Below are 144,179 nucleotides of genomic sequence, written 5' to 3' on the forward strand. Positions count from 1 at the left end.
GTTCCATATCACAAAGGGAAAGCTGGGTTTGAGTTTGGGGGTAATTGCCCTAAACGTTTAGGAATTTGGGGCCCAAAAGGGGCTAAAAAACACATTTTTCTAGTTTCCAGACAATAACTTGTGTTCAAGTGTATGGATCTCTCTGAAATTGTACTGCAAGGTACCATACCACAAAGGGAAGGCTGGGATTGAGTTTGGGGGTGATGAATCATAAGGGGGTTCAAAAAATTTGGGGGGGGGGATTTTTTTTTTTTTTCCTTTTTTTTCTTTTTTTCCTTTTTTTTTTCTTTTAAGTTGGTTATTTCTGATTTATATTTAAAAGCAAATAATAATGATATGGTAGGAGAAACACACCAAACAGAATGTGTAAATTATTATATAATAAGTATTGTGCAATAGCAAGAAATTTTCAATTGCACAGTATTGCACAATAGCAAGAAATCTTCAATTGCACAGTATTGCGCAATAGCAAGAAATCTTCAATTGCACAGTATTGCGCAATAGCAAGAAATATCCAATAGCACAATATTGCGCAATAGCAAGAAATTGTCAATTGTACAGTATTGCGCAATAGCAAGAAATATTTAATTGCACAGTATTGTGCAAAAGAAGATACTTCGTATAAATTGCTTATTTCTTGACCAATTTCAATGGGGTTTTATTCTTGAATTCTTGGGGTTTTTTAATATGCTGAATCATACCGTGTAGTAAGTTTTTGGATTTTGGGCCCCGTTTTTAAATTGGTCCACATTGAGGTCCAAAGGGTCCAAAATTAAACTTTGTTTGATTTCATCAAAAATTGAATTATTGGGGTTCTTTGATATGCCGAATCTAACCGTGTATTTAAATTCTTAATTTTTGGTTCGGTTTTCAAATTGGTCTACATTAAGGTCCAAAGGGTCCAAAATTAAACTTAGTTTGATTTTAACAAAAATTGAATTCTTAGGGTTCTTTGATATGCTGAATCTAAACATGCATTTAGATTTTTGATTATGGGCCCAGTTTTCAAGTTGGTCCAAATCGGGGTCCAAAATTAAACTTTGTTTGATTTCAACAAAAATTGAATATATGGGGTTCTTTGATATGCTGAATCTAACCATGTATTTAGATTTTCATTTTTGGGCCCCGTTATCAACTTTGTCCATATTGAGGTCAAAAGGGTCCAAAATTAAACTTTGTTTGATTTCATCAAAAATTGAATTCTTGGGGTTCTTTGATATGCTGAATCTATCCATGTATTTAGATTTTGGATATTGGACCATAATAGGTGAATGTCCAATTTAAAATTTTTAAGTTCTTAGACCACATTCATTCTGTGTCAGAAACCTATGCTGTGTCAAATATTTAATCACAATCCAAATGCAAAGCTGTATCAAGCTTGAATGTTGTGTCCATACTTGCCCCAACTGTTCAGAATTCGACCTCTGCGGTCGTATCAAGCTGCGCCCTGCGGAGCATTTTATTGGCTATTATTGAGACAAGACTTAAACTGTCAAAGTGACTAGCAAAATAAAATCTACAATGAATTAACACGCCCAAAATCTTCAGTTGGTTGGTATTAGGAGTTATTGCCCTTGAGTTAAAATGTTTACCCATTTTGTCATTTTGGATGTAATCTTGAATACTATAAGACACCTTGAGCAGCAAAAATGATCAGCTAGGCAAGATCTACATATAAATCAACATGGCTTATTATCCTTAAATGATGATTTTTGACCAATTTTAGTGTTTTAACCTTATATCTCAATAAGGAGAGGTGCAATGAGCACATGATACGCCCGTCGCCAAATGGAAAGTTTTCGACAATTTTTCAACTAATCAAGTTCCATAACTCCGCAATGTCATATCAGAAATTTATAAAAAAAAACAAAAGGGAGCTTATTTCAATAGATATAAACAAGTCACCAAAGATTCATGATAACTGCTAAAAGGTTTTTTGAGTTATTGTCCGAAATACTGGAATATCCCCCCTTTTTATGCCCCCTCCGTTGCGGAGGTGGCATTAAGTTTTACCCTTGTCCCTCCATCTGTCCGTCCCAAAATTGGTTTCCTTTCTCCTACTTTAGTTTGCCTCAACCAAATGTTATGAAACTTATACACAATGCTTATTACCACAAAACACAGATCAAGTTTGAATTTTGGTGCCGTCACTTTTACTGTTCTAGAGTTATGCCCCTTTACAAATAGAAAAATTGCTGAATATTTCGTTTCCGTTCTCTAACTTTAGTTTGCCTCAACAAAATGTTATGAATCTTATACACAATGCTTATTACTACAAAATACAGATCAAATTTGAAATTTGGTGGTGTCACTTTTACTGTTCTAGAGTTATGCCCCTTTACAAATGGGAAAAATTGCTGAATTTTTCGTTTCCGTTCTCTTTTTTAAGTTTGCCTCAACCAAATGGTATGAAACTTATACACAAAACAACAGTATACCATAATACGTCCCGTAAACGGGTGTATAAAAAAGGGTAAAAATCATTAAGGGCAATAACTACAATGACGAGTCAACTGATGATTTTGACCATGCAGGATTATTTGCTGATATTCTTGAGTTTTTATCTATCTATTATACATTTTTAGATAAAAGGCAAAAAAGCAAAATTGGTAAAAAATCATCATATAAAAAGAATAAATCCAATAAGGATGAATGGATGTTTAATGTCCAGTGGTAAATTAAATGCTAATGTGATATAAATATAAAAACCGGCTTTGTACTAAACTGACATGCTGAGTGTGATTTTTAACATGCTTGTTCAAAAAGTAAGTCAACGTGTCCAGGAACACATGTCACTGTACCCCGACATATTATTCCGACTCCAAGCTGACCAGTCTTTGCTCATACTCCTAAATGCCCTGTGCTTAGTGGAGAAGCATAAAATACCAATTTTCAAGCCTTTAGTTTGATCCCATGACCTTCCACACTCGAGGCAAACATCCTACCACAAGACCTTCAAGGCAGTACTTCAATTAGGCGTCAACTGACAATTTTGGCCATTTATGCCCATCAGATTTTCTCTATCTATAGCAGTTTTCAAGATAATAGACATAGCATGCATATTAGCACTATCGGCAATGTTAGTAAAAGTAGGTCTGGTCATCCAACACTTTTTTTAAAAAACTGTTAACACAGAGATATGTCTCGTCTGTCGGCATAAAATTCAGAAAACGACAATCTGATGGACAGCAACATTAAATACTTATTATTTCAAAGTCACTGGACCATGATCTTGTGGGCAGAGCCTAGAAATGATCGACAAACTGAGATGTACAGACAGTAATGTAACTTTATAGAAAATATCGTCTATTGTAAGTAGTTCCTATCAATCTCACTTCAGCAGAAAACTTATCATTGAAAATTGCTGATTAATTTAAAGTCACAGGACCATGACCTAGGGGCATGGCTGCAAAATAGTCGTCGTACTGATATGTTTTGATAGTAATGCAACTTTATAGAAAATATCATTGACCTATCAGAAGTAGTTCCTATCAAACTGACTTGAGCGGAAAATGTAACATAAAAAATTGCTTATTAATTGAAAGTTGCTGGACCATGACCTCGGGGACAGGGCCTCGAAATAGTTGTCAAACTAATATGTAATGATAGTGATGCAACTTCATACAAAATATCATTGATCTATCACAAGAGGATCCTATCAAACTAACTTAAGCAGAAACCTTAACATTGAAAATTTCTAATTAATTCAAAGTCGCTGAACCATGACCTAAGGGGCAGGGCCTTAAAATAGTTGTCCAAACTGATAGTAATGCAATTTATATTAAATATCATTGATCTATCACAAGAGGATCCTATCAAACTAACTTAAGCAGAAAACTTAACATTGAAAATTGCTAATTAATTCAGTCACTGAACCTTGACCTAGAAAGCAGAAAACTTGACATTGAAAATTGCTAATTAATTCAAAGTCGCTGAACCATGACCTAGGGGACAGGGCCTCAAAATAGTCGTCAAACTGATATGTAATGATAGTAATGCAACTTTGTGATAAATATCAATGATCCATCACAAGTAGTTCCTATCAAACTAACTTAGCAGAAAACTTAACAATTGTTAACGCCGTCATCATCGTAAGAAAAGCAATCCATATGTCTCACTGTCACAGGCGAGACAAAAATAGATACCCGAAATGTGATAGTGGCCAAGTTTGGTTAAATATCGCCCAGATTTTTCAGAAAAGATTTTTGTAATAGTTACAGGACGATGACAGACAGTGACTTTAAGTGATGGCAAAAGCTCACACTGGCCCTATGGGCCAGGTGAGCCAAAAATGATCAGCAATACAAGATAAACATAAAAAAAAGAGTTTTTGTTCATGAATGATATTCTAGTGTTCAATGTTGAAGAGTGGTCATTGTTAAAGATGTTCATAGATCAAAGTGAGCGACACAGGCTCTTTAGAGTCTTTAGTTTGGACAATTGTACCAAAATGACACCTACAGAACACAACTACTCTGAGAACGTTTTATGGAAGCTTTCATACTTGAAAGGATCGTTTGCCATCATATGTTATTGAACACATTATTTTTTGTTTATATTATATGCAAATTATTGCTGTTTTATATTAAACAATCAAAAGCCCAACTTTTATGAACATACCAATGGACTTTTAAACAGCCATCCATCCACCCATTCATACTAAAGGAACAATATTGCAATCATCAATCAATATTATGAGATTTTTCCGCCTTTTTATACTATCCTACCACATTATTTTTATATTTTTACTTGTTTTAAAAACATCTTTATTCAACAAGTATACTGTGTTCTGTGAACCATGAAATCTGGGTTAAATCCCAAATTTGGCATATGTAATAAACAATTAACTTTATAATGAACATATTTGTTTTTCATTAATCAGGCTGTTGGTTTTTTATTTGAAATGTTGTCATGTCTGGGACTTTTATGTTAGACTGATGATGATGTGACCAAAACCTCACTTTAACTAAAACTTAAAAAGTTGACCTTAGATGAATTTGGCTATTTGTTTTAGGTATTTTTGTCATTTAGCTCTTCAACTGTTTCGGTACTTATACATCCCTCGGATTTCAAATGTTTGGCTTTGAGCGTTCCTGATGAAGGTAAATCCAGAAAAGCGCTTCGGACACATGAAATTATTAAACTTGTTGTTTTCAATTTTTTAACCTGATACAAGAGGATCTCACACATGCAGGAAAACATACTATCTCTCTACTATCATAGGCATAGAATAAATACTTGTTTCAGAAAAATCATAAGTAGTAGTGCATGATCCTTTCATATTTCAATGATTGCAATATTGTTCCTTTAGTATGAATGGATGGATGGCTGTTTAAAAGTCCAGTGGCATGTTCAGAAAAGTTAGGCTTTTGGTTGTTTATAAAACAGCAATAAGTATATTTCAGTTTGTAGCCCCCATATTTATTCATGATCTTTTTCTGTCAATTGATAAAGTTTATTTAGTTCATAAATCTACTTTTTATTTATGATTACATTGTAGTGATATTTTTGCCTGTATTTTACCATTCAGTGAAAATAATACACAATGAAAATTTAACTTGACATCTTTGTCATTAATTTGTGCGGGGGAAAAAAACCCAATATACAGTAAGAGGCGTTACTTTTTTGGTAGTTTAATCCAAAGTTTTTAACTAACTGACATCTATCCCATCATACTTCCTTTTCAAATCATTCCAGAATCGTATGATTTGAGCACTCAATCAAAATGCATTGGAAATAAAATTTCACCCAAAATCCAAGATTTCTTTATTGATCAAATATTGTCTGTTCATAACTAAATACAAATACTGAGATTTCCATATGTTCTGTTGTAACAGCTTTATTAAAACAAATAGAAAATTCAAATGTCAGCATATATTGCACAGGGAATGGCAAATACAGTTTTAGATTTTACAATCATCATATTGCATCTTAAATCTCTACATGTTTTTCAATCAGGAACATTAAGTAGTCTTTACACAGCACTTCTAACAGCAAAAATAGTCCTGAAAAATATGGAATCAATATATACATACATATTTATTGATACTATATTATATTTACTATTCATTCTAATCTTTTGTTGCATTTCCCCCCTTATATCTTTACATTTTGTAAATATCTTTTGTTGATTATATGAACTTAGGAAAACAGCATTCCATTAGTTTGACATCTTTCAATGTTTATCAATTACTGAAAATTCAGAAACTATTGTGTGCATCTATTATTGCGATTTTTGAAGAATAGCTTAAATGAGAAATTAATTATTGTGATTTCAAGAAAATTTGCATACAGATAAGAAATCGTGATTTCCAAATGTGAGTTCTTATTATTACCATCCTCACTGGCCCTGTGGACTAATTTGCACAAGAAAAGTCTATGCAATGAATTTCCTTTTATAATTTACCTGTAACTGAGGAATGTTCTTCAGCAAGAAGTTGTATGATTTGTCCACTGATGTATGACCATTGCAAGACAAACAACTGAATTTGTGGTTTCTGTCTGTCAGTCTGTAATAGTAAACATTCATCAATAAGAAAAGTCAATAAAAAATCATAATAAGCCTGTATTGCTTGCTTGACATCTACATCATTAACTGTCTATCTTTTGTTCAAGCAAAAAATCCCTACATCCATTTTGACTAGTAGTCAACATTTAAAAAACATGAATACATGTCCCATACTAAAAAGAACGAAGTTAAAATGCTACCACTCTGACATATACATGTATAAATAAAATGTTTACACAGAGATATCTTTTCCTGTTTGTAATCTTGATAGTGTAATGAAAGTGTTTTAATCTAAATTGCATTACTGTATGAATATCTTTAAACTTGGCAAAATGAAGGGATGGACATCTTGAATACAATACAATTAAGGAAAACTTAGTACAATTTATTTTTCTTGGAATAAAAGGTTTTAGTACTTAAGGTTTTAGAAATGATATATATCAGGCATACAGAAAAATTGACCTTATCACAATTTTTTCAATATGTGATCTATACTAAAGTTTCAAAGTCAATGGACCATGACTGATGGGAGGGGGTAAAATAATTTCCATGGAAATAAGATGTGTCAATGCTTATACAAATAATTACTAAATATCATTGACTTATCATTAGTTTTTCAACTTAAAACTTTAACATATAAACTAAGCAATTGTTTTAAAGTCAATAAACCATGACTGAGGAGGTGGGGCCAAATAATCTCCATGGAATTAAGATGTGCCAATAATTATACAACTGCATCCTAAATATCATCAATTTACCATTAATTGTTCCCCTTAAATTGAAGTAATAAAAACATTTAACAAATTGTTGCCACTGCTTCCGCCTCCATCAACACTGACACCAGAAACAGCATGCCCAAGTCTCCCTTTTTGACTCAGTCAAGGCAAGACAAAAATCATAAGAGAAACAGATTTCACAACTGAATATCATGCAAAACTATATTTCTCCTCTCTCAATGTTACATTTTAAAGATTGAGTATGAGGGGTAAGCCTTGAGCTATAATTTGAAAATTAAACTGTCTCAAGTGGAAAAATATTGTATCACACTCTATGCAGTGGTATAAATATTTAAATGAAGACTTCCAATAAATTGTTTACGAAAAGGTTTGAAACAATTGGCTCACTGATTTCCTAGGAAAAGTTAAAATTCTTATGATATAAGTATTGTGCTGATAGTAGTTGTATGGGCTAGGGTCAGGTGAGCTGAAAATCTTCAAATCACCGGTTTTCAATTTGACTTTTGAACAATGTGAAAGGAGGGGAACAAAAGGCCTCTGAAGTTTTCTGTACTAAGTTCTTGAATAGTCATACACTTACAGACTTCCAATATGTCTGTAACACTGTGTGCACAAGTCTTGTTAACTGTTCAGGTATGTCCTCCTTGTTATTTAGTATCTTTTCTATTTTCTTTATATCTGTAAAAGATAACATTTTTTTAGAACAAAAAAAACTTCCAGGATATCGAATAACCAAAGTTTTCCCTTTTCCTTCAATCATTTTGAGCATGTGCTGATTTATATTAATGCACCTGTACCACATTGATCAGCTTTAAGAAAATCTCACATCACAGTTTGTTAGACCTAGAATTGACCCTATCCTATAATTTACAAACATCATAATATTTGACCCTTTATTCTATAAGTCTTCTGCTGTTTCTACCATGAAAACCACGTAAATAAATCCTGACAAAGCAACTTGTAGATTTCAGCTATTAGGTCAATATCTTTGTTCCAATGTACACATGTTAGCTTGATATTTAAAAACATTACTAAATTGTTCTTATTTAATTAATAACACACTTCTGAACAAAGGTGGCAGTCAAATTTAACCCATGGAGGATATATTTGATTACGGCAGGAGGGAAGTGAACTATGGTAGTGCACATCAGAAAACAGTTCATAAAGATCCCTGAATTGAAATTAGTAACTCATAAATGGCTAAAAAAGGTTTAAGCTTACTTTCCAAAAATATCTGCATAAATTGACCAACTGCTCATATTTGATGAATTCACTATTCAGAAAACCTGATAGCCAATCAATGAAAGCTAAATTACATATTCTAATTTGAGCAAGTACTTACAATAAAGAACATCTTTTAAGTCAATTTGTTGAACTACTGCAGAAATCCTCCCATTTATTTCATTGCTGTCCAGCTGTTTCCAGTCATTGTGTAATCTGCTTGTTACATCCTGATTCCTCAGTACAACAGACACTACAGTGTATATACAACTGATATGAAGTTGCTTCTGAATACTCTGTTGGAATTCTTGGTACACTGATAATAAAGATTGAGATAAGCCTAAGTCTCACTAATTACACCTCTCCATCCTCTCTTTTTTTCCAAATGGATGTAATCTCCAAATTTTGAGAAATGGATAAAAAAGCAAAATCCCCAAAACTGACTGACAGTACTCATAATGGAGCTGCAGATTGAATGTCACAGTTAAAAGACAAAGGAATATCCTATTGTCACTAGCACAGGTATAAAACACTGACCACAACATAGTATATGTGCTAAAAGCTAACTGCAGTAACTGACACTGAAAAAAGATGTCTGACATCTGATTACAAGTGATAAAGGATAAGGCCATGACCTTTTGGAAAATGTTGGCCACACTTTCTGATCAAAACAAATTTTGATCTAAAGATATATTGAAGCAAGTTATATACTCATTCAGTCAAATCATACAGTTATTAACCTTTATGATACTTCAACTAATTACGAATCAAAGTACATATATACTATCTATGACTTGTTATATTGAATGCTACCACATTTTGTGTGTACTAAATCAGGCTATCTTGACCATGTTGTTGTCCTTGATTTTGTATATATATTTTTCTGGAAGAGTCCTGAGTTGGTGGTTGGTGTGCTGTGTACTTTCTAGTGTTCTTGTTATGCCTTTTTATGTATTGCATATCAATATAATAAAACAAAAGATAAACACAAAACAAACTTCCAGTTTTTAACATGATTTTTGGTTGGGTTAGTGCTCTATATTATTTCTCAACAAGGTCGTTGTAAATATAGTCAAACAATATACCATTGAGTCCGTAAACAAATCTTACCTCTTAATTTCCGTATTCTTAGTAAATCAGGTAACAGAATCAAACTGTTTGTCAAACATTCTGGTAAACAGTGTAACAAACTCTTCACAGCCTCTGTCATCCTGAGATAATAAAATGTTTGGTATGGATTAGGAAACTAAGACAAAAGGGGGAAGATAAGCACAACACAATATTAAAGTCCACAGGAAGAAATCAATAAAAGTCAAAACTTTAAGCGTTGGTAGGGCCCAAAACAACTATGGGTTTTAAAGTGAGAGTATAAATGGTTTTTGTACATATACTGAATCTTGTATTTAGAAAAACAGTCTATCCTTCTGTTTTTGGAATACAATTATTTAAAAAATGTAGCACTGTTTTACTAGTAGTACATACCCCTTGTTGACAACATAGGGGACTGTTGGTACCAGCATATCATTTATAACAAAGTACACCAATAAATCACACTGTTCTATAACTGATACAAAGTCTGATTGGTTAAGAAGTGGGTACATCTTCACAGGAAGGCCTGTCCAAAACTCAGATATACATCTTGTTACCTACAAATAGAATCATACCTATTCTTAATATTCATGCCTACACTATAACATTTTTAAGAAAATTATAGGTTAATCACTTTTTAAGTCCAGATCATTTCCCTATATAGTCTTTGTAAAACATTTTTCAAAAATAACATTATTTTTACCTACCTAGCTGTCCTGGTTATTTTCTGTCAGTAGACAGGAAACAAGTATAATATATATATATATATATATATATACATTTTATGTAATTACATTCAAATCAATTCTTCATTGCATAAGGTAATGCTTTTCTGGTACTGTTTATGACATCTTTACACAAAATCCATTGGATGTGTACTAATTTATACTTTAGTCTTGGAGAACAAGATTTATTATATTGTTTTGAACTAGCTTTCGGTAACTGTGAGTAATCCTAAGATTGGTACTTTGTCTTTTGTCTTTGAGTTTGATTGCTCTCCGGTTACTATGCCTTGGAAAAGACTATTTCAGCAAATAAAGACAGCAAAACTAAATTTAATACCTTGTCAAATTCTGCATTAACAATTGAACTGATTAATGTGACTGCATGATCTTTGTACATCTGCAAAAATTCAAATGCCTGTAAAAGAATGTAAAAACATGTTAATCATATTGGCTAAGTAAATCATTCCTCTGAAACCATGCTTCTGTTTAAAATACTCATCTTATCAAAACTAAACTAGGATCATTTGTGGAGGACCTTCCAAACCAAGGATCCGGAAACGGTCATATATGCCAGTCATGTCCTAAGATGAAACTATTTGTCCTAAACGAGTAATTGGGATTTAGGACAAATTTTATTTTTTTAAAGAAGTAATTTTGGTCATTTCATTGACTCAATGATTGAAATCGGATTTCTTAATCGCCATTTTGCACTGTCTTGTGTAAGTTGTGATCACTTGTTTTTGTTTATAATCCCTTTCCTGTAATAAAACTGCCACTCCAGTAAATTGATAATCCTGAGGGCCCTCCTAATATCTATATCAATGCCTCCGGGAAACATTGGCTAATGGTCGCTAATCACTTTTTACCTGTGGTTTTAATTCACACCTGACAGTGATCACAAGCTCAGAATAATATCTTAACAAAAATTGAAATTCCCTGACAAGTGTATTCATTATTTAATTACTTTTCAGCAAAGACAATCATCAAATCTGATTTAAAATTAAACCTATAAATTTATGGAGAAAAAAGTATTTTTTCATGTGCTTTATTTACTATATAATACGCATGCGTGAAATTGTCTTCAGCAAATTTAATGTTTAATCGTAAAATGCAAATTGATTTCATGCTAAATTAAACGAGTGCAACTATTGTCTGTTACAATTCAAACACTTTTAAAGGTAATAAAATAAAAAAGCCATAAGGGAGCTACCATTTGATTTTTATGGGGGGACTAGGATGAAAAATTTTGTCCTGCCTATTTATTTTCCCCTCTATTGGGTCCTGCCTTTTTATTTTTCACTCTATTGGGTCCTGCCTTTTTTTTTTTAGTTTATCCTGACTTTTTTTTTAAATAAATTGTCATCCTGCCTTTTTTTTTTTTGCAAATAATCTCATCCTGCCTTTTTTTTTACTCAAAAATCCTGTCCTGCCTATTTTTTTCAAATTTCATCCTAGCCCCCCCCCCCCCCCCCCCCCCCCCATAAAAATCAAATGGTGGCTCCCTAAAAAGCCAGTGATTTCCTGTCAATTTGATAAACAAAACAAATCCCGGAAATGAATCCGGAATTATTCGTACTCTAACTTTATCGCAAACTTCTGGTTTTAACTTTTGGCAAATCGAAAGAAACGTAAGCAATGTCTGAGAGATTTACCATTTTGAGTCATTAAAATCATTTCAATTTTAAACTATTGCCTTCCCTAAACTGTTCTTCATGATAATGGTAAGACATTTACTTGGTAAATGCGATGAAACAGCAATACAAGTTCGTTGATGCTATGAATCTAGTCAAGTTGACATCGACAATTTGGAAAGGGGCACAAACTTTTCAAACATCTCAAAATGACCGAAATTGTGTGGAAAAATTTCCGGATCCTTGTTCCAAACATAATTCAAACAAACTTGGTAATAAAATGAAAATGTGATTTTGCAGTAGGTTTCAATGGGAACTAAATGTCATCAATGCAGCCATGTATGCCTCCCAATCAGTTTTAAATGAGTTTTTTTGTTGAGGAACTTACAATTATAAATCCCCTGAAGATTACATTAATATTTGTAGTTTCAAAGGAAATTTAGAAAACTAGCCAATCAGAATCAAAGGTGAGATTACAACCAAATGAAAAACATTTGTAAAGGACATTCTTTTCACCCTTCCAGCCAAGCTTGAATAAAACTGACCAAGTGGTTTCAGAGATTGTGATTTTCCATATGATTTCTCTGGGAACTATGTGCCTCCAATGCCACTAACTTTGCCTGGTCTTCCATCAATCAATCTCCTAAAGATTCAAAACATTAAACCTTGTAATGTCAGAGATTTTTAAAAATTGGTCACACAGAATTAAAGATTGATGTTTGCAGCCATGTTATAATGTGATCAGAACGATATGAGCCATTTTCATAAAGGACCTTCCATATATTGATCCTGCCAAGTCTGCATGGTTCAAAGTTATCTGGTTTCTGAGCAGATGATGAAATGAAACAACAATGGATGGATGAAGGATGCAAAGTGATGACATCAGCTCAGATTGTCCTGTTTTGCATCTATAGGTAAGCTAATATTTTATTTCTTCTTTCAAACTGGCCGTTTTTTTTAATTTTATTAAAGTTAGTAAATCTCTGGTTGAAGTTTGCTCACAAGTATGGCAGTGGTTTGTATCTCTATATTACAATACCCTCATCAGTGAGTACTATTCACAGTTAAAATCTCCAATTTCTGACATGTCAGAGATATCACCTCTAATATGCAGTTGAAGGAAGTACTTGCTTTTGGTTAATACTGCTTCAAACAAGCATGTATGTTTTATAACATATTGCCTCATGAAAGCAAATGTGTGTAACTTAACCAGAAACAGTCTTATGGTGTCAAAAACTTCCTACAATGAAATGTGATTTTCTATTCAAATTTGACATGTCTTGTTCTTTAAAGTGTGGTTATCCTGTGTTTCTGAATATTTGTCATTTCATTGAAATTCAAAATTCTCTATTTTTTATATATAAAATTACATACATGCAATATATCCATTTTCGTGTAATTATACAAAATTTGTATCTACATACCAGAATCTTATGTTTACATTTAACAGCCACGGTTTCTATAGTTGGAAAATCTGCCAAAAATAGCTCTACATCATGATATCCATTAGGTCTCACTCTGTCTGGACATTGTAGCACCTACAAATAAAATACGCTAAAGCTGGATCAAATAAATGGAGAATGTGTCGAAGGGCCACAAATGCCCCTGCTTGTAAATATGCAGGAGTCAACTTCCACATACAGATGCAGGATTCACGTAAATAAGACTGTTTTGTGATTATAAGCATAAGTTTCATAACATTTGGTTGAGGCAAACTAAAGTTAGAGAAGGGAAACGAAAAATTCAGCAATTTTTATATTTATAAAGGGGCATAACTCATGAACAGTAAAAGTGACACCACCCAATTTCGAACTTGATCTGTGTTTTGTGGTAATAAGCATTATGTATAAGTTTTATAAGATTTGGTTGAGGCAAACTTAAAGTTAGAGAATGGAAACATAATTTGGGGACGGGACAGACAAGGGTAACACTAAAAGCCCCCTCCACTACGGCCGGGAAATAAAAAACCTATATGGCTCATCTTAGAGTCTATAAATTGAGAATGGAAACGGGGAATGTGTCAAAGAGACAACAACCCGACCAAAGAGCAGAAAACAGCCCAAGGCCACCAATGGATCTTCAACACAGCGAGAAAATCCCACCCCCAAAAGCAGGCTTCAGCTGGCCCCTAAATAATAATTAAAATAATATGTACACTACTGACTGAATCTGAGTACTAATTATGAAAATTTATAAATCTCAGTGAAAAGCTGACAAGTTGGACACCTTTATAGAGGTTCATTATCCTACTTTGATCAAAATCGGCAAACTTGTTTAAGAGAATTTTTTTATACATTTTCTTCCATTTTTTTTAATAAAATTTCCTTGCAAGCTTCACTTTTTAGCTTATAGCTTAATATGAGCATCTGGTTGTTAGGAATATTTGCTTTGAAATGATACAATCTCAATACGTATGGGTAGAATCCTAAGTACATGTATCTGATAAAACCTTTTGGCCTGATTAAACACAATATACTTTCCGCCATTGCTTAAACATACCACTGCCGGGCTGTGATCTATGTCTTCATGTCTAAAGTACGATCTGAAATTAAATAACTGTATATCAAATTTCACACATATGCAAATATTTACTTTATCAAACATATTTCAGATATTTACCTGCAACATCAATTTGCCAAATGTGAATATTATGAGGCAACCATGACTTATTGATAAAGGATATAATTGAATTGCATCAGACAAGTTTTAGGTATGAAGATCTATTTGTTGTATACAATTTAATTTAAGCTTAAAGTAAGACCAAAATGTTTCTTTTGTTTTTCTGCATTTCTGTACAGGTTTGTTCTGGGCATTGAACAAGATCACTTCTTAATGTACTGCAGCTGTATGTAATCCGCTTTATAACTCTATTTTAAATCTATTATTAAAGTTTGGGTCAAGCTCAATTTTTTTGACTCAAAAAAACCCAGGATATTAGATTTTACCAAGTGCTGAGAAGCGTGATACAGACCAATAATTTACAATTACAAAATGAAGAAAACCTGATAATATCTAACAAAACTATAGAGTGGTTATATTTAGACCAATTCTATATATATATGTATTATGGGGGTCTAGGGCAATGGACAAGGTGCAGGCGGTGTTGCCATGATGTCACAGAAGCAAGGGTTTGAATCCAGCTGAGGGAAGAACAAATATTTGCTAACGCAAATTTGAAGATCTAACATTGTTGAGCTAAATTTGAGACGAGTTAATTATATATATATTATGGTGTTAGCCCTATATAACCATGTGTTATCTGATGGAGAATGTCTGTCATAAAATTGTCACATGTTTAGATATGTACATGTATAATAAAATTAATATTTGATGTGGCAGCATGGTAATTAACATTATTATACCTTACATATATTTCAAACAATTCTATTGGGCAAAACGTTATCACGTGACATGGAATAATTCAGTTAATTTTCATTCAATTGCAAGGAAGAACGAATAACCCTAAAAATTTACACCAGCGTTGAATAACCCTATTATTCACAGGCGAATAACCTTTTTAGTTTGTTGATTTGTACTCATGAAAATGACGTCACAGACGTAAATAAACAAAACGGCAACGTTCAAGTTACAGGAAGCCCATTGATCGAAAGAAGAGGAAATAAGGCTTTTGACGTGCATCTTGTGCCAATGATATCTCTAACGGTCCTTTTCAGGGCCATCAATATTTTACAAAAAGAATCTACCTTTGTTGTACATACGAGAATTGCAACTCAGCTTGTCTTTAGTGGTCCAAAACATTCTATTAAAATTTCAATCAAATTGTAAACAGTAAAGGATATAACTCTATAGGGTTATTAGAGAAAAATAACATACATTTGTTATTGAGGACTAAAAAATCAAAGAACTGTGATAACATATGTATGTTACATGTTTCAAAGGGACAATATACATCATTAGTTTTGTTAAAATGTATACAAGTTCTATTGATACTACTATTGTCTTTACATATTCTAAACTATAGAAAAATATAACAGTTCATAGTTTGTCAATCATGCATAGTAAACCTATGTTATTACAGAAAAAATATGCCTATAATAACTAAAGGGTGTTATTACAGCTTCTCTACATCACTCCAAAGCATTTGCTCAGACATACATCATGCTTAATTACAATGTATTTTAATTCATTGTAAGAAATCATGATCAGAGCATGTAATGAGGTTCTGCGCAAGTTTCCTTGTAATTCCCAAGTGTCTCATATAATAAGTTACATGCCTTTAATAACTAAGCCTTGTTATTACAGCTGAGTTCATCCCTTAAAAGCCTTGCCTCATTGATTTCCCATGGTAAATGAAAAATGTATTAATCTAATTAAAAAATTAGTTATCAAGGCTATGCATTTAGTTTCTGCGCAAAGTTTCAAGAGTTCCCTAGAGCCCACTAAAAATTAAAACATTTATGATTTATTTTACAAATAACAAACATGTGTTATTACAGATTTTAAAAATTTAAGGATTAAAGAGTAGACAACTCATCAAAGTATCTGTAATAACACATGCAAGATATTTTCTTTAATAACCCTATAGAGTTATATCTCTAACTGGTAAAAGGGGTTCTCCATTTATTATTCCGAAAACCAAAAGTTAAAAATTTTTCCAACAATCAAGTACAAATGTACCATAACTCTGGAATGGTAAAAGTGAAACGACATAAATCGAACTTAACCTGTCTTTAGTGGTTCATACATTAATTTTCAAAAAGCAGTTTTCTATTTTTTATCTGGAACCCAAAAGTGTGACAGAAGGACAGAGGGACATGTGGATTGCTATGTACCCCAACAGTTTTCCTTATAAAAAAAATGCATATCACCACAATCATGGCATTCATAGCGTTTGCTGACATGGATAGAAAAAAGCATTTTTTTCAGCACCATTGCAGAAGTATTCAATTATTTTTACATCATTGATTTGTTTTGAAATTTGATATATAATACCACAAAAAGCAACTGAAAAGACAGTTACAAAAATACAAGACACTGAATTTGTTTTACAAAAAGTACAGCAAATGTGGAGGAATTGTTTAACAGTGTTCTCTCCAGGCCGATATGATGCTGCGGTCCTGCAGCACCTTAATTGCCGCTGCCCCTTAATACTTGATCCCGCAGCATGTTAACTTTCATATTTAATTATGAACTGTTCGATAACTTTTGTAAAATTAAAGATCGCCCCTGAGATGAAAATCAATACTACACCAAATTAAGCAATTATTGACTCCAGTCTATCCTTTACCTGTATTTGTTATCTGATCGCGTAATTGCATATAGATTATCATCAAATAGATAAATGTTTTTCTTGGATACTTTTTTTCAGTGTTTCAGGGTTTGAATTGAGGGAAAAGATCGAAATACAAATACAAAACTTTTTGACGAGTGGCTTTCCTTATAATAATGCTGAATTAAATATCAAATTTTCTCATTGGTCAATAGTAAAAATCTATTCTAATACAACCAATGAACATGATGATAACACGTGCTAACTTTGTAATACACAACTACAAATATATTTATGAATGGAAGTCGTTTTACATGAAAAAAAAGTAACACAAACTAATATTTATGATCCTCTGGCCTTTGTTAGTCTTGTATGTTTTATTAATTTTAGTTCATTTATATGTTTTGGAGTTTAGTGTGACGTCCATTTTCACTAAACTAGCACACAATTTTATTTAGGGGCAGCTGAGGACCACCTCCAGGTGCAGAATTTTCTCGCTGCATTGAAGACCCATTGGTGGCCTTCGGCTGTTGTCTGCTCTTTGGTCGGGTTGTTGTCTCTTTGAAATATTCCCCATTTCCATTCTCAGTTTTATGAATCGATAGTTTGGTCCTTGCACCGGAAAACTATGACAATACACAACTTGATGTCAATAGTTGGGAACGGAAAAGCAGAAGCATATGTAAATAATTTTGTTGGACTTAACTTTGAAGAATTTGCCAGGTTTCTACCTGCCAAAGAAAAGAGTGTGACAAATACACATGGAAGCAATCTCGAATGTCAAACTTCAAAATTGATCAGCTGTTCATTTTATCTTTTCTTTTAAAAAGTTGTATTCCAAAAATTACAAACTGCTAATAATACAATATTTTTAGAAAGAGCAGATGCACCAGTTATGGAAAAATTTAAAGCTATTCAGCACTTAAAGGCTCAAAGGACCAGAAGAATATTCTCTTGAAATTACTCAATGTGTTTTATATGTGTGTAAATTGATTATATTTTATAAAAAGTGTACATAATTAAACACTTAAGACTGTCATAAAGCTTATAAATTCATTTTTTACTTCTGAAGGATTGTTTCTCGTCATGATAGTACATTCCAAAAAAAGGGTTACATGCTACAAATTTTGCGCCTTAAAAAATTTCTGGGGAGAACACTGTGTTACATAACAATTTAGTCCAGTTCTATTACAATGCACAAGGAAGCAAATGTTAATTCATTCTGACAAATCTTCAACATTATACCTTTAAAAAAAATGACAATAATGGTGTATAATAGGTTTCAACTCCTACGAAACTGGTAAATAATACAGGTTCAGGTAGCCAAAATGGCATCATTTTAATAAACTTTATTACTATATCTCCTTCTGCAATATTTTATATCTGTTCTTAAAATATTTTAAGTTGAATGTTTACACTTTAAACTAAACTTATTCCTGAAGTGCTTATTTTTCTTACCTGTGTGGTAAAGATGGAGTGAATTTTCCCCTGTTATTGACTGGTCCTATACCAAAATAATGGTACCTATGTTTTAAGAGATAAAAATAAAAATACCATCTTTAAATGTCCAATTAATGCTTACTGTTATAAACTAAAAGTTACAAAAATATTACAATTCTTTCTCATTATTATTTTAATTCTATTGTTACCATCATCAACAAACAATTCATAACCATTGATAGAAAGGGATGAAAAACAAAATATAGCTCAAAAGGCATTTAATATTAATCCTTAATGCGGTAAGAAAAAAAACAGTAACTGCATTTGAATTTGTGTGTCAGAAAAATCTCAAATCTTATTTGAAATTTCTACAATACTTAGCATTATGGGATTATCATATTTCAAATTTCAAAATGTTTCTTGAAACTATCCCAGGAAGGATGTGGTAAAAGATACACATTCATTTACCTGGAATGACCTCTGATCCCTATTCTTCTTGTCTTTATTCCAGGAAAGACAACTCTGACAACCTTTCCAAATGTAGCCTGATTACAAGGTGTTTCTCTGTGAAACTTACAACATTCACAGTAGTAGTTGTACATTTCTCTTCTGGCAACATTCTTATCTTCATGCTCTATAAAATTCTCAGACAACCTAAAAATAGATATATAGCAATCACTGAATTATTGTTTTTAGTCTCTTAACCAGCTTAATCATGTTGATAGTAAGTGATCACAAATTAATGACTGGTGACATCATATAAAGGTTTTGAGATGTCTAAATAACAGACATAAATTCAGTCTACATACGTGTGAATTTAACTTTGAACAAGATGTGTGTTAATAATAAGATTGTAATTTTTTTCAGAAATAATGTCCCAGGATAGTAAAAACATATGGATATAAAAGTTCTTGTGAAGGAAAAATAACTGAAACAATAGAGAGATGATTTTAACCTATAAACATGTAAACCAGAATTTTTTTTAGAATTAATGATAGGCAACATATGAATTACATAATGACATCATTTTTGTATATGTATTTATATTCAACTGCAGATTACCATCATTAAAGAATAACAAGTACTTTAACAATGTATTCATGATCATTTTACTTTCAAGTCAGGTCAATGAAAAAGTTGCAGGCAGTGTCTTACAAAGTATACATCACTTGTTATCTAGACAGTGACATAAAAATTCCATGCTCAGGGAGTATAACAAATTTTTTAAGTGTTGTCAAACAAGATTTTGCTCCCCCGCAAATGTAAAAAGCCCTTCCAGTGTACACCTCAACATTAAATTGCTCCAGACCTAAGGTAGCAATACACATTTACGAATGCAGTTTCACATTTTGGCTTGATGAATTTTTCAATTTATATGAAAGTTATTTAAGGAATGACTGTAATATTTTTTCTGTCTATGAAGAAATAACATCAAAAATGTGGTGCACACTGAATAACGCACATTGCGGGTTATTTAACAGTGTGCACCACATTTTTCTGTTATTTCGAATAGACAGAAAAAATATTACAATCATTCCTTATAATTTAATTCTAAATTCCATTTTTAAGGAGTAAATCATGAAAAAAACGTTGATAATGTCACGGTCACATGACAAAATTATGTCTATGAGCTGATAAACAAAATTCTCTCAGCCAATCAGAAGACGTGTTACATCCAAAATTAAATTATTGTGCAATAAAATTAATTTTCAGATAGCTGAAGAATAATTAAGCCTTCAAACTGGGTCTTTCTATGTTGTGACATTACACAATTGTTTCAGATAAGGGTGGAGGTTTGGTACCATTAAAACGTTTAAACCCGCTGCAATTGTTTGCACCTGTCCTAAGTCAGGAATCTGATGTTCAGTAGCTGTCGTTTGTTTATGTGGTTCATAAGTGTTTCTCGTTTTTTATATAGATTAGACCGTTGGTTTTCCCGTTTGAATGGTTTTACACTAGTATTTTTGGGGCCCTTTATAGCTTGCTGTTCGGTGTGAGCCAAGGCTCCGTGTTGAAGACCGTACTTTGACCTTTAATGGTTTACTTTTATAAATTTTGACTTGGATGGAGAGTTGTCTCATTGGCACTCATACCACATCTTCTTATATCATTTTACATGAACATACATGTACATATTCAAGATTGTTATTTGCATGTTTATAGAACATTTTCTGTTTGACAGTCCATATTATCATATCCATACGGGCCATAGATCCAGAAATTATTGTAATGTTTACTCACCATTTTTTTATACTTGAACTTTCGATGCAATTTTACAAATATATGAGGTGAAATGCATATGTTTTTTTTATTCTATTTCTTTACAGATAAATGTCAATGGTTTCAGTAAAAGTATCACTCAAATGGATTGAAATTCTAATTTGGACCAAGTTTTGGGGCCTCTTTTTGCAATATTTTGTATCAAATAAATGCAGATTGTTGCCATGGTTAAACCAAAATGAGATTATATTTCACCATTTCAACTATTGGAAACTTAATCTATGGAAGATGCTCTTTCAATACATATGCACAAATATGATAAAACACTAAGCTTAATTTGTTAGAAACCAAGGGAAAGAGGGTGATTAAAATTATGAGTGTCAGTTTCAACTTTTAACTGTGTATTGCTACCTTATTGGCTTATAACAAATCATTCCTTTAAACAGTTGCTGATTACTATATATGTAATAATAATAAGATAGACAGACATATAAAACCGACAGACAAATGATACACATGTAGATATTAAGGTCATTGCAGTATGCCTCCCAATCATTGTCTCATGTAATATGGTGCATAATGGTGAGCCATAGAGATGATAGTGACAGCAACTGTAGGTTATATACAGCAGCATCTTGTCTTTAATACATTTAGTATATCATACTGTTTGGTAGGCAGAACACTCTCCAAGCACAAGTTCTGAAAAAAGCAATGCAGGTGAGAATGAAACATTTTCAGTGCCTTTCCTTGATTCAAAATCAGTTTTAGTCCTTATTCAATACTTGCATTTGGGGGAATCACAATATAGAATTTTGTCTTGAACCCACACTCCCCCTTTCTATAATGCACATACAACAATAGTGTGATTTGTCCCAGACCTAATGTGAGTGTCTTATTTAGGAATCATTATATAAATCAGTTCATCATGACTTCTGTCAAGAGATTTGGGAAAGTCTAAATATTTGTGGTGAGAAATTTTGTAAATAAGTTGAAAACAAGATTCACTGTGAGCTATTGCCCATAATTTATTCCCCTACTCAATATTGTTGTCTAAATGTGATTAAAATTTCATGTTTGTGCATTATAAGTTAAAAGTTTAAGCAGGATGTAAAACCAGAAAAAACTAAAATGTGTACAAAGTATGGCATAACTAGATGAAAGTCAGTGCCATCAAGAACTTCAAGAAGCTACATATATGACTAGCAGTTCCTAAGAAAAATTCAATATATGTGCATGATATTTTGATGATAGTAATTTCCGGCAAACAGGAAACCGAACCTTAGAGGATCTGAAAAAGAGTTAAACTGTAGTTTTTAAGTTAAATGGGATAGAAATGCGTTATGGACAGACAGACAAATGTACAGAGATAAACCAGTATACTCCCTTCCTTTGGAGAGGGGGTATTACGATTAAGGAGATAGGCAATTAACATTTCAAGTTTATCTATTTTTTTAAATTACCAGTACATATTTAAGTAAATATCACTATAAAGGGAAAAAATATCATTTAAGTATCAATCCTTACAATTCTTTCTAATTTTATATTCTTATCCTACCATTGTTCTATTTTAGGGGACTGAATTTTACCAGAACCCGAAAAAGTACTATAATATATACTATCCGCCAGATTTTTAACAGCATCTTCAAATTTCCCACTCTGACTGGCTGTTTCAATGGGACAAAAGTCTGGTAGCTCCAACTGGTGGCACTGAACATCCATCAGTTCTTCTATTTCACAATCTAAAAAATATTTGTTTTCTGTTTCTAAGTTCATTTTTAAAAAAGTAAAAGTCAAACAATGGGTTCTTTTTGAAGCATTTCAAAGGGATTTTGGTATACATGTAAATTCCTAACAATTATAGGACAAAAATGACACAATTGACTATGCATGTTGCTTGGACTTTTATGCAGAACTCTGAAATTCAAAAAACAGGAAATCAATAAACAGTATATCAGAAAATCATTGTCATCATCTAAATCTGAGTAACCTTTTAAAAAAACAAAAAAATTTAAATGAAAAATTGAAACTAAGAGAAGTACATGGTATGGGTCTGTTGTCATTTTCTTAATCTGTGAAAACTTTTGTGCTTGATAGGAAATATATTTTTAATATACCAGCATGAATTTTAATGCGAGGATCTCTGGTTTTGATTATCTAGAGTAAATCAAATATTTTGATACAAATAAACTGTTATAACAGAGATATGTCTCGCCTTTTTGTAATTTTGATAATGCAAATGTTGAAATTAAAATAGCAATACTTTAACATGTAAGTTATGCAAATATTCAAAGTCCATGAACCATGACTGAAGGTACATGGCTAAACAATCTCCATGGAATGAGATGTGCCAATGCTAATACAACTGCATACCAAATACCATTGACTTATTATAAGTCATTCCCTTTAAACAAACCTAAACACAAACATTAACTTGTAAACTATGTAAGAGTTTCAAAGTCAATGAACCATGATCAGGGGTGGGGCTATATAATCTCCATGGAAACGATACTTGCAAATGCCAATAAATTTGCATACCAAATATCATTGACTTAACATTAGCAGTTCATCTTAAACTGATCTAATCACAAACTAATACATGTAAACTAAGCAAAAGTTTCAAAGTAAATAGACCATGACTGAGAGGGCGGGGCCAAATATTCTCCATGGAAATGAGATGTGCTAATGCTTATACAACTGAACACCAATTAACATTGGCCTACCACTAATGGTTCCCCTTGAACTGACCTAATCACAAACTAAAACATGTTAACTTAGCAAAATTTTCAGTCTATAGACCATGACTAAGGGGGCGGAGCCAAAATAATCTCCATGGAAATGAGATATGCCAATGCTTATACAACTGCATACTAAATATCACTGACCTACCACTAGTGGTTCGCCATAAATTGACCTAACCACAAACTAATACATGTAAACTATGAAAAGTTTCAAAGTCAATAGACCTTGACTGAGGGGGCGGGGCCAAATAATCTCCATGGAAATGAGATGTGCCAATGCTAATACAACTGCATACCAAATATCATTGACCTACATGTACCACTAGTGGTTCACCATGAACAAGACCTAATCACAAACTAATACATTGTTGACGCCGCCGCCGACACCGGAAACAGCATACCTATGTCTCACTTTTTTTTAAAAAGCTGTAACATCATAAAAAATACTTCAATGTACTCACCTTTACTTATCCTTGCAAATGAGAAATATTATTCAGAGTTCATAATAAAGTTGGAAATTGAAACTATATTTGACCATTGTAAAAAATGTGCAGGATGTAAATATGCAGTCTAGATAAGAAATTCATCATACAACAAACCTGATTGTGTTTCACATGCTACTGATGAGAAAACAGGGTCAGTAAAATTTTTCAGGCACATGGAACAATCCTCCAATGTCATACGTAAATACTGTGGTCTCTCCACACAATATTTTAAATCCTTCATCATGGCAGTGAATAGGTATGGTAAGAACTGTAAAGAATATAATTTACTGATTATATGTGTTAACAAACATGTAGAATGTGTCCCCGTGCTTGTAGTGTATGCCCTTATACTTTACAGTTATGGGTTTTTTGCTTGTGAGAGAGCTGTCTACTAATAGTTTTTATTATTATATTTTTTCTATTTCTTGTTTATAGTTTTTATTATTACATTTTTTCTATTTCTTTAAATTTAAATTTACGTTCATTTGAACTTTGGTGGATAGTTGTTTCATTGGCAATCATACCACATCTCCTTATTTTTATATGTAGACAAACTTAATCCTTTTTCCAATCATCTGAAAAAAAAATTTCTATGTGACATCAAAGAAGCAAATTTAGAGGAAAGCAAAAAATTTAACATCATAATTGAATTTTAACCAATGAAGAACTGAGATCAAACAAACCACATGTTGATTAAAAAAAATAATCAACAGGTTAGGAATAAGAAATTTATCGGCTGAAAATTATAGAAATTATTTTATTACATTGACTGCAATGAAAAACTTTGATTTCCCAGTCATGCCAGTGAAATAAAAACCGATAATTTCACTTTTGAGGCTTCTCTGAAGTCATAAAACAATGGGTGTTGTCAAGTCACTGTCTATGAAATTGCATCAAAACAAATAGGGAAGGCATAGAAATACCGGTAGATTTGGTTCCTTGTACTTTATACTTTATTTCCATTAAAAAGACCATGGTCAATGTAATAAAAGAATATAACTAAATGAAGATTTCAAATATTCAAAAATATTCAACTTATGAACAAACAACATTGATATTAACTCATGAATTAATGTGTTATTCAGTCACTTCACTTCTTGAATATTTTTCTATATCTGAATTCTTTAATCTTGGATTAGTTTTTCTATAAATATTAGCTACATGTAAAGCATTGTCTATTTTACACTGTCTCAAAACGTAAGCACTGGTCTTGGAACACTGAGAAAGGTAAGAAGTACAAGACAACTTGGCTACCTTTACTGGTAAGGGTCTGTGTATACATGTATGTAGATGATTAACCTTTACACTGAGAAGGTTTTGAATTATCTTTAAAGTCAAGGTTATCGCTGTTGTCAGTTTGGATCTTCTTTAGCGTATGCTGAAGGTCCTCTCAGTGTCAGCACTAAAAAGTGTGGAAAAGTGCTTCTTCTCCAGACTTCGTTTAAACAATAAATGTTTTTTCCAGCATCAAAACCTTTCGATCGATGTTTTGACTACAACACTCCTCTTTTCTATCAATGCTGGTATATATTTATATATATAATTACCTTTAGTCATCTTTGGCCTGTGACATAAATGGAAGCCAGCAATTAATATCCTATCATTTGTTGATAGTTCATTCAACATATCATCTGATCATCTCTTGTTAATATGCCTCAGGGTCAAAATCTCCAAGTTGCATAATGTCAGATACAATATACACCAGAAATCGATTATTTAATAACGTTCGATAAACTCTGAATTTATACCACTTACAATAGTAATAAAAGTAAAAAAAAACGTAATTTTCATTCATGTCATTTTTGAAGCACAGGATTTTGATCTCTTCAACGGGGGACATAGGAGACCCCTGAAAACGAGATTATTGTCCTCCCAATGGAAGGTTCACATGTATGTATAAAAGGCCTCGAACTAATAATAACAGATGTAAAACAATTCAAACGAGAAAAATAACGACCTGATTTATGTACATGTACAAAACAATAAACAACAAGAGTGTATACGCTGAAATGACTTTATAAAAATAAGGAGATGTGGTATGATTGCCAACGAGACAACTATCCACCAAAGTTCAAATAAAGTGGATGTAAGCAATTATAGGCATCCGTACAGCCTTCCACAATGAGAAATACCCATACCGTAAAGTCGGCTATAAAAGGCCCAGACATGAAAATATGAAACAATTCATCTGAGAAAACAAATGGCCTAATTTATAACTAAACAATTTACGAAAAAAACAAATATGACAGACATCAACCAACGACAACCACTGAACTACAAGCTCCTAACTTGGGACAGGAACATAAAGAATGTGGTGGGGTTAAACATGTTTTTAAGTGTTCAACCCCCCCATCCTAATCTGGGACAGTGGTGTAACAACACAACATAAGAACAAGCTGTAAAAATTAGTTGAAAAAGGCTTAACTCATCAGATCGATACAAAGAAAAACATCAAACTGCTTTACTTATGATTGAATTTATGTTGAAAGTCTGTAATATTAAGCTTCTACAACAAGTATAGGGAAGAGAAACTTAACTTTATCAATGTTGGTCAAGGTCATTTGAACCATACCAGACAGACATGAACACCTTACAATCATTCCATACATGTACACCAAATATAGTGGTCCTATCGTTTATAGTTTCTAGTAAACAGATCAAACCACAAAATCTTAATATTGAACAATAAACCACGAAAATTAGGTCAAGGTAATATGAACCCTGCAAGACTAACATGTACACCTTACAATCATTCCATACACCTAATATAATTGACCTATTGCTTATAGTATCTTAGAAATAGATCAAGCTACAAAAACTAAATATTGTCCACTGAACCATAAAAATGAGGTCAAGGTCAGATGAAACCTGCCAGTCAAACCTGTACACCTAAAAATCATTCCAAACACCATGCTTATAGTATCTTAGGTGGCACTCCACAGTTAGAAAATAAAATTAAAATTGAAACCACAAAATGTTTAATCGTCTTCTATTCCTGGCTTTCTTATACATTAAGCCACTGTTTGTGTCATACATGTGCATATGTTTGTAATCAGTATCTTCCATAGGATAATTATTTTTTTGTGTATCCATGACAACATTCTGCATTTATTCACCTTAAAATATTGAAAAAAAGGGGGATGTAAATGTCACATATTCCCCCAAAACTTGGTTCAAACTAGAATTTCAATCCCTTTGAGTGATACATTTTCTGAAACTATTGACATTAATCTACCAAATGATCAAATGAAAATTGGGTGTCTTTCGCCTCATTTTTTCGTAAAATTTAATCACAAAGTTCATGTGACAAAAAGTTGGAAAAAAACATTACAATAATAACCGGACCAATGTCTGGTATGGATATGAAAATACGGACTATCATACAGAAAACAGCCCATAAAACATATGTTACAGAATCTTGATGTTCCTATAAACCCACTATAAAGGCTATATTAATCTTCAGCTATCCAAAAATGAATTTTATTGCACACTATCTTTCATCTTTGAAAAATCCACAGCGGCCAAAATGCACACCTACATGTAACTGTGGAGTGCTACCTTAGAAAAAGACCAAACCACAACAAGAGTGCACACGCTGAAATGTCTCGCCTTCTTTACTAACCATTGATATTATGTTGATAGTCCTAAATATAAAGCTTTTCAACAACTATCACATCAATTTAACATGATCCAAGAAAATGAGGTCAAGGTCAGATAAACCAAACTGGAAATACATGTACACCTTACATTTTGCCTTACAATCATTCCATACACCAAATATGCTTTAAATATAGTTGACCTATTGCACATCTAAGAAACAAACTTAACCAGGAAAACTTAACATTGATCAATGAACCATGAAAATGAGGCCAAGGTCAGATAAACCCTGCCAGACAGACATGTACACCTTACAATCATTATATACTTTAAATATAGTTGACCTTTTGCATATACATTGTAGTATCTAAGAAACAAACTAAACCAGGAAAACTTAAGATTGACCAATGAACCATGAAAATGAGGTCATGGTCAAATAAAACATGCCAGACTGACATGTACATCGTTAAATATTCTCAAACACCAAATATAGTTGACCTATTGCATACAGTATTAGAACAACAGACCAAAACACAAAAACTTAACTATAACCACTGAACCATGAAAATGAGGTCAAGGTCAGATGACACCTGCCAGTTGGACATGTACACAATACAATCATTCCATACACCAAATATAGTAGACCTATTGCTAATAGTATCTGAGATATGGACTTAACCTTGTTCACTGATCCATGAAATGACGTCAAGGTCATGATCAAGTGAAAACTGTCTGACGGGCATTAGGACCTTCCAAGGTACGCACATACCAAATATAGTTATCTTATTACTAATAATAAGAGAGAAATTAAGAATACTAAAAATCTTAACTTTTTTTTCAAGTAGTCACTGAACCATGAAAATGAGGTCAAGGACAATGGACATATGACAGACAGAAACTTCATAACATAAGGCTTCTATATATAAAGTATGAAGGATCCAGGTCTTCTACCTTCTGAAATATAAAGCTTTTAAGAGTTTAGCTAAAGCTGCCGTCGGATCACTATCCCTATGTCAAGCTTTTTGCAACAGAAGTCGCAGGCTCGACAAAAACTAAATATTGTCCAATGAACCATGAAATTGAGGTTAAGGACAGACCCAGCCAAACTTAAATTGTTTTAACAGGTCAGGAGGTCAAGTAACAAATATTTATTACTGGACCTTTATTGCTGTGACAGGACCTACTTATTATCACCGGTGATCAGGGCGAAGCGCTGCGAACTTGCTAGGTGGGTCTGGGGGCATGCCCCCCCCCATAAAATTTTTGAAAAATTAGATGCAAAATCCTGCATTCTGAGTGCTTTGACTATGATAAATGAAGTAACCAAAACTACTATCTCGTACTAATTTTTTGCATGTTTAATCACATTGAATAAAACTTCATTTTTTAAGACTTTATCTTAATTTATTCCTCTTTGGCATAATCTAGTATTTTATTTGAGTTCATGGATTCATCCTGTACTTTCATCATCGGCCTTCCGTTTTTGACAAGGCACGTCCCCATCATAAAAACGGAGGAAACTCATGTTATTGTTTACATGCGTAATGAACCGGGGAAAAAAGAAATGCCGTAAACTGACGCAGCAGACATGACAATCGAGATACAAAATCTTCAAAATATTCAAATTGAAAGGGTTTTAGCAGTAGGGGACAAGCCAGTGAGCCTTAAAATCGTCTTATATTATAAAAAAAGAAGTCACATTAGAAATGCTGATTTTCAGGGAATGCATAAAAATAGTTGACCAGAAAATCTCGCAGCGTGTCAATGGAAGCGTGATTTCATTGGCTGCTTTTTATATTATTGCATTCTGATTGGGTTACTATTTGTGTTGCCCATATATCTCTATAAATATGACTAGGGTATTTCCCCGATCCTGAATGATACAAGGACAATTGTTTTTTATTGATGTCGGGAGGAAAACAATATTTTGTGTTTGAAATACATGTAGCAGCACATTTTTCCCAATTTTAATACTGCATGCTACAAAAAATGTACAGGACAGGAGGTCCTGTAGTTCACAGGATGGTGGCGCACCTTCAAGTTTTTTACAGGTCATGACCTGCGGTCCGACGATGTTTGGGTTGGTCTGTAAGGACAGATGAAACTTGCCACAATGATTTTGCCTCCAATTCTGAAAATATTTCCTCTTCTTCCAAAACTTACTGAAAACACTGCCAAACTTTTAATAAGGCTGCAAACATGATTTTGGACGAACGTAAATGGGAGCGAAAGTAATTTTTGGTGAACAGACCCAGATTCAAATATCTTGATAACATTAAGAGCAAGTAGATATATCACATATATACAACATGATATATGCTAATTTTAGACTTTAGCAGAGCGTTTCATGTAGTACCACACATGCACCACTTACGGAAACTAGAGCATTACGGAATAATAGGCAAAATACCTGAAAGGATCAAGGGTTGGTTCAAGCAACGTCAACAGCATGTAGAGCTGTGAGGTCGCCAATGCGATTATCGTAACGTAATGATTTCCTTGCGACGGCAAAAATATCGGATTTTACCCAAGTTCAATTGCTTTGAAAAAGGTGAAAAATATATTGTATGAGCAAACAATTGATATGTAATTAAAGTTCAGACATTTATCTTTCTAAATATATAAGTTTTATGGGTATTGCAGTGATTTGGTTCGATAAAAAAAATGTTTGAAGTGGAGTTGTTTTGAAAAAAATGGCCGCCGGAAAAACTATGTGTCAAAGGTACTACTGATTTTGAAATTCATTCCGCAAGCTATTACTCGTCAGATTTTCTTCATTGATGGCTTAAAATTTTGGAAATATATTCAAGTTTTATGATCCGGTTGTCAGTCATACTTAACGGTCGATTTTCAGTATAGATATGAAAAATCTTTGAAATAGATGTGAAAAAAAAATCGTTTACGACTTTGTAAACACCACTGACACTCGGATTCATAAATTCCAGAACTCTCTCCTTCCACACGTATCCATGGTTTCACATGGAAAACAATAGCGGCTTGCGGAATTGATTGGATATTTGTATGAGCAGGGCGTGGTTTTCACGCAAAAAATCTGCGAAAAGAGTTATCTGTTCTTGACTTCCGGAAGTGACGTATCCGCCATTGTGTCTAACATGAAACATGAAACTTGTAACAAAATGACTTTTACCGACTATTTTTTGGACGGACTGCTTACTGAGAGGACAGACAACGTTGGAAATAGGCCACGGAGGCCAATCACGTAAGGTAAGTACCTTTATTATATCTTATATTAGCAAATTTGCCATATTTCAGGGAGGGGAATTCCTTGTTTCATAAAAGTCAACAAAAATAACTTTAAATTATTTCCAGGATGTATTTTTTTGTTTAAATACATTAAACTTATAAATTGAAAGGGACTTTCTACCAGCAATTTTTTTTAAACGCTCCCCATGGCCTTTTTATCAAGCTATGAATATGTAATGAGGTAAATTCTCCTAACGTTGGAATGTGATCCATTCGGAATTTCTCGGGTTTTATTCATTGATAATACTCGGATTTTTCGGTGCTTTACATTGCAGTTGATTATAGTTGGTATAATTTGAACACATTACATTTGTTTTTTTCATTTTGAGACAGGAATATGTTGTTTAAACCATAGATTAGTATATTACCAACTATATATTTATTCTAAACTTATGGATTAGGCATAATGAACTAAAATTTTCTTTTTCAAAAATGCTTTCTGTCAAAAATGTATACATATGACAGTTTGGAAGAATAATTTGCACACTTTTATACATTACATTAAAAATTTATATTTATGATTTTTCAACAGTAGCATGAGTATGTTATTTTAACTAATTGGTCATAATAAACAATATTGTAGATGTTTTCTTAAATATGCACACTGTTTATAAAGAATTTTAGTTGATATTTGCATCTTTCATTTATATTTATATTCAAACTTTTGATTTTATTCCTTGACTTTTGAATTTAATAATTGTCACTTTTACTTTATTATGTAATTTAATATTGATGCCTATTAACTGACAGTTAAGTTATTAACAGAATTGCAGATGCTGTGGTTACTTATAACACATGTACCTTATGACTATCTACAAATATGATCAGGATTAAAAATCTGTTTTCCTCTGAACAATTTTTGTATTAAAATAATAAAAATTCAGATTATTTGAAATTTGATTGAATTTGTTAGTCTATTATACAATAAAGTTTTGTTGTGTTTATAGGAATGATACTGTCTGTCCATCCATCTGCCTGAAAGGATCTTCTCCCAGTTAGACAGTCTCATCAGAGTCATGTGGAGAGTCACTATACCAACGCCCTGGAGGGAAATACCAATATTGGACTCAAAACCCATACAGTGAATTGGTTAGAAAGAATGGATGAAGCACATCCTGAACATGTATGTGTATGTGTATGATTTGAATTTAATATTATATAATTCTACAGCTCAGCTAAATAAATTTCTTCTGCACAATGTTTTAAATTTTAAAAAAAATAATTTATACAATGCTTAAAGATAGTGCTATAATACCACCAGTCAAACCATTTAATAGAAGTAAAATAAAGGGTTCTCTATAGGGAATCACAGTTAAAAAGCATCTTAATATGTTCCTGATGAAGGTAAATCCAGAAAAGCACTTTGGACGCACAAAATTTATAACATGTTGTTTTCATTTTTTTCCAAACTACAAAAAATAAGAAATTTTTTGAAGAAGCATAGTGAACAGATTCAGAAATATAATATGATACGGGAAAAAAAGAATTAAATACAGTGTAAAAATGAGCAACGATATCTCCACAAACAAAGTTATTACTGGGACACACATGTATATGAGTTGACCTTAATAAATTTCTTCATTCTGTTTAAGATTTAGAACTTACTTTTAACAGTCTAGATTTATTTTGATTAACTTAAGGTTTTCCACTAGGACAGGGCACACTCTAGGGAACAACGACATGGAGAGGCGCCCCTGGATCCAGCTTTTATTGTGGTAAGACGAGTAGACCACAGATTTTGTCGAGAGGCTGATGTGAAGGAGTTTTAGTACACAGGGCATGATGCAGATACAGGGTTGTCATATATTGCATACGACTTTGAGAAGGGGGTGATGTCAATGACAGCAACAGCAATGTTTTCAAGAAGCCTACTATATATAGAGGAATACCAGAATGGAGATGTGTAGATTTTATTATAGACAAACTATTTTTCAGCAAGATTAATTATTGTTTTCTTGTCTTTCAGCACTAATTCTTTTAGTTTTCTTTTAGTTTCTTAACCTATTTTTCTTCTTTTGTAGAAATTTATCCAGGGTACTAATTATCATATTGTAATGATTTATTTGTAGAATGGTTGCAGCAAATTGATTTGACCTTTATTAGGGCCCCGCCGAATGGTGGACGCCATATAGTGATTAGTCCGTCCGTCTGTCCGTCCGTCCTTAACAAATTGTGTCCGCTCTATATCCAGAGAACTGTTATGATTTCAAAGTTTATACTTGACATGTATATTAACCAACACCAGAGGGTGTGTCATAATGTATGTACATCTCTCTAGGTCAAAGGTCAAGGTCAAAACTTTGGTTTTAGTTGACAACCCCATGTCCTATGGTAAAGATCGTGTCCGCTCTATATCTTGAGAACCATTATGATTTCAAAGTTTATACTTGATATGTGTATAAAAAACAACACCAGAGGGTGTGTCATAATTTATGTACAACTTCTTAGGTCAAAGGTCAAGGTCAAAAACTTTGGTTTCAGTTGACAACCCCATGTCCAATGATAAAGATACAAATTTTTTACCACACATTATTCACAGCGGGGCCCACAGAGATGGCTCCCATCTCAATGATATCTAGTTGAGTTTTATTTGTTTATTTTGACATGGAGCATCTCTGATGACGGTAAATCCAGAAAAACCACTTTGTCAGCAGCCAATCTCAAAAATAAAAAGTCTTTTTTTTTCAGATTGCATGTAAACCGGATTTTATATGAATTGTAAGAAACTGCAGGTACTCTCAAGTTAATTGAACAAATACAAAATATTTAATTTGTATAATGTACATATTGTCTATTGTAGATATGGTAAATTCTGGTGAAGAAACAGCTCGGACCTGAAAATATATACTTTAGAACATTCAATAAACTTAGTCAAATGATGAATAGTTAATGTATCATTATTATAATGAATACCAAAACAGTTCAGATAGTCACTATTGCAAATCCCAATGGATTATTAGACTTAAAGACTGCATTGATCTTGGTCTTTATATATAATAAGTTCTCGACATATCCATTTTTTATAGGAATAACAGGTTTTTCGCAAAATATTTACCAATTTTTTTGAATAATGAGAATATTTTAGTGTAAATAATACATTTTCCAAGAGAAAACATCATTATAGCAATGTCTGACTAAACAATGACTTAACTCTTAGAGTTTAAATGGATTATTTTTATTTTCTCGGTCAAAATTTGGGATTTTTCAAAATTACAGTTTTTTTTCATGCAGGTATAGGGCTAACCAAATTCCATCTAGAATAAATATCAATCAGTCAAATACAATGAAATTAGGTTCATCTGAAAGCTAAGATTGTAAGCTTTAGTATGATACCAAACATGTGTAAAAATCTTCAATTTTCCGTTAAATTTTTGCATAACTGCGCAAATATTTGAAAAAATCCGTGATTTTCAAAATTGTCAAAACATTTCTTATTTTTGACCATTTTTTAAATTTGTATTGCATTAAATTCTATTTATATATGACAAAAAGGTGCTTTTACATGTAAAGTCACAGTAACAGTCACTAACTTCTGTGAAAAATTACTGTCAAATTATGAAATTAAGTTTTTGTGTAAATTTTAGTGTGTTTTTGGCGAAAAATAGCTCAAAAATTTACGTCAAAATGCTGATTTTCTAATTCAATTTTTTTTTATTAGCTTACAGAGCTTATTTTATTTGTGAAACAACTTAATACCAATACAAAACAAGTAGTAGAAAAAATTAGGGATTTTTTTCCAGCATTGTCTGACCAAAAATGTATTTTTTTCCCAAAAAAAACTACCTAAAAAAAGGGGGGCCTGCCGGCATGATTTTGAGTCGGCTAAAAAAAAATTCAGATATGTTGGCAATACAACTGTTAAAATATTTCTGTTGACTGTTTAGGTCTTTACATAACTGCAAACAACCAGACCTCTGCCTGCTTTCCATTTCAAGATATCAATGTCTTAACATAGCAGTTTATTCAAAGATGCCCTTGACACATAGCAAAAAAAAACTAAGTCGAAAGTTTTTTTTTACAAAGTTTGAGATATTGTAGTTTTCTTAATATTGATGTTACAAAGGACTATAGTGGCTTAAATCAAAGCATAAAAGAGTCTTATTGCAATAATGCATATAGATTGCTTGCAGTTCCTAACCCATTTGATATATTTGGCCTGAAAAATAGCCCAAAATATGATATTTTTGCCTTCGCAAGGAAAACGGCCAAAATTTTGAAATCTAAATGGTCATAACTTTTGAACCGCTTGACCGATTCCCAAAATTTTGGCACCAATGAATTTCTTTTTTTATGCTCTTCCATAATAATGTAATTTTATGCACTTTCTCTATACTTCATATTTTGGCTGACCTCCTGAGTGAGTGAAAAGTGAGTGAGTGTAAGGTGCAACATCTAGAAAATATGCCTTTTAGAAATCAGGAGTACCTAAAGGAACATTTTAATGTTCATTCGAGAAAAAGCCAGAATTGGTATCTTCGGCGAATACATTTTTTTTTGTACATACAGATTGATATTCCTTTTGTACATCAACGATATTACTATTATTAGAAACCCCATCCATGATCCAGACTCTCTAGCTCCCTTTTTCTCTTCTTCTGCAAAAGTTCAGCTATAAATTAAATAATAAATACCTATTGTTTCAACTTTCATATAATTGGAAAATAGACAATGTATCTGTATTCATATTACCACACACAGCTATATTTGAGATTGTTTTCATTCCAAGGAGACAGACAGTATCATATCTCCCGCCATACGTCAATAAACAGGAACATTGAAAGGGGAGATAACTTGAAATTCGACACATGTGAGAGGAATGACTGCTGTTATTTTAGGTGGTGGTGTCAGTGGTTTAGCCTCGGCTTACTATCTTGTCAGAAACTCTAGTCCATTCCAAAGGGTTTGTACAACTACATCTAACAAGATGCTTTGAATTTTTATCGCTTTATCAGGTTCTTTAAACTTTTATTTGCAGTTGAGCCGAAAGATTTATATAATGAGGGTCCTGATGGGTTATTTTCGTTCTTCGTGATCGGCGCATTCTTCTTCTTCTTCTTCTTCCATATACTGCCCACATTCAACTTTCTGAATATACTGGCAAATTGGTTCTGCATGGTTAAAAACAGGATAAAAACAAATGTTCATCTTATTTTGTAAGGTTGGTCATTTGAGATTTGAATGTCTCAAATGACTGTGCTGTGGCGATCTCCGGGGGAAGCTTGTTCCAGTCTTTGGTGGTGTTCACAAAGAAGGACCATTTCCTGCAGTCTTTGGTTGCTGTTTGTACCATGTATCCATGCTGTTGTGTATGTCTGGATACTCTGGTTGGTCTCTGGAGGTACATGTCTTTGTTGATGGCTACTTTGTCGTTGACGATCTTGTACATCATTGCGAGCCTGGCCTCTCTGCGTCGTTCTTGGAGACTTTTCCAACCCAATTCATTAATCATGTCCGTGACACTTGATCTGTTTCTGTGGCGCTTGGTGACGTATCGCGCAGCCCTCCTTTGAACTTTTTCAATTTGGTCAATATGTTTCTGATGATATGGGTCCCATACTGTTGTGGCATATTCTAGTTGGGGCCTTACTAGGGTTTTGTAAGCTTGCTCTTTGATGCTTTTAGAGCCGATGTGTAGATTTCTGTGGAGGAAACCAAGGCTTCTGCTGGCTTTGCTGGTAATGTTGTTGATGTGTTCTCCCCAGTCTAGTTCGCTTGTGATGGTGCAGCCCAGGTACTTAATTGATGTTTCATGTTTTAGTACATGATCATGTAATACATAGTCCCATTTGATTGGTTTTTTCTTTCTGGAGACAGTCAGTACGCTACACTTTTCTGGGTGAAACTCCATCTTCCACTTTTCCTCCCATAGTGCCAGTTTATCAAGGTCTGACTGTAGGTGTCGGCAATCAGTATCTGAGGCGATGGTTAAGTAGACTACTGTGTCATCAGCAAAGAGACGAACTGTTGATTTTAGGTCATTCGCTAGGTCATTTATGTAAAACAAAAATAGACTAGGGTCTAGGACTGAACCTTGTGGAACTCCAGATTCTACCTTTGCTCTGTCTGACTGTTCACCCTCAACTACTACTACTTGGGTTCTATTTGTCAGGAACGCTTCTATCCAGCTGTTGGTCTTTCCCCTGATTCCATAGTGATTGAGTTTATGTAGGAGCAGGCTATGGGATACCTTATCGAATGCTTTTGAGAAGTCTAGTATCAGTAGGTCAGACTGTTTTCCCAATTCAAGGTACTTCGTTAAGTCATCAATGCATTCTAAGAGTTGCGTCTCGCAGGATCGCTTACTTCGAAATCCATGTTGTAGTGGATAAAGGATGTTGTTTGCCTCTGCGTGTTTCATAATATGGCTGGTAACAATATGTTCGATGATCTTGCAGCAAATACATGTAAGAGATATTGGTCTGTAATTTGCTGGGATGTACTTTTGACCCTTTTTATATGCTGGTGTGACTGTAGCTGTCCGCCAGTCATCTGGAACTTTGCCTGTCTCCATTGAAACATTAAATATGATGGTAAGTATGGGAGCGATTTCGCTGGCAAGTTCTTTGAGTATCATTGGTCTGATGTTATCCGGTCCAGCGGCTTTGTGTGGGTTAAGGTTTCTCAATTGTTTTTCTACTCCGTTGATTGTGATAAGGATGTCTCTACAGTCAGGGTAATTTTCTGGTGAGTCGGACATATGATTTTGATTGTAGAATTCACTGTTGCTGATGTTGTTTGCTGTGGAAAATACAGATTGAAATTGTTCATTTAATATGTTTGCTTTGTTGATTGGATCTGTTTCTAAGCTACCATTTTTTCTTAGAGGTGCCACTCCACTTTTATCACTTTTTCTGTGCTTGATGTATGTCCAAAATCTTTTAGAAGGGGCATGTGTTTCTTCAGGATTCTCTGGGGTGATGATACTTTCAATATACTTCCAATATGCTTGTCTTAGGCTTTTCTGTGCTGTCTTTTTTAGTTCTTTAAATCTTGCACAATCGTCAGGATGGTTTGATTTCTTTTTCTTTTTATATGCTCGGTCTTTTCGCCTTATGAGTGATTTTATTTCCCGTGTAATCCATGGGTTCTTATCTTTGGTCTTACAGGTTTTTGCTGGTATATGTTTGTTTGTACTTGTTTCAAGACCGTCTTTAAACATTTTCCATAGCATATTTATGTCTGGTCTATCCGTATTGCTTTCTTGTTGAATAGCGTTGTGTAGATGTTTCATATCTTCCTTCATGCTGTCCCATTTCGCCCTCTTGTAGAGAGGGATTTTTCGTTGTTTCTGTTTGTTTGTTACTGGGTTGATGTTCATTTCAGCATATACAATGTCATGGTCTGATATTCCTGGTATGATATCTATTCTCATTATTTTGCATGGACGGTTAGTGATCAAGAGGTCCAGAGTGTTCTTGTTTCTTGTAGGCTCTTGCACTAGCTGTGTTAGTCCGTTGTCGTCAAGGATTTCTGCAAAATGGTAATGTTGTTCTGTGTGCTGTGTTCCTTGGTATAGACATTTGTTTGCCCAGTTCCATCCTGGCAAATTGAAGTCCCCTCCGATCAATTGGCATGCATTTATTGCGTTGGTTCTTCTGACTGATGTTTCAAATGCTTGAAGACTTTCAACATCCGATGTTTTTGGGTTATAGTAGGCGCATATGTATAGATCTTTTGTGCCTTTCTGCTGTATCCGTGCCCAAATTATCTCGCAATCTGTGTCCAGTTCTGGTACCTCAGAGCTTAAATATTTGTTGTTTATGGCTATTAGGACGCCTCCTCCGGTTTTATTTCCTTTCCTGTCTTTGCGATATATATTATATTCTTGTGGAAATATTTGGCTGTTCGTAATTGATTGATCTAGCCATGTTTCTGTTGCTATTATAACATCAGGTTTGGTACTATCTATGATGTTTTCAACTTGGTGTTGTTTGTTTCTAATAGACTGACAGTTGACATTCAAAATTCGCAATGGTGTAAAGGGCTTATGTTTTTCCTTTACATTATTTCGTTTTGGTGTTGACGAATGTAGTGGCTTTCTGTTCTGTGTTTCAGTACTGTTGTTAAGAGTATTTTCCAGTGGGCTGAAGCTGTTTTCTGTTTGGATGGATGTTGAGCCGTAACACAATGAGTTGTAGTTTGGGCTGTCGCAAACAATGCAGTCCCATCTTAAAGCAGTGTTTTCGTCTGCTGTGAGGTAACTATATGTGCCACTATGAATGTCCTGACAATTGATGTGAAACCACTGGTCGCATGTGTCACATCTGACAGCTCTGTGGTCCCAGGTGACAGGTTGGTCACATGTGCCGCAGGGGTATATTGTGCTGTTGTTGTGTTGTGTTGGTCCTGGATTTGGGTTGACATCATTTGCATTTGCTAATAGTATTAATATTAAGTATGATGATATCGAGTTGCATCTGTATGGTCTTGATTTTGGTGATTTGCGCTGTTTTATCACAGTTAGCAAGCTGTTTGCTGTTATATACTGTTTGATCTGGGTTTCATCATCACTGAGTATTTGTAGTTGGTCTACTTCTGCTTTTTCTACAGCTATGTACTTTACAATTGTGATTATGATGATGATTAAGCTGGTGCTGAAACGCATTTTATTTATACAGTATAGTGATGTTAATTTGTTCTTGGTGTATTGTCTGTTAGTTACTTATTCTTGAGTTCTTGAATTGTATGAGGATGTGGATACTTCTGATCGTTGAGTGCATGTAGTAAAGACTGATAAGATAAACTCACCTAAACCCTTTACTACAGCTTCTGTCTTCAGTATTCTTTTCCTCAGTTTCTTTGCTACTAGAATAGTGACAACAGCTCTTCTTCTGAGACTTGGAGTTGTATTTCTTCAGCCTCTGTTGCAATATGATAGCACTCTCTGTATGTATCAAGGAGTAGTTGTTTTGTGATGACTAAGCTAAGTAGGGGTCCTGGATGTACACCGTCTGCTTTGTTGAGTGAGATGTTCACAGATTTTCTATAACCTCCTCTTTTTACTTTCCTTGCTCGAAAGAAGTATTTGCTGGTTTTGACTGTGTTCTTTCTTAGGCCTTGGTTAAGTTCAGATATTTTGGTGTTCAAATTTTGAATCTGTCTGGTGACAAGGAAATCTTCTACTTTGAAGATTGCTGGGTTGGTATGTCCTTTGTGTTAGTTGTAGTTAACAATTGAAAGAATGGGACAGTCTACAAATTTTATTTCAGCGTTAGGATATTTTTCCACGATTGTAATTGCTCTTTTATATTCAGTAAGTATACTGTTAACTGTTTTATGCTCTTGATTGTGTCTTAGCTTGATGAATTTTCCCTATCGTGATCAGTTTTTCGCTATCGTGATCCGTTTTTCTACAGATTTATTTTCTTTTTATATTTTCGTGATCCGTGATCATGGATATTTTTTTCTGTGAATCGTGATTGACAAAAAAATCAACTCGTGAATCGTGATGAGACCCCCCCATCAGGCCCCTCTATAATGACAAGAAAATTGAAGAATGTTGCAGTACTGAGTACTCAAAATAATATTATCGAAAAATCATACAATGGAACTTGCACCTTCAGACCATCATTGAAACCACTTCTGTTGACAGCTTCAGAGATCAGCTAACTACACAGCTGTCAGTTTCAAATAAACACACCAAAACATGTATACAAAAGTTATTTTTTAATTTTAATCACAATATTAAACTGCATATACAAACATTTAAATTGTTATTGAATTATTATGAATTTGTATAAATTTTTGCTCATCATGCATGTGCAACAACATATAGTCTTCAGTATTGAAGCCTTGTTGACCCAAAAAAGAAACAGATTATAATATTGATATCATTTAAATATTTAGTCCAAATAATTATGATGTCTTGAAAGGCTATTTTAATTTTTTTCTGTGACGCCTTCCTACGACATTATAACGCTGAAGCCATTTTTTCCGTCTGGACTTTGAGAGCAAATTTTGGGGGGAACTTTGAGACCCAATTTTGGCATGAAATTTTCATTGCCAGCTAGAAATATTTGCATAGTTACAAAGTCCTACCTTTTTTGTGCTTATTGATGCAAAATATTTCCAGAAATATCCAAAAGATATGATAAAATAAGATATGATTCCATTTGAGGTGAGCAAATATTTACTTTAATTTCAAAATGGTTTCCCAGAATTTCCAAAATACGTCACTTCCGGAGAGTATAAAATATCAGGCATGGTAAAATTGGCAGACCCGAATTTGCGGATAATATAAATAGAACGTTCTGGAAATTCTGGTCCATCAAATTTTACCGAGTTTACCAAAGTCCAGACGGAAAAAATGGCGTTATGACGTCGTAGGAAGGCGTCACAGAAAAAAAATAGCCTTTCAAGACGTCATAATTATTTGGACTATTAACATGATTAAATATTCTGCTCAGAAAAGATAATAAATATATTGAATTAACATGTAGGACGCCTCCCCTCAAAGGAAGCCACAAGAACTAGGTTGCCATGTTACAATTCGCCAACAATTATTGGTATTGGTTATTTATTTCTATCATTCAAAATGGTGCAATTTCTTAAAAATTAATGCTCTATATTCATGATATTATAATGTTATTTTTAGATTATATTATTAGAGGCCAGTGATAGACTTGGGGGTTGGATACAGACATCCAGACTTGATAATGGTGCTATATTTGAGCATGGTCCAAGAAGTCTGCGTCCAGCAGGAAAAGGAGGAAAAAACACTTTGTCATTGGTTTGCATATTACAGAAATTGTTTGCTGAAGCTTTCCTTGATAAACTTGAGTTTGAAACCATTTAATTTTGTACATTTCGCAAGAAATTATATGATATTGATGTATATGGATCATTTCATATTAAATGAACTATTTAGAAATAGCCAATAAATGAAAGAATCAACAGATTTATAACTATTATTTATATTAACAGCTGCTTGAAGTTCTTCATCTGCTTATATCTCACAGCAAGATTAAAATAGCTCCAAGTATTTTTTTCAGCAATACATGATCATGATGCTTCATGAAAATTTGTTTAAAACTGAATTGTTACTTGAAAAAACAAAAGTATAAATCGTAAAGTATGTCCATTCATTATTATGAATTTCTATAAAAAAGCACAAAATAAATTTCTTCTGAATACAAAATTTACATCACTTAGTGAAGCTCCAATGAAGCTTCAAATCTAAGAAATGTTCAGCCAAGAAAAAAAAACCCAAAAGTTCTGACCATGAATAGAATCAGGTTGATTTAATTCAGAATAGCACTTTTGTTATGAGAAAATAACCAATTGACCATTTTTGTTTACCAGGCAACAGAACTTGGATTATCAAATGACATCATTGCAGTAACTAGAAATCACCCATCAACGAGAAACAGATATATCTATATGAACAAAAAATTAAACAGGCTTGCAATGGGTGGTGGTAAGTGGCTGAAATAGATTTATATTTAAATGTACAAATGGAGTTGCTTCCTTCATGCACTTACTGTAGTACATGGGCTTACTAATGGCTTAAATCCCCTTCATTTGGACTCTCTGGCAATCATACATAAATAAATTTTATTATTTAGTATTCTATGGGATTGTTGTCGTATATCCATCTCATATTTTTATTTATCCAACAATAAATGTATATAGTAGATCATTATAAAAATAGGAAGATCATTGCCATCTATTTAATTAAACCTCAAATCAGGAAATGGAACCTTATAAATGATTTATTTAACTGCTATATTGGAAGATATAACCAGGGAGCATTTTTATAGTGAAAGACCAATTCATACTTAATCTAAAATATTAATACAGCCAACAAATAAATGTACAAGCTTCATCATGAAACTACTACTTGGAAAAAAAATATGTCTTTTTAACAAAAATAAGGATGTAGGGTATGATTGCCAGTGACGCAACTATCATCCAAAGACAAGAGACAATGATGTAAATGTATGTATTACCATATAAAGGTCTTCTACAATGAGCAAAACCCATACCATATAGTAAGTTATAAATGGCCTTGCCTTAACAAAATGAAACAATTCAAAATAGAAAACCAATGGCCTGATTTAAGCTAATTACATTAAATATAATATGGCAGATAGCAACGAAAGACAACCATGCAGTGAAATATAGCTTTGGACAGGCACAAATGTGATATAATTGTTAGTGTTCAACCCTCAATCTCAGTTCTATGTCTATACTATTAAACCTCTTTTTATTTTATATTAGCAAATAATTGCCTGAAAGATTGAAAAAAGCTGTTAGTGTTATCCTAGAAATGACTGAAAATTTATCTCACAGAGTTAAACACAGTATTCTGTTTGTAGCTGTTCTGTCACCCACTAGATGTAGACCATTCATTTTTATTTTTATCTACTTGCATCATCATTACTTTATTTAGGCTTCTCATCAGTAGAATTTATTTATTGTTATTACAGCTAGAATAAATCTTTTTCTCAACAGGTTTTAAAAATACATTCTTCAAGCAGCCCCCATTTTCAGAGTCTGTATTCAGTATGGTTATAAATGAGTTACGAGCACCAGTACCTGTAAATGATATAGAGGATGAATCTATTCACAGTTTCTTCTCCAGAAGAATAGGGCAGGAGGTAATTTTAATCTTAAAAATAATTCTTTCATGCCATGGCATGATAAAATTATTTTGGTTCTTATAGGAAATTTTAAAAACTGTTGTACAAAAGTACTTCTAAGCGTACCTTTAAAACACATGCGAAAGGGAGCCATTTTGATTTAAAGAAGCCCACACATTCTAAAAAAACAATTGTTTCAAGATAAAAAATTAATTGAAACATGTAGACTTACTTTGAGAATGATTTTATTTAATTTCCTAGCAAGCAACACCCACAAAAATGTCCATCTTGATCTCCAGCGTTGTTCAAAATACAACTGATGTTGCAATTTTCATTGTGACGTCACATGCCCCATGTTTTTGAATTTTTATTGGAATTAGAACATGGCTTTGTTCACAAAGCGAAAGAAGATCATCATATTAAAACATTGAACTCTATTTTTAGATAAGGTCATCACAAACTGATGACCAATTGGAAGTATAGATGTTCAGATGCTAAGAAATGGTTTAAGACACCGGGGAAGTGTTTGATTCTGAATGTCCAATGGGATAATCACATTTTCATCATTTGCACTGGAACAACTTTGACAAATTTTAACCAAACTTGGCAAGAATGTTGTATAAAAGATCATTAACAAACATTTCTCATTTGGTTCTGATCTGAAAACCTGGTTGCTAGCAATAACCTTTGTTTCTGATTGGCCAACTTTTAAAAATTTCTTCAATGAAACTACAAGGTGTTATGTTTTGACATTTATATGGACTTATGGTTTGGAGGCCCCTATAAACAACTTTTGTAAAATGCTGATCTGATGGAAATCATAACAGCTTTGGTGGCATACATTTCTCTTAAAAACTCTGAAAATTCAACTGTTTTGATCTTTTTCTCTGTAATTACTATGCCAAATTGAACCAAACTTATTATTAATGATGTACAGAAGGTTTTTATGAAGGATTTTCATGTGGGCCAATGAGAAGAAAAAGTGTCTGCCAGAGGCATTCTTGGTTACTGATTGAACAACTTTAATAAACATTTTACAGAAATTTTGATGTTATACTTTATTATTGGATGCATACGTTTTAGTAGGCTATGTCCATATCATGGTGGGTTAACCAGAGAAATCTGTAGGCTATGTCCATATCATGGTGGGTTAACCAGAGAAATCCGTAGGCTATGTCCATATCATGGTGGGTTAACCAGAGAAATCTGTAGGCTATGTCCATATCATGGTGGGTTAACCAGAGAAATCTGTAGGCTATGTCCATATCATGGTGGGTTAACCAGAGAAATCTGTAGGCTATGTCCATATCATGGTGGGTTAACCAGAGAAATCTGTAGGCTATGTCCATATCATGGTGGGTTAACCAGAGAAATCTGTAGACTGTCCATATCATGGTGGGTTAACCAGAGAAATCTGTTAAAACAGAGTTATATATAATTCCTTAGGTTGCAGACTATCTTCTTGACCCAGTGTTTCGTGGGATATTTGCTGGTGATATATCTAAACTAAGTGTCAAATCATGCCTGCCTATGGATGTTCTAAAGCTTGAAAAAGAATACAAATCATTAATAAAAGGAGCACTCAGAGGCAAAGACAAAGGTACTACATGTAGTTTATATTTAAGAAAAATTCTTTCATTCTTTTGCTCTACACTCATTTTATCATGTTTCAGCATTATATTTGCCAATATCCTTTTACCTAGCTTTATCATTGATAGTATATATAAAGGGTACTTGCTGTTATTTAAGGGACATACTCTCTTAATCAAACAAAAGTTCAAACTTTTTCTTATAAAATACTCATGGTTGTTTTTACCTTAAATTACACTTAGTAAATCTAAACTCAAAAATGATTGATGTACCTTTCAGGAAATAGACTTTAGAATTTCTCACAGATTATAAATAACAAGGCATGTAGGATATACATCAACGGGACAGCAATTTTAAATCAAAATAGATAGGTTTCTATGCAATATATCAAGCTCTTAATTGTGAATACATAAGACAGTGACTATTAAATGTCAGCTTTATCAACACCAAACTCACCTTATGACAAAAACATTAAGATATAACTGAAAACAACCACTGTAGAGGTTTCTGACATGGAAATGACAAACATAGATCTTGATGGATTTAATTACCTGTATTGTTTTGTGATCTCAGCAACCTTTTAAGGTTTATCAGTTGATAATAAAAGATACATAAAGGAACTTAAGAAAGAAAATTCAGTACATAAAAGCACTTAACTCTATTATACCCATATAAAGGACAACAAAAACACAAGTATAGACCAGAACAATAATAAACCACACTGAATTCAGTTGCTAAAACTAGCTCAATGTACACCTCCTGATTCGAAATCCTTCACAGTAATATTATCCTCATTACTTTGGTTAGATTTATAGACTTATCAATAAAGGTTTTTATGTTATATACTGTGGATTCATATATTTTCGTGGATACCAGTTTTCATGGATTAAGGAAAATTAGATTTCATTGGTATTTGAATTTGGTTTTATCCCAAATATTGCATACAGGCCTATAGAAAATTTAAAATTCGTTGAATATTTCAAATCATGGCTGACTTATACACATGAAATGAATTAAAATTGGTATTCCATGAATAATGATGAATTTAAAGTACATGCATTTTTTTTATTATACCCCCGCTTTAAAAAAGTGGGGGTATACTGTTTTACCTCTGTCTGTCCGTCAGTCCGTCCGTCCCATGAATATTTTACGTCGCATCTTTCTCAGGAACTACATCATAAGAATTTCTGAAATTTGGTTTCAGGGTTTATATAAGTCAGCTATATCCGGTGATGCGTTTTCAGATTCATCACTCAACAACTTCCTGTTTACCGAAATATTTGGGCGGGGTATCATCAGTTATCAGTAGCTCGCAGTTTCACTTGTTTACTCTTTTCTTGTATCAATATTGATTCACTTATTTTTAGTTTGAGACACAACTATAAAAATGTATGTTTCATTAATGATTTACTATTAACACAAAATTCTTTTTAATGGATAAAAACAGAGATTTAAATTATGAAAGCCATGATGAGATTTCTGACAGTTTCCATTAGGTTTGGAGAAATCCTAGTAGCCATATTGTATCTTGATTATCCTTATGTTAGATTAAGTTATGACATTGTACTCTCATTTTTTACAGTAAAGGTTGACATTCTTTTAATCTTATAAGGATAATTTTTGTAGATGATGAAGAAGTATATGCAATGAATGATATAATGAGAGCAACAAAGGAAAAATGGTCTACCTGGTCATTTCAGAAAGGAATGTCACAGCTATCAGAAAGATTAGAAGATGTAATAATAAGACGAGGAAATGTAGAAATTAGAAAATCTACACCTTGTAGAGGCCTAGAATTTGATGGTGATAAAGTGAAGGTAATCAATACCACTGAACAATTATTTGTAAAATATTTAGGGAATAAAATCAAAGCTGAAGTGTGTCAAATTTGCTAATCAGGAAATCTTCTATTGCCTTAAATGAAATTTAAAGTTTAAGAATTTTCCTTTGGTTTCATGTTTTTTTTAACATAATAAAAAAATTTACCAACTCAAATATAATTAAAATTTTCTACACAGTCTACAAATTATGCCAATGTGTATGCTGAATTAAAGCAAATTTTAGGTGACCGTGCAATTACATGAAATCGTTTGAAATTTTAATAAAACAACGTATAAATTCCAAAATATGTAAAATAGAAATGGCAAAATTGGTCAAGTAGGTGAACTACAAAATGTTTATGACATTACAGTGACATCACAAATGATATTTCTGCACTTTATTTACCTTTAATTTTTGTGTAGCTGGTTGTTGTCTCATTGACCTACTGTGGGTTCATTATTATTCGTGGGATACCAATTTTCGTTGATTTCGTGGGTAGAAGTGAACCACGAATTTAAATGTTCAACGAATAACGAATTCTCTATAGGTTTGTATGCAGACTTTGACAAACCATGAAATCAAATATCCACAAAAAACCAAGTTTTCCTCAATCCACGAAAATTGGTACCAACGAAAATAAATGAATCCACAGTATTCCTTACATCTCAATTTACTTACACTTACTATAACTTACAGCTCATAAATAGTAGAGTGGTTGATATGGGTTTATACCACAATATGTAGAATTGAAAACCTGTTAACAATATGGCACAGATAAATTTCCTTTCACATGACCTCGTTTGAGAATGCAAGAAAGGTTAGCATTCTTCTCAGGATTTTTCATAAAACATAAATGAACATTGGCTATTTCTGGCAATTTTCATTTGAGCTACATACGATTTTCCCTCAATTTTTTAAATGATTCCTGAAAAGCATGATGATAAGTACAACAAACATGCACCAATATCCTTGGTTAGCTCTTCAGATAGCACCTGTATTATTTTTCACTCCTGAAGGTAGCATCAATGCTTTGTAGGGTCTTTTGGGGTCTACTCACTATGATACAGAAAATCTTTCAACAACATGGAGGTGATAAAAGGTTTTTAGGTTTTCGTTCTTTTGGGGATTTTTGAATAAGGAGCATACTATTTCCCACAAATTTGTATCTGCTGAGCGCAAGATTTCCTGCAAGTTTTCATATCCAAATGCTAAAAAAGCATTTTGATAAGTAAATCAAACATGTACCAAAGAGCTCATCAGGTAGCACCTGCCTCATATTAAATAAATTCACAGTTATAGATCGACTGACGAATTTCTAACACCTGTAACTTAAGATGCCAAGTAATGGCTTTTATCATACCTCTCTGTTTGATGTTACCTTTCAATAACTTATGCCAAGTTCAACAAGATGAAATAATTAAAAAAAACAGTTGCAAGGAACCAACTTTTGACATTTACTCCTCCATTGATCATCTTCGCTAGCCAAGGGTTACGATCCACTTCCCTCCTCTCCACCCTTGGCAGATTGAGATAGAATTATGGAGACACAAGGTAATGATTTTCATTGGTTGCAGTCGAAACTCGCTGCATCCAATCAAAAAGCGCCTATAACATGATCACGTGTAAATGTAGAAAGTGTATGTAAACAATTGCCACGTGCTTATTGTGCAACAAGTCTTTACATCCCTAAACATACGACTATATTTAGTGACAATTTGAATGTTTTTAATCAACTAATAGAAGTTCCTGTGTATGTTTCTTGCACAAATGCATGAATAGCAACATATATTTTCGTTTCCTGCTTTACCAAGTGTGTAGAATCTAGACGCTACCGTGTTTTTATTTCCAAATTGAAGAGTTCAAGTGCTACCATTGGTCAAGAATAATGTATTCGGAATGGGCGTGACTTTAATCTACCGATAGTTGGCGCAACATTGTTATCACAAATGTTGGCTTAATCTGCCAAGGGTGGAGAGGAGGGAAGTGGATCGTAACCCTTGGCTAGCGATGATGTCCATTGATATGTCCATTTATAATATAAAAAACATAACAATTGGTCATTCCTGCTCCATTTAAATAATTTTATTAAAATTGAGTAAAATCAAACCTCTTGAGGTGTAATTTTCTCAATTTTATATAACCCTTTCCAAGGTTTCTTTGCTTTATGTTGTGGCAAAATTCACAAATTTTAGGTTTCATTATTTGAATAAATAGCACATGATGGAAATAACTTAACATATTGGTCAAGTTCAAATTTGATATATTTTAATGGTTTCTAATTTATGCTCTTAATACTTGGGAAAAGAGACAAGTTCAATGATTTTGCAGTTGATTAGAGTTGCTGTCTCTTCTACATATATTCCACATTCCCTTTTATTCATATCAATTAATGCATTTGATGTAGCAACACAATATGCAGGATTGTATGATACATGTAACCTGAAACTGTTCTGTTTCAAAACTGAAAAGAAACTGGTATAAATGTATTTTATGGCATATAATTATAAAAGAAACAGAATAGAAGCAACTGTACAATTTTTTGTTGTTTTATACAGGTGATTACAGACACAGAATCTATTACAGCTGATCATGTTGTATCCTCCATATTTTCTCAAGGTAAATAAAGAAAGGAGTATTTTGCAATTGTTCATTTAATATTGTAGGATTAGACAAAAAAAGACTTTAAAAAATACAAACTAAAAGCAAGTGGGCATGTTTCTATTAAAAACTGAACTGTCCTTGTTTAAATTATATACTGTGGATTCATTTAATTTTTACGTGGATACCAATTTTCGTCAGTTGAGGAAAAATTGTGTTTTCATGGACTTACTTTTGATTTCTAGGTTTTGACAAAGTCTGCATACAAGCCTATAAACAATATATTCTTTATTGAATATTTGAATTCATTGTTTATCTTTAACCATGAAATCCACACAAATGGGTATCCATCAAATAATAATGAATCCACAGTTCTTTACATATAAAGTTACTTAAAAATAATAATATATAGTTTCATAAAATACAATACCAATCTCAGATGGCATGTTTCTTCAATAACCTTTATCAGGTATGTTGGAGATTGGCCTTGCGGTCATAAAAATTTTGGATAAAAAAACTGGGTTTGATGTTTCGAGCACAAATTTTGTACTCCCAAGTACGCAGTAATGTTTAATGACTGAGGGCCCAGACGTTATGGAAGTTAATTAACAATTCAAAAATAGAGGGCCAATACAAAGCTGCCAGAACTATTGTAGGTCAGCTTTGTTTGAGTAATTTGCCAACTTAACTCTGGTGTAATTTTGTAATTATTCAGCTGAAAGTTAACAGTAAACATGCATCATTTAATTCATGCTACTTCAGAAACATTGGCTTCATGTCAGATGGAGACTGACAGACCCTTATCAGATAACTGACCTTGTTGTAGTTATGTATCATAACCATATCAGTGAGCACATTTCATATTCTGTAAGCACCTTTGTCATGGTCACCTTGGACAAAAAAATTATGATTATGAAAGCCAAATATGTAAGAAACCAAGTGGTACCTAAACAAGAAGGTCGTTAAAAGAGGAGCCATTTGTAAACTTTTGTGTTATTCCTACAATTGAAATGCTATGAACATTTTTGATTCTTTGTAGATCTTTCAAAATTGCTTGGCAGTCCACAAGAAGAACTAGCTAACTTGCTTAATCAGATAACAGCTGTTTCATGTATAGTTGTAAATGTAGAATATAAAGATTATGTATCCCAGATAGAGGTACTAATATTTCAATATGGCAATACCAGTCTCAAAGCTATTTAAGGGTGCCTGGAAAAATTTGGTTGATTATTTAGGGAATCACTGAAGCATGAATGGAGCAGCCCCCCTCTATGGCAGTCAGCCCCCCCCCCCCCCCCCCCTCATGAAAATTTCTGGATCTGCCACTGATTTCAACAGATATGGTAAAGAACTAATGGTCAGTTTGTCCGCAAAATAGGCTCAACTATAATTTTGAATGACAAAATGAATGATAAAAAACCTAGAGAAAGCCCTCAGTGGTTTATGGAACAATTTTGTTTTGATTATTCTCCATCACCTACTTTTTATCCATATTTTCAATATTTATTTTTATTCAACAGACAAAAACAACAGAATAAGTGTTTCTTAGTTCTGAAAAAAAGTTTGTTTTTTCTATTTTCAACAGTAAGTATTCTTGTGAGTGAAGCCTTTTGGAGTGGTACGTAATGTCCTGTGAGGTGTTGTCCAATTTGGAAAAGATACTGACAATTCATTATTAACTTTTACTTTCACTTTCATTTTAACGTCGCCAAACCTATTATTGTGATGTAACGTCTTGTTAACCTTTGTAACCCCATATGCACAGCATTTTATGTACTTCAGTTTTTGTTTCCTATCATTAAATTGTCCTGAAGACGCCACCGTAAGTGGCGAAACATGTAGACCAGAATAAAGAATTTCCTTGCAGTAATCTAGGATGTTGTTGTCTTTGTGTATCATTATTTTCCCAAGGTTTTAAGACAACCGCATCATACTTCCGGGTATCCATGCTGATTACTCTACCAGCTTGTACCGTCAGAAGGTGTTGGTTCACTCGATGCATCAGTAAGTATTCTTGTTTAAAAAAAATTTCAAATCATCACACTCTTTGTGGAGAATTTTATTTTCAGTAGCCACCCTTCTATTTACTTTAAAAGAAATCCATCCAAGAAACTTATTTAGCATGACCTCAGTTTATGTAACCACATAGATAAGTCATCTTTATTTTTATTTGTTTTTTTTATATCTACTAACAAATTGTGATGTTTACAGGGATTTGGACATTTACTACCATCTTCTGAGGATCCATGTGTGTTAGGTGTTATATACGATTCTTCTACTTTCAAACAACATGATGCTGCAAAATATGTATCTAGTAGATATACAGTAAGTCCTCAGTTACGGTAATAATGTACAAGGGCTGATTTTAATTGTTTTTCATTAATTAGTTCAATGATAAAAATTTTACATTCTAACATAATTAACACTGTCATGTTGCCAGTGCATAACATTTGCGCACATTACCATTACATTTGAGCGTAAAAATCATTATGTTTGCATGCAGCTTTTGATTACATTTGCTCACATTAATTTTACAGGTAAACACAGGTAAATCTTAATAGGTAAACACATGTAAATTGTAAGGAGGAAGTTGGATTTTGAGCAGGATAAGTCCATTTTATTTTGTACATTCACCAAGGCCTGGAAATGCAAATCTATTGAGTAAAAGTCTTAGAACAGATTTAACATGTTGGTATGTTCTGAATATTTGAAGCCCACTGCTTAAAGAAAATGAATTAGGCCAACTCCTCCATTATTATATTTTAGGAATTGCTCCATCAGATACTCTGTTTTCTCTTTCACACTTTTACATGCAATTGCTAGTGTAAATGTTAAAATACTGTCAAGAGATACTAAAATACATTGATGTGCTGAATAAAATTGCTCATTGTACTGAGCATGGAATGATTCAGGGCCATATGTAGAAATTCAATATGAAAAATATATAATTTAAAATTATGAATATGTTCAAAATTAATAACCATCAACATATTCATTATGAATCATCTTTATAATTACCTGTTTTACCTGTAAAATGAATGCACACAAATGTTATCAAAAGCTGCGCGCAAATGTAATGCACCCCATGTTGCCTAATAGATGTTAAACAGAATATTTTTTTCATAACATTCTAAATACATTTTTTTTATATGCAATATCTGAGTAAGCCTACTTTCATATTCATATTTGTAGGACTGAACGCAATGATCCTCCAAATAGCGATGGTCTCGCTAAAGTGCAATGGATGCATTGTGACACTATCTTGTTGATATTTAGCCAAAGTGCGATGGGCTACATAAACTATATTTTCAATGCTTTTCATGTCGATGTAGAAGTCCATTGGTTTGTTTGAAGCAGTTTTTGGTTTTTTAAGTTAATAAGGGGCTTATACACTTTTAATACTACGGGAAATGGGGTGTGAATGGTGGAGAGTGGAAAGTTTACCTTCTGTAGTGTATTTTTTTTTCTCGAAATCTACAAAAGGTTCTTTTTAGCTCACTGGGGCCCGAAGGGCCCCATGTGAGCTTATGCCATCACTTGGCGGCCGTCGTTGTCCGTTGTCTGTCGTCGTCGTCTGTCGTCGTAAACTATTTAAAAAATCTTCTCCTCTAAAACTATTGGGCCAAATACCTTCAAACGTTAACTAAATGTTCCTTAGGGTATCTAGTTTATAAAATGTATCCGAAGTTTTGATCCATCGACAAACATGGCCGCCATGGCTAAAAATAGAACATAGGGGTCAAATGCAATTTTTGGCTTATATCTCAAAAACTAAAGCTTTTAGAGCAAATCTGACACGGGGTAAAATTGTATATAAACTGTAAGCAGCAATAATGTTCAGCAAAGTAAGATCTACAAAAAAGTTAATATGACCATAATTGTCAATTGACCCCTTAAAGACAATTTTACACAATTTGTTCATCAAGTTTGCTAACATTTAAAAATCTTCTCCTCTGAAACTACTGGGCCAATTACCCTCAACTTTTAATTAAATGTTCCTTAGGTTATCTTGTTTAAAAATTGTATCCGAAGTTTGTATCCATCGACAAACATGGCCGCCATGGCTAAAAATAGAACATAAGGGTCAAATCCAGTTTTTGGCTTATATCTCAAAAACTAAATCTTTTAGAGCAAATGTGACATGGGGTAAAATTGTTCAGTTGGTCAAGATCTATCAGCTCTGAAATTTTCAGACGAATCAAACAACCCATTGTTGGGTTGCTGCCACCGAATTTGTAGTTTTAACAAAATTTTGCAGTTTTTTGTTATTATTTTGAATGTTATTATAGATATATATAAACTGTAAGCAGCAATAATGTTCAGCAAAGTAAGATCTACAAAAAAGTTTATATGACCAAAATTGTCAATTGACCCCTTAAGGAGTTATTGCCCTTTAAAGACAATTTTACACAATTTGTTCATCAAGTTTGCTAACATTTAAAAATCTTCTCCTCTGAAATGCAGGTGAGCGATTCAGGCTCTTGAGAGCCTCTTGTTTTACGTATGATGGAGCGTAGCATTTTCTAAATACATACAGGTCTGCAGACTCTTCTTATTATAATACAACAGTAAATGAGGATCTCATGAGAGGAACAAATTAAAGATAAAAGTAAACACAGGATTATATGTCCACATGCAGAAAATCAAAGAGGCAATCTCTCATTTTGTATGCAACTTCAACTAATGACATACATAGACGATAATGAATGCAAATTTATATACTAACTATGAATAAAAAATACTTCTCATATTACTTGCACATCTGTAAATTTTTAACTAGCCATCACACGTCATATAGACCAGCAAACGGACCATCACATTTCGGCAAAGACCATTGCATTTCGGCAAAGACCATCACACTTCAGCGTCCCTATTGCACCTCCGAGTCCTACATATTTACTTTATATTTTCAGATTGTCAAAATTCAGTCTCTTTAAAGGTTTGCTTTTGATACATGCTTTCTGGGGAAAAAATTGCATAACAACTCATAAAGGGCAATGTTAATATAAGAATACCTGAAATAGCAATAACTTTGAATGAAAAGTATTAATTTTATGCAGCTTATGCATGAACATTTAGACAGCCCTTGTTTTATGTGATAAAGATATGTGCTGTTAACAAATATCCTCCGAGTAAAATTAAGATTGTCCATAAAGCTTATCCATGGTAGAGATCTTGTCTCATTGGCACTCATACCACATCTTCTTATATCTACATACTACAAGTAGCTATTTTTGGAGTTAAATGCCATGAAAGCTCATGAATAGGTAGAAGAGTAAAAAATTGACTCAAATAATGTTCATATAAGAATGATATTTGGTAGTATTTACTTCTAAAACAGGAATAAGATTTAACATAGGTCAATAAAAGAATTGAAATTGTCATATCAACTTAAATTAACAAATGAATAACTAGTTGTTTTGCTTTAAGGTCTAGATTTTATCAACTAAAATTCATAGAGGAGTAAAAATTTGTCTCTATACCAAAATTGTAGTCACAGAAAACATTTTTAAGCTAGACTAAGGAAGGCTGTAGAAAAGTATATTAAAGGCAATATTTATGAAACAAACAGCTTCCTATAGCTAATTAGTCCCCTACCGACGAAGTCGAAGGGGACTTTAGGTTTGCACTCCTGTTTGCGTCTGTCCATCCGTCAGTCTGGCAAATCAGTTTTCCACACTTTTTTTCTTCATGTTGATTTGATTTTTGGTGTATTATTTTATCATGACAAGTAACAGATCAATTTCGAATTTTGTTTCGGTCTGATGATTTTGTGCAGAGTTATGGTCCTTGGACTTAGAAAATTCACTCAAATAATAAGTTTTCCGCACCTTTTTTCGTCATGCTTGAAGATTTTGATTTGAAAATTGGTATATAGTTTTATCATGACAGATCAAGTTCGAATTTTGTTCCAGTCTGATGATTTTTTACAGAGTTATGGTCCTTGGACTTAAAAATTCACTTAAATAATCAGTTTTCAACACTTTTTTTCGTCATGCTTGAAGATATTGAATTGATATTTGATATATAGTTTACACCATGACAAGTTATAGATGAAGTTAGAATTTTGTTCCAATGCAATGAATTTTTAACCGGTTGGGGACTTTGTAATGCCATGCAATACTCACAGAATGCTTGTTATGTTTAACATATGAGAGTTTCAAGGGTAAATAAATATATATATATATATATATATATATATTTTTCAATAATACATACAAAATTTTGAATGTGATATAAATATTATAGAGGTTTAAAAAGATGTCATAATTCTTTTAAGCTTTTATTGCAATTATATAATAATTTGTAATTCTAATATTGAACTTCAGTCTATGCCATACCCATGAGTAAACAAGAATTATATAAAGTATGCATTTAATGAGAATTGGAAAATTATTATAAGTTTATATTTGTAGATGATGTTAGGAGGTGCTTGGTATGATGAACTTGTGGACAGATTAGGTAACTTGCAGGAATCAACCATCCAGGATTACGCCTGCAAAGTTTTAAGCGAACAATTAGATATAAAGATTGAGCCATCTGCTGTGGTAGTGACCATACAAAAGGTACGATTTATCTCAGGAGATAGTATTCAAGTATTGATTTTGAGTAACAATACTTAAAAGTTTGAAGTAGTTATCCTATTCACAGTAAATGTTTATGATATAGTGCTTGTTTTTGAAATTACAAACAAATACTAGGTATGTCAAAATACAAAGAAACAACGAAGCTATGGCTGTGCCAAGTTAAAAAAAATAGATGTTAACTTTTTAATATGCAATTACTCCAGATTATCTTCAAAGGTCTTTTTGAAGTGAGAAAAAATAACTGATCATGTACAAAGTAGCTATTTCATACTTGACAAATAGATATTTAGAATTTTTCTTGTTTATCTATTTCTTGCTCTAGCAAGTACAGGATAGTACACATACATGAGACAAACTGATTCAAATACCATTAGTTTTAACACATGTATATACCCTTTCTCTACTGATGTCATTTTATTAAAGCAGAATACTTCGGTTACTTTTATAAACTATTACTATATACTTACATAAACAAGTATGAACAGAAATAGATGAAAACTATGCCACATCTAGTGAACAAAAATAGATGAGATACATTTACTTTAAACATATTCTATTGTCAATAAAATGTTTCGCTGAGCGCAGCCTGATACGTCCGCAGAGGTCAAACCCTGAACAGTTGGGGCAAATTTGGACACAATATTCAAGCTTGATACTGTCTGAATTTGGATTGTGATCAAATTTTTGACAAAATATAGGTTTCTGACACAAAATAAATGTGGTCAAAGATCTTACAAATCTATTGCACAATACTGTGCAGTTAAAGATTTCTTCTTGAAACTTTTCAAAAATTCGAAATTTGAAAAATTTTGAAAAAAAATATGAATCCCTTAAAAAAATTGTAAACAAAAAATCCCCCCCCCCCCCCCCTTCAACTTATTGAAACCCCCCTTGGAGCAATAACCCCAAAACTCAATCGCAGCCTTTCCTTTTTAGTATGGAACCTTGTAGTACAATTTCAGAGAGATCCATACACTTAAACACAATTTATTGTCTGGAAACTAGAAAAATGCTTCTTTTTGGTCCTTTTTTGGCCCCTAATTCCTACATGTTTGGGGCAATTAACCCCAAACTCAATCCCAGCCATCCCTTTGTTATATGGAACCTTGTGGTACAATGTCAGAGAGATCCATACACTTACACACAAGTTATTGTCTGGAAACTAGAAAAATACTTGTTTTTGGCCCCTTTTTGGCCCTTTATTCCTAAACTATTGGCCCCATAACCTCTTAAATGAATCCCAACCTTCTACTTGTGGTATTAAACATTGTGGTACAATTTCAGAGCAATCAAAATACTTATACACAAGTTATTATCCTGAAACTAGAAAAATCTTTGTTTTGGGCCCCTTATTCCTAAACGGTTGGGACCATCATCCCCAAAATCAATCCCTACCTTCCTTTTGTGGTATTGAACCTTCTTTAAAAATTTCATAGAGATCCATTCACTCTAACTAAAGTTATTGTCCGGAAACCAATGTGTCTTCGGACGATGACGCAGACGACACCAACATCATACGATCCCAAAAAATTGTTTGCGGTTGTAAAAAAATTGAAAAATGACAATCTATAGGACACAAAAGAAACAACCAATCAATCAAACTAATGAGGTCTTCTGGAATAAATTAGATGAACATTAAGACTGATAGGGTATTTTGTATTATTTATTTATGATCTATATATACTGTAAATTCAGAAATTATTGCGTGCATTTATTATTGCGATTTTGTCTTTTTAGACTAAAATGCGATTTTTAATTTTGGCGATATTGAGAAAAATCCTGTTAAATTCATATCAAAAATTTCAAAATGCGAGTTTAAGTTATTGCGATTATAACCCTGTCGCATTTTTCGCAATAATAAAAACATTGCAATAATTTCTGAATTTACAGTAGCTTGATATATTACATAGAAACCTGTCTATTGTTGAACTTTATGTTCACCTTCAGATTAGGTGTTATTTTTTGTGTCATTGGGTTGCTGTCTCATATATTGTATACCCAAGATCTCCTTTAATTCATATGTTTAAATTTATTTATTTATTTGTAGAACTGCATACCACAGTACTTCGTAGGACATAGTAAACTTGTGGAATCAATAGACAAATGTGTAGCAGACAGTGGTTTACCTTTAAGTCTTGTTGGAAGTTCTTATAAAGGAGTTAGTGTCAATGATTGTATTAATAATGCAAAACTGACATTGAAACAATTTGATCATGGAATTAAAAAAGTTGAACTTCCTGATTAAGAAAATATTGATAAAAATAGTAACAGAAAAAATTTTGTTGTTTTTCTTTATATTTTCTTTTTTTTAATTCTTTATTTTAGAATATTTTGATCAAAAAAATATGAATGCTTGTTCTGTCTTTTGGCTTGGTACAGCTTGGTACACATCTGAACAGTACGTTTCCTTTAAGATGAAATAGCCTCTACTTAATCTCATAGTTATATAAAAATAAAGAGATGTGATACGATTGCCAATGAGGCAACTATCCACCAGAGACCCAAACATGTGGATGTACACAGCTACAGGTCACAGTATGGTCTACGACAATGAGCAATACCATAAAGTAAAATAAGCTTTAAAAGGCCCTATCATGACAATATGTTAAACAATTCAAACTTGATAAGAAAAAGGCATGAATCATGATACATTGTAATTCAATAAAAGAAAAACATGTGCAGTGGGGTAGCAAGGTTATGTGTGAAGTGCACGCATAATCTGTTGTCTAAGGCCCGCCTGGAAGCTCAGAGGATTAAGCAAATGCAAAGAACAATTTTGATTTTGGAAATTTATCTGGTCTGTCTCATTTTCTTTAGAATTATATGTGATGACAGGGTTCAGTTATACCTAGATAAAAGGATAAGTGTGTTGGACTGATTCATTGACGACAATTTAATTATAAACCAGTATAATGGGACTCAGTAAATTGTCTATTGAGTATGCTAGAGAACTCAACAGAGACAATTGACATTCAAGTTGTGACGCAAACATTACGAAACCTTGTAATATGTAATTGTAACATAATGTTACAAATTAGATTATATCATTGACTTAGTCATAGGCCTGAGCATTGCTGGTTTTGGCCTGTATAATGAGACCAAAGCAGTATGTTGATGACGAAAAAAATCAATACAAAGAAGGAACACCAATAAAGCCAATAGTTGTACATATTCAAGATTGATTCGTACTATAAAAAAGGAGTCTGGACAACAAATCATACAGACTCATAACAATACAATTATTCCAGTTTGCTTAACATACCGAGTATTAAAGGAAATGGTTATACAAATGCGAGACAGCATTCTATCGTTGTAGATAAAAAAGGTCAAACGACACACCTAAATATCAACAAACATCCTACAACAATTGACACAGATCTGAGAGTACTTGCAGTTACTGACAGCAAGTTCAAATCCAATAACAACTAATAAAAAAATCAAGCATCTAAGACTAAAATATCAATCAGTACACATCCAATGGATTTAGTGTAAAGATTAATTACCTTCAAAGGCAATAACTCTAATAAGGAGTCAACTAACAATTTAAGCCTTGACCTATTTGTAGATCGTGTCCTGCTGATTAATTTTGCTAAATTTTATTATTGACTATTTATTTTCATTTGTTGCTATGCATGTTTATTTTTTTCGGCTCCTTAGCCGCACAAAATTTATTAGCATATTTGCACACAATTGTTTCCTGCATTTTGTCTTGCAGAATATTCATTTTGATCCAGCCAAAATTACCAGCCGGACAAGATACAAATGTAGTGACATCCAAAGTTTCCATACAACACAAATAGTTTATCATATTGTATCATTTTATGCAAAAAAGCCAGTTGAGCGACACATGATTCTTGTAGCCTCTACTTTTCTATTCCAATATTCAACTGATGTGTGACAAACACTGACAGATAGCAGCTAAATTGCAATCACACAACAAAGTGTGATTCCTGGAATTTCTTATAATATAATCGAAGAAGGCTTGACCCCAAAAACATATAGAACTATTGCATGAATGGTACTTTGAACTAAAATGCACTAATGTTAATTCCATTTCTCTGTTAACACATCTTTAACCAGGCCCCAATCAATCAATAACAATTCATTAAACTTTTTTTTTAATTTTTATTTTCGTTTTATAAATGCATACATAGTAAATAAGTATATAGAAAACATAGGAATCATGAACAAACAACCATACATCATACACAACAATATGACAAAAACCATACATTCTAATCACTGATTTTGCACAATAATAATCTTTCATTAGTATCCAAGATTTTTTTAAGATAACCAATAATGATAATACAACTTTAATAAGATGGAATTAATCTTTTCTACACTACTTACACAAAGATTTCTATTTTGCCTGTGTAGTATGATTGGTCATAAGTGCTTATTGTGTTAGTCTGAGGAGGAGCTGCATATCAGCTATCCATACATCAATAACAGACATAAAATAGTAAAGTTATCTTAACTTTTCATAACCAGAAAATGGTAAAACTTGCAAAGCATTCTAATAAGTGGCAGTTTTCAACATATTTTAAACCAAATTACAGATACTAATAATGTAAATATTTGAGGTACAGATTGTTTGATGAGGAGTTGCATCATTTATTGATCAATTAGTAAGTTCGTGCTGAATGTTGTCTAAATTCACCAATACATCATTTCTTGCCTTCAACCATTATTATATGGTATCCAAATTTAGTTTTGACAGGTGGGTCTGTGTAATTAGGATTTCCCAGAGAGCTTATAGGGAGAGCAAAAGCTGCATCTTGAAAGGGACCAACCATACTTCCTCTGATCATCCAACCTAAATCACCCTGCAAATAATCAGAAAAGAAACAATGAAAACATTGAAAATATCATGAACGGCTTTTTGTACAAAATATTGTGAATAATTGAATAATATAACTCCTACGCCATTTTTTCTCATTTTACCTGTCAATCAATGTAAGAGTAAAAGATCTGATTTAATCAGATTGGTCAAAGTCAGGCCAACATGATGTGTACTCAATGCTGGAGGAAGAATTCATACTGCAGGGGGTATGGCCTGGGGTAAATGGTGCAAAATCTGCATTCTGGCAATTTCCTTGGACTTAAAATGACCTCACAGAAATCTTATTTTCATAAGTAACACATCTACTTTTGAAAAAAAAATATTTGAGAAAAACAAACAGGTACTTCTGAAAAATCAAGGATCATTTCCTTTTCTTTCTTTTTTGGAAGATGTCCAAAACCGTGTCTGCTGAAATTTGTTTTTCACGGTATATGTTTAATAGACCAAGCCCAGATGAACCAAAATAAAAAAAAACATACAAGACTAACAAATGCCAGAAGTTCCTGACTTGGGACAGGCACAAAAATGCGGCGGATTAAACATGTTTTTATGAGATCTCAACCATCCCCTATACCTCTAGCCAATGTTGCCATCGAGACCGGCATACATGCAAATACGTTAAGTATATTAAAGATTCCCGGGTATAAATCCTTGTTTATCATTTAATGTTTCTTGTAAGTTGTTAGGAATGTCATCAAAATCTCTCGTCCACTTTGCTAACCATCTCCGAATTTTCCGATTGAAATTCTTCTTTTGTAACATGGGCATCATCTACATTGTACATTTTCATCAAAGATTATGTCTCCAACAGCTATAGTAAGTTGAGCAATGTTTACTTTTTAATTACTTTATTACTTTAGTTTTATTCTTACTAGATTTACCATATTTTTATTTTTGTCAAATGTACGATGTGTAGGCATATGCATTTTTGCGTACGAGTTGCTACGTGCCTGAAAGTTCAAGGTGCTTATAAAATTAAATAGACTAATTTTTTGGTGAAAGTTTGGTTTCCAATTAATATCTTTTGATATCTTTTATAATATATATCAGACATTAACCAATCTTGGAAGATAATATTCCTTGGAGTGAAAAAGACTATTGATTTTGAGGTGAATTTGTCAAAAGTTTAGATCACAGCAGCAATTAATAGACTGAAATATGGGCAAAATTTTGGTTTTTCATCATTTGACATTAATTGATAAAAGACTATACAGTCTTCATCCCAAATACCATTATAAAAAAGCAGTACAAGTACCAAACACAAATTGCTTCTTCTAGTACAAATCTATAAGATTGCTTATGCACCACGGTGCTCCTGTATTTTTGTGACTTGAAACAAGAAATTATTTTACTAATGACAAGATTGGCATAAAACTGGTGTAGAAAAATCAATGAGATATATTTGATATTGCCTTCAGTACAGTAGTAGTCTGTGGCGGATCCAGAAATTTTCATAATGAGGGGCCCACTGACTGCCCTAAGAGGGGGCCCACTCCAGTCATGCTTCAGTGATTCCTTCATATTTGCCAGTCATGACCTAAACTGAAAGCTATTTGTCCTAAATGGAAGATTGGGATTTAGGACAAATTTATTTTTTTGACAGAAGTAATTTCGGTCATCTCATTGAGATCGGGTTTCATAATCGCCATTTTGCACTTGCTTTTGTTCTGTGATCCCTTTCCTGTAATAAAACTGCCACTCCAGTATTGTTTGATAATCCTGAGGGCCCTCCTAATAACTATATTAATGCCTCAGGGAAATATTGGCTAATGATCGCTAATCACTTTTTACCTGTGTTTTTAATTCAAACCTGACATTGATCACAACCCCAGAACTAACATCATAAAGAAATTAAAATTCCATGATAAGTGTCTTCAATATTTAATTGCTTTTCAGCAAAGACAATCGTCAATTCTGATTTAAAAATTAAAACTTAATTTAATTATGTTTTCACGAGTTACATGTGTGCTTTATTTACTATGTAATATCATTATGCATGCGTGAAATTGTCTTCAGTAGATTAGACACTTAATCGTAAAATGCAAAATGATTTCATGCTAAATTAAACAAGTAACAATAACATTGCCAAATCAAAAATGAGAAAAAAACAAGTCCACATAAAACTACAAAGAAAACTAAAGATGAATAAGGATTGAAATTTGGGTGTCCAAAAAAACTATCCAACCAAGTAGACATTTTCATTTTTTTTTTTTAATTTTTGTCTAGTTTTACAATTTTTAACCACAGCTATAAAAGTATCTACTCTTGGTGCAATATGAAATAAGGCATCTGCTGGTTATTTGGAGTAAAAGCACTCACATGTCATATTATCTTCAATGAAAAAAGGAGTGACTTTCATAGTAAATCACCATGTGATACTGTGAGGAAACACCAGCACTCAACTTAATCCTGATGTGTGTAAAATATTGTTTAATTTACCCCAGATCTTGCTTTGTCTTCACTATATGTAGCTGCAACTTCATTGAACTTCATCCCTCCCTTTAACTTTTCCATAGCTTCTAAACATTTTGACTGTTTCTCACAAAGAATGTGTCTAACCTAAAACAAAACAAAAAATCTAATTTTTACCACAATAAAGCTGTGTTTTATTTTACGATGTATCATTAGCACTCCGATTACTCCAAACATATATCTAATATACATCCCCTGCTTTATTAAGTGTATGTTTTGTGATGTATTAGATGTTATGTTTTTACCATTTTCAGTTTACTCAAGAAATCACAAAAAATGCACAGACATACATTTAAATTTTCTGAGATTTCTTATTTAAATACATCCACTTTGAGTAATACAAACAGATAAGAAACAGGATTGCATCTGGGTGTTTTCACCCTTATTATCAATGATAATATCTTTTAGAATTATCTAAATTTTTGCAGATAATCTAAATTGTTAGAAGTGAAAATCTTCATAGTATAATATATTTGAGATCATATGGGACTATTATCATGATTATACAAGTTTTTTCTAATGAAAATTTAAAGATCTACATTTAACTGCAATTTGTATAGTTTTCCTTTGATCCTACTGCCTAACATTTGTTTAGAGCACAGATAGGACTTGATACTCTAAAATATTAGGCAATGAAATCACATATCAGTGCAGTAACGTTGCATGTTCATGTCCATTTGCATCAATTTATCAATAAAATGCAGTGGTCTAAGTAGTTGAACTACTGTATCACTAGCCAGTCAACACTGAGGTTGTGAGTTCGAATCCCATATGTGGCAGGTGCGCTCGACTCCAATCTTAATTTACTAGGATTGCCACTTTTCCTGCTGAAGGTCGGTGGTTCTCTCCGGGCACGACAGTTCTTCCACCAATAAAAACTGAAATAGCACAATAGTGTTGAAAGTGGTGTTAAAAACCAACCAATCAATCAATATTAAATCATGTGGTCATATACATTTTTTTTGTACATATGGAAATGAGATGTGCCAATGCTAATACAACTGCTACCAAATACCATTGACTTTTCATAAGTCGTTCCCTTTAAAAAAACCTAAACACAAACATTAACTTGTAAACTAAGCAAAAGTTTCAAAGTCAATAGACCATGACTGAAGGGGCGGGACCAAATAATCTACATGGAAATGAGATATGCCAATGTTTATACAACTGCATACCAAATATCATTGACCTACCACTAGTGGTTTACCATAAACTGATCTAATCACAAACTAATACATGTACATGAAAACTAAGCAAAATTTTCAAAGTCCATAGACCATGACTGAAGGGGCGGGGCCAAATAATCTCCATGGAAATGAGATATGCCAATGCTTATACAAGTGCATACCAAATATCATTGACCTACCACTAGTGGTTCCCCATAAACTGACCTAATCACAAACTAATGCATGAAAACAAAGCAAAGTTTCAAAGTCAAAAATTCGTAAGGGTTCCATGGAACCCAGTGTCTAGCCTACTTTTGCTGTTAATTGCAGGCTCAACAAAAATGAGGAAAAAAATCAATAAAAATATTCCTTTAGATACTATCTTTTGATTGTAAGAAGCTTCTGTCAAAGTTTGGTATAAATCCAGGATAGTTTATGAATCTAATAAATGTTTTAAAAACTTTAACTGCAGACTGTATTTAATGTTAACTGGAAGAAAAACTAAGTCCATTTATAAGTAAAATACGGATAAACAGGTACAAATTTTAACGAAATTTCCTTCTAGATACTAGCTTTTGATCATAAACAAGCTTCTGTTCAAAATTTGGTACAAATCCAGGATAGTTTAAGAAAGTTATTAAAATTTTAAAAACTTTAACCACAGAGTGAATGTATTGTTTCCTGGCAGAAAAACTAAGTCCATTTATAAGTAAAATATGGAAAAAAAGAAATTTTTTTTTTAACAAATTTACTTCTGGATACTATCTTATGATCATAAACAAGCTTCTGTCCAAGTTAGGTACAAATCCAGGATAGTTTAAGAAAGTTATTAAAATTTTAAAAACTTTAACCACAGAGTGAATGTCATGTTTCCTGGCAGAAAAACTAAGTCCATTTACAAGTAAAATATGGAAAAACAGGAATTTTTTTTTTTTAAATTTACTTCTGGATACTATCTTATGATCATAAACAAGCTTCTGTCCAAGTTTGGTAGAAATCCAGGATAGTTTAAGAAAGTTATTAAAATTTCAAAAACTTTAACCACAGAGTGATATTTGTGGACGCCGCCGACGACGACGGAATGTAGGATCGCTATGTCTCGCTTTTTCAACTAAAGTCGAAGGCTCGACAATAAACCATGACTGAGGGGGCGGGGCCAAATAATCTCCATGGTAATGAGATGTGCCAATGCTAATTCAACTGCATACCAAATATCATTGACTTACCACTAGCTAGTTAAATCACACACTAATACATCGTTGACGATGCGGCCACCACCGGAAACAGCATACCTATGTCTTGCTTTTTGACTCCGTCAAGGCGAGACAAAAATAACTGACGCCACTGCCAAATCAGTTCCACTAATGAAAAGGAGTTTAATTCAGCTGAATTTTGGCCTGCCAACTCATCCAACTATTTGAAAAGGAGTTTCATCCAGATGAATGAAAGTCTGCCAACTCACCCCACTTATAAAAAGGAGTTTAATCTCAATGTATAAAAAGCCAGCCAACTCGCCCCACTAATGCAAAGGAAAGTTGGTTCTGGTCTGAATTCAGCAGGATTAAACTCCTTTTATTATGCTTAAATAATGAGGGAGTTTGCTTGCTTTTATAACAGTGGGATACAACTTCTTTTAGTTAGTGGGCTAGTTGCAGCTTCATGTAGGTCTTACATGTAATTCAGCAGGATTTAAACCCTTTTTAATATACACCTTATCGCTATTTGGAAATCTGCGTCAGTTGACCCGAAAATCTGCACCGCTTGAACTTTTGACGTCATACAACAATCAATTTTCCATTGTGGCATCAGATATTTTCTATTGTGACGTCATAATTTTTCGGGTACCTTTGTGATGTTCAGTAATGGTGGACAAATAGCGATAAGGTGTATTACTGGGTCGAGTTGGTTCAGGACAATTTGGCAATGGGGCAAGTTGTCATGGATTCAGGTTCATGGATGTCGCATTAAAATAAATAACTTTTATATGAAACAACTGCATGTCAACTTAAAATTCTTTTGTATCTGGGACATTAATATATAATCTATTGGTCCCAGCATTGCAGCAAGGAAATTGTACTAAAACATTTAGATAACAGAGCTTGGAAGATTTCCTATCTATTTTACTATTATTTTATCAATGTTAAAATATTGTCATAGACTGGAATGTTTGAAAGAAGGATTATTGCACGGCCCCAACTTGTCTGGCAAAACAGCCGTTGGACGTCAGAGTAATCTCGGACTATACAATCCCTAGGTCCCAGGTTGTACATTGTATATACTTTGACAGCGTTTCCTCCTTTTGCTTGTTTTCCTTCATCTCCACCACCTTCTGCTCCTTTTCCTCCTTTTCCACCACCCTTCCCTCCTCCGCCACCTTTATTTTTAGGCATATTTGTTTGTTTACAGTTTCCAAAAACACGTGTGTTAAATCAAAACAGGAAGTCTATTTCACATGTAAGATGAAATATGATTGGATAAATGTTTTCAATTGACCAATCAATTATTGTGACTTAAAGAAAACTTGGTACGATTTACAAGATGGATGCAAAGTGAAACTAGACCAGAGATTATCCTATCACAATTTAAAAGAAATGTCAGGCGGTGAATATGGTCCAGCTTTACCACCAGGCAAGTACCTAAAATAAAACAATAAAGGTTAAACCAATGTTTGATGGTCTGGATTTACAGAAAAGGGAATAATAATACTATTACAACAGAAAAATGGGCCAAAATTTGGCAAAAAGATAAAGAATAGAGAAAAATGGGCACCAAAAAAATAAGAATAAAGAATACGGAGGTGCTTTAATATGAAGAATAGTGATTAATAGGCCAAAAATACAAATAAGAAAGAAAAATGAGTTGTCCAAAAAGATAATGTCTGTACTGTTGGGTAAATGCAATATGCCTAAAAGTTCTTCTCAGTACTTAAAGCATGTACAGTGATCAGACCAGTCTGCACCAAGATCTTTTACAACTACTAGTCCGAAATCCAATTTTCCAACATTTTTCTTATGCGTCTAAACAAAGTTTTGCAAAAGCTTACTATTCTGATGTGTCTAAACAAAGTTTTGCAAAAGCTTACTATTCTGATGCGTCTAAACAAAGTTTTGCAAAAGCTTACTATTCTGATGCGTCTAAACAAAGTTTTGCAAAAGCTTACTATTCTGATGCGTCTAAACAAAGTTTTGCAAAAGCTTACTATTCTGATGCGTCTAAACAAAGTTTTGCAAAAGCTTACTATTCTGATGCATCTAAACAAAGTTTTGCAAAAGCTTACTATTCTGATGTGTCTAAACAAAGTTTTGCAAAAGCTTCCTATTCTGATGCGTCTAAACAAAGTTTCGCAAAAGCTTACTATTCTGAATAATATTTTACTAGTCTGGGGCATCCGACTAGTGGCTAATGGTGCAAACTGACAGACAAAAGTAGCTTATATATAATGAATTGCAAACCCTAATGTTTTCTCTTCTCCATCTTGCACTTGACAAAGTTCAGCTCCTATGGTGTCATTAGAAGCATCTGTATCCAGTATGTATGTAACATGTGATCTAGGGTAGCTGTAATATGACTGCCTCAATCAAACTGTACTTCAATGTATCAAATACTCGTTGGTGTCGTTCTTGCCAAATAAAAGGTTCTTTAAGTCTTACAATGTCATTGAGAGGTACTGCTACACTGAAATATTTTGGTATGTGGTCCTGATGGTAATTCATCAACCTATAACATTTGTAAAAAGGACTGTATGTTTTTTTACTCTTTGGAATGGGCCAATTTCTAACAGCTTAGACATTTCCTTGATTGTCAGACTTTAAACCCTTCAACACTGACAATCTTTCCTAGGAATTTAACTTTTTGCTGAAATAAACTGCACTTTTTTGGTTTCAATTTCAAGTTGTACTTCCTGAATCTGTCCCATACATGCTTTTAAGTTTTCCAAATGATTGTCAAAACTGACGCCTAGTACACAAACATCATCGAGATAGGCATGGCACTCTTTCCCTGTCAGTTCTTGCAAGACTAGCTGTATCATGGTACAGACAAGACACCGTGATAATACGCTATGCATGCTCTATTGTTATCAGAACAAGCTGATAGACATCAACAAGAGTACTTACCTCAAAGGTTGTGACAGTAGAACTTGTGGTGGACACAACTTTTACCAACAGAGGTTCACCAGTGATGTCTACAGGAACTCATTCTTTCTAAGAACAATCATGGAATGGGATACATTACCTGCCAAGGTTGCTGAATCGGAATCCTTTGAAGATTTCAGCTCAGGGCTACAGACTACACATTAATACTGGAGTACACATTGTAAATAATTTAAACCGTAACACATCTGATTTGATTGCAAATTACTGTATATAGCCTTTGGGGACTAGATTTGTAATGTCACCATGCGTAGTCGCCGCAGAGTTTAAAAGTTCCTTTTAATGTATAATACACCTTATCACTATTTATTCCTGTCCCCATGCATAAGTTCTGAAATTTCACAGCTTTTTCATGACTTCAGAATCCAGTTGTTGATATCTGGGGCCCTGTTTAAACAATGTATTGTGCATAAACTTGTCAAAGAGACATGTTTAAACCACTGTAAACACTTCAAACAAAGCATTTTTATTACTTAAGTTTGTGTTTAAAAAAATTAGATCATAAACTATCAAAATTTTAAAATGTTCACTTTCTGAATGTTTTTTTCCCTCAGCTCATTACTGGTGACCTTTGTTTTTGCATTACTTGACCCAAACACACAGTTGTCTGAGTGACTGTTTTTTTCTGGATTGGACTAAATAGCTGTAAGGTGTATATACCTTAGTATACTCAATCTTCAATCTTGAGGCACAAATTGTCATGATGTGCAGGTTTACTCCTTCATGCTTTATGCTCAAATGATATACATGTACATAGAATAATGGCATTTTTGTTTTTGATACTGACTTTATCAGCAAGAATATCAAGCGAGCCTGTTTGTCCAAGCTGATATTCGAGCTGATGAAGTCAATATAAAAAAATAAAATGCCATTATTCTTTTTATTGGCAGTTTGTATTAACTGTATGTTTTTTTGGTTGAGAATATGAAGTGAAATGAAATAGTTAGTAAAACTACTTTTATGCGTACAAAACGTTGGGATACATGTAGTTGTTCTTTTGTATGAATGAAGTCGCATGCATTTCATTGATAAATTGACGTGGATGAACTTGATCAGGTGACGTTGCTGCACTGATACATGATGTCATTGCCTAATATTTTCGAGTATCAAGTCCTGTCCATGATCTTAAAAATATTAGGCAGTAAGATCAAAGGGAAAATGTACAAGTTTCTGATAAAATGTATTAACCTGAATATTCAAGCCATCCCTGTGATCGACCCTCCCACTAGCAAGGACCTGAACTCTTAACGATAAAAACATGTCACAAATCCAGGACTTTGATTGGTGCTCCCTGGATGAGAGAGCCAATCAGCTGGTAGCTTATTGTTATCGAGATAGGTAAATCCTAAGCTAATTCCTAATAATTAATTGCCTATTTTTTATTGACTAGGCCTTTAGCTATCTTCGATCAGCGAATTATAAAGACTGAATCATTCAAATCGGATATGTAAAGAGAAACTTATTGGGGTTGATATAACGAAAGTGATTGCAATAAAGATGAAAATAAATAGCACAATGGCATATTTTTGCGTTGCCAGGTGAGCACTTCAGACTCTTGCTTTTGGTGGTTTTCAGATATTAATTGATATTGTTGAATTTTTTTTCAGGATTACAAAAGACTGAAGACAGTGAGAGAGTAGCTGGACCTGAGCTGCCACCACATCTGAGAAGAACTTCCAAAAATGAAATTGAACCTAGCTTACCACCAACAGTGGCAGGTCCTATTGGACCTTCTTTACCGCCTCATTTGATGAAAGACCTTCATAATGTGGATGATATAATTGGACCAGCAATGCCCCCACAGATTGATAATCCTGAAAGTGACTCTTCGGATGAAGAATCAATAGGTCCAAAACTGCCTTTTCAACTAAAAAATAAAGGAAATACTTCAAATAAATCATCAGTAATTGGGCCTTGCTTGCCACCTCATTTAACAGCTAATAAATTACAAAGTACTGGTCCTCAACTCATTTTAAAGGGAAATAACTCTGATAATGAAGATGATACTGATGTGATAGGACCAATGCCATCTGAAATGTTAAGAGGAGATGCCAGTAGAAGTACAGCAGCAGAAATAGAATCAAGAGCAAGACAAATGAGGGACAGACTGGAAGGAAAGGTTAGAATTTTCTGTATTGACTTATTTTCATGGTGATTTTTACATAAATTGTAAGAAGTAATATTAAAACTTAAAGTTTGCGTAATTGGCATGAGTCAAGCCTCTTTTTAACTAATTTTGCATATAAAAATAAGAAGATGTGGTATGATTTCCAATGAGACTGCCAATTATCCAGATTATGTGGATGTGAGCGACTATCGGTCAAAACCCATACTGTATAGTCAGCTATAAAAGGCACTGACATGACAAAATTTGAAACACTTCAAACCAAACAAGAAAATGAATCTAGATGACAAAACAATTCAAGAAAAACATATAGTACAGACAGCAACCAATGGCAACCACCGAATTACAGGCTTCTGACAGTCTGTTCTAAATTTGTGTGGTTGGGAGGGTTGAACTCTCACAAGTATTCTTTAGTTTATGTGGCTTTCCCAAGCCAGGAGGAGCCTGTAGTCCAGTGGTTGTTTTTGTTTGTGGTCTGTCATAATTGTTTTTTGGAAGTTTGGAACTAGTATTCAAATTCTTTCCTAAGGCACCACCTTATACACATGGAAGTTTATCAAACTAGAACAGAAGCTTCTTTATGATCAAAAGATAAAAAAAAATTACACAGACCAAAAAAAAAATATTGCATTTGACTTTTAGATACAGTCTAAGTTAAAGTTTTTGGGACAATAACCTTGTCAGATGTCAAGGATTTTTAGGAAACTTGGACAAAAGCTTCTTCATGAGCCAAAGACAGTATCTACATTAAAATTTTGAAAAAAATATTTTTTCTTCATTTTCAGTATTTGACTGTTTTTCAGACACAATAGCTTTGTCAAATGTTCATAGAATTTTTATGAAACATGGACATAAGATTCTTCACGGTCCATAGACTATATTCAGATCAATATTTGGAAACATTTTTTTTCATTCTTAGGTATGTTAACTGATAAATGAACTTTTAATTTTTATTTGCAGGTAATATTTAGATTCAATCTTAGATTAAAGACTTTCAGACATTTTAAATAACTTAATTTTTTTTCAAACCTTAATTGAATTTGTTCAATATTTAACAGAAGCTTCATCCTGAACAAAAAATAGCATCTGATGACAAAAGATTGATTTTTTATACGCCTGTTTACGGGATGTATTATGATATACCGTTGTCCGTTGCCAACATGTCGGACATTAACTCAAAAACGAATTTAACCAATTTGCATAAAACTTTGGTGAATTGTTTATATCTATTGACGTGAGCTCCCTTTCGTTTTTTATAAATTTTAGATTTTACGTTTACGAGTTATGTGGTTTTTATTCATTAAAAAAAGGGGGATTTTCCAGTTTTCGGACAATAACTCAAGAATGCTTTCACCAACTTGCAAGAAATTTTGGTTAATTGTTTATATTTATTGACATGAGCTCCCTTTTGATTTTTATAAATTTTAGATTTTATGTTTCCAAGTTACAGGGTTTTATTCATAAAAAAAGGGGGATTTTCCAATTTTCGGACAATAACTCAAAAATGCTTTCAGCAGTTCTCATGAAACTTTGATGAATACTTGATATCGGTTGATGTAAGCTCCCTTTAGAATTTTATAAATTTTTTATTTTATATTTCCGAGTTATGGGGTTTTATTCATTAAAAAAGGGGGGATTTTCCAGTTTTCAGACAATAACTCAAAAATGCTTTCAGCAATTCTTATGAAACTTTGGTGAATTGTTTATATCTATTGATGTAAGCTCCCTTTAGAATTTTATAAATTTTATTTGCTTATAGTCTTACAACAGATTAACTAAGTATTGCACAACAGCATAGTGTATTGCACAACAGCAAGAAATCTTTAATTGAATATAAATTCAATTCATATAACCAATTTCAAGCATAGGATGATCCAGGGGGCCCTGAGGGCCCGCCCCCCCCCCCCCCCCCCCCCCCCTTTTGTGGGAAAAATGTGGTTGATTATATAGAGAATCACTGAAGCATGACTGGAGAGTGCCCCCCCTTAGGTCAGTCAGCGGGCCCCCCTTATGAAAAGTTCTGGATCATCCACTGTCAAATTCTTTGACTACATTTATTCAGAAACCTATAATATGTCAAAAATTTAATTACAATCCAAATTCAGACCTGTATCAAGCTTGAATATTGTGTCCATTTTTGCCCCAACTGTTCAGGGTTGGACCTCTGAGGGCGTATCCAGCTGCGCTCAGCGAAGCAGTTTATTCAATTTTTCGGTATTTTGCTGAAAAATGGACTTAGTTTTTGGCAGTCAATATTACACTTTGTGAGACACGTGGTGCCGTTGAACCCATTATAATTTTTTCACATCGATACTATCCAGCAAAAAATTGTAAAAATGCTAAAAAATACTTATTGGAAAAGGTTTTCTTTTTTTTATTGTTTTAAACTAAATACTGACATTTCATATGATATTGTTAATTTAGAATAATAAAGAAGAAAAAATAACTCGAGAATCCTGGATGATGGAGCTACCTTCTGCTGAGCTAAATCAGAGTTTAGGTTTACAGGCTCGCACCTTCCGAGCAAAAGCTGGCCCAGATATGTCAGATAGATCAGGATGGACTGATACTCCAGCAGACAGGGAAAAGAAAGCAAAAGTAAAAAAGATATCTGAAACATTATTTATTTGAAAGTAGTATACATATATATAATATATAAGTCTAAATTGAAAACAACGTTCAAACCTATGATATATATATGTCTCTGCCATATTTTACAACTAAAGAGTAAATTTTATGGTGGTGCTTTGTTCCAAATTAATATCATAAATGTCCTTTGATTGAAATTGTCGCTTATAGTTCATCATATTTGCCCATATTTCCAACACAGCTAAAGCATTTATTTTATTACTAAATATTAACTATTGAAATTTTACGAAATTGATTTTATAATATTCTTCTATCACAAGCTTTATTAATAGTGATGTACAAATGTATATAGTAAAATACTTTGCAGTGACATTACTTAAAGTAAGCATCATTTAACATTTATAACTCATTGATTTTTTTCTCACTTCCTACAAAGTCAGTGGAAACATTTTATGATAATTAATAACTACATGTACATTTCCAGGAAGAAGCAAGCAGAAAACGTCCACATGATGATGTTAGACAGTCAGAAAGTGATAAACAGAGGTCTAAAGAAATAAAAAAATATAATGTAAGCTGTATAAACAAACCCCCATCTCTCTTGATAACAGCAGGTTAGAAGAAAAAAAGTTCTGGTATATTTGACAATCCTTTCATTCATTGATGTGACTGATTCAGAGATGTTTAAAATTTTACTACAGGTACATTTATTTTATGAGGTCCTACATAAACCATGGATTTTGAAGTGATCATCTACACATGAATATACTTTTAAATATATGCATGAAAGAACAATTTTTTATATATCATAGAGACTTTAATTTCCATATATGAAAATTGCATTACCAGGCATAATAATATTAAATACTGAAAAAACAAACATTTTGGAAAATTGGTTTTCGGTTGGTAGCTTGACTTTCCCTTTCTTGATTGAATTAAAACTTATACAGATGGAAGATATATGTACATAAATATATCAGAGATGTGCGTATAATACTGATTCAGTATCGTGAAATTAAACAATGTATGATCAAAATTACAAGCTGTTGAACTGATATGAATTGTCCCAAATCTCTTTGCAGTTTGTAAATACAACTTTTCATACTGTAACTTGCAACCTAGAACTTTTTGTATTGCTTGTTATCTGTACACATACCAAAGGTAGGCGTATTAGAGAAAAACACACATTTTATTTTTAACTCAAGTAATTGGGGCCAATTATTTGATTCACTATGATATTCAAATATTATAATTGTTTATGATATTTTAAAAGTTCTTTTTAATTTTAGATTTATGATAATTATTTATTATGTGTAAATCATATTTCTGTAGTTATTAGCTGATTTATACATTTCTGAAGAGTTGATTAATTTTTTTCAAGTTCACTTGATCTCAGTGCTTAATTGTTCGAAACTAATAATGACATCAAAGTTTCTTAATTTTATCTGATTTCACTTTTGAATTCACTAAAAAAAGTTGACCATGATGAAAGAAATACAATTTTTTGGAAGACGTTTGCCGTCCCATTGTCTTAAAACCATTAGAGCTCAGGCAATACGATAATTTCTTTTGCTAGTCTATATTTATCATATGTCATTAATATTATTTATATATCTTAAATAGTTTTATTATATCAAAATTGTTGATTATTTTTAAAATAATTTGCATATAATGATTTTATTATTATGATCATACAATGATGATTATAATATTCTTTTTTTATTTAATAAAGAATATTTATTGCATATTAAAAATACTATATTACTATTCTCATATGACTCTCTTTAAACACTTAGAGTCTGCACTGGTGGTAAAATACGAATATATTGTATAATTGGGCTGTTCCAATCATACCCCCATGTCTTAGGCTTTAATGAATGAGTTACACCAGTTGATCTGAGTCAAAGCGGTGTTAATGTCATCATTAAACGTAGCTATTGCTTGACGTAAAAGATTTGGCATAAAGGGCCAACCAGTGGTAAAATCAGTATAAATTTAAGCTCCCAGGAATTATTTCTTAATACTGGTAATGTGTCAAATCCTGAATTATGACATGGATTGATGATACAACATAAGAATGTACAAATATTATTTTAATTTACAGAAGTCAAATAGGCCAGAGTCATTGTTAGAAATGCATCAAAAAGAACTAAAGAAGAACAAGGTATACTTGACTTTTAATGTAAGACCAGTTTTATAAAACCTGTCCTTTATTACCAATAGCTGATTACTGTTTACAGCTCTTTTCTTAATGCTAGCAAGACAAAGGTTTGTTTGACTTGCTTGATTTGTTTGTAAAAATGTTTGCTCAAGTATTGTAATTAAGATTGACATTTGCAAACAATATAAGTAGGTGGAGTTAAACCTGTGTATAGGTAAATTTGACTATTTGATAATGTCCAATCAAATTTAAATATAATGTATACAAGTTTAAATCCACCTTTTTATGTTGTTTTCAGATGTCAATCTTAATTACAATGCTTGAGCAAACATTGATACAAACAAAGCAAGCAAGCCAAACAAACCTTTGTCTTGCTAGCATTATGAAAAGAGCTGTAATGATGCCCAAGAGTCTAGCTACATTTTGCCACTATTTAGTTTTTATATCTGATGATTATTACATTTTGAGGTTCAATTTTAAATATCACATTAACTTCAGATTCTTTAAAAATGTATACCATTTATACCATATAATGAAAAAAGCAATATTATCAGTTTAATGTTTACCCAAACATTAAATTATGGTATGTGAGTCCAGTTTAAAGAAAAAAATTGTTATCTATTGAATATTAATGTAAAATGAAGAAGAATGAAAATATTGGATGATAGCTTGAAGATTAGAGATAATTTTTACTATATATAAATAAGGTCATGTGGTATGATTGTTAATGAGACAACTATCCTCCAAAAACCAAAGGACTCAATGTAAACAACTGAATGCAAACAACTGCAGGTCACCATATGGACCTTGACTATGAGCATAACTTATACCATATAGTAAGTTATATAAGACCCAAGGATGGTAACATGTGAAACAAACCAAAAGGGAAAACTAATGGCCTGGTTTAAACTAATAACATTAAACAAGCAGAGGGCAACTACATGTATTAAAGTTATCTGTAAGTTTCAAGTTCCTTTTCTATAACATTTATCTTATTTCTTTCTAGAAAAAGACTGAGGACAAACCAGCAGAAAGAAGACCATTTGACAGGGAATTGGATCTACAAGTGAATAAATTTGATGATGCACAGAGAAAAGCTATAATTAAAAAATCACAGAAATTAGACAGTAGATTTTCTCAAGGTGGCTCACAATTTTTATAAAAACTTTCACAGAAAAAAACTTTCATTGTATAAGGACATTGAATACATATTAAATTATTTATAAATATGATTGATATATTTATAGCTTTTTTGTACAGTGCATATCCCCATGTAATACCTTGTGTGATAGTTCATCCTCTAATGTTAAGTTTGGGACATTGGTTGATTTTGTTCATAATAGGCATGTCTTTATATTCAAATGATCAAACCAAGGCAGAAATATTTTGAAAAGCCCTCTCCCCACACATTAGTGGGTTTGTTTGAACTAATCTTGAAATTGAGCCTTATGATGTTTCTATTCAGAATTGCATCTTTTTATGGGATGTAATAATTTTATATGGAAAAAGTAAATGATGGTACCAGTTGAATTATAGACACTTGTAAAAAAATTCAATAAATATTTGAGAAATTATGTTATCCTTGGCATTTGGACTTTCATTGGAACATATTTTGTAGTTTTGATCATGTCGTCATAATTATGTAGTATAAAATAAAATAATTCAACATTAATATGCTTTTAAATATTTGGTTTTATGTGTGTAACCCTCAAAATAATAAGACGCACAAAGTTGATTAACATAAATAAAGTATTGTTGAAAATATATTTGCTTGATTTAGTCAAATTGTTCTGTTAAGTTAAAAGAGCATTAATATACACAGGAAGATGGGGTATGATTGCCAATAGAGACAACTCTCCACCAGAAGCAAGCTATAAAAGGCCCTGGCATGACAAAGGTACATCAATTCAAATAAGAAAAGTAACAGCCTGATTTATGTACAAAACGAAAAACAAAATTGATATATAGCAACAAAAGGACAACCACTGAATTACAGGCTCCTGACTTTGGACAGGCACATACAGAATGTGACCGGATTAAATATATTTGCGAGTGCCCAAACCCTCCCCTGACCTGAGACATTAGTGTAACAGCACAACATTAGAACAAACTATAAAAATCATTAGAAAAGAGCAAACTCATCAGATCGATACAAAGCACAAAAAAACAACCAACAAAAACAATAAAAGACACAAAATTCAGATCTGAGAGTACTGGCAGTTTCTGAAAGCTAATTCAAAGCTAATAACCACTAATAAAAAAGCAAGGAATTATTTAAATTCGGAATGATTTTGAATTCTGGAAAATTGATAAGAAATATATGATGAAAACTAACACTATTTAGGAGAGTTCGCCATGCATGCATGGCTAAGGGGGGTTAGTTAGTTCATACTGAAATATCAGTGAAATTAATCTCTGCCATGCCCACATGGCTAACCCTCTTCTATTAGGTTAGTTTTCATCATCAATTTCTTATCAATTTTCCAGAATTCAAAATTATTCCAAATTCAAATAATTCCTTGTTATAGAAGACTAAAATATCAATCAATCCACATCCAATGGATTTAGTGTAAAGACATCATAAACAGTCAGAGAAAAAAAAATACAAAATAAATGTATTGACAGAATGTAGGACTGTGTATATTCATTGCTGTATAGCAATACCTATTAAGGTATGTTTTAATTTATTGATAACAAAATCAATATTTATAATTATATAAACTGTTAACACAGAGATATGTCTCGCCATTTTGCTATTTTGATAATGCTAATGTTGGAATTGAAATAGCAATACTTTAACATGTAAGTTATGCAAATATTTAAAGTCAATGAACCATAGCTGAAGTAACATGTGCCAATGCTAAGACAACTGCATACCAAATACCATTGACTTATCATAAATCGTTCACTTTAAACAAACCTAAACACAAACATTAACTTGCAATCTATGTAAAAGTTTCAAAGTCAATGAACCATGATGAGGGGGTGAGGCTATAGAATCTCCATGGAATAAGACTTGCAAATGCCAATACATTTGCATACTAAATATCATTTACTTAACATTAGTGGTTCATCTTAAACTGACCTAATCACAAACTAATACATGTAAACTAAGCAAAAGTTTCAAAGTCAATAGATCAGGACTGAGGGGGCAGGGCCAAATAATCTCCATGGAAATGAGATGTGCCAATGCTAAGTCAACTGCATACTAAATATCATTGACCTACCACTAGTGGTTCACCATAAACTAGACCTAATCACAAGCAAATACATTGTTGACGACTTTGGAAACAACATACCTATAACCTCGCTTTTTGACTGTCAAGTCGAGACAAAAAAACAATATTCAAAGTTTTAATTACCATGTTAAAATGGTAACCTTTAAGAATAAGCTTATTTAAAGAACATAAAAAGTTTATATGGATCGTATCTAAATTAACGGGCTCAATAATCAAAATCACCGTAAAATCAGTATGTGAAATCCTGTATGTAAGTTTCTTACACAGGTACAGCAAAAATTCCTATCCTGGTTTTAATCAGACTGATAGTAAACGAGCTGTGTTATATAAACACTGTATAATGTTGCCAAAGGAACATCTTTGTCTAAAATGTGAAAATTTACAATAGGGAACGAAAATCCTCCCTTTTGTTGTAAAGTTTCCCGTGTGAAACTTAAATATCTTAATCTAGGAAAGAACAGTTATTGTTGTTTATATTTGATTGATTTAAAGTAACATCCTTCGGGTAAATTACGGCAGTAAATTTAGAGAATGCTTGATTATTTACAAAAAAAAATCATTAAGATAATGGTAAGTGTTGGTGAATTTATCAATTTAGTGGAACTTAGAGGGATCTGTATTGTGTTGGGACATAAACTGTAATTTATAACAATACAGGAACAAGTCTGATATTAAAGGGGTGCAATTGATGCCCATAGGGATACCTACAGCCTATCTATTAACTTTATTGCCGAGACGTTCACATATGTTGTCATTGAGAAAATTTACAGCTAAGCTTAAGTGATCTCATCACACTTCCAGTAAGTATATCTAATATATCCATCTTTTTCATAACAGAAAAAGGCTTTATATGAGTTATTAAAGTTATTGTGAAACTACCTACTCTAGGGGCGACATGAAGACATGAAATAGATGATGATACTAAAAAATTCGAAAGATCTGTTAGATTACATTCAATCTAAATCTCTTCCCTCTTGCAAAAGTATTAAAACTTTTGACTTTTCTACACTTTACACAAGTATTCACACTTCCAAACTAAAAAACAGATTGAAAGAATTGGTCCTGTTTTGTTTCATAAAAAAGTAATGGCCAACGTAATAACAAGTATCTTGTCTTAGGGAAGGATAAATCGTACTTTGTAAAAATCACTCTGATTCAAACAAAAAATGCTCTAAAGCTGCTTGATTTCTTGATCGACAACATATTTGTTACGTTTGGAACAACAACAGTTGGCAATCCATGAGAACCAATTGTGCTCCTCTTCTTGCAGACTTGTTCCTTTATTCATATGAGGGTGACTTCATACAAGAGATTCTTAGGAAGAATGAAAAGAAATTGGCATTATCTTTTAACTTCACGTTCCACTATAGAGATGATGTCCACTCACTAAATAATTCAAATTTGGTAAATATGTTGAACGCATCTATCCCATCGAACTTGAAATAAAGGATGCAACAAATAAAATTAAGTCTGCCTCTTATCTTGACTTACATAAAGAAATTGACAATGAGGTTCGGTTGAGAACAAAACTTTACGCCAAAAGAGATGATTTCAGCTTCCCAATTGTGAACTTTCCATTTCTATGTAGCAACATTCCAGCAGCACCTGCATATGAAGTATATATCTCCCGTTTAATACGATATTCCAAAGCATGCATTTTCTATCATGGTTTCCTTGATAGATGATTGCTGCTAACAATAAAGCTGTTGAACAAAGAGTTCCAAGTGGTGAAGTTGAAATCATCCCTTCGAACATTTTACGGAATTCATCACAAATTGGTTGGCCGTTATGGAATATCTTTAACAGATGACGACGGATATGTTCCAATTGTTGTAACCAATATCCCGTCCTCTTTTCCTCGCCTCGAATGTGACCTACTGAATTAGACGTATCACTGAGTTTGTACTTACATAAACAACACGACGGGTTCCACATGTGGAGCAGGATCTGCTTACACTTCCGGAGCACCTAATATCACCCCCGCATTTCGTTTTTTTTGCCATGGCATTGTAACTTTGTTTTCAATTTATGAGTTTGAATATCCCTTTGGTATATTTCGCCTCTCTTTTGCAGCAAATACATTTGCAAGCAGATTTTTAAAACGACCATTTTATTGAATAGAAAAACTTTTGTTTGATAAAATTGTTTAGAAGTGTAGTATAGAGAGTCGAAAAATCAAAACTGTCAATCGAAAAACCGCCAAAAGGACGTAGTGTATCTTAAACATTAACAGAATTGTCTGTACTTAATTTCATTTGCTTTATTACACAAGTTAATGATATCTTTAATGGAATAGGAAAACTTTTGTTTGATAAAATTGTGTGGAAGTGTAGTACAGAGAGTCGAAAAATCAAAACTGTCAATCGAAAGACGATCAAAAGGACGTAATTTATATAAAACATCCACAGAATTGTTAGACTTTATATTTTCATTTGCTTTATTACACTAGTTAATGGTATCTTCCTTTGAAAGTAGTTGAGGAAAGAATTAACAGCATCGAAAATTAGTCGTATAACACTTACTAGAGGTCGAGATGAAACGATATTTAACCGCGTTTTTGTGTGCGTGTAGATTTGGTACCCAATACACAGTAGGACAGTAGGAACATTCAAATGATTAGAGGAGGCCATAAGTTGCGGTGTAATGATATAATTCTTTACGATTTTACTCTCTGTTGAGAACACGGACCTGAATGTAGAAGAATTTATAATTTCATTCATAATTAAAGAACTTCTGTTCATGGGAAGACAATATAATATATTTCTGAAGATTTGGGTAAATTAAAACACATTAAAAGAAAATCTATGTACATCTAAATTGATAATTTCATTCATAACCACTTCATTTTGGGGCCTTTTATAGCTTACTATGCGGTATGGGTTTTCCTCATTGTTGAAGGCCGTACGGTGATCTATAGTTGATAACTTCTATGTCATTTAGAATTTAGTCTCTGGTGGAGAGTTGTCTCATTTGCAATCATACCACATCTTCTTATTTTTTTATTCTGTGTAGTATGTACATCATACCACCGACTAATTGTTGGCTGATTTATCAGTTATTTTATTTTAAAGTCATATCCGATATGATCCTTCAAATTTAACTAAAAAGATAAAATGTTTTTGATATACTTGAATATCTCTAATTTATACTATAGAATATATGTACATAGATTTTCTATTGAAATAGAATGTTTTAATTTATCCAAATCTTCAGAAATGTATTATATTGCCTTCCCATACCGTCTAATTTGCAGCTTTTCCGTAAGAAGTGACCTTAACCATGACACTATTCGACAATCGCACAGCGCAGATAGAAAGGGAAAAACCGGGATGGACGAAAATCAATTTACAGCAAGTTCGTTAATTGTTTTTTTTTTTTTTTTTTTTTTTTTTTTTTTTGCAGTTTTAGTTAAGCATTCATTTTGGTGAACCAGATTCCAAGATCTTGTGTATTTTCGTGGCTGTATTTATTCAACTTTTAGCTATAATAAATCAATTATATTTGTCACATATACAACGATTTAGCGTTATGGTACAGACATGAGAAAGAGCCTTTGGCATTCAGTTTTATCTTTAAAGAGCTTGTTCCGAAATGTGTTTTGAAATACTTCATGTTACAATTATAGATATAACGGCCATTATTTCTATGCTTCAATTGTCAGGCTCATGTTTAATTGTATTTCTATGGTAATTTGAAGGAGTTCGGTATCTCGGTATTGATTATCCTAGTACATCGTATGTCTTACTTGTTCAAGCACGACAGCAGTTATATATATATATATATATATATATATACAAGTCTAAATTGAAAACAACGTTCAAACCTATGATTGCGTTGGATAAAAACCGCAATTTTTATACGTGTGCATGCAAAACAAATTTCTTGGAAGAGGGGTCTAAATACAGCACAAACAACATTTTCCAAAAGACCAAATGAGTGAAAAAGTATATTTTAACAAAACGCATTTGACTAGCAGGTCGAACAACTGATGTTCTTAAACCCTGCTGACTGCCATTGGCGATTGCCAAATAAACGGATCACAAGATGTAACAAAACAGATCTTATTATTAAATTATTACCAAACAGAAAACAATAAACTTGCGGAAAAGATGGTATACCGCAAACATGAGGTGCAAAAATTTGTACACCATATCCGGATTTCGACAATTAATGTCTCTTCAGTGATGTTAGGAATCGAAACGGTATTTGGAAGGCCATATAATTTACCTCAATTTAGGATAGACTCTTGAATTTTGAAAGAGTCAAGATAGGATGAACGGATCATATAAACCCGAAGGCAAATATAATACAAGCCCAAACGAAAAAATATAAACAAGTCTAAATTGAAAACAACGTTCAAACCTATGATTGCGTTGGATAAAAACCGCAATTTTTATACGTGTGCATGCATAACAAATTTCTTGGTAGAGGGATCTAAATACAGCACAAACAACATTTTCCAAAAGACCAAATGAGTGAAAAAGTATATTTTAACAAAACGCATTTGACTAGCAGGTCGAACAACTGATGTTCTTAAACCCTGCTGACTGCCATTGGCGATTGCAAAATAAACGGATCACAAGATGTAACAAAACAGATCTTATTATTAAATTATTACCAAACAGAAAACAATAAACTTGCGGAAAAGATGGTCAAACATGAGGTGCAAAAATTTGTACACCATATCCGGATTTCGACAATTAATGTCTCTTCAGTGATGTTAGGAATCGAAACGGTATTTGGAAGGTATATATATATCTTTATTCCCATCACCAAATACATAGGTACAGAGAAGACATGTAATATAATACATTAAATACATAAACATATATATATACAATATATACAACAAAAACAAAAAGAATTTATTCAGGAAGACACACTCGCTTGTTTATAATTCGTATAAACTTACATAAATTTATGAGATCTGTACTATTTGTAGACGACATTATTTCAGTAAATAGTATAATATTTGGCCTTCTATTAAAATTTTGATTTATAAATTAAGTTAAGAAAGTGTATGCACAAAAATTTCAAGTGAGGTGCCAACACATTAGCTGCAGTTCCGTAGCTCTTTGGTCCTGTGATAATTTCTGAGATCACATTACCACAGTATAGTCCACGAACTATGAGGGGACGACTATTTGATATTCTAGGGGAGGCCAGGAGGATTTCTTTGCGAATTGGCTATTCAATTTCATCTGTTGCTACGCATGTTATTATTTGTAAATCACAATTGATTTATTTATTAATTTTGCTGTTAACAGGTTTCCAACTAGTTTCAAGATAAAATTCAAAAACCCTAATAGCTTATAAAAACGATCATCACAAAAAAAAATTGCCTGAATTTTTAGTAATGATCTCGGAATTCTAATCATTTTTGCTTTTGAACCAAAATTTTATCTAATTACTGCAGTTTCATAGATTTGACACAACTGTGTAATTTGTTTACAAAACTGAAACACTGTCAATACATGGTACAACATCGAACATAAATATTGATTCGTTTTATGAGTAAATAGAAACAATCCAAACACTTAAGGCCAAACACACGGACACCGATAAAATGTTTTTCAAATTTCTATTGGCATGACTTCTCAACATTGCCCAGATACTGAAACCATCAATGTATTCCTTGTATGTGTTAATACCCTTACATGCGATTTTTTAAAACCTTATTAATCATTTTGCATATCATTTTGAAAATTAGTGATAGTTTTTTTGGCTGTTAAGGAGGGGGTGACAATAAAGTCCTACCTGTTTTGCCCCTGTCTGATTTTCTGTATAAGTTTCAAGACATACGTTAGAATATTTTTTTTATAGAAATGACATTTATGTTTAATGGATTGTTAATGGACACCATAATGATTAATTGTATAAATTCTTAGCTAATCAGTGGTTTCGAAGAGCATATCTTTTTGCAAGTTAACAGACGACAAACTTCAAGTTATAGTAAAATCTTATAATAGCATACGGTCAGACGAACTAAAAAGACATCTAGAGGTCAGCAAGAGTCTATGGTCGTCTATAGCATACGCTGTGTCTAGACAAGATGAAAATGAATTAACACTGAAAGACTTGCAACGAGCTGCAATCATCACCAAATTTGTATCTACATCAAATATCTGAGACGACAAAAATAAGACCAAGGGAAACATTGATTAGGATCCTATTGGAACTGGAAAATAGATGTGTGACAGGGTCAACATTTGTTTACAAAACTGAAATACTGTCAATACACAACACAACACTGAACATGAATATTGATTCGTTTTATTAAATATAGGAACAACTCAAACACTTAAGGTCAAACAGGACAACGTTTAAAGTTATTCAATTTTCTATTGGCATGACTTCTCAGTTAAAGTCGTTCATTATGTTCTTCTTGGTCATTTTTTTTTCACATCGAATCCAAGCCAACAACAAAATATGAGAAATTATTGGCCAGCTTGTGTATCGAACGTCACTGATGTGAATTAGTACTGCAACTGACCTCGAAAAAGGCGCTTAGTTAACGAGTTTAATGTTCCGGAATAACACACGGCTGCAAATTGTTTTAAATGATAGAATAATATCTATATTTTAATTTCCGTCTGGTCGTAAAAAGTTTCTTTGGTCACATTTTTGTATTTTAGCCCTTAAATGGGGTAACCATCAATGTACGGTTTTGGGTGGTCACCTTAAAATCCAAAAACAAATTTATTTTGTTAAATTTCCGGCTCTTTTCGTAAATAGTTTCGATGCACATATCATCAAGGATCATCGGAATGATGAAGACATAAATATAATACCATCCCCGAGTAAAACTCTTAAACTTAAAGTTGGCAGTTTTTAGATGGAAATTTAACGCATTCTTCTCTGAAAACGAGAAAACTTATGATTCAAAAACAGTATTTGACATTTGAGAGGAAAAAGTACATTATTGCGATACTGCATGCAAATTTCATTGGGCAAATTCCCAAACAATTTTGTCAAAAACTCAAAAATAAAATCATAATTTATACATTTTTTTATTACGGAAATTTAATATCCGTCAATCAGCTCCATCATTTACTTTTTCCTTCACAATGAATTTGGTAGTTTCGATGAGATTATGTTCATTTTCTTGGATAAGTTAATTAATTATGAGTTTTTTTAAGAGTGATTTGATTAAATATAGTAGTTCTTTCGTGTGTTTTCTGTAAATAAGTTATATTTTTGTTGATAAAATTTTGACTTTTTATAAAAGTTAACCAAATCCTTCGGATAAGATGTTTTTTCCGGATATTGACTAGTTGTGGAAGTCCTGTAAAGTTTACTCCTACTAGTCCCAAAAGGAGAAGGCTTGACAATGTGTGGAAAAATATATTGTATGTCAATGTTCAACCTCAGAGCAATTATTATGCATGCAAGCTGTCGGGGAAAAAAGTACTTTTGATGTTTTGCAGAGATTTGGTGTGTGACAAGGTGATGCTACAACTAACTTCTCTTGATATTCTGCTTTTCTTGGACGAACGAGTTGTGAATCATCAGTGATGTTATAAGACTTACACCAGAAGGCAAAATTGTAGCGTCTTCAAATTAGAAACAACAGAAAGCCAAATATGTGATCAATCTGATCCACATGTATCCTCACAACCTGACACTTTCATACGATCTTGCGCTCAGTTTCCTCCATTCCCCCTTGTAGTTTGGATATGAAAACATGTTTTTTGTGTAAAACCAAAACCTTTGAAAAGGATAGAAAACTTCACAAAATTGAGTCGCCTGAACGTGTTGACAGTCTTTTGAGGTGTGCTAATGAGAGTAATCATTTATCCATGGTAAAGAATGGGAGTACAGATTTATTTTCAAAAGCAGTCTACCTGTCAGCATGCATTACCAAGTACTTATTGAAGTCAACACCTGTGAAATCAGGTAAAACAGTAACTGAAGAATTAGAAAATGAATTTGCTTTCAATTCATTGATAACGATTGTTAATGATGATATTTTCTTCCATAAATAGGCCTTTCTCATGTAGCACATCCTCGGCATATACCGATCACTTTTACCCAAGAATGTCTCTGATGATTACCCATCTGCCAAACTCCAGACCAAACTAACTAGTTGTTATGACACCTTACAATTCAGACACAGCAGGGACAAGGGATGTCAAATATAGAGTTCAGCTCTGAGCTCACTATAGGGGATACCATATCTGCTGCAGGAAAATTGAAGTCTATGTTAAGACTTTCAGAATTACACCCAGGTGTGTCTGAAGATATCAAGGATACAATAAAAGAAGAATTGCTTCACTCTGCCGCAAGCGCTCTTAGAAGCTCTGTCTTCGTCGGGTGCTTTTATGGAAAAGATGCCCGCATCGCTTTTTTGAAAAATCACACAAAGGCGCTTCTGAACCGTGTGTTGTCTCTAAAGATAAAAAAGAATCGTAAATGTATATGGCTATTACAAAATCAATCGTTTCTGTAGCAAATTCAACATTTCGCCCATTGCATTTGGGATTGGCCGTGCAGTTATATCATGACTATGGGAATATGGGTCACGAACATTGATAGAAACTTTGTACTCACATGGCTTTTGTGTTTCCTATGCAGCGGCAAGACTATACCCGACAAGCATTGCCATGCACGAGTTTGACCGAATCAAGACGGTATTTACTCTCCAGATGGCATTGTTTTAAAACACCAAGTGGTTGTTTGATATAAAAAGGTACCGACAATAAAGTCATCAACACGGAGACAATTAAAAGTGAGGAACGTTTCATTCCATGGCACAAGCAGACTTTCAGGTTTGTCAATCTACAATTGATTCCAGTTTGCATCAGATTAAAGTGAAAAGAGGTCAAGATAACACTTTTCAATTTACTGACAGTGCATCATCGTTGGCGGCTGTTTCATTATACTAAAGGTAAGAGAGGTCTTCCTCGCGTTCCGAATGTTTCAAATACATTTCAAATTGTGCTGAAAATATGGAAAACACATCAGATATTCCTTGGGTAATTTTGCGCTCCATGTTAAGATATATCGGAAATATTACTGTTAAGTCAGAAACGTTTGACCATCAAGTTATTTCATTTGAGACCAGATATAACAACGCTTTCTGACTTCAGGCTTGAATTTTCGGCCGGGAAGACAAAAATGAATAAACCCCCAACATTTTTCAAGGGACAAATGTCATCAGATTACTTACAAGATTGTATTGGTACCTGCAAAGGTAAATCTCTGTGCTTAAAAGCGGTGTTTGCTTTGAACAAACTCTGTCCTGCACCGAACTAGTTTGTGTCATGAACAGGAAGTGTGTTGTAGTGCAAATACGCATACCATGACGAAGAGATTGATCCATATCCCTCTATAATGAAGACTAGAGCTATTGTATGTAGCTTTTAAAAGACAAGTTATATAAGGGTCTTGACCGATTTTAAATTACAACATTAGCAAATTGGCATTAAATTGTATTTTTCATTACTTCCCTAAAAAAATGATGAGTCTACACTTATTTACCAGGATATTGCAACTAAGACAATGTTCATGCACCAAACTGAGTTTGTTTTACACTCAACCAACCGCTATATCAATGCATGTCACACTTATGATTTTTTTTTAACCTCGCATTAGCCTCGGTGTACTATGATTTTTTTTGTGTTATAACTGATCTGTCCGGACTTTGCAAATACACAATATTTATAACTAGATCCTAATTTTCCCAAAATACACATCATTTTAGATGCAAAATTAAAAACATTGTTTCAGCGCTTGAATTTTGTTTTTTTCAAAGATAGAAAAAATATTTAATAATTTGATAAACTGGTGTTTTATAGTTAAGAAAATAATTCTGTAATATACTGTAGTGAAAAACTATAAGAAATATGAAAGTTGATGGATGTAAAAAGGTCAAGGCCACTTCTACTTTTGCTATGTCATAAATGGAAAAAATCAGGAGGTTCCAGATTAACGCCATTTTGTAATAGCAGCTCTTCATATAAATAGTCAAATTTGTCGTTTTAACATCCTTTGCATCATATGCTTATGATTGAACCGTTTTTGCAGCATTCTAATGAATGAATATCAGAAAATTTCTCCTTTTTGTCCTTGTGGTTGTAATACTGATATTTTTAGGCCTGACCTTTGACCCCAATTTCACAAAAATGTGACCACTCTGAAATTTTACGACCAAACTTTTCTTTTTGTACACGTTTTCCTCTTTCCATCGATATATAATTTAGGTGTGTGTTCTTCCGGAACATTAAAGTTTTAAAAAATTAACTCTGGTTGCAGTACTAAATGGGTGTTTGTCCGTCACGCCCTAATACACGGCTGTCATTATGTTCTTCTTGGTCAATTTTTTTTTCACATCGAATCCAAGCCAACAACAAAATATGAGAAATTATTGGCCAGCTTGTGTATCGAACGTCACTGATGTGAATGAGTGTTTGTCCGTCACGCCCTAATACACGGCTGTCATTCGGTATATCGAGAAAAATGATCGTGAAAGAATACCTAACGGTGGTATTGCGATTGGATCGTGAAAACTCTGGTATAGGATCGTGAAGGAAATCTTATCAAGACATATGCAAGGTCAATTACCTATCTAATTTAATTAATCATACGGACAAATTTACTACAAAATAAAACTGTCTGTCAAAATGATTCAACATTATGACTAGTATCTGAGAAAATTCAAAGTTTAAAAGTACACCGTTTTTACAAATCTACAAAAGGCAGATTATTCCTCGACATTTCAATGACATTAAATATGTAAACAAACAAGATGTTTTTTCATAATTCGAATGACTAAACAACATTTCTATGTAAAATGTCATTCCATTTGAATGATTCGAATGGTTCTTTAAGTTACTTTGTGTTAGCATAATCAGAAATTTTGCAAAAAAAAAAAAAAAAAATGAAAGATAGCGTACCGTTTTTTGGAGACCGTTTGAAAGGATCGTGAAAAATCTGATGCTACGAAAACGTTTAAATCATTATTTCATTACAGTTTGATTTATATTTTTTGATTTGTGTAGAAAATACTGGATTTGCCTGACTCATTCCGGTTCTCTTTTGTTGGTGAATAGGGCTATAATTGTTCAATGCCATTGGATCTGTTTATCTTATAATACCACACCGACTTGGTGCCTTATAGCAACATCAGTCTATTTATCCGTTCTTCATAAGTTTTGATTTCTTATACAAATTTCAGATTGAGAATAGAACTTAATGACTAAATTACAATTCAAGCTGGGTATAATGCACAATCGAGGTACGTTGATTGGTAATTTCCCAACTAAGTTGGGTACAATGATGTATAGCTATTGTGAACAGACTGATCAAATAATCAAGTAAAAATAACGTTATCTTAGTACCTTTTTAGTTTATGTCAGCGCAGCCACGAAATAAACAATAAATTAGCCAGTAATGTCATACAATGTACACACGAACGACACACATACATATAACTGAAAGTAACAACCCTTACAAAAAAAATTTAAAAAAATGGGTATACAAGAAATATATTTCCAGGGCGGATGCATTAAGCATTATGGAAACATATATTATACTATTACTTTTACTTTTACGCTCCTGAAGGTCATTTTATTTTGTTATTATACGTATCTAGACACGTTATTAATTATTTTAATAACTTTTAATGAAAAGTGTTGAAATAAAAAAAAATGAAAGCATTAATGTTCTTATTATAATAATTACACGCTTCAACTAGTTGCAAGTATATATTTTGGTAAAACAAATATTGTTTATCTGATTATTAAGTCCGGTCCGGCGCCAGACGTTTGCGCTTTTTGGTAGGACAATTGCGATTTTAATATGAACATTTGCACTTTAATTTTTTAATACAGCTAAAAACATCAACCTTTCCCATCATGCTTATGTCAGATGAAAACGACAACCCTCAAAGAGGGTGAATGAGAGTAAATTCCTCCAAGAGGGTGGATTGGAGTAAATTCCTTATAACAACCATGACTCTTTCTCTAAAAGTCAACAGGTACAGCAGGTGGTTTTAAAATAAAATTCAGTTCGGTCTTCACAAATTGAAACAAGCTTAGCTACCTCTTTACACGCAAAGCCAAATACAATGAAAGTTCCAACTATGTACTGGCTTCCGAAACTGCAAAAAACACCTTACAAATATAGATTTATTTCGTCTTCAAGCCATGTTCAACTACTAAACTGTCTATTCTACTTACTAGTACACTTGGTACAAATAAAAAACCTGATAATAAATTGTTCAAATAAGGCCATTGAAAACAGTGGAATAGTTACTTTTGGAGTTTCAAAAATTCGTTGGAAGTACTTGATAAATTGCATGCTTATATTGGTGATTTCGAATCTGTTCAAAGTTCTGATTTGTCTACCCTATATACCACTTTGCCTCATAATCTTATTAAGAAAAAAATCACACAGTCACATAATTGAAGTGGCATTTAAAAAGTTAGAATGCGAATATATATGTTCAAACTCTTTTAGGTCATTCTTAAGTAACAACAAACAGAAGAACTGTGTCAATTGGACCTGCTTTGATACTATAACTGCCCTTGAATTTTTACTCGATAACATTTTTGTTTGCTATGGAGATTCCGTTTATCGTCAAGTTATCGGAATTCCAATGGGGGCTTACTGTGCACCACTCATTATGGACCTGTTTCTGTATTGTTATGAATTACAATTTATGACTAAAATCAGCAAAGACCCATCGAAACAACATCTGATACAAAAATTTAATAACACTTTCAGATATTTGGATGATATATTGGCTCTCAATAATGACGACTTCCGTATGTACACTAAAGAGATTCATCCTGCTGAACTGACTTTGAATAACTATAATACTAACAATGAACACTGCCCTTTCCTGGATCTTGATATCTATATCTTTAACGGGAAGCTTCAGTGGCCGATCCAGAAATTTTCATAAGAGGGGCCCACTGACTGCTTAAGAGGGGGGCCCGCTCCAGTCATGCTTCAGTGATTCCCTATATAATCAACCAAATTTTTTCCACAAAAGGGGGGACCCGGGCCCCCTGAAAAACCCTCTAAATCCGCCTCTGAGCTTAATACCAAAATTTATGATAAAAGAGATGATTTTCTATTTCCTATTGTTAATAATCCATTTTTAGATGGTGACGTTCCCTTGGCCATCTTATGGTGTTTATATATCTGAACTTGTTCGATTCGCTCGTGTATGTAACAATGTATTTGATTTTAACGAAAGATATCTCTGTATTACTGAAAAATTATTACACCAGGGTTTTCGATATCACAAACTAGTCAAAACATTTACTAAATTTTATCATCGGTACAAGGACATCATTCGTAAATATAAATCAACATGCAGACATCTTATACGTTCAGGTATTTCACATTCAATCTTTTGTGGTAATATTCTATACAAAGCACAAAAATGTCGTTATTCACCTCAATAGATAACCAAACCTTTAAACAGACTTATTCAGAAGGGATATAGATCCGATACTTTTGTCAGGTCATTAAAGATGGCATATTTTGGTATAAATACTGATTCACTCATAGGGTCTTTGCATCGGAAAAAAACACATTTATTCTAAAATCATTTGTTGGCATGATACGGGTTATGTTCTCATATATTTTATGATTGTATGATACTAAACCCCTAACGGGAGGGATTGTACTTGATTTTCATATGATGAAGACATAATCTTTCAATCAGTTTAATTGAGGTCTGGAGCTGGCATGTCAGTAACTCTAGTAGTCCTTTGTTAATTTATGTTATCATTGTCATTTTGCTTAGTTTCTTTTGTTACCTATTCTGACATCGGACTCGGACTTCTTTTATACTGAGTTTTACTGTGCGTATTGCCGCCTCCGGGTGCGGAATTTGCTGGCTGTATTGAAGACCCATTGGTGGCCTTGGGCTTTTTTCTGCTCTTTGGTCGGGTTGTTGTCTCTTTGACACATTCCCCATTTTCATTCTCAATTTTAGTAGATAAACTGTGATGGTACAGTGCAACAGAATGGACACAAGAGGAATATAGTTTCCAATTTTAAATCCAGTAATTAGAAAACTTATTGAAGAATTTCGGTCAAAATTTAAATGTTTCATCCATAAAAGTTTCTTTTTCTCTATCATTTACCCAGAAACGTACACTATATTTTTTATAATATGTCTGGTTTACCAGAGAAAAAAAAATTGTCGTTTGTTCGGAAGAACTTTCAAAGAAAATGTGAATATCTTTCCATGACTTTGAAAATTTTCTAAAGACTACAGGTAAACTAGTATAGGTAAAAAGCGCAAATGTCTTGTCAATTTTGTACATGTGTATGCAAGTTTAAAGCGCAAATGTCCATAGTGTTTGAAGCGCAAATGTCCTTAAGTGTAAATAGGTGAAAAGGCGCAAACGTCCTTCGTCCGTCTGGTCACGCCTTGTCTTTCACGATCAAGATAATGCGTTGCCCGTTCTTTCATGATCAATTTTGTAAAAAAACAACAAAATTCTATGTTTCCAAAACAAAATTTACGGTTTCAAGGAAAAAAAACTCTTTTATTTTACTGTACTTTCTAAAACACAAAAGATTCAGTTTCAAATATATCATTAAATATTGGAATGTGACCATTATAGGTACAAATCTTGCGTTTTTTTTCTAATGAATCCCATAGACTGTTGCGCCTTTTGTGTTTTCTCACAAAGTACTGCATATTTTCTTTATCTTTTTGCACAGTATTATTGAGAAAGTTTAATCACTTTGACAGACATAATTTTTTTTTCGGATTTGATCCGCGTTTTGAAAATACAGCAGATTTTTTACAGATTTTGAAGTAGAATTACAATTAATTACATTCACGATCCGATACCAGATCTTTCACGATCCGATCGCAATGCTTGACCACCGTTAGGTATTTTTTTCACAATCATTTTTCTCGATATACCGAATGACACCCGTGTAATAAAGTAACGGCATATTCGAGGAGGGGGTGAATATTCTGACATTGTAAAAAGACCCTTTGATAATCGGGGGTTGGGGAGGGGGTATTTGGAAATGAATATTCTGACCTTTTGATTACCGGAAAATGATATGGTGTGCACAAAGCCGAGAGAAATAAATAAGATATACTAGCAACTGGTAAAAAATGAATATTCCATCAGCAAAAAAGACATTATAAAAATCGTAAAACTTGTTTAATTCTGATTTTTATTATAATACAGTAAAAAAAAAGCTTAGAATCATAAACATACATTTGTGATACATTTTAGTTAGTATGTCACCATTTACTAACGAGACATAATTATGACAAAAAATATTTTGTAATGCAAAGATTCCCCTTAAAATAGATATACATTATTTTTTTCTAATTAAGAACGAGAGAAAAAAAACACCCTCAAAACACAGAGATTTTTTTTTTCTAAATAGAACATTGCACAGGCCTCTGCCATTGTGTTTTTCCAAGCATCCGAGGCACAATTTGCGTCTTCCGTTAAAATGTATTTACACGTCAGTTGTAAACGGCTGCTAATATTACCGCAATGATAAAGAACACGACAGGGAAAGCAATGAGTACAAAACGTTTAATTTTCTCTTCTTCAGTCAGTGGCAGAACTTCTCCCTGGCCATAATAGTTTGATTTTTCTTCTAACTCTACATCCTTGGCATCAACATTGTCTTTATGATCCACATTTCCCTGTGAAATTAGAATGTATCAAAGAATCATCATATATGTTGAATACATAGAAATCTTTACTTTGTCAACTACTGCTAATAAGCTGATTTCTAGTATATCAGACAAGTTGAAAATAGAGTAAAAACAAAATCTGTCTTAAGACGGCGTATATAATCAATGTACTGTGGCCTGAAAGTTTGGTTTTTATATATCAAAATTCGTATAATTCTGTCTAAATATACGAAAGTGATTACCAAGTCATTGACAACAACTTCAATTAAACCCCAAATGACAATCCATTTCCAGTAGGTGGCCATTTGATTCTCAACAATCACAAATATTTGTTATACGATGTCGGTCAGATGTTGATGTACATGTATATATAATGTTTTTTGTTGACGTTTTTGGGCTTCCGTGTCCTTGAAGTAGATATTTCTGGAAGGGACGCAATAAGATGTGCATATCATGTATTTACAATATTTTCCTTATAAACACCACAATATATTATTAATATCACGTGTGGTCGAGATGAGGACGTTAAATCGGATGCAGCGTGCAAGGATGGTTTCCAGAACCCTAGCAACATTTCTGTGAGGGGTTTGTAGGTGGTCCTTTTGCAAGTTCCTGTACCATCTAAGATACATTGTTTGTCAAATGCCAGTTCAAAATTCACGCTTTTCATGTATAATTGCTTGTCTTAAATATGTGTGAAATAATTTCCACTTGACGTTAGACAAACAACAAATTGACCCTTCCTCTAATACAATGCTCAATTTGCGGACATAAAAGAATATACCTTTATCAGTGTTATAAATGATCATTATTAATTGGACATATCTTTTTTTTTCTTTTTCCGGTAAATATTCATGCCTTGGATATTAACATGCACGTGTAAAGTTTTATTTCTTCATCGCCAATATTATTCCAATTATAATTTTGACCACATTTCTTGAAAATTTCCAAAATGTAAACTAAAAATTAAATTAAAATTCCTTCTTCATATTTATCAAATTTTCTTTGTTTACAATCTATGTATTTTATCTCATTTTTACTGCTGATATTTTTGTTGTTCAAAATGTATATAGTATTATATTTGCCTTCGGGTCTATATGATCCGTTCATCCTATTACGACTCTTCAAAATTCAAGAGTCTATCCTAAATTGAGGTAAATCATATTGCCTTCCAAATACCGTTTCGATTCCTAACATCACTGAAGAGACATTAATTGTCGAAATCCGGATATGGTGTATTAATGTTTGCACCTTTTGTTTGCGGTATACCATCTTTTCCGCAAGTTTATTGTTTTCTGTTTGGTATTGAATTAATAGTTAAGATCCATTTTGTAACATCTGGTGATCCGTTTATTTGGCAATCGCCAATGGCAGTCAGCAGGGTTTGAGAACATCCGTTGTTCGGCCTGCTATTCAAATGCGTTTTGTTAAAATACACTTTTTCACTTTTTTGGTCTTTTGGAAAATGTTGTTTGTGCTGTTTTTTGACCCCTCTAACAAGAAATTTGTTTTGCATGCACACGTATAAAAATTGCGGTTTTTATCCAACGCAATCATAGGTTTGAACGTTGTTTTCAATTTAGACTTGTTTATATGAATATATTGATATACCTATAGTGTTTGTGAAGAAAGCAACAACCTTTTTGTAACAAAGGGTTATAAAAAATATCAAAGCTACAAATTCAATGATTTCCTATTATCAACATAAATACGATGTATATTCAATGAGCACTGTCCCACTTATATCTCACCTTTTCATGGTTTGCACACCTTCCTTTTTTCACTAGACATATAGAAAATAATGATGGCTATGATCACAGGTACTATAAAACAATTCTATTTGAAAGTTTTCAATACTTACAGAAATTGTCGAAAGCCCAAGATCCCCAGATTTTTGTCGTTTAGCCATTGTTATTTTCACGTAAGTATCAGAGACACAACAATGTGTAAAAGTACGAGATTTTACGTACGTCACAAGATCCGCTTCAATAAATAATTCAAACTTACAGGTATCTTACATTTCGTTACAGGTGTTTCACAGATAACGGTTTTAATATGTGTCGATGTTGTGTTCAGAAATGAGATTTTGAAGACCTCCAGACTCATGATATTTTTAAGAGAAAATAGCAACCATCCAATCGAACGCGCTTTTAAATTCAAACTATAAAAAATCTGCGGCAACATTTTAATCTGGTTAAACTTTCAAAATTTAAAAGCTGCCAAACAATGTTTACCATGCATTAATATTTTTTTAAATCAGTGGAACACGTTTTTAATGATTTTTTTGGTGGTAAATATTAAAAGCAAGAACATAATCATTGAAATTCAAATAACGCAGTTTAACAAATAACCATCTTAGTGAATATTAACGCTATTAAGAGTAAATAATTAATATCTATAGTTATATTCAATGAAGTTGGCTAAAATACTCAAGGAAATTATGTATGTTTTCAGTATCCGTCAGTAATAAAGAAGATTATTTAAAGTTGTTGAGAGACACATTCAACAATATTTGCCTGGAAGATGTCTGGGTGTGAATACCGCAGTCAATAATGTTTATAATACATTTTCTAAGCTTCAATGCTAGGCAGGGTATTCAACCAAACAGTCCATTTATCCATCATTAAATGATAATGGACATTGAATAGCATCTAGACAGATATCTAGATCGTCAAATTGTCTGCGAGCAGTCTTCCATACTATAGGCAACTTAGATACTATTTTACCAAATTGTGCTTAGTGAGATACCAGCTTCCGAACTAATGAAATTAAATAATTACTAAAGCTTCTTTTTTCGTACGTATCCTCTCACAACATTTCAAAAAGTATCAGTAACTAGCTGCTGACTGATATGTGGAAAATAGCAAATGTCATACCTGTATATATAATTCTCGGTACATCTTTTCTGAACTATTGGTACGTTCTCAACTATGCCAGCAAACTTGATAAAAAATAGCGAAGACTATAAATAACGTATAATTGTTACAAGCTTAATCTTTTGATAAGTATTTATCTCTGTTAACATATTTAACTAACATGAACAGACATAAATTTTATCGTTTTATTTGAACTAACAGACAAGAGATCTATTTTGTTTTTAATTTTCGTGACAAAGAGAGTTCTGAACGTTGTGCCCGAAAGCTCTTAAAGTGGTAGATAATAGGTAAATTTCCTAAAATTGTTTCATGTAGGAATATCAGGAACACTTTGAAGAAGTATGAAAAGAACTAAAGGTTGTCAGTGTAAATATTTTTTCCAGATTTGGTATATGTATCAAAGAGTAACATTTCTAAATCAGTTTGACAAGATTTAAATGCATTTTTATTATGATAAATGTTGAAAGCAAGAAAATATGGATACAATTGTGTACCTATATTTCAAATTACACAGTTAACCAAATACTTCTTATGATTGATATAAATCACACTTAAAGCAAAGGTAGTTACACTCGAGCACCTACGTGTACTTAAGTAAACGAAAGTATTTGATAAAAATCTGAAATATGTCTCTTCAATCTATCAGCTTAATTTTGAACCTTGAATTGAAATGTTGAAAATTACTCTAAGATGTTTTGTTAAATTTATATTAATGGTGGATAAACAAAGTCTGTCTGACTCTAGCATTAGTAATGTTGGTTTGTAGTCTGTAGAAGGATATATTAATCAAATAAATTTTGCATTTATGGAAAGCTGTGTCGTGCAAAACCAACAACAATACATAAACAGATTTTCAACTTTCGTATGGGACAAATATTAGGCGGTGAGTCCAGTCAAATATCATTGACTTATGATTATATTAAAATTTTAATGATGTATTTGTTGAAAATTTTTTGACTGAAATTTTCTTTCCAGTCAAACTACTGTGGAGCAAAATTGTGAAACAGACTATAGACATATACGAGGAAAACAAATGGAAACACACAGTTGAACGTCGACCAGAACTTAAGCGGTACGCTAAAATAATACATATCTAAGGATGGTCGCTACTCTTGTTTTCGACTCTTTGTAAGTTATTTGGAAACCACTAGTTTTATCCATGAAGTGCCATGCAAAATTTTGTCCGCTAACACCTTCTTTTCTTTTCATAATTTTATGACATATAGTTTAAAAAGCCGTGTTTGAAAATCTTTTAAAGTCCTTGTTATTTTTCATAGTTTTTGAAAGAAAAAAGAACCAATGTTAAATATATCAAAATTTCTAGAGAGAATCATTTCACGCCAAATTTTCAATTGCATATTTTCAACAACAAAAAAAAAAGAACGCTGACCTTTCATTTTTTTCCTTCTTTTTAAGTTCTGTTATTTATATACTATTAATTTATAAAATTCTTTTAAAAAGCTTGTTATTTTGAAACAGAGGAACGAACTAATGTTTTTATTGTATAAATATTGGTGACGAAAAGACAGTTTTTAAATATATTGATTGGTGTTATATTTATAGATGTTGTTTACAGAATATGTAAATATGTTTGTGTAATGTTTGTGATATTGTTCATATAATATAAATTGTAAAATCTTCATATATATGGAGGAAATAAAGATAATCAATCAGTCAATTAACTGAGAATAACAAATACACAAAACGTCAAGGTTTATTAAAGAAAATCAATGCCTGTGTATTTTCTAGGACCTTTAAAGGAATATTATACCATTGCTAGCAATATAGTATTTATTAATACAAAACAAAAACATGCAAATGGAAACTCCCCTTTTAGTAGATTATTTTATAAACGCGTAGTACAGAGTAAAAATAAGATTTAACCCCTTCTTTTTGCCATTGTTCACGACCCTTTGTTCTTTTCATTTCTTTCTGGATCCCTTACTGATTAAGCTTACTTAATACCGGTATATGTTTATTTTTTCTTCGGTTAAACAATTTATTTAGATTATTGCAACTGTTGTATAACGTCTGTATGAAATTAATGAATTCATCATTTGAGAATGGTAAGATTAAGAAAGAAGATGAGGCCATGTGATCGTATGCTCTGTTTGACTATATTGTTATGGAATATTTTGATTCCCAATTCTAAAACATTGTTACTTACTGATTCACACCAACAACATATTTTAGAATTTGAGGCAACACAAAGTTCATGGTAACATATTAAGTTCAATGATTTTGAATTAAACCATTCGTAATAACCAATTAATTAATGATAGGTTTTAAATTGGCTCTCCTTATTTGATAACTTACACTGCGTTCTGAGCGTTCAATGTTAATGAACACCAACTATATTCTGCTGAATGGGCATCATTAAGTACAAAAACCTTCTACGACAGAAAATATATTAAATGATCAAATTTATTGGTTGCATTATGATCTGGTATATTTGATTTTTATTATAAAATATGAATTTGGTACGACTATGCAGGAATACAAAATATTTTCAGTCTTTTCGCTATACATCAAATTGTGTTTAGAATTAGTATCGCATGATAAATCGGTTTTTGTGCCATTGTGTCTTTTTTCTTTAATAATACAGCGGTAAAAAAAATGTAAGCCTATATTAAAATAGAAACAAAAATCAATTTGACGTTCAATCTATTGAAACTTAGGAAACTAGGGGAAAATGAACACAGCTTTTTTTAACGTTTCAAATATCTAGAGTAGTAAGTATGATTTATAATGCTTTGATTGTAACAGGATAAGTCGAACCATTGAGATATTTAATAAAAATAAGAAAATACCAAAGACAATTAAAACTATTTTTTATGAAGGATAGACAGCACCATGATCAAATGAAAGGAGACGAAAATAAAATCTACAGTCTACAAATATTACACTAAATATTAAAGATTTTACAACTCTAATCCAGCTGAAAAACTCAAGAGGAGCTCGATTGATGTCATAGATAAGAGACACACGTTAAAAACTTAAAACCTCGTTAGTCCCATTTTGAATATAAAAACAAAGAGAACAAACCTTAGGAAATATCCTGTAATCGTCCTAGCACATGTGTCGACAGGGAAAGGGTTTCCTGATATATTGTAAACATGTATCATCCAACATTCCAATACAGATTGGAAGATTTAGCGAATGGTATATGACCAGTCAGTAAATCATCAGATCAGATGACTATTCTTGTGTCTTGAGACGTGGAAGGCAAGGACAAGCGGAATATAGTCATCTATGACACATATATAAAAGTCTATAACGGTCAACCAAGTCTATACTGGCATCTGTAGAGCTATTGAAAAGAATGACTTCAACCAATAAGAATAATTAGTTCAAAAGCTTCATCATGAGCATAAACATTTAGTAATGAATCCTTATAGGGCATAAGGCTTAGCTCTGGAACATTTTGTCAACTTAGAGGTAAAGATAATAAAATGATATATGTGCTGTTGGAATATTATGCTACATAATAATGGAAAATACAAAATAGGAAAGTTATGGTAATCTCTTTTTGCGAAAAAAATTCAGCCTAAACTGGAATGCGTTTAATCGATGTTAAGGTGTATTTCAAGGTATGACGTACACTTTGCTCTTTATCTGTTGTGTCATTTATTGAAGTCAAGTGACATATATACGATTCAGATGGTCCTTATACTTTGCAGCTAAAGACACCCTCTTTATACCTGAAGTGGAAACAAAAAGATAATGCAATAATTTAATTATATCTTAATGTTTAGAATGAGGAATACACGTGCGAAGAATAGATGAAGAACATGTGTTGATACCTTAGAATTGTGACGAGGTTTGATTTTATATCCTCTAACAGTCTTGAAATGTTTTAGAATCCACCTCTGATTACACGCCCAATAGAGCATGTAGTCTACATGTTTATCAACACACAGTTGTTATTCCCTTTCTTTTCGACTGCAATTTGTCCGTATGAAAGATACTACATACAAGATTTGCTCAAAAAGAATACAAGGTGTATTTGATGGATTTTTTCTGCATAAAAATCTTCACAGATAGATGATTACGGATATGCTCCAATTGTCGTAACCACAGTTACGTCCTCTTTTTTTCTGACAAAACATTACTAAACGAGACTTATCACCAAATTTGTACTTCCATGAGCAACACAAAGGATGCCACACGTGGAGAAGAATTTGCTTACACTTCCGGAGCACCTGAGATAACCCCCGGTTTTTTGTGGGGTTCGTGTTTTCTTTGTTGTGTTTTCTAGACTGTTCTTTGTATTCTCGTCGTTTTTGTGCCATGGCATTATCATTTTGAGTTTGACTTATGAGTTTGAATATCCTTTTAGTATCTTCCGCCTCTTTGTGACTTACACTTCACAATCGATAGTGAAAGTCGTTAGTGAAAGAAAGTATTAACTTTCGACAAAAAGATGAATTCCAGTTTCACCTTCTGAACTTCTCATCTGTGAACAGTGCTCAACATTCCAGTAGAAATTGCACATGGAGTATATGTCTTCTATTCGCTACGATGTTCAAACGTTTGGGTTTTGTAGCAGGATTTGCCTGATAAAAGTTGTTTCTGAAAAAGGAAGCTACTCAATCAATGATTGTTATAGTCATCTCTTTAAAAGTTTCACTGACCTCATTTTGCTTGGTTCAACGTTACGGATAATTTATGTTATAGACGTAGTCATGCATATCTGAATTGAACTGCTTATACCATTTTGTACGGTATTGAATGCACTCTTTGTGGACTGGTCTGTCGATTAAACACGCCAAACACTAAACGAAAGAATAAATGATCACTAGTTTAATGTGAATGATCCTGATAACAATAAAAAAAAATTAAGCACTTTGAGCAGCCTTATCATTCAATTGTTTCGATAAGAACCAGGATTATACAGAACATATATCATTCTACAAACTATCAATATTGAGTACACAATATCGCTTACAAAGAGAAGATTTTTAGATTCGAGAATTGGAAACAGCGATTCATTAAGAACGCAACGACAAAGTTGATGATTTAGATATTTTGTCTAGTCCAAGGTGTAGTGATGTCAACAAATTAGGTCTGTTCTCCGCAAAATGAGCCGCAGTTATTCAAATTATACACCACTAGCAGTTCAAGTTTCTGGAATTCACTATATTCTTTATAATTATATAACAGTTTTTGTAACATTATCAAAGCTGAATTCACTATTCCACAATGTTTCAATATAGGCTCAAAACACTTCTGTTATTGATTAAAATTAACAAATTGGTTGCAATAGTTATAGACATTGCTAACCACAGGCTATTTAGTCTCGTGAAAACTACTTCCAAAAATTAGGAAAAACGTATTCCCTGATAAGGTTGGATTGGATGCTATCAATCATAATAAGCAATATTTTCCATCAAATATCTGTGCAGAAAAAATACCGTATTACTTCAAACATAAAACTGCTACTGACTTCATATACCTACACAAAGATTTCATCTACAATAGAATATTAGAGACCTTTACCGTCAATGATGAAAAATCTAAACCTCTCAATTTTTAATTATAACTTTCCCTCACCGTAGCAGCAATATACCAACTTCACTTGCATATGGAATATACTTTTCCCAACTCATTCAAGAGCTTGCAGCTGCTACTCAGACTTTATAAAACGTCTCCAGTGTCTGAGCAGAAAGTTGATGAACCAGGGTTATGCCTTTACTGTCTATATAGATAAGAAAATGTGGTATGAGTGCCAATGAGACAACTCTCCATCCAAGTCACAATGTATAAAAAGTTAACTTTTATAGTTCAAAGTACGGCCTTCAACACGGAGTTGGCTCACACCGAACAGCAAGCTATAAAGTTCCCCAAAATGACTAGTGTAAAACAAGAAAACCAACGGTCTAATCTATATAAAAAACGAGAAACGAGAAACACCTATGAACCACACCAACAAACGAAAACCACTGAAAAACAGGCTCCTGACTTTGTATTCTTGTCTTTCGTTTTTGCTTGTGTGCTTTGTCTATAGAGTGTCTATATGCTATTTTGTATTTCATTGTTGTCAATATAATGACTATAATGGAATTTTATGCGACTGCCATACAAGTTAGAGGTTTAGCTAGCTATAAAACCAGGTTTAATTCACCATTTTCTACATAAGGAAATGCCTGTACCAAGTCAGGAATATGACAGTTGTATTCCATTCGTTTGATGTGTTTGAGCTTTTGATTTTGCCATTTGATAAGGGACTTTCCGTTTTGAATTTTCCCTGGAGTTCGGTTTGTTTGTTATTTCACTTTTTGCCTTGTTCACCGTGACCCCCATACGAATATTGTCCCACTGGTCATGTTATTACTGGAGACCTTGGCATCGTAAACAATGATAAACTAAGACAGTTGTTAACCAATGGGCCCAAAATATCGTATTCCACAGCCGTTCAACTGATAGAAGTACTTCATGCTACTGATGAATGCAGTTTATGATTATGCCAAAAAATGGGTTAAACGTGAGCCAGATGAAACCAAAACTAGACAATTGATCAGAATGGACCAAAGCTATTCGGTCATGCATTCAGAAGCGCATTAAACATCTACGACGTAAAATGATAACACTGGGTTCTGCCTTTTCAAGATCCTTGAGGTTGTGGATGTTTTTTCCTCTATTTGCGACAAATATTGTGTTGTTCCAGCAGACAAAGCCTCTAACAATATTGTTTTATATGCATACATTGCCATTTGGAATGTCTAACTAAGGAACTCGCAAAACTGGAAATCCCATATACAGGTATTCCCCATACAATATTCCCGAAAGAGGAAATTTTAGAAAATCACAAATACGCCGTTTATTTCTTGGGTATTAACAAAAAACAGGAAGATGAAAATCTCCTTTCTTCATACTGGATACATGAACTCCACAAAAATCGTAATGACGAACGATATATAGCTGGGTCGTCAAGATGTTCGACTAAACATATTTCTAAAGTTATTACCACCATTCTTTCTATAGTAAAGGACAGCCTTCAAAAATTGTTACGAAGAGTATTCAATCAGCGGTGTGCATCAAGTGTGGATTATTAAACAACTTAAACATTCCAAAGATCAACTGCTTAATCTTCAATCACATTATTTACAATGTTGCAGTCATATCAAAACTTTAGATTTTCTACGTTCACCATGCTCAATTGAAAAATCGAATACATCGTCTCATTGAATGGAGCTGTTTTCACAAAAAAAATGGAATTGTTTTAGGTTAAAAAATCATTCTTTGTAAATAACAGCACTGACTCTGAAGACAAATACACCGAAGATGATATCATCAAAATTCAGGATTTTTTGAACGACAACATACTAGAATTTATGACAAACGTGATTACTTTAACTTCCTATTTCTCAGCAGTAACATTCCCTCTCTTCGCCATATGGTGTTTACATATCTCAATGTACGTAACGTTCGTGCATGTTCATGTTATATGGCCTGGACTTCATTAACAGAGGTATACTCCTTACTTAATAAAAACTGACCTAATAGAGTTATTAGGAAGAACGACTGAAATCGACACTACAAAACATTTACGAATTCCATCCCAAATTGGTTGACCGATACGACATATCTGTTTCTCAACTCATTATCGTCATGTTTTCGCAGTCTTAGATCTTTTGATACCCGAATTAGTCGTCTAATCTATCTGTGATTTTACTGACAATGTCCTATTCCCGATTGTAACAATGTGACTGAATATGGGTTCGCATGGCGGGTGATGCATGCATAGCATAACACGCTTACTCTGTGGACGTAATCAGCAACGTTTCATGCGATCCCCTTACTTTGATTTGTTTTTCTCAATCGATTTTATGAGATTTGAACATCGATAAACTACTGTTGCCTATATTTATAGATGACTACAGATATATTCCAATCACTGTTTGTTACCTGTAATATCTCGCTGGATTGTTACATGTTAGGATCAACACGACGGGTTCTACTTGTGAATCAGAAACTGCCTATTCTTAATTCATTTCAATTTTGTGTTGAGTTCGTGTTGCTCAGTCTCTATTTTTCTGTGTAGTTCTTTTGTGGATTGTTGGATGTTGTTGCTTTTTATATATTTTGCTATGACCTTTTGTTATCCCCCTGTTATTTTTTTGTATCCTTTCCTTCAAAATGACAAAATAAAATCTCTTGTAAATTGCATGATTATATTTAGTTATGGTTATAACTTATGAGAGTGACGACATGAATACAAATTCAGATATTGATTTTTTTCACAAAATAAACGCATTTAGGATGATCTTTCACTTAAACCATTTATTTAAAGTAGTATTGCTTTTCTGAAAATGCATTAGACAGACTTTTAACTTCATTTGTTTAATTGATGGTAGTGCCTGTCAATTCAATAAACAAGTTTTTTCTCTCCCAGATTGATGATGATAATGATATCAAAGACATTTACATTTCTATGTAAAGTACAGAATAATAGAGAAAAAAAAAACAGCGGTAATTATAAGACCTACTCTCGGTTTATTCTTTGAAAATTTAATCTTGATAATGTACATGTTCACAAACTCTTTTTGTCGTTTATACAAGCAGCATTATTTGCAAGAAAAACTATTTGTATATGTCAAACGGTATGTAGACATCATTACATTAGAGGAATTTGGGTATTTGTTTATCAAATTCAAGATTTTAGATTTAACAAAGATGAAAATTATATGTTTATAGTAGTTTTCATTCAATGGAAGATTGAGATAATCTTCTTAAAATGAATAAAATAAAAAAAAAATGCATTATCCTTAACATTTATGTCAAGCTATATATATTATGTTTTCTCACTGACTAATTCAGAGTTTGATGATTTATTTTTATGGGATCTATTCCATTGAATATGAACTAAAGGATATCATATGCAAATACAGTCAGGTCTGCTTCTTACTTTAACTTACACATAGAAATCAACTTAGTGTTGGGTGAGATGTAAAAATCAATTTCCATTTTTTGTAGCAATATATCAGCAGCACCTGTTTATGGAGTAAACAAACTCAACTAAATAGGGCTCGTGTATCCTTTAAAGAGGGACCTGCTTACACTGACTCTATAAAACCAATGGTTATAAAGCTAAAATTAAAGTCGGCTCTTCGAAGTAACAGACGCCATTATAATATGGTTGCTCATTAGAATATCTATCACTGATGACCATAGTAGTGTGCCATTAAAATTTGTCAAAACCACAATATCGTCCATCTCATATCGATAATTAATAGCGCCGCATGAGACATATCAGAGGATATTCAAATAACATGAGCAAAACGACGAATGTCATTTTCTTCGACTAAAGGTTTCTTATTGGTTTTTAATATAGTCATACTGTTCACTAGGGTGCAAACTCTTCTAAATATTACGTTTCTACGGTTATATAAGTTAACTTTCTTGTAATGCAAATTGCTTGGATAATCGGTTAATTTCATAAATCAATGAGGATGGTTCATTTTTTTCAAATTAGTTCAACCCTCATCGTCGCGACCTTGTAAAAAAAAATTGCAATGATTAGTACCGAATAGCAATAGAATCCTCCAAAATGTACGATGTTGAGCCTGGTATTCATTATTTTTTTCAAAGGAGAAGTAAAAGTTAGTCAAACAGATACAACACTTCATAAGAAATTAAAGAATCACATTAAAAAATATGTAAATCGTGATGGTAGTTGGCAATAGGAAGACTGTTTTAATGATGATTAAAGTATCTTGAAAACCTAATTGCAATTGAAAAACAAAGATTGAGTTAGCAAAATAAAATATTGCAGAGAAATACCTTTATAAACGTATATACCAATAGTATTAATTATTATTATACCTCAGTATGTTTATTCTATATAAAAAAGAATGAAATATTTGTGCTATTTCATTTCCAGACTATTTGCCAGTCAATAGTTTCAAAGACTATTACACCGCTCAATAGTTTAATAAACATATTTCCCGTACTTTTTCATACTAATTTTTCATTGGACAACAATGACGTCATTGATTATTCTGCCTGGATTTGTGTGCTTGGCAGCGTTAAACTCTGAAATATTAGTCTGTAATTCAATACTTTATGTCTGTATTGTTCACATGTGCTTTAATATTTAATATAATTGTTTATATATATATTCTCTGTAACTATGTAATTTGTAGTTAATGTAAAAGAAAATTCGTTCATTCATTCAAGCATTCAAATATCGTAAACGGTATAATCTGTATGTGTCTGTCGTCGTAATTTCAAATTAATATATTACTTACAAGAAACAATTAAAAAAGAAAAAAAATCTACATGACATATTTTAAGAACTAAAACATAACAAATATATGGTATGGGTCTGTCGTCGTCTTCATAATCTCATTCATGTCTAGTGTACAAAGTAGTACCGATATTGTCGACATCGCAAAGTAGACCATGTCGACACAATATTGTACAACGTTGTCGATATCGTTTCATACTCTTGTCTACATCGTTGACATTGACGATATCGCGAAGTAGACAATGTCGACACGATATTGTACAACGTTGTCGATATCGTTTCATACTCTTGTCTACATCGTTGACATTAACGATATCACGAAGTAGACAATGCCGACACGATGTTTTACAACGTTGTCGATATCGTTTCATACTCCTGTCTACATCGTTGACATCGACGATATCGCGAGGTAGACAATGTTCACACGATATTGTACAACGTTGTCGATATCGTTTTATACTCTTGTTTACATCGTTGACATTGACGATATCGCTAACACATTACTCGTGTTTACATTGTTAATTTTGAATACAACGATGTCGACATGGTGTTGTACTACTTTGTCGATATCCTTTCATCATCTTGTCTCTGCATGGTTGGCATTGCCCACATCGCGAAAAAGACAATGTCAAAACACTGTTTTACAGCGTAATCTATAATGTCAACATCGCAAAGATGGGGAGGAGGAGGAGGATAGAGATTTGCAGACATTAAAAAACTGTCCAAATAAGTTTTACTATTAAGAACATCTACACAGGCGTAATATAAATACATTATTTGAAAATGTAATTGATAAACTAAACATTTCTTTATTAAAAAAAATCAGTACAAACAACCAACTGCTTTGACATATTTTATTAGTTATCAAATTATTAATGCTATGCCTTTATGAAATAATTACTTAAATCCGTAAATTTAGTGCATAAAACATCCTTTACAACTATACAATCATACAGATGGACAAACGGGCACAAGGACAAACTCAGCAACACACACGACCCGACCCCTCTTTAGTCCCAAATTTAATAACTGTAATTGCGTTAAGCACAGAATTATTCATAACTTTCGGGTGAATAAAACCCAGAATTATTAAAAAAAAAAAATAAACCAACGAACAAAAATACGCACAAACAAACACACTCCCAAAAAGGAAACGCCACATGATAATTAAACATAAAATACAAAAAGAGCTTTTTAAAAAAGATAGCTCGCAGTTATTGAAAGCTAGCTAAGAATACATTTAGAAAAGATCAGTCCTCGAAATTGCCAATTCAGACTTTTTTCCGGCATACCTCTTCCATTAAAATAGGTCTAGAGTTATAGTTTCATAAACTAAAAAGACAAAATACGAAGTCGTACAATGCCAATTATGAAACATATACTGAGTGTATCGTATAACTAACACAGTAATGTCAACAATGAAGACAGCAAGTAGGACGATGAAGACGATGTTGTAACAATGTTGTTAACTTCGCGATGTCGGCAATGTCAACGATGTTGACAGAGAAGGGGGACGATGTAGACGATGTCGTCACGATGTTGTCAACATCGCGATATCGGCGATGTCAACGATGTAGACAGCAAGAAAAACGATGTAGACGATGTCGTCACGATGTTGTCAACATCATGATGTCGGCGATGTCAACGATGTAGACAGGAAAGGGGGACGATGTAGACGATGTCGTCACGATGTTGTCAACATCACGATGTCGGCGATGTCAACGATGTAGACAGGAAAGGGGGACGATGTAGACGATGTCGTCACGATGTTGTCAACATCACGATGTCGGCGATGTCAACGATGTAGACAGGAAAGGGGGACGATGTAGACGATGTCGTCACGATGTTGTCAACATCACGATGTCGGCGATGTCAACGATGTAGACAGGAAAGGGGACGATTTAGACAATGTTGCGAGCAGGTATAAAATCATGAACGAAGTTGACAATATCGGCGATATCGTCACTACATCGTGCACTGGACATACCTCCATAATCTGGGATTGCTTCGGTGTATGCATGGTAATATATTTTAGCTAACCTTTATTATATGCACGGGAATTTTTACACAAGGATTCCTGATTTTGATTAAAGTAAATAAAATATTGACTAATACCACACGGAAAAACCTGATAGTTCATCTTGTGCATGTTTATGTGACTATTTGATTTGTTTCCAAGTGGTGTATGTAATCTTTTTAGAAAATTGTTTTGTTCGGTATAATAAAACACTTAATGACTGGTAATGAGTGTAATAGCAAGTTTGTTGTCCCTTTGATAATAACTATTGCCCTCGTCTTCGCCTCGAGCAATAGTTGGTATCTCAGGGACAACAAACTTGCTATTACCCTAATAACCGGTCAATAGGTGTATACTATTTTCAACATTATATACTAACACTGTACATGTATATATATAATAGCAAAGATGTTAAGGTGATTTAACATTAAGGTATGATACAGATTTTAATGAAAGCACCATCAGGCAAGGCAGAAAAAAATATTTAGAAAATAAAAACAGTTAACATTATTTATATCAAAATAAAATAGATCCTATTCATAGAAAGGGTCAAATTCGACTAAATTAAACTTTTAAGGTGGTGGTTGCAATAATCCTTATTTAATACACATGTACAATTACTACTCATTCAAAAACAAGAAGATCAAAGAAGCCAGGTTATTTAATTTCACTTTCAGATATATTGATGATGTTCTTTCCATTAAAAATCCGAACTTTTCTGATTGAGTTCCATTAATATATCCACCAGAACTAGAAATTAAAGAAACAACAGACACGGCTTCCTCCGCCTCATTTTTAGACTTATACCTCGAATTTGACATACACAGTACCAGAATCTATGACAAACGAGACGATTTTTATTTTGAAATTATCAATTTCCCCAACCTTAGTAGCAATATACCAACTTCACCTGCATATGGGATATACATTTCCCAACTTATTCGGTATTCAAGAGCTTGCAGCTCCTACTCAGACTTTGTAAAACGTCACCAGTGTCTGAGCAGAAAGTTGATGAACCAGGGGTATGTCAAAGAACGTCTCGTCCTTTTTCTAAAAAAAGTTCATCGGAAGGTACCAAGAACTTGTTGATAAATATTCCGTATCAACTTCACAAATAATACACGATGGTCTTGAAGTATAGATTTTGCGTACTGACGTTGTTTATCATCTTAATAACGTGTTATAGTATTCTTTTATTTGTCTTTATTAATATGACTTTTACTGTTAAGTCTGTTTTTTAGATATCCATTTGACGTGACTCTGTGCTTATATGTATCCCGTCATACTTTGAACGACAAAATTATTTTATTTATTAATATTACTTTACTGTAGATAAATAAAATCGTATAATATAAGCAAAATGAGGATGTTAAATTTGATGTATGCCTTTTGTGCTTCTTCGTTACATTTGTTTGTTTTTATAGTGATTAAGATGATAATACAATGTTGACTGCTGTACCCCTATTTTTGACATTTTTACCTATTGTGTCTGTTTGTTTTGTTCACGCATCGTTGTCAATATAATGGAATTTGATGCCACTGTCATACAAGTGAGAGGTTTAGCTAGCTATAAAACCAGGTTCAATCCACCATTTTCTACTTAAGAAAACGCCTGTACCAAGTCAGGAATATGACAGTTGTTATCCATTCGTTTGATGTGTTTGAACTTTTGATTTTGCCATTTGTTTGGGGACTTTCCTTTTTGAATTTTCCTCGGAGTTCAGTATTTTTGTGATTTTACTTTTTATTCTATAAACTGACGACGAGAGTATTTTACAATTACAATTGGACTAGCCCTCCATAACTTGTTATATAATTTTTTTTCGTAAAAGCAGAGGTTATTTCAAAACCATACTCAAGTTTTATCGATCTGGCTTACATTTTGTCTTTGGTGTCCTATTTTCCTGACACTATCAGCCATCAAGTATTAAAATGAGCTCGACTAAAAAAGATTTCTCTTTCGCAGACATATGTAATGATAAAACAAACATATTGCTGCCATTTGACAAAATATTATTATTGCTTTGCATGTTCAAACGACGGATAAGAGTAGTTCAAAAAACATTATTTCTTTGATATGTTGTGCAGCTTCAATTGCGACATGCCGTATTTTCTTAGTAAGATATAATTGACTGTCATGTGAATATATGACAATTGTTGACGAGCTCCGCTTTATGTGTAAAAATATAATCGCTTTCTATTAAATCTTGTATATAATATAAACATGTTAAGCTGCGTTGGAAAAGCGGAAAATGAATTATATACATATTTAACTTTTTTTTTGTATTTCCCGAAATACAGGAAAGGAAAACAAGCAAAACAGAGAAAAATCAAAGATTTATATATTACTACATGTATCGAATTTGCAAAGAGGCATTTTATTCAGTTTATCATATATATATATATATATATATATATATATATATATATATATATATATATATGCCTTCGGGTTTATATGATCCGTTCATCCTATTTTGACTCCTCAAAATTCAAGAGTCTATCCTAAATTGAGGTAAATTGTATGGCTTTCCAAATACCGTTTCGAATCCTAACATCACTGAAGAGACATTAATTGTCGAAATCCGGATATGGTGTACAAAAACCTTTGCACCTTTTGTTTGCGGTATACCATCTTTTCCGCAAGTTTATTGTTTTCTGTTAAGTATTAAATTTAAAATTAAGATCCATTTATTACATCGGTGATCCGTTTATTTGGCAATCGCCAATGGCAGTCAGCAGGGTTTAAGAACATTTGTTGTTCGACCTGTTAGTCAAATGCGTTTTGTTTAAATATACTTTTTCACTTTTTTGGTCTTTTGGAAAATGTTGTTTGTGCTGTATTTAGACCCCTCTAACAAGAACGTTGTTTTGCATGCACACGTATAAAAATTGCGGTTTTTATCCAACGCAATCATAGGTTTGAACGTTGTTTTCAATTTAGACATGTTTAAGGGGAGGTTTGCCATCAGCAAATGTTGTTACAAGCAAGACAAAAAAGAAAGGTGACCTTTAACAACATTAAAAAGGAAAATTACTTAGAACATGGCTATCAAATGGTTGTAAAAGCGGTTACCATATAGATATAAGAAGATGTGGTATGAGTACCAGTGAGACAACTCTCCATCCAAGTCAAAATTTTTAAAAGTAAACCATTATAGGTCAAAGTATGGTCTTCAACACGGAGCCTTGGCTCACACCGAACAGCAAGCTATAAAGGGCCCCCAAAATTACTAGTGTAAAACCATTCAAACGGGAAAGCATGCATGTTTAGCATGACGCGTTTCTATGCGTCATAACGCATTTCATAGAAAATGGTCTTCGGTCAACGCTCTTACGTCCAATAAAGCTACAAAAAGAAGCGCTCAATTTTAAAATAGTTCATGTGAACGGTTATTTCATTTAAACTCATCCAATTTCCCTTTTAACTGCAGACAAATAGACATTTGCAAATAATTATTCATATTCCTGTTCTTCTTGGACATCAAAGACGTCAACCCCAATACAATAAAAGCAAATATCATTTAGTCAATGAAGCCATTCATATAATTCTACACTGTATGACGTGGTTACAAAAGTAGCGAGAAGGTCAATTTCATATGGAATATACAACTTAAATATAAGGGATAATTTGCAACAACAAATTAGGTTATTGTATTTGAAGTTAACGTATCTGGCATCCCGGCAAGATAATGACCTGAAACGCGTTTGATCACAATTCACAATACTATGTGAGTTTTGATCATTTCTGACAACAATATTCAATTATTTGCAGAATAAAGATGAACAGTTTGTCGACAATATAAAGCTCGATTAGAAATACTTCACAGAAAATAGATCTTTCACGGTATCTCATAAATTGTACGATTAACTATAAATATAATTCGAAATAAAACAAAAAACACGAACGGTTAGTATGCAATACTAACGGTAATGACACTAGTATTTGATATATGCTTATAGAACATCTACGCAACGGGGGCATCTGATGATTTCTTCAAGTTAGAAAAAAAAACAAGGAAAAATACTCTACCATATATAGGCAAAGAAGACAGAATCGTAAAAAATGGTAAACCCTCCATACCGTCCATCGAGAAAGCTAGTAAAAGTATTACCATCTCGAATATACAAATGAGTGCACAAAGAAAATTGATAAAACAAAATGAGTAACCTTCATCGAGAATGTTGCTCAAATTTACTTCGTTTCTCCATCTACAAAATCTGCAAACCATGATCTAAATAAGATCATAAAATTCAGGTGCACATTTTAATGTATTTAAAACAATCTACAACGATTTAATTTCAGTGAAGTTTATTTCAAAAACTTGGTACCAGCAAGACACGTGTACAATACTTCTAAAAATTTACTATTCGTAAAATCTGCAAAAATACTCTTAATATGTGCACATAGAGATAATAAGATGCATATCTTCCAATTAAGAACCTTTGAAGACTGAGTTGAAACTATAGGAGTTTATTACACACAAAGAAAAGGAGAACCGTCACCGAGTGCATCCGCTTGTCGTACATTCATCATACTATAAGCCGGGTCCACGCTGCAAAAACAGGAAAAAGTGTGTACCCTTCCACCCCTTTATCTCCAATATAAATTGATCCATACAAATTTAAACTAGGTCATTTGTTTGTTCGAAACTAATCAATGGCTCACATTAAAGAACAGACAGTGCCAATAAGAAATGATTAAGCAGGTTCTTAATCAAAGTTTCCAATTGGGGTTTCATGAGTTGATTAATTAGATCAGCATTCCACACAAAAGGAATGATGTAATTTATAAAATTCATTAAATGAGACCATAAAGGTAAAATGACTATAAAACTTCCATGATGAGACCTACAAAAGAAAGGGACATGATATCCACCAAAGTACATTTCAGACAACTTGCAGAATAGACTGTATATACATACAAATGGAATATATATACATCGACGAGACACCAAAGATCAGTCACTGCTTATACATGTATCATAAAAATTCCCCGACGATGCTCACTAATGAAAAAACTAACACTATTACATACATAAAAATTAACAATAAGGAAAAAACCCATAAAATTCGAAAGAGTTTCAAAAGAAAACATTTGAGACCACTGTCGAAATGTTTGCCACCCATACAACATTAAATGAGAATAATTTGTATATGGTCTACAAATCACCAATCCTAACTTTCAAAACATTTCGCCCTTCAGTTTCATAGAAGAGGATTTTTATTGCCACTCAAGATTGTTTTCGATCAAGTTTGTGTGAGGGTCGTTTGTAAAGGACCTTTAATACACTATTCTTGCTATATTTGGTTAATGTTGGCAGAGAAAATGATTTGGCCAATCAGAATCAAATGTTATCTCTGGCTTTGATCAGAACCAAATGAAAATTGTTTGTAGAAAACCTTCAATAAATTATTTTTGACAAATTTGGTTAAAATAGATATGTTTCCAAAGAACAAGATAAATATGTAAAATGAACGACGACGAGAGCTAAGTCAAGGCATTACCTCAGATTACCTTTCAGATCAGGTCAGCTACAAATGATTGACTTCGGCTCGGTATTCTTTTCGCAGCCGTCCTGTCTTGCTGACAATTTATTTGGTATAATATCCAGAGACATATTAAAACGTATTTGACAATACATGCTCAAAGACTCACGATTTGTGATTAGATTGGATATCATTAGAGTACTGAATCAACACTATGTTGATGGATTATTATACGAGTCGAAGAATGTAATATTGATAGAAAATTTATTAAACAAGTAAATACTGCAATACCGAATAATAATGTCCCAGAAATACTATTACATTTAGTGAACCAGAAAGAATAAAACATTAAAATCTTTTGCAAATAAATCAATTCTGCCACTTTGACTATCACATTCTGTTGTTTTGGAAAAACCATCAGGCTGTCGTTTTGGTTCACCTATTCATTTTCACCAATGAGGATAAAATCGCTTGCCATGAGAAATGTCGTATATCCGGAGATAATTGTTTCGATGGAATCTAGTTTTGAAACAGAGGAAATTCCATCATTGAACAATCATTTCTTTTTCTGAACAAGTAGTTTTTAATATTCATGGCCTGAACAATTTCTCAAAACTTGGCGGACTGTTTAATTTGTTATCAAATGAAGTCACGTATTTAGTCAATAACGGTGGTGATTGAAATATCAACCAATATCGATCGAAACTGAATACGGCAACACCATTGGATTCTCTCTTCAGCATACAGTTTGGAAAATTGATGATGAAAGAAAACATAAATGTTTAGTTAAAAGAATATAAAAACTATATATTGTAAGTGTACAATATTCAAATAATTTGCCGACATAATTAACATTCAGGGATATCTTATTCCTTCTGCTGACATTTTTATGGAAGAATTGCGTTTTAGATATCTAATTAATAGCATCGATTGATCGAACGAGAACTGTATGACTCATTCTAAGAAGTAAACAAGGAATTCTGAAAATCTGCTATAAGGTAAGGATGGAAAATTTCCAAAATTATATTAAAAAAATAAAATGAAACAACAAAGGCGGAGATATGAAAAAGAACATTATTTGGTTTCTGAAATACCCAACATATTGAAGTCCTTTAAACCTGTCAAAGGTATGTTAGTTCTACTGATAAATGAATAAAATGATATTATCTAGCCACTTCAGTCCAGAATAATCAGTCGTGTTGTCACTATGAGCTCATAGATATATCAAAATTGAAGTATAACTTGATCTAAAACATCCATTCACACGAATGTTTTGGTATAAGTAGATATGAGCCAAGGCCTTATTCAAACAGATAGTTTACCAAAATTAACTTTTTTTTTTATCTGGTAACAACATATGTTTTTAACCAAAGCCTGATCTCATACATAAATATAAATGAGAAGATATCAGAATGCAGTTTTATATGAAACGCAAAAAGCCTCTGTTTGGAGTAATTAAGCAACTTTATAGGCTTAGACACAATTCATAAATATAAATACTAATATTTTACAGACAAATGTCTTGTGAATATATGAAGGATATTATATAAATGGTATTTAATATATGTATGGTACAATTCCATCCTCCCTCCCGAAAAAAAAAATGGAAAAAATGAAAAAAGGAAGAAACTCCCAAAAGTTCATATACTGTGAACGAGATATAAAAAAAATTCCACTTTTGTATTCACTTATTTCACAAAAGTCCATTTTGTTCGCGACTGCGGATGAGTGATAAATAAACCTTATTATAAAATAATACCTATCACAACATATTGCTGCATCATTTTTATACTTATGGTTGCGTCATATTTCATTAATATTGAGATACAGTTCTACGTCATAGAAAATAACAAACAAGCTGTCCTTATTTCAGACAAGTCATTTCCATAATTCGTATTACTAAGTTTACCAAAGTTGTGCGGAAGAAATTTATACTTCTGCAAAATGATGAAAAGTACAAGACTTTGTAAAAGCGTGCACCCTCGAATCATGTCGAATAACATGTTAAAAACCGAACACTCAATGTTTAAATCAGTCGTCAGTAATCCAGGGAATTCCAGTATCATTTCTATCTTAATTTTAATATAGATAACCGTCGAACGTTTGATTTGAATACTTTAGGGTCCTCTCAAAATATTTAAAGTGGACTAGTTGCTATGTTTTGGAAACTGAATAATAACTTAACGGAATACTTTATTCAGTGTTTAGTCTAGTTGCGATTAAGTTATTGTTTTCTGTGTATGTCTGTTTTTTTTAGGAGGAGTCGCTGTTTAATATGGATTTGTATCAGTATTTTTGGTGATTTCTTTTACCTTTTTCATGTATTTTTGGAAAAACTGGGCACAATATCATTTTTAATGACTTGATAATGTACCACAGGATTAAAAGATCCTATTGACTTTGGGTCCACAAGGTCAAAAGTCAAACTTACATCAGAAATTACTGAATTTGGGCAAAATTTTGATTTCCAAATGATATCTTCTGATCAAGACGTTCAATATAATCAAGCTTAGTTGGTTAATGTCCCATTTAATGAAAACGACCCTTGTTTATGTTAAGGTCACTTTAAAAAAGGCCAAAGTCACAACATCGATTAATATGTCAACGTATATTTGTTTCTTCTGACAGAAGTTTCTCTGGAAACTTTGTTATAAACAATGTTATAATATCTGTTCCTATTGGCACACATATCCTTTACTCTTTAGTCCTTTAAAAACAAATACTTTAATATTTCTTCCATTGGAAATAATATTCCATGATATTTCTTTCATCTGGAACTTATATTATAAAGGAACTTCTATTGCATATCAAATTTTTGCAAATTACGGTTTCTATTTATGTTTTTGTTGATAGGTCAAAGTTCAAGGTCACATTTCAAACTGAACTTTGGAAACAGTTTCGAATCCAAACTATATATTTTCAAGATGACATCGTTGGATTAATATATCTAACCTTCAACAACATTACCTAAGGAATACTCTTTGGAATGAGCAAGACCTTATTGATATTTGGATTTGTAGGTCAAAGGTCAAGGTAAAGTTCATATCCAAAGGTTTAACGTTTAGGAAAAGTTTTTAGACAATTTCCTTTTAGCCATATTTCAGTTCGTTACCAATCTTTCATGGATACTACGCCTTTTTGAGTTAAAAAGACTCTTTTTGATTTTGACTAGTTCAAAGGTAAAGGGCACACATCAATTGATAAACTTTAATATGGGCAAAATTTTGGTTTCAGTATAATGTCTTATCAATTATGTGAAATCATTACATGAAGGTCGTGGTCATTACCAGTCGACTTAACAGTCACCAAAATTAATCAAAATCAGAACGGATAGAAAATCGGTTTCTTCTAAAACAAATCCAAAAGGAATGCAATTTGACTAACGTATAAATGGTGCTTTTGTGATTTTTTTTATTATCTTAAAAATCGCGCGTTCTCATTGCAATCTTTCCATTTAATCTTTCAAAACCTCTTGAAAGAATCTTCCTGTTCATTCTTGATTTTTGAATATTTTTTGCTTCAACATTTTTTGAGGAAAAAAGTTTTCAGAAAGAAAGTGAAGAAAAAAGTTTGTTTCCTTTGAAAAAAAAAAAAAAAAAAAAAAATCAAAGTCGTGTTTAAAAAAAGCGCAATTTTGTTCCTGTTTGTTAAAAGAAGACAGTGGGTGTCTTAGCATCAACTAGTCCTTAATTTACTTCTTATCACTCTGTAAGTTACAAATTTAAATCATCCTCTTAATTTTGTGGGGGTCTCAGTGGCCGATTGCTCTAAGTAGTTCATCTACTGTATCACTGGGCTATCAGCACCCCGCACGTGGCAGGTGCGTTCGACCCAAATCTAAATTGATTTGTGGATTGCCAACTTTCATGCCGAAGGTATGTGGTTCTCGCCAATAAAAATTGGTCTCCATGATATAGCCAATAGTGCTGAAAGTGGCATTAAAAACCAATAATCACTCAATCAATCAATTTAGATGTGTTTGTCGTTTCACGTGACTTTTATACAAAATTGAAATTTAAGACTGTACATCATTTTCTTAACATTAAGAAGATAGGCATTTTAATTTTGTAATTCTCAACATAATAAAACAAATGATAATGATTATTACAAGACATTTCAATATCGGACTACTTAAGGTCATTGACACGAGGTCAGATATGAGTTTATGAATAGTTCTAGGACCGAATTATTTTGAATTGATTAAACCTGCACTGTTCAAACATTCTGATAAACGGAAGCGTCAAGTTTGAATCAAGATAGTCACACAATTTGTGTATAGCCCTTTAAACCGGAAGAGGGCAGAAACAGATTTTGCACGCGCGAGCCTTCTCATTTAAATTTCATAGGATATCAGTCCCCATAAGATAAAGATAAAAGATATTTTTATTACTATTTAAGGGTATTAGACCGCTGGTTTGTTGGAGCTGTTCTAATTAAACAATTAGCAAAGGAAAAATAAGGGAACACAAACAAAAATGTGATAATGCTAACTTCAAACCTTTCAGTTTTGGTAACAGTATTCTGTATAAATCTATTTACACAGAAACAAAAACTTCCCATCAAATGCATGGCAGAAACGAGTATGTTAAAAAATCCCTTGAAAGATGAAAACCCATACGCACCCACACACACAGAAACTATTTCAATCTGTGAATCTATTATCGATTTTTGTAAAGCTTTCCTGTAGTGTAATCTGTCTGAAATATTCATTTTTAAATTGTTAAAGCAAATCACAATATGCTAAATCTAAAATCTATAAAGAACTGTTCTGAAAATGAAATAAAGAAAAGAATTGTTGAATACAAATTAGGAAAAAAATGATAGAAAATGTATTTTGCCGGTCTGGCTTTTATATCAATAAAAATGTCAAGACAAAACATCTTATAACTTTTACACTTGGCAATCTGAAGTGAAATTCAATTATCAATTACAAGAAATGCAACCTGACAACGTTAGCTTTTTATGGGAATATACCACTAAAATTGTCACATATGAAACCAAAGACTTTACCAATTAATGATATTTAATTAAGGCTTCGTTTTAGTCCAACACCGCCAGCAATACTGACATTTTCAGAAACGCCTACAATGAAGTCTAACCGAGAAATACATATTGCACGATTTCTTAGTCAATTTTAAAGTATTTATTTCATATTCAAATAGCAGTTAAATAGCCAAATGCCAATTAGACAGAATTTATCTGTATTCGTTAAAAAACGAGATACATCTTATTCAATGAAAACACTACAAAAAAGAAGGTTGAAGAATGTCAGATGTGTATAGCATTGATCCAATAGTTGCAAACATAAGGCATTCCTCCAAAAATTTAGGCAAAGTGATATTTACATATAAATATGAGCATATCTTTGTATAATGGGAGATTTATAGCTTTACTCATTGTATGGACACCTCTCTAATGTTGAAGACTGTATATTTTCCTTTAGTTGTCTTTGATTGTTTATGTCGTTGGGTTGGTTTCAACAATCAACAATATTTGTTTATATATAGATATAACCAAATCAATGTATTAGATTTGTATTGTACAATTGTAAAGTATTTTCTGTTCTTCAGTTGCTCAAAATAATAAAGTGGTGATTGATTACATAATTATGTCCAATACAAAGAATCTCGAAAATGGTTGTGACCGCCTCTGTTAATTTCTAAAAAGGAAATAATAATGTAAACGGTGGGCCATGTAAACTCTTGTCATTAAAGGAAATAATCAAAACCATGAACATCACAATTTGCTATTGATGGTAGATTGTTGATAGTCTTTGTTTAATATATTCGGTACTTTGGTAGATTATTTGTCTTTTCTTGAAGACCGTACGTTGACCTCTACATGCTTTTTGTTGTGTCCATGTTGCTGGGTTGCTGTGTCGTTTACATATATACAATAGCTCATTTTATTCATTAGACATAAGTGTAAGAATTCCATATGTGCATTTTAATCATATCAGCCTTTTTGCTTGCAATACTTGATGCTCTGATATTTGAGTAAAGCTCTGAAATGTGACGGAATAATCGATTAAAAGTTATACTACTGGAAGAGATACGTATTGATCAGTTGTAAAAAGTCAATTACCCTATTCTGCTATTATAAAAAACGAGAAAATTAGCACATAGAAGTCATCTTTGATAAAACAACTAGTGATTTTCCGTATCCTTGTTTCTAAGAGTTTTACGAATTTAATTACTTTTTACGAATTAGTATTAAATGGTAATCGTAAACATATGGTTACAGCTTGTGGGGTTTTGTATCATGATCTGAAGATAACTACATCTTTCTGTACACTTCTATTGTTATTGAAGACCACGACTTATCCCGTCTGGCAGTAAAACCCAAGTTAAAGTGGGGCGTCCGTTTCGATGTGCGAGATGTATAAATTCGCAGCCACGTAAAGTCGGAATAGAGACTGACACGTTCTTTGCATGTTAAAGAACCGTCGCAACAGTTCTCTGGTGGATCCATAGGTGCCCAGATCACCAATAATGCCACCGTCTACCTACTTTGCCAAACTGACCTATTGTATAAATTGTTTATTTAAACTCGTAAGTGAATATGCATGACATATTAGCAACTGGACGTTAAGCAAACAGCAATTTTTGGGGGTTCTAAAGCCGGTTCCTTACTCATAGATTTTTTTTTGCGGGGAACATGTCAATATTATGCAGCTAAAGTATTAGAAAGCTTAAGTGTTATTTAGAGATATACAGGTAAGAAGTTTGTCAATATCTGTTTCAAGTTTTTTTTATTAAGTTTCCAGTGAATTAACACTACCATGAAGTATATGGTCGACCTATGTACAGAAATCAAATGATCTGCTTGTCAGAAAAGACAATACTTACATAATATTAAAACCTTTACATGGTAAGAAATATACAATGAATAATTTAGTATCTATTGAGCGGTGCTAGAAGTTTAAAATAAGTAGAATTACAAAATAACCGTATGATTCATTGATCCGTTTGAGAAAAAAAACTACTAAATTATATATGCTCTCTGATATGGAACGATTCTTTTCTTATTTCTAATTACAATATTCTAATTTAGCTTGAATATATTTGGGTGTAATTTTTAATGCAGAGAAATTAAAGTCAGCAAGTCAAATTACTTAACCATGTATTACTAATCTGTAATTTACATTTATGAAGTTTTCTTGCAACTTGTAGTCAGCTATTCCGCAAATATAAACTTTAGTTCATTATTGTGTTTCCAGTTGCATCAATGAAATGGTATATAGAAATCTATGTTATAGATCGATAGTAAAGTAAAAAATAGAAACAATGGAATCGGCTTTATAGCCGAGATGTCGTACCCAAGAAACCACTTAATGTCTAATGAAAGCAGATCCTCAACAGGTTACGAAAATAGCATATATTGATTGTATTGCATTCAATTATCTGTTCAAGCGTAAATGAAAATCTTGAATGAAATTGATTTTTTTAATGACTTGCTTCCTTTTTTGGTTATTATCTGAAATAAATGTTAATCTAGAGCTGTTTAAAAACACATGATTTAGAACATTACAACAACTGTATTGATCTCCTTGCAAGTATGCCCGATTACATTTTTAGACTTTTAAAGTCTATTGTCGATACACCACTGAAAAAATATAAGACAAACAAAATGTAATAGAGTGATACAAAAAGAATCTGCTTCGAATCGTTGGGACCAAGACCGTTTTTCTTTTTCTTTTTTTTTTTAATTTGTTCATATAATGCATCGTTTAAAAGTACCAAAATAATAGCACAAAATTCGTACGGGCTTTAAATCGGCCTTCGCGAACACTTTTCGTTCAATCTTGACCAAATATAGCATACATTTATCAATGTGCATAGTAATGATATACAGTTCTTGATACATACAAGTTATTGTATGTAAATATGAAAAGGAACAGTCGTTTCAGAGAGATTTTTTCCCAAACGATGAAAATTTCTAACCATAATCAATTCTGTCTTGATCGTGTACTAACTAGAACGAAATGAAGCGAAGGTCGTTATAAATCAGCACCTACCAATCGATGTTATCCCATCACTTAATACCATTAATTAATGCTTTCACGTACTTACTATATCAGATGGTATTCGTAGTCAATAAAATTAATTTTACCCAAAGGATTAATTATTATACAAGTATTTCTTGTAAATACAAAATATGCCTTGTGGATGATGTGTGAATCATAGCAAATCAGCATATTGTTCTGTAGTCCCATAACATTTAATAATGAATCTACTACTTTTAACCAATCACAAAATCACAAAAGCAATTCTACATGTGTCCATCTTAATTAGAATCCAAACCGAGTACTCGTCAATATTGCATTGAACAACAACACGCGTTGTATCCCGTGTTAATCCTAAACAAATGAATGAATGCACAAACTAATGAATGACTTTATTTCTAATAAAACTAAAAATACATGGTGTTAGAAAACATATTGCAACATAATATAAAGTAAAATTATAATATGTGTATGTGAACAATACAATTTACATTTACTTTGTGTACTAACTTTCACAATATAGATCTACATAATTTTTTTTCTAATAAAGCAATGTTAGCTGAATTAAACGGTTTTATGAATCAATTTGTTGGTATTAGGAACTGACCGTGGTAAAATTTATTTCCTTCTCATTCAAGGGATATAGTTTATGGTGTAATGCTGCTAGTCACTAATGTCGATTGAGTCACAAAGATGCCATAGTCTGTCTGCTCTGGGCAAACCCTGACATCTCCCTAACTCAATCGGAAGATGGTGACTATCGTGTCTGTTTTTCACAGATATTGCACCAGAATTGGTATTCGTGTTATTTTATAAATCAATCAGGAAAAATAAGGAAACCTCATTAACTTCTGAAGAGTACATATGTTATATTTATGAAATGTCAAAAAGAAACATGTATTCTGTTCTTTTCTGGTGTAGGTCTTTTTCATGTCCCATGAATGTACTGGTTATTGGCCATTCTGTTGAATAAAAATCGCTGCGAATGCAATTTGGGTATACTGTCTGTGTTTTTATCCTGTCAATAGACTAAATTTTCTTTTAAACCTTTCTTTTTCAGGTGTCTAACACAATTTTCTTTGAAATAAGATGTCTAGCTGTCTCCCATCTTGCTGGGGAGACTGTAGATGTCGTAGTTCAGCAAATGAAAATACAACAAGCACAACAGAAAATCGGACTAGTCGTACCACTACTTGTAAAAACTGTGAGGCTAAAAATAAAAAGAGTGGTCTTGGTTGCAGAAAACGCAACGATGACACCAAGAGTAGAGACAAAAGAAGCAGTGGAGAAAACCAAGAAATTGTCGGTGGTTGCTGGAGTGGTGGTCACGGATGTTTTATCACATGTAAGTATTTACTGAAAGCCAGTAGTTACTTGATGGAAAATTAAAACTGAGTTTTTCGAACTAAACCATAAAGTCCAATTTTCCCAGAAAGCAATTTAGATATCGGATAAACATCTGTCGTATCTGTTAATCTGCAGAGTTAAACATAGTTTGATATATATATTTGTATATTTCATTTGAATTTACACTTATTTGATTCAAATTTATTTTTTTATATTTATACCTTGACTTGGATCTAGCAAAGATTTAGATAAAGTCTTTTCTAGAAACTCTTTTCCGGAATCATGAATTAATAATCTCTGTTGTTTTAAAGATAATATTTTGTTTAAATCATTAAACAAATTATAAATAGTCTTTTGTCTTCCAACATACATTGTACCTGTCCCAAGTCAGGAGGGCGTACGTCGACCTATAAATGCTTACTTCCACATCATTTAGTCTCTGGTAGAAAGTTGTCTCATTGGCAATAATACCAAATCTCCTTATTTTCATATTGGAATCAAACTCGGTTATAAAGCTGGAAATCTTTGTAGATTAAAGTAACACATTGTTTTTTATTCACTTCTCACCATTGCTATGCACTTCAGCGAACCATTTATACCAATATAGTTACAAGGGAAATAATTCATATTCAATAGAGATAGGAAAATGCATATAACGATTGTTATTTTTCAGCCATGCATCCTCCAAAACCTAAAACAGCATGCAGCATATGTGAACAGAAAAAGAAATCACGAATAACTGCAGAGACATTTTGTCCTGAATGCGAAGAAGCCCTTTGCAAATCGTGCGCAGAGCACCACAAGCTGTCGAAAATATCAAAAGATCATCACACAATACCAGTGCAGCATTACAGTGAAATACCCACTTTTGTGTTAAAAACAGAGCAGTGCTGTTTAGACCACAAGCTTGAATATGAAATGTATTGCCAAGACCATAAACACCCATGCTGCATTCGATGTGTCTCGGAAAATCATGTGGATTGTCATAATCTAAAGCCACTAAATGATGTGGTCCATAACGCAAAGTCTTCGGAACTCCTGAATGAGATTGAAAAAAGTATTGATGACATATCAGCTTACCTGGAAACAGCACAAAAAGAACGGGAGGAGTATGTAAGAAAGTTTGAGGAGCAAATCGCCCAATGTCGGAAGCATAAAAATTTGATTAAGAGCCTGATAACGGACCATTTAGATCAGCTTGACCAAAAAATGGAAGCTGAACTTAATACAAGGGAATCCGATTATAAAGTAGCATCAGAAAAGACTATTGGAGAGATCGAGAAACGAAGAGAAAATGTTAAGAAAATTGCAGATGACATTTCTGCTATGAGGAAATACGCATCAGACAGACAAACTTTCCTTGCAATGCATTTGCTAAACGAATCTGTAGGCAAGGAGCAAAACGCTGTTTACGAATTGTCCAATAATATGGAACACATCGAGTTAACCGTTAACGAACCCGATATAACTGCTGTATTGGAAGCTCAGTCCTTAGGGAATTTAAAAGTGATTTCATTGCCAGTAGACTCCGTCTTCAAAATAAAGAAGAAAATGAAAGAAAAGATGGCAACGAAACAAGACAATTCTCGGGAAAAGCGACGCCAACAGAACGCCATAGAAAAATGACAAGACAGCTCTAAAAGTAATTGATTATGTATATAATTTGCTGTTTTTTAGATGTAATTTGTTAGTATATGTTCAGAATTTAAATCATATATACGGGTAGAATATTCCTTTAGGCAATCTATTTAGGAAGTAAATTTCTTTTAACTTAGTAAACGTCGTGAAAGATTTCAAAACAAACGAACGGCATCAATTATTTTGTCATGTTTTTCTATTCAGTGTTATTTGGGTGGCATTTGTAGAGGTAATTTTTTCCTATTCTGTCGTGCCCAGGTATTGAAAAGTATGCTATAAAGTCAATCTAGATATTTTGTATTTGACAAAACCTTCTAGTATGTGTTTACTTTTGAAGATATTTGTTTCTTTATCGTCTTACATATCTTGGTATATCTTGGTATATAGATGTATGCTAAACACCTTTACTATCATGTTCTATTTTACAAAACAAAAGTCGTAGTGTGATCCTGTCTTCGTGTTATTTTACTCAAGGTCGGGAGTTAAAGATCACAAAACGGCTGCTTATTTCATTATCTCGTCGTTAGTTGAGTTAGTTGGCAGATATATTACATGTGATTTTAATTTGTTTTGAGCTTGTATTGCACAATTAAATAAATCCAGACACAGATAAACGAGAACATATTACGCTGGAACAGCAGTGCAATTATGAGAAATTTATGTTCCTATAATTCTGTGCAAAAATGTGTAAAATGGCTTTGTACAAGTCATGTTAGTTAAAACACGATCGATTAACTTCTTTTCAGTTTAAATATGAACTGTAGAAAAGTACCTTTAACAAACATCTAAACAAATTTACATTCTATTTTTTAATGAATTTTAAACAGAATAACACAGTTAATTGCAGAGGGCAAACAAACCTGAAGCATTTGTAAATATTATCGCTGATTTTCATCTGTGGCAAAAAGTAATATAAAACGGCATTTTATAATATTGATTATTTATTTTAATTGCATGTTTCACGGGTCAATAATGATTTTTGTAGTATCTGCATTATGTCATCTCCATGGTGATATAGTAGACTAAGGAATAAAAACTCCCATATTGTTTAGCGGTAGATTCGGACATTTTGTTGCATTGCATATTAATAAGCTGAGATCAATCTTTACCTTCGTATTTGCTGTTGTATAATTTGCTTATTAATCATGACTACCACTGTGGCTAAGATTCCTGGTAGGATTTTATTCATAAGAAGATTAAATATATTTGTGACTTACTTAATTCTTTTGACTTTAAGACATAGTACACATATAGTTAAAATTTGCAAACAAAATGTGATTTTCAGCAGCTCGTTGATCTGAAAAAGGTGTATCCTTGATAGAAAAAAACATGCTTAGGCACCAACCATTTTATAATGTACCAAATTTTGTTTGTTTTTTTCAGCCGTCGAGTCGATTTTGATTCCCTTATGTTATATAGAGATTAATACATGGCCTTTTCCATATCGGCCCGGGTATCATCCCGAGACCCCCATATCAGCCCGAGACGTAGTCGATGTGCTGATATGGGTCGAGGGATGATACCCGGGCCGATATGGAAAAGGCCATGTATTAATCTTTTTATCATATACTTCCGACAATTGTTTTATGTAAGGCAAATAAACAAATGAAATAACTAAAACAGTCAAAAACTTTTTAAAGAAGTTAAATCATGAATCCAACAAATACACTATAATTGTCCAACAATAGCATCACTACCTCCATATATATTATGGTACCATTTCCTATAGAGGCATTTTGAAACATTAAAAATTTGGAAGCTGGAAGCATGGATGAAGTATTTACAGTTTTATGATCATTATTACTACATGTTGTACTATATGAGATGATTCATAATTGTCAATGGCATTTATTAGCAAGTACTAATTGTAAACTAGCATCATTTTGAAAATCTATATCATCGGATTTAGCCATGTTGACATCTTTTTTTCAATAACAGCTGGTTCTGTACAAACAGATTTACCACTGGATCCAATAAACCTTATCGCTCTTTGTCCGCCATTACTGGACATCCTAAAAGTTCCCGTAAAATTTTGACGTCATAATAAAAAATATCTGAAGACACAATGGAAAAGTAAACATACGATACCGGAAATACCGGAAGTAACCTGCACGAGAGGCACTGTTATGGGTTTTTTGCACGAGACGCCCCTGATATGGGTTATCAGTCCGGGTGGGAAATTATGGCTGGTGTACTTCCGTTCATTACACATATGCAAAAGCTATCATATTAATGCTAAGTATATGATAAAATGTTTTAAAACGAAAACTAAATAAAGAAAGGTGAATTTAGCTCTTACCAGCTTCCACTAAAATTTGTTCTCTCTTAACGAAATGTAAATTTCAAACCCTTCCCAAAAATGTTAGGACGTCAGTAGTAAATAGAGACAATATTTTGTAAATTTTATTTCTCTGTATTCTATAGCATTTTTTTGTTATTTATGACGAACGTTGCAAATATGACTAAATACCACAGATTCACTTTGAAATATATCGAACACAAAACAATATTGTTTAATTGCCAAGTCAACAAGTTGAAATTCAACAACAAAAAGGGGCTACTAATCAAATATTGATTTATATATTCTTCTCAGTGCAATACACTTCTAAAATGTTAAATATAGAAATTGAGTTTTTCTTAACTCTTAATCTCATTGATAACGCATGCACTATTCACAAAAGGAATTTCGTCACCTTGGCAACGGAAAAGCGCCAATCCGTCCATCTGTCCGTCCGTTTGTTCCAAAACTTCGAGAGACACTAAAGATGACCACTGTCGTCACAAATCTGGAAACAAGTAGTCCACAACGAGAAATGGATTCTATATAGGTCACTGTAGGCCACATAATACAATGCAGCGTTACGGAAAGAATCTTGTTAGCGCTAGAGTCCGCCTCTCGCATGACATCGTCATCTTTTATAATTTACCATTTTCAAAAAAGGATAGAATGAATATTATATAATATTATGGTAGAAAAGAAAGGTCACTTAATATTATAGAACAGTCAGCGGTTCAATTTATGCGACAAGATTTGCGACTGGATGCTTTGTTTAGCGAGTCAGACTTAATTGATTATCCTCGTGCAATATTCTTTACAGAAAACATGTGCGTCTACGCATTTAAAAAAAGCAGGCGAATAGCCTCCAGCTAGCATATATTGAAATAATAGGGTATTGCGGTAACTACTGATACTTTGGGAAATTATCTTTTCACGTTTTCAGGGTTTACATATCTTTAGTTTTATTGTTGAAATCTCGACGTTGTCATGTGCATTTATTTTCGTTATTTTAGTTGTAACAAGGTCATTGTCCGTCTTTATAGTGTATACCTTACAATCATTCAAAATTTTGATGGGTGACTATAATATACAAAATTGTTAAAATGGTAATCATTAATCAACCAATTATGTTTTAGTGTACATCAAACTTTACCTATTTTTTTAAGTTATGAAACAGTAAATTTTCAAACGTTCACTTTTAGAGATTATTGGTCAAAGTTTAAGATAAATATACAATGTAAAATAATGATAAGTGTTCATAGGCAGCTATATTATAAAAGTTTAGTGCCATATCTATATATAGTCACAATACAATCATGTTGTTTAAAACACACCACAGACTTAGGAATTGTTTAAATGTCTTGTTATATGTATATACTTTGTGGTGTCATTGTAACTCCACTCCTCACTGAAACATTATATAATGATTATGAGGCAATTTCGTTGTCAATTCGGATGAAGTAAACGGCATTTAGACGTAAGCAAACCTTCCTTGCATTTTTATTTCTCTCTCTCGATTTTATGGATTAAGAGTTTCATTGCATAATTGCACACTCACTCCATCATTATCTGAATAGAGTAAGATTATTGAAGTTGTTTCCTACATAACTCTTTTCATATTTATACTATTTCAGTTTCCAATATCTATTTCTCTATATGACATTCATACTTCAATATATCTTAATGGTTTGTACCTTCATGCAATTTCATCTATACATCCTGAAATGTAGCATAATTTTGTAGCTCCTGGAAATGCAATTGATAGATTTGAACCGTAAAACTAAACATCTAAACGTTTCCCTTTTAAGCATATGAAATCTATCTATGATCATTACGTTTGTCAGAGGTTGTCATGTGGTAAGTGGACGGAGTAGGTCGAGAGTAGTTATATATTATATATAGTTTTACTATATAGTCAATCCACCTTTGTCGTTATAAACAATAAATTTTGTTTTTTACGGTTTGTTTTTGTGTTTTTTTCTCTCTTCAATTTTACAATTACGACTTGTTTAAGATACTAGAAATTAACATAATTTACTAAATGTAATTTGTGAAAAATGAGCGAAGAATGTTCTAAAAATCATTAAGACATGAACATTTCAACAAAAAGGGGCATAGCCAGAAATTAGTACTACTTTTGCTAATTAATATTCATAATATGTAAATGAGAATTGTACCACGTGATAATAGTTTGAACTGGACTGGCTTGAAATCATTAAAATCTTTAAAACACGGATATTATAAGTTGTCCGTCACAGAGTCCTTGTTTATAATCACTCTGATATTTCCGTAAAGTTGTCAGGCGGTCAAAATCAAAACAATGAAAGCGAATTTAGTGAAATTTTCGTGTTTTCGTGAGTTTATTCTTCTTGAAATAGAGGCATTTTAACTTTACGTGGGAACCTATAGTTCAACGACTACACATACAAGGTTAGGACTTGCTTATTCTTTGGACATTCAAGTTTCGAGTTTCACCCCGGCAACCTGTATTTCTAATGACCTTGTTAGCCAATTTTCAACACGAAGTTTGCAAATTTGACGTTTCAGCCATTTTAGCCTGTATTTTATACTGCAATGTTAAAAGCCTCTCGCTTCGATTTTTAAAATAGCTCAGGAACCTTGATTTTTGCAACGCCAGTCATTATATTTAGTTTAAATGGTGTATATTGTTGTGTATATTTATTTTCTGCCCCGGCAACCTGTCTATCACTTAAATCAAAGTTAAAACAGACATTTTTTTCTAAATTCCCTATCATTTCAATATAATTTCCGTGACCCGTATCCGATTTCTTTAGTATAATATTCAAATAAGCAAAGTGGCGTTGATTTCTGGATATGGGGAAACCGAAGCACACAGCACTAAGATAAATAGAGGTATGAATGTCATAAAGGCGAAATCAACCTGCGAGTTGACTGGAAGAGTGTCATACAAAATATAGAGGAAACTAAAATAGTAGAAAATACAGTAAACATGAACAGCAGTCTGCCAATAATTTTAATTGTTAAATGAATTGCTATATATTTATTATTAGAAACAATCGTTTACTATTATTTTTCATTTGCAGATACTTCAAGTTTGTAAACTACATTACAGTTACTGTGACTTGACTGTTAGTATTGCTCTTCACCTATTGCAACTTATTCAAAATTCTGGCCAAATTGCAATTTGTTTTATAAAACCATGGAAGTAATATTTAAAAGGAATATTACTTCCATGATAAAACCAAACTGTTCAACTGGTCAGAAATTTGGACAAACTGCTCTAGAAAACCACAGTCAAGTCGTGAAAGTGCAAGGTGATAAAATAAAGCATACTTACAATCCTATAGGTTGCACTTTGTAAATACAGCTGTTTCTCAAACCACGCCTCTTTTGGGGAGATATAGAATATTCATAGATAATTAATTTTGTTTACATACTGGTTCCCAGTTATGATCTCTATGTTTCATCTCATAGAGACATACCTTGGGAATGTTACCAGTAAATATACATATGCATATTGTTTATATTGAAATCTGTGGTAATCCTACAGTTAAGGTAGGGGTAGTTAAGAAATTTAGTGTTAGTTTAAACTCTTAGAAGTTCGGGGCATATAAACGTTGAAAATATGCCGCACAGCCCTATATTTTGACCTTTAAAAAAAAGTAGTGCATATGAACTTTCCATTCTAGGATATGATTTTTTTCAAAATTTCATAGTAAAAGTGGTACAGTTTTAGCCGTAAAAGGAGTTCCTATGGGAAATTGCATTGTCAATATTTACAGAAATGCAACCTATAAGACTTTAATTCCATTTCAATGTTATTATGAAAAATCAGTCTAACAGTTTGTATAGAAATTTTATTGTTATTGTCATGCTGAAGGTGATGGATAGAAATTTTGAATTGCTATAAAAATGTCCAGACTAAGGTTTCATACAATTTTTCTTTCGAAAAGTCTTCTATATTCATAAGAATCAGACATCATTTGACTTAAAACATTTTATAATCCATCACCTTCAGCATGACAATAACAGTAAAACATGTGTGAAATTACAATACATTGTTAGGAAGTTTTCATGGGAAATAATCAATTTTTCTTTCAAAAAGTCTTCTATATTCAAAAGAATAATGTTTTAGGTTATCTCCCATGGAAACTTATTAACAACGTATTGTAATTTCACATTTTTATAGCAATTTAAAATTTCTATCCATCACCTTTAGCATGACAATAACAATAAAATTTCTATACAAACTGTAAGACTGATTTTTCATAATAACATTGAAGTGGAATTAAAGTCTGATAGGATTGTAAGTATGCTTTATTTTATCACCTTGCACTTTCCCGACTAAGCTGTGGGTTTCTACAGCTGTTTGTTCAAATTTCTGACCAGTTGAACAGTTTGGTTTTATAAAACAAATTGCAATTTGGTCAGAATTTTGAATAAGTTGCAATAGGTGGAGAGCAACACTAACAGTCAAGCCACAGTTATAGGAACGCAATAAAGCTAAAATATCCCCCCCCCCATTTTTAGTTATTGTGCTGTTCACCGTTTCCATATTTGACAACGTGACTACTCTATAAGTTTGGTATCACCGACTTCTTACAAATTAAATGTTTTAAAATGTAGAGCAAATTGAACAATAGTGATAATTCGTAACAACAAAGTTATGAAAATTTTGAACACAGGAAATTACGATTTTCAATAATATTTGTTAGTTTGTCCTTGTTATTGTTTAGAATTTTAATGTTATGATATAAATAAAAAAATGGATTGAAAATTTGGGGATTATTCATTTTTTAGCTATATTTTATTAGGATCTTTGTTTATTAAATTTTTACATGTTTATTTTAAAACATGATACTTATGACTACAGCAACACATATTAGAGAGATTTGGGAACAAGGTTAAATTCGCCTGCCTGTTATAAAAGAAGAAAACACTGCCTTGAAAGCAAAGATACAAAACATAACTTCAGATCTGTTTTAAAACGACAGCAGATGTATCTATATGTTACTAGGACTTGATCAAGACTTTTTCATTGTAATTCCAATCTAAATTTGTCACTAAGAAATAAAAGAAGTCACTGCAGGCCAAATAGCAACGAGTTTGCTAAATAATAATGAACTTGTTGGAAAAAACAAGTTCATTTTCTTCTTGGAAAATTGAATTCCTGCCAAAATAAAAGTGATTAGATCTTGTATTGAAACGACAGACCTCATATATATATAGCATTTTCGAATAAAAGTATAATCACTGGACTCAAGGTTATCTTTACTGTTTTTTTTTATTATAATACTACAAGATATTTACTTTCCGTGAGATTCCAATGATATGAAAAATTATTAAGACCATCGCAGTCCATCAGTAGTATAGTGTTTGGCTATTCTTTCATTGCAACAACTTTATTTTGTATTTAAATCAAATTTGGATATAAGTAGCATCTTATTTAGAATATTTATGATTTTAATCTGGTATCGTGCATAAAAATTGGCGGAAGATACCAAGTGAATATTAAAACTCATAATACGAAGAAACACTGACATGGCAAAAAAAAAAAGAAAACGAAAACCACCCCCCACCCCCGAAAGTAGTCGAAAAGAAAACAAGTCCACAACACACTTAATAGAAAACTTCAAACTTAAATAACACGACCCCCACTAAACAGGTGGTAATATCTGGTGCTCCTGAAGGTTAACCAGATAATGCTTCAGTAGGGACATTCTATTCATGATAAGTACAAATTTGGTGAAAAGCCAAAGGCTCATTCGATTATGTCACAATCGAAGAAAAGAGGATGGAAAGGTGTTTACGATAATTAGTCAATGCTATTCATTTTAGATATCCCATTGAACCTCCCTCAACCAACTGTACATTTGACATTATGTAGTATCAAGTATCAAAATGAGGACGGCCAATATTTCATTAGGTGGTTCAAAATACAAAAATCCAAATTAAAAAATGACGTGGTAGCGTTTTAGATAAGGTTATATCCAATATGGATATAAACAAGAGGCTCATAAGAGCCTAAATCGCTCACCTGGTTAACATTTGAAAATTAATTTTACCTTTATTGCAATCAGTTATGTTTGCTTATTTGTAGATCTTATTTAGAGGCACTTTTGTAGATCTTGTTCTGATGATCCTTTTAACTGATTACAGTTTCTACCTAGATGTGTATATTATAGTTTTAAAGATAATTATCAAAGTATATAGTAAGTAAAACAATCAACATTTAAGGGCAATAACTCCTATAAGGAGTCATCAAATGGTTTCAGTCATAACATTTTTTTGAAGATCTTACGTTATAAAAATTTAAAAGTTAGCTTGGATAGAGAATTTTATTTAGCTTCCAATGACTTTTCTATACGAAAAGTCTTCACTAAGATGTTTCTCTCCATCTGTTATGTTTTCAAGATATAAAGACAATTAATGCATTTTTCCCTTATGTTCTATTTTTAACCAAGGCGGCCTTCTTTGTTATGTTACATCCTTGGCTTTCAAATATTCATCTTTGAGCGTCCCTGATGAAGGTAAATCCAGAAAAGCGCTTCGGACGAATGAAATTTATAACGTGTTGCTTAAATTTTTTACAGCACTGGGTCGATACCGCTGCTGGTGGACTATCAGTCCCCGGGGTATCGTCAGCTCAGTAGTCAGTACTTCGGTACTGACATGTTTTATAACAAACCTTTCTAAAATTGTCCGTTTATAAATTTTGAAATTATCAGGAAACTAAGGTTTCAATTCCCTCAAGCAAAGTTGACCTTAGATGGATTTGGCTATTTTTCTCAGGTCCTATTGGTTATATAGCTCTTCAATTGTTTCTGTTTTTATACATCCTTGGCTTTCAAATATTCGGCTTAGAGCGTTCCTGATGAAAGTAAATCCAGAAAAGTGCTTCGGACGCATGAAATTTATAACGTGTTGTTTTCATTTTTTGACAGAAATAAAAACACAAGCTTTATACTAAATTCCCTCAGAATCGTTCATATCAAGTTTGGATGAATTTATATAATTAGTATTGTAGTTTCAGAAGAGAAGATTTTTGAAAAGTTTATGAAGACGATGACGACGGACGACAGGTAATGGCAATAGCTCACATGGCCTTCAGAGCTATTATACGTCAACGAGGTAACAACCTAACGAACAAAATAATCAAAAGACATTTAGAGGGCAACATACAATCTTCCACATTAGACTGGTTTCTTCTTTACAATATGTCAAGCTCTGAACCGGTCTTGTATTCTTTCCGGTGTTAGATTCTTGTGGACTCGAATGGCCTTCGGTCATCTATTGGTTCTAAATCGACCGGAAGCTTTATTCTCAGGGCGATAGTTAAGATAAGAATGACGGGCAGCAGATACTTACCATTTTGACACAACTAATATCATAGAATTTGGTTTTTATGACCTTTCCATTAATTATCGTGTTTACATCTGTCCGTAGAAATCAGGAAGCTATATTGACATTCTTCGTTCCAATTTGTTACAGGCGGTTTTCTACTGTTAGACCCAAACGAACGGATAGTATTTTGACTTAACATTTTCAGTAAACAAGGACATACAAAAATGATTTGATAAAGCAAAACGTAGAAGAGTAACTATATTGCATCATGCCTAGTTGTGTGTTAATACACATTTGTTGTACATCATACTCGATGTTGAACTCTTCGCAATCCATTCTTTACTTTCAGACTAACGAATGACTATGTTTGACATATATACAAATATGACCGTATCAATGATATATCAATGATATATCATGGTATATCATTGATGATGATATATCATTGATGCGCCATTTTCTGTAAATAAACTGAATAAAATAATTGTTATATATATTTTACAGATATATATTTTTAACCCGAGATATAGATGTCCGCTGTCAGATTTGGCACATCTTTTTTCTCTTATTCGGGGTTTTTCAATTCTCTCAAACTTCGCAATTGTTTTGGCCTTCAGACTGTTAATATTCGCGCCACTGAAAAACATTAAGGGAAACAAACGCGCTTTTGACGTACTGAATTATAAGTGTGGTAACAGTGAAAATGTGTTTGACGCTATCTTTATTTTCTATTTTGAAAACAAATCTTAATTATTTTTCTTCTAATGTCATTAAAACTTTTCTGGTACCGTTGACTGTACGGTGTCACCATTCTTTTAATTTCATGTATCACCATTCTTTAAATATTGTCTTTTTAATATACCAGAACCTGGAACTTTTTCCCTGATAATACTTTTATGTATATATATGTTAGTATTTCTTTTCGGTTTAAGGAAACTAAATGCTGATAAGAAGAAGGATATAAAAAGAATATCGGCAAAGCCTTTATTAACAAAGGACAATAAGAATAATAACAGTAGTACAAATGCGAATGTATCAACAATCACTTTGTGATTTCCTGGATGTAGCAAGCAATTCTGTCTACAGAACTCTTGTATACTTTGTAATATGGGTAAATAAGCACTCCGTGTTCTGAGCCAGGCAGGTGTAAATGTTTGATTGAATGATTGATAGCCTTCATCCGTTCATTTAATATTAAACCTTCATCTCTTAGTCCATCGTATTCACAGGTTATTAAGAACGTATTTGGTAATTTTCCAAGTTGTGCGTCAGTTGCCATCAAAGGAGCAAAATACGGATTGAAGATTATTTCTGAAATTTGATTGGCTAAATCAGTATTATCGGTCTCTGTATCGTCGTTTGGTTCCATTTGATATCTGCCTTGTAAACATTTTGGGTCAACTCTGCTTCTGTATTTCTTCTTCATTGCTACTGTAACGTGCGTATTATTGGAAAATGCCATAAAGTTGTCATAATTTCCAAATGCATAAAGGTTATTAAACAGTATCATAGCATTACGTGTTAATCCACAATGTGTATTTCTATCAATATTATTTTCCCTAAAAGATGGAAGATTAAAGTCTAGTGCTTGTAAGCAGGGATATATTAAAACCTGGTAAGCCAATTTTGGAATATCTAAAGTTGGTTCGATAGCTAATTTCAATGCAACTGCCATCGTAAGATTCCCTCCAGCACTATCACCTGCAAATAAGAAAGGAAACAATATTAATATCTTAAAACAAAGGTCGGGTTGTTGTATGGATAAGTGTTTGATATTGCAAGAATTCTACTTCATGCTAATTCAATTCCAAAGATGTTACTGTGCTTATTCAGTGGGCTTTGGGGTATCACAATATCAATGACTAAAACAGTTTACCAAATTGCAGTTTGAATTCTTCTCCCACGAACTGATCAACTGGTAAAATATTTTAACAAATTGTTTAAGTGAATGGTTGTTAGTATGGATGAGTGCTGTGGAATGAAAAGTAATACTTACCATCCAGCTCCAGTTAGTTGATGTGTTGATCAAGAATTTCAAACAAAATAATGACTTACTATAATATGAGTCACTGATTAAGAAGGTCTAACTTTGACATGAAAACTTCTATCATAAATAGATTTTATAAATAAATAGTTAAAGACATTGTTTTATAGGTCAATAATTTATAGCTCTGTTTTCCAACAGCAAGTGAGTGCTTAATTGTTCTTTTGATATATTTTTTCTAAAGCAATTACTTATCTGCTATTATTAAAGGAAAATAATTTACATTACTGTAAAATCAGCAACATTTTCTTCTGTCTGACAAATATCGACTTCCTTCATTTTATAAGTAATTTGTTTGTGACATTATTTCTATCATAACTATTATACTCTGTTCTGAAAAGAACACTGAAATTAATTTTTAAGATAATTAAAATTTTGAAAAAACTGTTAAAAATATATTATGGAACACATTCAAAGTTCTATAAATCATACAGATTCCTCTGTAAATTAAGAAGGTATCACCAGCCCAGTTGTCAGCTATTCTGTATTGACATGAATTTTCATTGATGTGGTAAAATTATGGATTAACTGTTTTGCAAAAATTTGAATTTTTAAAAGTACTATTATAATTTTCTACCACCGAGGATTAGATAACTTATAAGCAGTATTTGGCAAAACCTTGCGTAATTTTGTGTCCGCAATGCTCTTCAACTTCGTACTAATTCGGCATTTCAATTTTTAGCTTACCTGGCCCAACGGGCCAAGTGAGCTTTTCTCATCACTTGGCGTTCGTCGTCCGTTCACTTTTAGAAAAATCTTCTCCTCCGAAACTACTGGGCAAAATTTAACCAAACTTGGCCACAATCATCATTAGGGTATCTAGTTTAAAAAATGTATCCAATGACCCCGCTTGCCACCCAACATGGCCGACATGGCTAAAAAAGAACAAAAGGGGTAAAATGCAGTGCTTGGCTTATTTCTCTAAAACTAAAGCATTTAGAGCAGATCTGACAAAAAATCTGGTACAAATGTTTATCAGGTTAAGATCTTTCTGCCCTGAATTTTTCAGACGAATCAGACAACCCGTTGTTGGGTTGCTGCCCCTGAATTGGTTATTTTAAGGAAATTTTGCAGTTTTTGCTTATTATCTAAAATATTATTATAGATAGAGATAAACTGTAAACATCAATAATGTTCAGCAAAGTACGATCTACAAATAAGTCAATTGACCAAAATTGTCAACTGACCCCTTAAGGAGTTATTGCTCTTTATAGTCAATTTTTAACAATTTGTTTTGTAAACTTTTGTAATCTTTTACAAAAATCTTCTCCACTTAATCTACTAGTACTGGGCCAAATAGAATTAAACTTGGCCACAATTTTCAATAGGGTATCTTGATTGAAAAATGTATCCGATGACTCTGCCATCATACCAACATGGCCGCTATGGCTAAAAATAGAACATAGTGATTTACTATAGAAGTCTAAGGGAACATTGTAAAAAATACAATTTCAAATGGTCACAACTTGAAAACTAATTTAGATAATGATAAGGGGTCTTCAGTAACTATTATAAGACTAGTTACTATTGGGATGACCTGCTTTTAATTTAACCACTGGGCCAAATTAAACCAAACTTGGCCTCAATCATTATTAGGGTATCTAATACTATTTATTATGATTTAAACCTTATTTTACATGATTTCAAAAATCACAGTAGATAAAGGTGAGCGACACAGGCTCTTGAGAGCCTCTAAGTTTTATTCAAGTCGTATTGATGATCTTTTGTAGGCAAAATCATAAGCCTGGTTAAATTTTTAAAATACAATAGCTCAATAAAAAATTATTTCCCTTTAATGTCAGCAGATCAGTAATTCTTATAGAAAATATTATCCAAATCACAATTACACAATAACTTCCTCTTCGAAAACAAAGCTATAAAATATTGACCTACAAAACAATCAAAAGAACAATTAAGCACTCACTTGCTGTTGGAAAACAGAGCTATAAATTATTGACCTATAAAACAATGTCTTTAACTATTTATTTATAAAATCTATTTATGATAGAAGTTTTCATGTCAAAGTTAGACTTTCTAAATCAGTGACTCATATTATAGTAAGTCATTATTTTGTTAAAAATTCTTGATCAACACATCAACTAACTGGAGCTGGATGGTAAGCATTAACTTTTATTTCACAGCACTCACTTCATACTAACAACCTTTCATATAAGCAATTAGTTAAAATATTTTACCAGTTGATCAGTTTGTTGGAGAAGAATTCAAACTGCCATTTGGTAAACTGTTTTAGCCATTGCTATTGTGATACCCCAAAGCCCACTGAATAAGCACAGTAAGACTAAGCGCACGTATAGAGTACACAATATTACACCTAGCATATCACTATCATACCAGTTTATTTCTCAGTGGTTTTATTTACATATGCGTAAATTGCGAGTCAGTTTTTTTTACAGTATTTTCCCCCATATCACTATATTTGTTTGTCTTGTTGACGTTCGTTATTCAAGTAGGACTTGCTGAATAACTCGATATTGCTTTTCGATCATTTGTTTTGTCTTGATCACTGTTGTAAATATATTGAAGGACATTGTGAATAAAATCCCGCTACTACTTGATCGGTTTTTAGTTGTTTGGTGATGTTTGCAGTTTCAGAAGGACATTGCGAATAAGTGAAAAGAATTTGATGCTATTTATTTTCTTTTGTATCTTCGTTTTGCCTCTGTTTTGGGATGTCAAAAGCAGATGTATTATAAGAGTCACACTATTTCATGATAATCGGAATTCTATCTGCTTACATCTACTGACATTTTTCCAGAAACTTACTTTAAATTTTCGGGTTTCGACCATGATAAGGGAAGAAAGTCATCATGTAATGTGTCCACATCGATCACGACCTCTAGAGACGGATAAGAACGTACCCACTCCCCCAAAAACATAGACAAGGTGCACATTTCGAATAATGTTTCAAAACGTCTGTCTTCGACGAGTACACAGTATACACGACTCTTGGCGGAAGTTCAAGGTCGTTTATTTTTTAATGAAAGAGTATTTAGTAGAAGAAAACGTTCAAGTTGTCAGAATTCGGTTGATACAATTTATTTAAAGTTTGAATATAGTCCTACATTTTACCTGCAATTCCAACTTTATCAGGATTTACATTATATTTCCGTGCATTTGTAAGAAAATATTTTGTAGCATTTAAGCAATCTTCAAAAGGTACAGGAAATGTGTTTTCTGGAGCCAGTCTATACCTGAAAAAGTACTAAAAAGATGGAAAAGTTCTAAAAATTAACATTTGAGAAGTATCCTATTTAGTCCTGACAATGGCAATTCAAGACTATGATGATATAATGATATATTCTTATTACGATGAAGAATTGGTGTTTTTCGGTATGCTATCTCATACTTTCGTTTAGTTTCATCGATATATATTTTGTTCAAATCTTCTTGTTAAAGACACTTCAAGTACTTTACATTTCATCTTTCAAAGAATCTATTATTTTTAATTATTATAAAATGCATGTACTTACTCAATAGATACCACAACCGCATTTACCTTTTTACTCAAAAGTTTGGTGAAATAAGAATATGTTTCTGAAATGAAAATGACATGAACGGTCAAGTTACCTCCCCTCACTAGAATGTTCTGTAAATATTTTCCAAGTGGTTCGATATCGAACTAACTAAATGGTCAATTGATCGATCAAATAAAAGTTAAAAAAAAGACCATTCGAAATTCAATATCTTCTTTTGAAGATTGAAAAGGTGGAATATTAGAGCAAGACAAAATGATTGCCAATTTTTTTTATGTTTATTGATCTTAAAAGAATCAATTGTCGATCTACTGTTTTGTGTTTTATGGACTGTTGTTTATCTTGTATTTTGTTCATGGTGCTCTATGTCTTATATCTTATGTCCCTTAATTTTTGTTTTTACTTGTCTGTCACTTGAACTAAGTCTTGATGTGATAGGTACACGAATGGGGGTTTGGCAGTGTTTGAAACCCCTCCATTATCGGAAATACTCTTTTAAAATACAATTTGTTTTCTCAGACTTACCCCTAAACTCCATTCCTTTAAAAAGTGGTATTAACTTTTGCCCTTACAAAAAAAGCCGAAATCTTTTCTAAAAATAAGGCACTGTAAATGCAGTTTTTCATAAGAACTAGTAATGTATAATATTTAGTTTATAACTTAATTTTCAATTTTTTTTTACCAAAAATCTTTTATAGGAAGAACATACTTGTATTAAAAATATACCAGCCACCTCCATGAATATACACAATACCAGGAACCAGGCCATTTGTGCTTGTGGGTTTGAATATTCTGACCAAGATACCATCAAAGTTAGCTTCTTCTTCCTTTAGAAAAGAAATAACGTTATCATTTAATAAAATGATTTAAAGACTTTTTGACATTCCAGAGAGGTGAATTTTCTTGATGTGATCTTCAGGTCATAAATCACAAAAAAAAATAAAATAAAATAATATCCTACTGTATTTCAGGCCATTTTTTACAGATACTGCTCCACATGTGGCACCCTTCGTGTTGCTCATATAAGTACAAACCTGATGATAAGTCTAACTCGATTGCGTTACATACCTCTATCCCTTGAATTTTTGGCTGGAAGTAAACAAAGAAGGATATCAAGCGATGAAATGACTTCCTCATAACGTCATGGATTTTTTTCTTTGTGAGAAGAGCACAAATCACTACCTGTAAACAAAACAATATATATAAACAAGGATCTGACCCCTTCTTCTTAATGTTAGTTACGTTCAAAAATGTAAACATAAGGGCATAATATATCGTTAAATTTGATTTGGTTGACCGTTATGGAATAACCGTTTCACAGATGATATCGGATATGTTCCTTATTTCTTAACTACAATACCCTTCCATTTTCACGAATGTGACCTACCAAATTAGACTATTTACCGGATTTGTAATAACATAAGCAACACGACGGGTGCCACATGTGGAGCAGGATCTGCTTACCCTTCCAGAGCACCTGAGATCACCCCCAGTTTATGGTGGGGTTCGTGTTGCTTAGTCTTTAGTTTTCTATGTTGTGTCATCTGTACTATTATTTGTCTGTTTGTCTATTTATTTTGGCCATGGCGTTGTTTTCGATTTATGAGTTTGACTGTCCCTCTGGTATCTTTCGTCCCTCTGGTGAAAGGCTAAATGTATAGTACCATCATGGCGTATTTATTGCTTCTTAATTGGTTGATAAGTTTGATAAATCATTTGTTTTGCCAAACTTTTTAAAATACTTTAAACACTCTAAAAAAGCAATAATGTATGGAATTTGAAATGAAATGTTTTCGTTTGATTTTTCCGTTCTTAAACTATTGAGATTAAAATAACGCGTTATCAATGGAAAATAGTTTTGTCTATTCAAAATAAATTATATAAGCCATGGTTTTAATGGCCTTAGCCAAAACTTTTTATTTTGTTCAATGCTCTTCAACTAGAAATAGATTAAGCCTTCCAATCGTTTATATTCAAGCTCTGCTGATGGGCCATTTGTTGACGAAACGCGCGTTTGGTGTCCTTAATGGTAAGCCTGTTATCCCTAAAGAGTTTCTTTTAATAACAGTGTGTTTAAATTCAGAAAAACTTTATTTAAAAGTATCGTATCTATAAATTCTTAATGCAGTCTTTCATACATGTTGACTGGAACATACAATGTTCTGTATATTTAGGTATGGTTAACTAAAGTTTCATCATTTCATTTGTGTATGATGATCACAAGACTTACTAAATCGCCCTGGATTTTCATTACAATAGATGTAAAATACAGTTTCCATGGTTCGGTTGCTTCCCTTGGTATTGGTATATAAAGATAATACAGCAACAGAAAACTTATAACAGCAGTTATCCAGCCGATCATTTTCCGTAGTTTTAAGGTCTGACTCTTGAATCACAAAACAACTGAAAAATAGAACAAATGTTCTGTATACGTAGTGAATGCATGAAGTTATGGATAGTTTATTAAATATTTAATACATACTGAGGATTATTGAAACTTTTTAAATAAGCAGGTATAACGTCGTTAACGACGAATTGATTGTTAGTGACAAATGTTTTCAGCATGCTCAGGATTATCATACATTATTTATAGAACTTTTAAGTTTTTAAACGTGAATTGACCGGTGGATGGACTGTTTTGTATGGTAATCTTAGCTTTATAACAGGTCACAACGGACATTTCCAGAGAAATAACACTCAGATTTTTAATTTTATGTCCCACAACGGAATATTAACTGGATCTATTTTCGTTTCAATATAAAAATAAGAAGATGTGGTATGAAACCTGGGGATTTTAGTTCGATGGTTGCCTTCCTGTTCCTTCTTTGGTTTTCAAATATTATCATGTTTATGTTAAATCAAAGGTATAAAAATAAGAAGATGTGTTATAATTCCAATGAGACAACTCTCCATCAGAAACCAAATGACATAGAAGTTAACAACTATCGGTCACCGTGCGGCATTCAA

The 144,179-nt window shown here is 32.7% G+C and overlaps 6 protein-coding genes and 3 long non-coding RNA genes across 11 annotated transcripts in view; 5 read left to right on the top strand and 4 right to left on the bottom strand.

Annotated features, from left to right (window-relative positions):
• Positions 1-5,749: 5,749 nt before the first annotated feature.
• On the bottom strand, positions 5,750-35,635 carry LOC127698286 (transcription factor RFX4-like). Of its 3 annotated transcripts, none has more exons than XM_052201678.1 (13): positions 35,517-35,635; positions 24,139-24,292; positions 19,050-22,540; positions 18,600-18,665; positions 14,411-14,453; positions 13,336-13,449; positions 10,618-10,695; positions 9,949-10,112; positions 9,577-9,677; positions 8,588-8,782; positions 7,826-7,923; positions 6,407-6,509; positions 5,750-6,005 (listed from the first exon to the last, which is right to left on the bottom strand). In XM_052201678.1, the coding sequence occupies exons 3-13, from the start codon at positions 19,181-19,183 to the stop codon at positions 5,932-5,934; spliced, it is 1,170 nt and encodes a 389-aa protein (XP_052057638.1). In that variant the 5' UTR covers positions 19,184-22,540; positions 24,139-24,292; positions 35,517-35,635; the 3' UTR covers positions 5,750-5,931. The 3 variants fall into 3 exon arrangements, with proteins under 3 accessions (XP_052057638.1, XP_052057639.1, XP_052057637.1); XM_052201679.1 differs by lacking the exon at positions 35,517-35,635 and adding an exon at positions 25,572-27,562; XM_052201677.1 differs by lacking the exon at positions 35,517-35,635 and having other exon boundaries at positions 24,139-25,520.
• On the top strand, positions 30,089-34,888 carry LOC127698313 (uncharacterized). Its single transcript, XR_007980784.1, has 3 exons — positions 30,089-30,846; positions 31,833-32,008; positions 33,686-34,888. It is a non-coding gene; the product is annotated as an uncharacterized LOC127698313 (long non-coding RNA).
• LOC127698273 (protoporphyrinogen oxidase-like) lies at positions 35,618-58,417 on the top strand. Its single transcript, XM_052201665.1, has 11 exons — positions 35,618-35,785; positions 41,480-41,614; positions 42,187-42,301; positions 43,339-43,484; positions 44,913-45,066; positions 46,683-46,873; positions 49,433-49,493; positions 50,515-50,633; positions 51,687-51,800; positions 55,892-56,041; positions 58,110-58,417. The coding sequence occupies exons 1-11, from the start codon at positions 35,702-35,704 to the stop codon at positions 58,305-58,307; spliced, it is 1,467 nt and encodes a 488-aa protein (XP_052057625.1). The 5' UTR covers positions 35,618-35,701; the 3' UTR covers positions 58,308-58,417.
• A 1,750-nt stretch (positions 58,418-60,167) lies between these two features.
• LOC127698301 (peptidyl-prolyl cis-trans isomerase NIMA-interacting 4-like) lies at positions 60,168-66,988 on the bottom strand. The gene is made up of 3 exons (XM_052201699.1): positions 66,826-66,988; positions 63,348-63,467; positions 60,168-60,891 (listed from the first exon to the last, which is right to left on the bottom strand). Exons 1-3 carry the CDS (start codon positions 66,934-66,936, stop codon positions 60,733-60,735), a joined length of 390 nt encoding a protein of 129 aa, XP_052057659.1. The 5' UTR covers positions 66,937-66,988; the 3' UTR covers positions 60,168-60,732.
• Positions 63,474-65,943, top strand: LOC127698320 (uncharacterized). Its single transcript, XR_007980791.1, has 2 exons — positions 63,474-65,082; positions 65,467-65,943. It is a non-coding gene; the product is annotated as an uncharacterized LOC127698320 (long non-coding RNA).
• A 68-nt stretch (positions 66,989-67,056) lies between the features above and the next one.
• Positions 67,057-77,244, top strand: LOC127698293 (GPALPP motifs-containing protein 1-like). Its single transcript, XM_052201689.1, has 6 exons — positions 67,057-67,174; positions 70,305-70,816; positions 73,247-73,420; positions 73,896-73,982; positions 75,516-75,575; positions 76,579-77,244. The coding sequence occupies exons 1-6, from the start codon at positions 67,138-67,140 to the stop codon at positions 76,732-76,734; spliced, it is 1,026 nt and encodes a 341-aa protein (XP_052057649.1). The 5' UTR covers positions 67,057-67,137; the 3' UTR covers positions 76,735-77,244.
• Positions 77,245-93,935: 16,691 nt separating this feature from the next.
• On the bottom strand, positions 93,936-96,436 carry LOC127698309 (uncharacterized). The gene is made up of 2 exons (XR_007980780.1): positions 96,310-96,436; positions 93,936-94,457 (listed from the first exon to the last, which is right to left on the bottom strand). It is a non-coding gene; the product is annotated as an uncharacterized LOC127698309 (long non-coding RNA).
• Positions 96,437-115,571: 19,135 nt separating this feature from the next.
• Positions 115,572-130,306, top strand: LOC127698284 (E3 ubiquitin-protein ligase TRIM71-like). The gene is made up of 3 exons (XM_052201676.1): positions 115,572-116,078; positions 124,146-124,430; positions 125,106-130,306. The coding sequence occupies exons 2-3, from the start codon at positions 124,175-124,177 to the stop codon at positions 126,056-126,058; spliced, it is 1,209 nt and encodes a 402-aa protein (XP_052057636.1). The 5' UTR covers positions 115,572-116,078; positions 124,146-124,174; the 3' UTR covers positions 126,059-130,306.
• A 6,329-nt stretch (positions 130,307-136,635) lies between these two features.
• Positions 136,636-144,179, bottom strand: part of LOC127698283 (arylacetamide deacetylase-like) — a 10,716-nt gene continuing 3,172 nt past the window's right edge. Inside the window, exons 2-7 of the mRNA XM_052201675.1 lie at positions 143,443-143,615; positions 142,281-142,394; positions 141,922-142,039; positions 141,210-141,273; positions 140,809-140,930; positions 136,636-137,375 (exon numbers count right to left, since the gene is read on the bottom strand). Of these exons, the coding sequence (XP_052057635.1) occupies positions 136,717-137,375; positions 140,809-140,930; positions 141,210-141,273; positions 141,922-142,039; positions 142,281-142,394; positions 143,443-143,574 (1,209 nt within the window). The 5' untranslated portion in view covers positions 143,575-143,615 and the 3' untranslated portion in view covers positions 136,636-136,716. The remainder of the gene's footprint in view (positions 137,376-140,808; positions 140,931-141,209; positions 141,274-141,921; positions 142,040-142,280; positions 142,395-143,442; positions 143,616-144,179) is intronic.

The sequence above is a fragment of the Mytilus californianus genome, unplaced genomic scaffold (genome assembly GCF_021869535.1).
Source record: "Mytilus californianus isolate M0D057914Y unplaced genomic scaffold, xbMytCali1.0.p SCAF_4, whole genome shotgun sequence".
In the NCBI taxonomy this organism is placed as follows: Eukaryota; Metazoa; Mollusca; class Bivalvia; order Mytilida; family Mytilidae; genus Mytilus; species Mytilus californianus.

What these genes read in the sequence shown, in the direction of transcription:
- LOC127698286 (XM_052201678.1), bottom strand. Translation starts at nt 19,183, where the DNA reads ATGTACAACTACTACTGTGAATGTTGTAAGTTTCACAGAGAAACACCT. An exon ending in ACTCCATCTTTACCACACAG is followed by an intron (nt 14,454 to 18,599) that starts GTAAGAAAAATA and finishes ATTTAATTTCAG; the next exon opens with ATCGTACTTTAGACATGAAG. An exon ending in CTTAAAAGATGTTCTTTATT is followed by an intron (nt 7,924 to 8,587) that starts GTAAGTACTTGC and finishes TATCTTTTACAG; the next exon opens with ATATAAAGAAAATAGAAAAG.
- LOC127698273 (XM_052201665.1), top strand. Translation starts at nt 35,702, where the DNA reads ATGACTGCTGTTATTTTAGGTGGTGGTGTCAGTGGTTTAGCCTCGGCT. An exon ending in CAGGCTTGCAATGGGTGGTG is followed by an intron (nt 42,302 to 43,338) that starts GTAAGTGGCTGA and finishes TTTTCTCAACAG; the next exon opens with GTTTTAAAAATACATTCTTC. An exon ending in ATCCTCCATATTTTCTCAAG is followed by an intron (nt 49,494 to 50,514) that starts GTAAATAAAGAA and finishes GATTCTTTGTAG; the next exon opens with ATCTTTCAAAATTGCTTGGC.
- LOC127698301 (XM_052201699.1), bottom strand. Translation starts at nt 66,936, where the DNA reads ATGCCTAAAAATAAAGGTGGCGGAGGAGGGAAGGGTGGTGGAAAAGGA. An exon ending in AAGGAGGAAACGCTGTCAAA is followed by an intron (nt 63,468 to 66,825) that starts GTATATACAATG and finishes GTTTTGTTTTAG; the next exon opens with GTTAGACACATTCTTTGTGA. An exon ending in AAGACAAAGCAAGATCTGGG is followed by an intron (nt 60,892 to 63,347) that starts GTAAATTAAACA and finishes GATTATTTGCAG; the next exon opens with GGTGATTTAGGTTGGATGAT.
- LOC127698293 (XM_052201689.1), top strand. Translation starts at nt 67,138, where the DNA reads ATGTCAGGCGGTGAATATGGTCCAGCTTTACCACCAG. An exon ending in TGGTCCAGCTTTACCACCAG is followed by an intron (nt 67,175 to 70,304) that starts GCAAGTACCTAA and finishes ATTTTTTTTCAG; the next exon opens with GATTACAAAAGACTGAAGAC. An exon ending in ACAGGGAAAAGAAAGCAAAA is followed by an intron (nt 73,421 to 73,895) that starts GTAAAAAAGATA and finishes GTACATTTCCAG; the next exon opens with GAAGAAGCAAGCAGAAAACG.
- LOC127698284 (XM_052201676.1), top strand. Translation starts at nt 124,175, where the DNA reads ATGTCTAGCTGTCTCCCATCTTGCTGGGGAGACTGTAGATGTCGTAGT. An exon ending in TCACGGATGTTTTATCACAT is followed by an intron (nt 124,431 to 125,105) that starts GTAAGTATTTAC and finishes GTTATTTTTCAG; the next exon opens with CCATGCATCCTCCAAAACCT.